Source organism: Rutidosis leptorrhynchoides, chromosome 6 (genome assembly GCF_046630445.1).
Source record: "Rutidosis leptorrhynchoides isolate AG116_Rl617_1_P2 chromosome 6, CSIRO_AGI_Rlap_v1, whole genome shotgun sequence".
NCBI lineage: Eukaryota > Viridiplantae > Streptophyta > Magnoliopsida > Asterales > Asteraceae > Rutidosis > Rutidosis leptorrhynchoides.
In genome coordinates this window covers 308,059,915-308,204,093 of record NC_092338.1, presented here as the reverse complement: position 1 = coordinate 308,204,093, position 144,179 = coordinate 308,059,915, and the positions used below count along the sequence as shown (strand labels likewise).

General features: G+C 33.3%; 3 protein-coding genes across 3 annotated transcripts; 2 read left to right on the top strand and 1 right to left on the bottom strand.

Moving 5' to 3' along the window:
• The first annotated feature begins 6,830 nt into the window (after nt 1-6,830).
• On the top strand, nt 6,831-8,999 carry LOC139853018 (polygalacturonase-like). The gene is made up of 3 exons (XM_071842388.1): nt 6,831-7,262; nt 7,690-7,979; nt 8,549-8,999. Exons 1-3 carry the CDS (start codon nt 6,831-6,833, stop codon nt 8,997-8,999), a joined length of 1,173 nt encoding a protein of 390 aa, XP_071698489.1.
• A 19,764-nt stretch (nt 9,000-28,763) lies between these two features.
• Nucleotides 28,764-29,423, top strand: LOC139854633 (uncharacterized mitochondrial protein AtMg00810-like). The gene has a single exon (XM_071843927.1). It carries the CDS (start codon nt 28,764-28,766, stop codon nt 29,421-29,423), a length of 660 nt encoding a protein of 219 aa, XP_071700028.1.
• Nucleotides 29,424-38,322: 8,899 nt separating this feature from the next.
• Nucleotides 38,323-110,483, bottom strand: LOC139854630 (uncharacterized). Its single transcript, XM_071843926.1, has 10 exons — nt 110,375-110,483; nt 109,391-109,485; nt 109,163-109,220; nt 39,978-40,172; nt 39,802-39,881; nt 39,396-39,478; nt 39,005-39,056; nt 38,704-38,772; nt 38,495-38,581; nt 38,323-38,427 (listed from the first exon to the last, which is right to left on the bottom strand). The coding sequence occupies exons 1-10, from the start codon at nt 110,481-110,483 to the stop codon at nt 38,323-38,325; spliced, it is 933 nt and encodes a 310-aa protein (XP_071700027.1).
• Between the last annotated feature and the right edge of the window lie 33,696 nt (nt 110,484-144,179).

The following is a 144,179-nucleotide window of genomic DNA, read 5'->3' as shown; positions in this document are numbered from 1 at the left end:
TTTTCCCGACTCCTCCATCTACCTCAGCTTAAATTTCGAGACGAAATTTTCTTTAACAGGTGGGTAATGTAACGACCCTGGAATTTTCAACATTTATTTATTAATAATTATTATTATTAATACGTGTGATTAAACGAATGTATGTTATTACATTTACATGTTGCCTTGATTGCCCGTACTTGACTTTTAAGAGCCCGAAACGTCTTTGTGACACCCGGAACTTTCACGAATAATATTTTTAGATATTATTTACATTCATGATTAAATTTATTAATCATTTTAATTAACTAAGGCTATTAGTTAGTTACTTGGGCTTTAATTGGTTTAACTTGTGATTTATTTGAACTTGGGCTTTGTTAGTGTAATGGACTCATGTTATTGGACTTCCAAGCCCACCCTACACTACTAGTGGACTTAGTTAGCCCATACTACATGTAAGTATTAGTTTCAAAGTGTAACTAGTTAGTCATTTACCTAAGGAATCTAGTTTGCCTTAATCCCCATGAAACTACATCTTTTAACCACCTTTTGTAAGGCTTTACATGCAATAATCCAATGAACTAATCCCTTCCCCCCCCCCCCATGGAGCCAAACCGTCGGCCTTAGGAGGTAATAAGGGAGGGTTCTTCATTTTTTTGACTACTTGTTAACTTGTATCTTTCATTTATATCTCATTCTCAAAACACACTTCAAACTCACTTTCAAATTTCTCTCATTTCTCTCTAACATTTGTAAGTAACTTGAACTTCTTTTTCTCTTCTTCTTTCTTTGAAAAACCGAACCATAACACATTCCATAATCATCATCATACTTTGTTTGTTTTAATCTTTGTTTACTTGTGTTGATTACTAGTAGTTGTTAGTCACTTATTTACTTGGTTTCAAGAAACAAACTTGCTAGTTTCTTTCTTCATTTATCTTGTAATTTCAAGAACACCCAAGAACTAAACTTACTAGTTTATGTTCTACATATATTGTTTCAAAAGATATAAGTTCATTGTTGTTGGAATCATACTTGTAAGTCATGGAAGTAAACTTAAAGTTTACTTTACTTAAAGATCAACTTTGGTTGAATCTTTAAAGTATGAGCAACCCTTGAACTAATTACTTGTTTAATTAACTTGTTTCTTTATTTTATACACTTTAATTTCATGTAGTTAGTTTATATGGTTAAGTACTACAAGTTAGTCTTGATCTCATATCTCTTGAACAAATCAAGTTAACCTTGGAAGTTCAAGAACACACAAACAAGTTTTCTTTAAATGTAACTTTGTATCTAGACTTTTGAGTCTTGGATCTTCAAGATCAAACTAAGAACTATGTTTTACTACTTATGATCTTGATTAGTTAGTTTACTTTCAAGTTTGTAACTTGTTATTAGCTTTAAAGTCCATGTATGTGTTAGATCTAAGACTTTGATGCAACTTTGGTTCATCAAACTTCATACAACTCTTAAGTGAGTTGTGCTTCATGTCTTAGACTTGCACATGGGTTATGATGGTCAAGACTTGGTTAAGATGATGTAGATACATCAATGAGTTGTACACTTGAAGCTATATGCATCAAGGATGAGAGTCATGATGAACATCAAGCACCAAGACCACCGGAACCCTTAAAAACTCACTGTTCTGTCCAAAACCTACTGACCTGATGCTTCTGGAACAGACCAGTTGACCTGGGCTGTTCTAACCTTGATTTTTAGATATAACTTTTTGAGTAGATAACTTTTCATATAGGACTCGTCTTAATCCGAGTTACGGTTTAGGATTTATGGCCCTCCGATCGTTACTATGTCCTTTAACGTTGTGCAGAAATTTCTGACCTACTCGCACTTAGACCGTCACCACGGTCAAACCAAGACGAGTTTGCTTCTGTAAATTTTACCACACTTAAGGGACTCATAGAAGGAGCCATGGACACTGGTCTCACCTTAATTCAGTAAGGGTAGAGGCCTTGGTGACTGATCGAAACCAGCCTTTGTTTTAAACTACTTTCATAAACGAAACTTACTTTACGCCTTTTGTTTAATGATGATTGATGATGACCCTTAAGACCTTAAATACATACTTTTAAACCTATTAAGACGATTTACTGACTTAGTACTATTTGACTTAGGTTGAGGACTTCGGACCATTTACTTGCACACCTTTCCCGACTACTACTTTACCGCTACATATCATTGTGAGTTATAGCATTCCCTTTTTACTTTAACTTATTTTGGGAACTGAGAATACATGCGGATTTTATGTTTTACATACTAGGCACGAGTACTTAAACCTTATATATGTGTGGGTTATACAACGGCATAAACATTCCCTTTAGCTCGGTAACGTTTAATCATTGGTTTTTGAACCGTGAACGCGAATCTTAGATATGGATCCATAGGGCTTGACATCCCCACTCGGGCTAGTTGCGCTAGCATTTAACGAGTGTTTAATACTTCGTAGACATACGCACTTGCCAAGTGTACTTTCAGGCGGTATAAACGTTAAGTTAGTTACCAAGTGCCCACGGTTAACATATACTTTATCATACTGTTTTGAAACGCTCTTTGTAGCACTGAAATCTCGTGGCCTACCTTACATACTGTTATACTTAAACTATAGCTCACCAACCTTTGTGTTGACATTTTTAAGCATGTATTTCTCAGGTGCTTGAGGTTGCTTCCGCTGTGTACTAGTCGTGCTGTAGAACCCGCTGCTTAGAGTTGTTATCGCATGACTACTTATCTTGCATTCAAACTTATTTACTTTTGAAACTATGTTATGTAACGACCTTTGGGGTCACGTACACTTATTTATTTGCTTCTACTTAGTGAAGCATGCTTTTAAAATGTAAAACATTTGATGTCGGTTATGACATCACCTTTTTATCGTGAATGCAATTTCTTTAATTACAGCATATAGTACTTAACCTTGTAATGATCCTGTTGTTGATGATTTGTACACGATGGTTTTGTACGGGGCATCACAGCATCCGCCCAAAACATCTTAGGCAAATCGGCATGTAGTCTCATACTTTTAGCCCTTTCATTTAACGTACGATTCATACGTTCGGCGACCCCATTGTGTTGCGGTGTCTCCGGTACCGTTTTCAACATTCTAATACCGAGCTTTGCACAATGGTCTTTATACTCAAGACTACCATATTCCCCTCCATTATCCGACTTCAAGCACTTAACCTTCAAGTTAGTCTCATTTTCTACCATAGCTTTCCACTTCACAAAAGTATTAAATACATTGGATTTAGCTTTAAGAAAATAAACCCATACCTTTCGAGTGGAGTCGTCAATGAAGGTGACATAATAGCGAGAACCTCTATGTGATTCTACATTGGTTGGACCAAACACATCCGTATGAACGAGCTCAAGTTTCTCCAACTTAGGTGCATTCCCCGATTTCCCAAAAGTTACCTTCTTTTGCTTCCCATATACACATGGTTCGCAAAACCCAAGTTCTACCTTTTTCAAATCGGAAATTCTCCCACTCGAAACAAGCATCTTCATACCCTTCTCACTCATATGCCCGAGTCTTCGGTGCCATAGAGTTGATTCGGACTCAACATTAACCGTAGCAACCACCGTGTCTTCATCAAACACTTCAACCATATAAAGTGTTCCCCTTTTATGTCCACGAGCCACAATACTACTACCCTTAACCACCTTCCATTGGCGATTTTCAAAAGTAACTGCGTTACCTTCATCATCTAATTGACCAACTGAAATAAGTTTCCTTTTCAATTTAGGAATGTACCTTACGTTCTTCAAAGTCCAATTAGAACCAAGAGTAGTCTTCAAAACAACATCTCCAATGCCCTCTATGTTGAGTTGCTTGTTGTCCGCCAATCTCACATTGCCTTGATATGAACGAAAATTCTTCATCATGCTTTTGACATGAGTAACATGAAACGAAGCTCCCGAATCCAAAATCCAAGATTCCATAGAATTTTCAACACTACACAAAAGTGCATCATCACTTCCCCCTTCGGCTAAGTTTACACCTTTCGCGGAACCATTTTTGCAATTCCTTTGAAAGTGCCCTTTTTGATTGCAACCCCAACAAACGATTTCACTTCTGTCCTCTGATGGATACCTCTTCTTAGACTTCTTCCTACCCTTCTTCTCACCGCGTTCAAATTTTCTACCCCGGTTGTCGGTACTTAACAAAGAACCGGACGTTGATTCTCCCGAGTTTCTCCTACGAGTATCTTCACCAAGAATCAAATCCCTTATAGCTTCAAACGCTAGCTTAGTAGTTCCCGTAGAGCTACTAACCGCGATAACCGTACCCGACCAACTTTTCGGTAATGATGAAAGCAAGATAAGTGCTTTTAGTTCATCATCAAACTTAATCTCTACCGATTCAAGTCTTGAAACGATATTATTAAATTCATTGATATGATCCGTTGCACTCGTACCTTCCTTCATCTTAGTATTAAACAATTGACGCATGAGAAATACCTTATTTGCAGCTGTAGGTTTCTCATACACGTTAGAGAGTGCTTTCAAGCAAGCAAAGTCGTCTTCTCATTCACAATGTTGTATGCAACGTTCTTAGCAAGCAAAGTCGTCTTCTCATTCACAACGTTCCATGCTTTCGGGCTTGGTCTCTAACAAGGGTTGGTGTAGCTTCTTTTGATACAAGTAATCTTCAATTTGCATCTTCCAAAAGCCAAAGTCTCTCCCATCGAACCGGTCGATTCTAAACTTCCCATCTTCCGCCATCGTTCCCTTAACGAAACCTTGTGCTCTAGATACCAGTTGTTAGGATATTAGGACCCAAACAACGCTAGTAATTCTACAAGATTACTAGCCGAGTAGTGATTCTATTAAGATCACTCAAACCCACTTAATGAACGAAAGATAATAAATTTGAAAAATAAATCGACACAAGATATAACGTGGTTATATGCAATCGTTGTGATTGCTTTAGTCCACGGACCAACTAGAGATCGTTTATTTTCTGAATATTTGAGAGTGGTGTGTTACAATTGCATACAATGAGTTCTATATATAGAGAAAACAAGAACACCATGAAACTTCAACTTGATCTTCAAGTGTGCTAGCAATCATGAAAGATAAACCAACTAGCCATGCTTTCCACCTTGTATTGGCATGATCACAGCCCTAATTTTAGGTGTAAAGTGATCAACTTTGCATCTAAAGTGAAAGGAGGCCAAAGCATGCTCGGATGTAAAGGTTGCAACTTGCCAAATTGCTGACAGAGAGGCGATGCGCCGCATCTGAAAGAGATGCGCCGCATCCCTATAGTTTTTCACGTTTCAGATTCAAGTACCAGCTCCAGATGCGCCGCATCTGGATCTGGATGCGCCGCATCTGACCCCTTTGATGCGCCATTTCAGCTCAATGCTCCGCATCTAAAACCTTCGGACTATTTTGCTGCATGGATGCGCCGCATCCTTAGAGTGATGCGCCGCATTTCACTGTTTTACGCTTACCGAAATCTGCAAAATCCGTGCAACACCTTAACTCACCTTTTGTGGCGCTTTTTCCTACTTTGTTTAAATTTCTCCATACTCCAACATATTGTTCTAGGACCAGCTCTACAAATGCAACTCAAACCACAACCGTTTAAGGTAGATTTTATATTTTGAAAGAAGTGAGCGATATTTGGTACAAAGTTTGAACAATTATTTGTAGAGGGCAAAATTATGTCATTAGATCACTCTTTCATTCATTTGTTGCAGATAGGGATTTTGTTTAGAAAGAGTCAAATTTGATGATCTAGAAAAGTGTCTAGAAAGAGTCATTCTTTTTTTATAGTAGTAGTTTGGGGAATCATTTTGCACTATTATTCTCTATTTTTGATTTCTTGATGATTATAAAATTGATTTATGCCACACTTTTCATTAAAATTGAATTATAAGCCTTATAAAAAAAGGGATATCTTTGATTAGTGGAGAATGGAGACGAAAATAACCTAGCAAGTCGTAAGACCAAATGTTGACATAGATGATGAAAATGGTTACTAGAGTCATAAGTAATGCGCTAAAGGGCTGCTAAAATTTATTTTGGCCCCTGTGATGATTTTATAAGTGATAAAGCGTAAGACCAAATGTTGAAAAACCCCTTCCTAAAATTTCATACCCATAATAATGTTTCAATGACTTTGCAGATCATCTTTGTAACTACTGCAATATGGTGTACTCTTTATCAACATAACTAACTTCTTATGCTCATGTAATTTTTATTCGGTAAATACTAAGTGAATAACACTACCATATATCCAAATAGCTGGATGAAGATGTATCAAGGGATCATTAAATTATTGATCGTTAAAATAGGTTCCAAACAACACACAAAACGACTTCTCGCAGCAACGTGCAGACGGCTCCTTCCACGTTATTACTATCAATGGCGAATCTATATGCAATGGTGTGAGGTTATATGACCCCACTACCCTGAAAACTCCTCCTTATAATGTATTCTTCAATTTATATAGAACATCTTAGCTATATGACCCTTTATATTTTTAGGATTTATGTAATTTCTTTAGGTAAACAACTAATAAAATACCCTTCAAATATACTTATAAGCTTTGAATTTTATTTTTATTTTTGCATCACATGATTACTATCTTGTTAGAATGATATGCTAATAGTCATGTACATGATTATTATTCCTTGCATGTTACGTTACATTTGACATTCTATTATCAGTTTGTACTCCTATACATACGGATTACTTCTTATCAATCATTACTTCACTAATCAGTAATAATAATATCAACCCACGTTGCCTAGTTTCACTAAATCAACTCTCTATATATATAACTACTTCAAATCAAGAATAGATCAGTTTATAAATAAATCATGGTTATCAAACATATTATACTTTTACTTTTTATCATCTTTCAACACTCATTATCAAAGGTTACATATAACCTCGTAAATCTTGGAGCCAAAAACAACGGTCTAGTAGACACGAAAGACGCATTCTTGAAAGCGTGGAACTTGTCGTGTGCCTTCACTAGTCCTGCGATCATCAATGTGCCAACCGGCAAGTACTTGATTGCTTCTGCAGTCCTATTCTCTGGCCAAACATGTAAGAGCAAAGCAATCACATTTAACATTTCTGGTACGTTAGTGGCACCCTCGAGTTACAATGCTATAGGCAATGATGAAGTTTGGATCAAGTTTCAACGAGTTAACCATTTGACCATAACCGGTGGAACCCTTGACGCCCAAGGTGCTCCTCTATGGGCTTGCAAATCCTCTGGAAAGACATGTCCTAATGGCGCAACGGTAGACCTTTTACACTAATTATTAGCATATATAAAACTTGAACACATTTTCGACAATCTTAGGCAAATGTTTAAAACAGAACATTTGTAACGAATCCTGTTATTTCACAAACCATAAAATTATCAACTTTTTATATGATAATGACCGTGTTGTTAGATGAACACTACTTAGGGTGTGTTTGTTTGCTTCTGGATGAGAACAACCATTCAACGTTAAATGCTGAATCGGTCAGCATTACATCAAATAATCATATATTACTCTTATCATGATCAAAGTTATGTCTGCTAAGAACATAGGTGCAGACCATATGTTTTCCTATTTTTAGACGCTTAAAACGAGATTTTTTAAAAGCTGTGTAAACAATTCATGAATCACACGTTTTGGTCATAAACACTAACCAACATATACTTATGTATGTGTTATACAGACACTTGGAATCTACCATTCACAAAATGTTGTGATCAATAAGTTAAGGTCATTAAACAGCCAAATGTTTCATATTCTCCTCTATGCATGCACCAACGCGAAAGTACAAGGGGTGAGCATTTTAGCATCGGCATCAAGCCCAAACACAGATGGTATCCACTTACAATCTTCCACGAACATCACCATCTTGAGCTCTAAGATCTCTACAGGCGATGATTGCGTCTCGATAGGCCCAGGCAATTCTAATATATGGATAGAGAAGGTGGTATGCGGCCCCGGTCATGGCATAAGGTAGATAAATTAGTTTCTGCAATGTGATTACTAACTTAATCTCAACCAATCATGTTATCTTTAATTGGTAGGGCTTAGTCCAAGATAACTATAAATAAATAGAATTTCCAGGATAACGCTTTTCCGGACGACATTGTCCGAAAAACCATCCTGCGCGACAATAAATTTTCACTTTTTTTACCTGTTATTTTCGGAATTTATGCCTCTTTTCCCGAAGGATAATAATACTTTTTTATTATATATTTTTTAAAAATGATTATTTATTAAAATAATAATTGTTTTTACGGACGACATAGGAAAAAGGTTGTCAGGCTTTGACCGGAAACTCTAGTGGTACCCACACGTCGTCCGGGAAACTTCATACCTGTCGTCCGATTAAATTTTCAATTATGAAGTATTCTGGACAACATGTCGAAAATATTGTCCGGAAAGACTTTGTTTCTTGTACTGGACCGGGACGCTAGTTAATTAGCATCATGGATTCATGGTTGATGTTTCTAGTTATTTAAGCTTTTCGAGTATATACACTTGATTTAAATTCTCAACATACATTTATTTTGTGGACGCAGCATTGGGAGTCTCGGGTGGGAATTGGAAGAAGCTGGTGTCCAGAATGTAACAGTAAAAACCGCAACATTTGTAGGTACCCAAAACGGTGTACGAATAAAGACATGGGCCAGGCGTAGCAATGGGTTCGTGAAAGATGTTGTTTTTGAGCAAGTGACTATGGTGAACGTAAAAACCCCGATCTTGATAGACCAAAATTACTGTCCTAGCAATGAGAATTGTCCAGAGGGTCAAGTTTCTGAAGTTAAAATCAGTAATGTGTTGTATGATGATATACATGGCACGTCAGCTACTCAAGTGGCAGTAAAGCTTGATTGTAGTACGAAAAGTCCATGCAGCGGAATTAGCTTACAGAATATCAAGCTCGTATATAACGGTCAACCAGCAAATTCGTCTTGCTCTAATGCTGTTGCTACTGCTTATGGATCACCTCAACCTACAAGTTGTATGTAAACGCTATGTTGTCGTAGTAATAGTGCTGTAACTCGAATATTATAGGGGTTGCAGTGTTTTAAACAACGGTTGAGAATGTAAATGATTAAGAGTGTTGTTTTAGGCTCAATTTTTTAATTAGGAGCCATCTTTCTGAAAAATATGATACTTTTTTTCTTGACAAAACAGCAAGTGTGGATCCAGAAACTTTTTTCGATGGGGCAAAACGTAAAAAATTGAAAAAAAACGTCAAATTTAACATAAAAATACACTAAAAAAATTTCGGCAGCCGACCCCACTTGCACCCCCTCCCTCCGCCCCTGAAAACAGCTTAGTTTCAATGTAAAAAAGTCAACTCAACCCAATTCGACCTGTTTCAGTGCAAAAAAAGTCACATATAACCCCAACCTACCCATCTTGGCACCCTCTATCTATATTATTGTTTGAAGTTAAGAACTAGTGTAGCGATTTTGTATGATATTCGTATTAAAGAGCTAATACAAGTCTAATATTGCCTATGTATCCACATATTAGAATCATCCCAAATATTTTATCTCTAAAGTACTTTAATGTACTTTAGCAGAGCTAACAGGTCAAAGTCAAATTGACAATATTGTTGAAATGGGTAGCCCAGCTACAAACAGTACAAATGGTGCAGGTGGTTAAAATAGCAGTTTCTGAGGGATCTGATCTCGTACGCTGAGCGTCGAATAGGTTTACAGTCATCCAAAGTTTGTTTTTAATTAACTCAACCCAGCCTGACCTTACCCAATCTGTTTCAATGCAAAAAAGTCACATATAACCGCTGACCTGCCCATCTTGACACCCTCTATCTATAGCTATTGTTTAAATTTAAGAAACTAGTGTAGTGATTTCTAAATGGTGTTCCTATTTAAGAGCTAATACAATTCTAACATTGCCTATATATCCATGTTGTCGTTAAACTACTGCATTCCACTCTTGTCTTGTAACGTCTAGTCAGCCGCCGACTTATACATGAGTAATCATCCCAAATATTATCTCTAAAGTACCTCAAAGTAATTTAGCTTGTAAATAAACTAAATCCTCATACCATAACCGAATTTCTTCAGATTTCGTTTGAATCAACAGAAGAACCATTTTCTTTAACATTCCTTTTTCTATCTATATGTTCTTTTCATACAACATTAGGAGGCGTAAACAAGCAACCACTATTTTTTTATTTTTTATTTTTTTAAAAAGCAAGTAGAATTTTACTGATGAACAAAACGAATACACATAGTACCATCCACGAAAACTGTAAACTAAACAAATAAACAAGACATCCACCCAAATAGACATGACGAGGACTTGAGGGATTGACTTGAGAAACAAGCAGGGCAAGCAAGTGTTAAATGTGCAACACCAAAGTGAGTGCTACATCAAGTTGCTACTTATTTTATTTAAGTATTGGTCTTTTGAATAAGTAATAGTTAATTCCTACTTTTCTGTTAAATAAGTTGGTCATTAAGATAGTGCCTTAAATCATGGAGTAGTGGTATAGTGCCTTAAATCATGAAGTGGAGGTATTATTCTATTATTTTTCTAATTCACTATAAGCCTATTTATAAGGCTGTATTTTCTCTTTGGTTTCATATAAGAAAAAGCACAATCCTTTAGTGCATTTACCTGTGTATATTTTCAATTTCATTTAGCAAGTATTACATTGTTGTTTAGCTTAAGGTTCAACATTTGGTATCAAGAGCCAGCTGTGCAAACAACATGTCTGATCTACAAGTTGTTGGTGGGATCAAGAAGTTGAACAACCAAAACTACAACACCTGGTCTACGTGTATAATGTCTTATATGCAAGGACAGGATCTGTGGGAAGTGGTGAAGGGGAATGATGTTCAACAACCTACAACAGAAGATAACAATGGTGTATTAAGGAAATGGAAGGTGAAAGTAGGGAAGGCTATGTTCGTATTGAAGACTACGATAGAGGAAGAGGTGCTTGAGCACATTCGTGCGGTTGAAACTCCAAAGGAGGCATGGGATACGCTTGAAAAATCGTTCTCGAAAAAGAATGATACCAAGCTCCAATTGCTGGAAAGTGAACTGCTCTCAATTAAGCAACGTGATATGAAAATATCAGAGTACTTTTACAAAGTAAAATCTCTTTGTCGTGAAATATCTGAATTAGATGCAGAAGAACGAATCGGTGAGGCTAGAATGAAAAGGATAATTATTCATGGCTTAAAGCCCGAATTTCACAGCTTTGTGGCAGCGATACAAGGATGGCAAACACAACCATCGCTTGTAGAATTCGAAAACTTTCTTAGCGGTCAAGAGTCATTGACAAAACAGATGGGAGAAGTCTGTGTGAAGGCCGAAGAGAAGGCACTCTATGTCAATAAAAGTAAGTGGAATTCAAAGCATAAAGGTGGAACCAGCTATAAGAAGAATGATGATAAAGTAAAGACTCAAGAGAGCAGTAGTAAAGGTACTCATTTAGAGAGTAATTCAAGCTATCAGACAAAGGGCAAGAAGTACGTTCCAAGATGTTACAACTGTCAAAAGAGAGGACACTTAGCAAGAGATTGTCGTGCTCCGAAAAATGAAGAAGTAAACACGGCCCAATCAAGAGAGGGTGACGAGTGGGATGTTGAAGCCTTAATGGTAACCGAAGAAGACGATGAAGTGTCTCTTTCTGTTTCAAAGCCTAATAAGCTTGATCATCATCGTGACTGGATTGTTGACTCAGGGTGCTCAAATCATATAACTGGCGATATTGAAAAGCTTAAAAATATGGTGAAGTACAATGGTAGTAAGTTGGTGGTAACAGCAAACAATTCAAAGTTATCAATAGCACATGTTGGTGACACTACTGTATTGTGTTCCTAAGGTGAAAGTGAAGTGTCATTACAAAATGTGTACCATGTGCCTGGCATGAAGAAAAATTTATATTTTGTCCCACAAGTAACATCATCGGGAAAATTTGTGTTGTTTGGACCCGAAGATGTCAAGGTTTACGAGAGAGTTCAAGTCATTGGTGAACCCGTGATGATGGGAAAAAGGAAGGAATCGGTTTATGTGATGTCAGTCGAAGAAGCATATGTAGACAAAACACGAAAGAGTGAAACGGTGGACCTGTGGCATTCACGGTTGAGCCATGTTGGGTATGACAAATTAGAAATTATGATGAAGAAGTCTCTGCTAAAGGGTCTGCCGAAGCTTGAAGTTAAGAAAGAAGTGGTATGCGCTGGGTGTCAATTTGGGAAAGCACATCAGCTGCCGTATAAAGATTCTAACTTCAGAGTAAAACGAACTCTTGAGCTGATCCACTCTGATTTATTTGGACCGGTAAAGCAAGCTTCAGTGGGAGGAATGAAGTATATGGTAACTTGCATTGATGATTTTTCGAGGTATGTTTAGGTTTATTTTGTTAGAAATAAATAAGAAACACTTGACAAATTCAAGATATTCTAGAGGGACAGTGAAGCCGAAATTGGAGAAAGGGTTGGATGTCTTCGTACTGATAACGGAGGAGAATATGTGTCAAGTGAGTTTACAAACTTTCTTCTAGAATGTAAAGTGCGACATCAGTTCACGTGTTCGAATACCCCTCAGCAAAATGGTGTATCGGAACGAAAGAATAGACATCTAGCAGAAGTATGTCGAAGCATGATGTACTCTATGAATGTCTGATGTTCTGCGAGGGGTATATGAAATAGTATTAATTTTTACAAGGAAATACTATTAAATATGATACAATTTTACACAAGATATTTATTTATTTATAGAATGGATATACCTAAACCTTGCTACAACACTTATAGGCAGTGTACCTAATTGTACAGTATTGTAGTTTTTAGTAAGTCCGGTTCGTTCCACAGGGAAAATTAAACAAGCTTAACGCTATATTAGTTTTCTTTTTTAAACTATATTTGTAAAAATACAAAAATATATATAAGTAATATTATTATTATAAAAGGAGGTTTTTACCGTTTAATGACCGGTTTGTCGATTTTAAAACTTTAGTCGCCGTTAAAACCTAATGTAAAATATTAAAAATAAATATAACTTAATTTAAAGCGTAAAGTAAATAACGATAATGAAATTGCATAAATAAAAATGCGATAAAATAAAATTGCGATAATTAAAAAGAACGATAATTAAAAGTGCAATTAAATAAAATGACAATAAAAGTGCGATAATTAAAAGTGCAATTAAATATGAAATAAAAGAAATTATGCTTATTTAAACTTCCGTAATCATGATGTTTGACGTGTTGATTTTAGTTTATTCCCATGGGTTAATTGTCCTTTGTCCTGGATTATTTAATATGTCCGTCTGGTTTTTGTCCATAACAGTCCATCAGTCATAAATATAAAGTGCGAGTGTCCTCGTCAAATTATCCTTATATCGAAGTCAAATATTCCAACTAATTGGGGACTTGAACTGTAACAAGGTTTTAATACTTTGTTTAATAATTACACCAGGATATCAACTGCGTGTAACTCAAGGTTTTAATACTTTGTTAACAATTACACCAAGTGTCTGTAGTGACCCGAACTTTTCCATGTTTATATATATTAATTGAGATTGATATTTACATGATTAAATGTTTCCAACATGTTAAGCAATCAAACTTGTTAAGACTTGATTAATTGAAATATGTTTCATATAGACAATTGACCACCCAAGTTGACCGGTGATTCACGAACGTTAAAACTTGTAAAAACTATATGATGACATATATATGGATATATATATAGTTAACATGATACTATGATAAGTAAACATATCATTAAGTATATTAACAATGAACTACATATGTAAAAATAAGACTACTAACTTAATGATTTTTAAACGAGACATATATGTAACGATTATCGTTGTAAAGACATTTAATGTATATATATCATATTAAGAGATATTCATACATGATAATATCATGATAATATAATAATTTAAAATCTCATTTGATATTATAAACATTGGGTTAACAACATTTAACAAGATCGTTAACCTAAAGGTTTCAAAACAACACTTACATGTAACGACTAACGATGACTTAACGACTCAGTTAAAATGTATATACATGTAGTGTTTTAATATGTATTTATACACTTTTGAAAGACTTCAATACACTTATCAAAATACTTCTACTTAACAAAAATGCTTACAATTACATCCTCGTTCAGTTTCATCAACAATTCTACTCGTATGCACCCGTATTCGTACTCGTACAATACACAGCTTTTAGATGTATGTACTATTGGTATATACACTCCAATGATCAGCTCTTAGCAGACCATGTGAGTCACCTAACACATGTGGGAACCATCATTTGGCATCTAGCATGAAATATCTCATAAAATTACAAAAATATGAGTAATCATTCATGACTTATTTACATGAAAACAAAATTACATATCCTTTATATCTAATCCATACACCAAAGACCAAAAACACCTACAAACACTTTCATTCTTCAATTTTCTTCATCTAATTGATCTCTCTCAAGTTCTATCTTCAAGTTCTAAGTGTTTTTCATATATTCTACAAGTTCTAGTTACATAAAATCAAGAATACTTTCAAGTTTGCTAGCTCACTTCCAATCTTGTAAGGTGATCATCCAATCTCAAGAAATCTTTGTTTCTTACAGTAGGTTATCATTCTAATACAAGGTAATAATCATATTCAAACTTTGGTTCAATTTCTATAACTATAACAATCTTATTTCAAGTGATGATCTTACCTGAACTTGTTTTCGTGTCATGATTCTGCTTCAAGAACTTCGAGCCATCCAAGGATCCGTTGAAGCTAGATCCATTTTTCTCTTTTCCAGTAGGTTTATCCAAGGAACTTAAGGTATTAATGATGTTCATGACATCATTCAATTCATATATATAAAGCTATCTTATTCGAAGGTTTAAACTTGTAATCACTAGAACATAGTTTAGTTAATTCTAAACTTGTTCGCAAACAAAAGTTAATCCTTCTAACTTGACTTTTAAAATCAACTAAACACATGTTCTATATCTATATGATATGCTAACTTAATGATTTAAAACCTGGAAACACGAAAAACACCGTAAAACCGGATTTACGCCGTCGTAGTAACACCGCGGGCTGTTTTGGGTTAGTTAATTAAAAACTATGATAAACTTTGATTTAAAAGTTGTTATTCTGAGAAAATGATTTTTATTATGAACATGAAACTATATCAAAAAATTATGGTTAAACTCAAAGTGGAAGTATGTTTTCTAAAATGGTCATCTAGACGTCGTTCTTTCGACTGAAATGACTACCTTTACAAAAACGACTTGTAACTTATTTTTCCGACTATAAACCTATACTTTTTCTGTTTAGATTCATAAAATATAGTTCAATATGAAACCATAGCAATTTGATTCACTCAAAACGGATTTAAAATGAAGAAGTTATGGGTAAAACAAGATTGGATAATTTTTCTCATTTTAGCTACGTGAAAATTGGTAACAAATCTATTCCAACCATAACTTAATCAACTTGTATTGTATATTATGTAATCTTGAGATACCATAGACACGTATACAATGTTTCGACCTATCATGTCGACACATCTATATATATTTCGGAACAACCATAGACACTCTATATGTGAATGTTGGAGTTAGCTATACAGGGTTGAGGTTGATTCCAAAATATATATAGTTTGAGTTGTGATCAATACTGAGATACGTATACACTGGGTCGTGGATTGATTCAAGATAATATTTATCGATTTATTTCTGTACATCTAACTGTGGACAACTAGTTGTAGGTTACTAACGAGGACAGCTGACTTAATAAACTTAAAACATCAAAATATATTAAAAGTGTTGTAAATATATTTTGAACATACTTTGATATATATGTATATATTGTTATAGGTTCGTGAATCAACCAGTGGCCAAGTCTTACTTCCCGACGAAGTAAAAATCTGTGAAAGTGAGTTATAGTCCCACTTTTAAAATCTAATATTTTTGGGATGAGAATACATGCAGGTTTTATAAATGATTTACAAAATAGACACAAGTACGTGAAACTACATTATATGGTTGAATTATCAAAATCGAATATGCCCCTTTTTATTAAGTCTGGTAATCTAAGAATTAGGGAACAGACACCCTAATTGACGCGAATCCTAAAGATAGATCTATTGGGCCTAACAAACCCCATCCAAAGTACCGGATGCTTTAGTACTTCAAAATTTATATCATATCCGAAGGGTGTCCCGGAATGATGGGGATATTCTTATATATGCATCTTGTTAATGTCGGTTACCAGGTATTCACCATATGAATGATTTTTATCTCTATGTATGGGATGTGTATTGAAATATGAAATCTTGTGGTCTATTATTATGATTTGATATATATAGGTTAAACCTATAACTCACCAACATTTTTGTTGATGTTTTAAGCATGTTTATTCTCAGGTGATTATTAAGAGCTTCCGCTGTCGCATACTTAAATAAGGACGAGATTTGGAGTCCATGCTTGTATGATATTGTGTAAAAACTGCATTCAAGAAACTTATTTTGTTGTAACATATTTGTATTGTAAACCATTATGTAATGGTCGTGTGTAAACAGGATATTTTAGATTATCATTATTTGATAATCTACGTAAAGCTTTTTAAACCTTTATTGATGAAATAAAGGTTATGGTTTGTTTTAAAATGAATGCAGTCTTTGAAAAACGTCTCATATAGAGGTCAAAACCTCGCAACGAAATCAATTAATATGGAACGTTTTTAATCAATAAGAACGGGACATTTCAGTTGGTATCAGAGCGTTGGTCTTAGAGAACCATAATTTTGCATTAGTGTGTCTTATCGAGTTTGTTAGGATACATTAGTGAGTCTGGACTTCGACCGTGTTTACTTGAAAAATGATTGCTTAACAAATTTTGTTGGAAACTATATATTTTTAACATGTGAATATTATGTGATATATTAATCTCTTAACGCGTTTGATATTATGTGATAGATGTCTACCTCTAGAACAAGTCCCATTGACTCACCTAATAATAATGAAGAGTTAAATGTAAATTGGAATGATTCGTGGACTGATTCACAAGTTCCCGAAGAGGAACCAGAAGAAGAATCGGAACCGGAAGAAGAATCGGAACCGGATGAAGAAATAGAACCGGTGGGGGAAATAATAAAACGGTTAAGTAAAAGAAAATCCTCAACCAACCGACCAAGGTTAATTATGGTCAATGGTGTTTCCACCAAGGAAGCAAAATATTGGGAGGATTACCAATTCTCCGATGAATCGGATTCCGACGAGAATTCCGATGATGTTATAGAAATTACCCCAACTGAATTTAAAAAGGCAAAAGAAAATAATAAGGGAAAGGGCATAAAAATAGAGAAATCTAATTCCAACCCCGATGAACTTTATATGTATCGTCAACCCCCGAAGTCCTTAAGTTGTAACAATGACCCGGGAACCTCTAAACCACCAGGTTTTTCTAAACCAATGTGGAAAACGACGGCTCGTATTAGGGGAACATCATATATCCCTAGAAACTTGGCAAAACGAACCAAAACCGAAGAAGAAGAAACAAGCGAGTCGGAATAAGATAGTTGTATTCGTGTGGTGTAATATATGTAATATAGTGTGCTTATGCTTTATGATATATGTAAAAATTGCTTGTATTAATAAGTATTTTTTATGAATCTAACTCTTGTCTATTTTACAGTATAAAAACACAAAATGGATAGACAACCCAATATTTTAAGAGACCTACCCGGAGACATGATTGATGAAATCTTGTCTAGAGTCGGTCAGAATTCTTCGGCACAACTATTTAAGGCGAGATCAGTTTGTAAGACATTCGAAGAACGTTCCAAGAATGCCTTGGTTTATAAAAGGCTTTCGTTCGAAAGATGGGGGATATCACATTGGGAAATCCATAAGTTACGATGTGTTTACTTTGACGCATATATTGCGGGGAACCCAAATGCTATTTTACGCAATGGGTTAAGAAATTATTTTGACTCAATATATCCGAATATTGGACTTCGTGATTTAGAAAAAGCGGCTAACATGCAACATAAAGAAGCATGTTATGCTTACGGATTAGTAATGTTCGCTTCTCACCAAAGTGAGAACAAGAACATCGGGCTACAACTATTAAACAAAACGTTACCACAAGTGACGGAGTCGGTAATTGGGGTAAGAAATGAGGTTTTTAGATTATTACGGGACTGTTGGACATTATGTAACCCTCGTCCCTTTGACGACGTTACAACACGATGTCTTATCAACGGCCATAACGGTTATGTTTCACAAGACCAAGGATGGGAAGTAATCCTAGTAAAACCAGAATGCATGACTTATTTCTGGACGTATGAATTACGTGTCTTTATTGCCTTTGCTGAACGACTTGTGTACTAGCTATAATTATCTTCACAACCATCTTGTATCAAATTTATTGTGTGCTATATTTCATGCTATATGTAAAATAAGCGGTATTGTAAGTTTGTAAAATATTGTGTAAAAGTTTGAACGCGAAATATTATTATAATCAGTTTTTCATATAGAATTGTAGTAGTTGAATTGTATATTAGCTACTAAGTATGAACTTAACGGGTAGGTACTACCCAAATTTAAACTTATAAAACGCTAATATGAAGAAAAAGCTTTTATAAATGAGTTCATATTATGCTACGAAATACTATTAACTACTCTTAATATTCTGTATGATTAACTTGTTCCATTTGACTATTTTGAAGGAAATGGCACCGAATACTCGACACACCGTGAATATGAATGAAGAGGAATTCCGTACTTTTCTAGCTTCAAACATAGCCGCAGTACAGGCTGCGCTACATACCAACAATAACCTTGGATCTAGCAGTACAGGAAATCGTGTAGGATGCACCTACAAAGAATTCACTGCCTGCAAACCTTTGGAATTTGATGGAACTGAAGGACCGATAGGATTGAAACGGTGGACCGAGAAGGTCGAATCGGTGTTTGCCATAAGTAAGTGTACTGAAGAGGACAAAGTGAAGTACGCTACGCATACCTTCACAGGTTCTGCGTTAACATGGTGGAATACCTATCTAGAGCAAGTGGTACAAGACGATGCGTACGCACTACAGTGGTCAGCATTCAAGCACTTGATGAACGAGAAATACCGTCCCAGAACCGAGGTCAATAAGCTCAAGACAGAACTTAGAGGGTTACGAACCCAAGGACTTGATATTACCACGTACGAAAGACGATTCACAGAATTGTGCCTATTGTGTCCGGTAGCATTCGAAGATGAGGAAGAGAGGATCGACGCGTTTGTGAAAGGATTACCGGAAAGAATCCAAGAAGATATAAGTTCACACGAGCCCGCCTCCATACAACAGGCATGTAGAATGGCTCACAAACTAGTGAACCAGATTGAAGAAAGAATTAAAGAACAGACTGCTGAAGAGGCCAATGTGAAGCAAGTCAAAAGAAAGTGGGAGGAAAACGGTGATAAGAATCACCAATACAACAACAACAGCAATTACAACAATAATCGCAACAATTATCCCAACAATCGCAACATCAATCGCAACTACAACAAACGGCCCAACAACAACAACAACAACAACAACAACAACAGCAACAGCAACTACAACAATCATCCCAACAACAATAATAACCGCAACAACAACAACAATCAGAAGCAGCTATGCCAAAGGTGTGAAAAGTATCACTCGGGGTTCTGCACCAAATTTTGCAACAAGTGTAAAAGAAATGGTCATAGCACGGCGAAGTGTGAGGTCTACGGACCAGGGGTTAATAGAACGAAAGGAACAAATGGTGTCGGAACGAGTAATGGCGGAGCAAGTAGTGTCAGAGCAAGTTATGCCAATGTAGTTTGTTATAAATTTGGAAAACCGGGCCACATTATTAGAAATTGCCCGAACCAGGAGAACACGAATGGACAAGGCCGCGGAAGAGTTTTCAATATTAATGCGGCAGAGGCACAGGAAGACCCGGAGCTTGTTACGGGTACGTTTCTTATTGACAATAAATCTGCTTACGTTTTATTTGATTCGGGTGCGGATAGAAGCTATATGAGTAGAGATTTTTGTGCTAAATTAAGTTGTCCATTGATGCCTTTGGATAGTAAATTTTTACTCGAATTAGCAAATGGTAAATTAATTTCAGCAGATAATATATGTCGGAATCGAGAAATTAAACTGGTTAGCGAAACATTTAAGATTGATTTGATACCAGTAGAGTTAGGGAGTTTTGATGTGATAATCGGTATGGACTGGTTGAAAGAAGTGAAAGCAGAGATCGTTTGTTACAAAAATGCAATTCGCATTATACGAGAAAAAGGAAAACCCTTAATGGTGTACGGAGAAAAGGGCAACACGAAGCTACATCTTATTAGTAATTTGAAGGCACAAAAACTAATAAGAAAAGGTTGCTATGCTGTTCTAGCACACGTCGAGAAAGTACAAACTGAAGAAAAGAGCATCAATAATGTTCCCATTGCAAAAGAATTTCCCGATGTATTTCCAAAAGAATTACTGGGATTACCCCCACATCGATCCGTTGAATTTCAAATAGATCTTGTACCAGGAGCTGCACCAATAGCTCGTGCTCCTTACAGACTCGCACCCAGCGAGATGAAAGAACTGCAAAGCCAATTACAAGAACTTTTAGAGCGTGGTTTCATTCGACCAAGCACATCACCGTGGGGAGCTCCTGTTTTGTTTGTCAAGAAGAAAGATGGTACATTCAGGTTGTGTATCGACTACCGAGAGTTGAACAAACTTACCATCAAGAACCGCTACCCACTACCGAGAATCGACGACTTATTTGATCAACTACAAGGCTCGTCTGTTTATTCAAAGATTGACTTACGTTCCGGGTATCATCAAATGCGGGTGAAAGAAGATGATATTCCAAAGACTGCTTTCAGAACACGTTACGATCATTACGAGTTTATGGTCATGCCGTTTGGTTTAACTAATGCACCAGCTGTGTTCATGGACCTTATGAACCGAGTGTGTGGACCATACCTTGACAAGTTTGTCATTGTTTTCATTGATGACATACTTATTTACTCAAAGAATGACCAAGAACACGGTGAACATTTGAGAAAGGTGTTAGAAGTATTGAGGAAGGAAGAATTGTACGCTAAGTTTTCAAAGTGTGCATTTTGGTTGGAAGAAGTTCAATTCCTCGGTCACATAGTGAACAAAGAAGGTATTAAGGTGGATCCGGCAAAGATAGAAACTGTTGAAAAGTGGGAAACCCCGAAAACTCCGAAACACATACGCCAGTTTTTAGGACTAGCTGGTTACTACAGAAGGTTCATCCAAGACTTTTCCAGAATAGCAAAACCCTTGACTGCATTAACGCATAAAGGGAAGAAATTTGAATGGAATGATGAACAAGAGAAAGCGTTTCAGTTATTGAAGAAAAAGCTAACTACGGCACCTATATTGTCATTGCCTGAAGGGAATGATGATTTTGTGATTTATTGTGACGCATCAAAGCAAGGTCTCGGTTGTGTATTAATGCAACGAACGAAGGTGATTGCTTATGCGTCTAGACAATTGAAGATTCACGAACAAAATTATACGACACATGATTTGGAATTAGGCGCGGTTGTTTTTGCATTAAAGACTTGGAGGCACTACTTATATGGGGTCAAAAGTATTATATATAGCGACCACAAAAGTCTTCAACACATATTTAATCAGAAACAACTGAATATGAGGCAGCGTAGGTGGATTGAATTATTGAATGATTACGACTTTGAGATTCGTTACCACCCGGGGAAGGCAAATGTGGTAGCCGATGCCTTGAGCAGGAAGGACAGAGAACCCATTCGAGTAAAATCTATGAATATAATGATTCATAATAACCTTACTACTCAAATAAAGGAGGCGCAACAAGGAGTTTTAAAAGAGGGAAATTTAAAGGATGAAATACCCAAAGGATCGGAGAAGCATCTTAATATTCGGGAAGACGGAACCCGGTATAGGGCTGAAAGGATTTGGGTACCAAAATTTGGAGATATGAGAGAAATGGTACTTAGAGAAGCTCATAAAACCAGATACTCAATACATCCTGGAACGGGGAAGATGTACAAGGATCTCAAGAAACATTTTTGGTGGCCGGGTATGAAAGCTGATGTTGCTAAATACATAGGAGAATGTTTGACGTGTTCTAAGGTCAAAGCTGAGCATCAAAAACCATCTGGTCTACTTCAACAACCCGAAATCCCGGAATGGAAATGGGAAAACATTACCATGGATTTCATCACTAAATTGCCAAGGACTGCAAGTGGTTTTGATACTATTTGGGTAATAGTTGATCGTCTCACCAAATCAGCACACTTCCTGCCAATAAGAGAAGATGACAAAATGGATAAGTTAGCACGACTGTATTTGAAGGAAGTCGTCTCCAGACATGGAATACCAATCTCTATTATCTCTGATAGGGATGGCAGATTTATTTCAAGATTCTGGCAGACATTACAGCAAGCATTAGGAACTCGTCTAGACATGAGTACTGCCTATCATCCACAAACTGATGGGCAGAGTGAAAGGACGATACAAACGCTTGAAGACATGCTACGAGCATGTGTTATTGATTTCGGAAACAGTTGGGATCGACATCTACCGTTAGCAGAATTTTTCTACAACAACAGCTACCATTCAAGCATTGAGATGGCGCCGTTTGAAGCACTTTATGGTAGAAAGTGCAGGTCTCCGATTTGTTGGAGTGAAGTGGGGGATAGACAGATTACGGGTCCGGAGATTATACAAGAAACTACCGAGAAGATCATCCAAATTCAACAACGGTTGAAAACCGCCCAAAGTCGACAAAAGAGCTACGCTGACATTAAAAGAAAAGATGTAGAATTTGAAATTGGAGAGATGGTCATGCTTAAAGTTGCACCTTGGAAAGGCGTTGTTCGATTTGGTAAACGAGGGAAATTAAATCCAAGGTATATTGGACCATTCAAGATTATTGATCGTGTCGGACCAGTAGCTTACCGACTTGAGTTACCTCAACAACTCGCGGCTGTACATAACACTTTCCACGTCTCGAATTTGAAGAAATGTTTTGCTAAAGAAGACCTCACTATTCCGTTAGATGAAATCCAAATCAACGAAAAACTTCAATTCATCGAAGAACCCGTCGAAATAATGGATCGTGAGGTTAAAAGACTTAAGCAAAACAAGATACCAATTGTTAAGGTTCGATGGAATGCTCGTAGAGGACCCGAGTTCACCTGGGAGCGTGAAGATCAGATGAAGAAGAAATACCCGCATCTATTTCCAGAAGATTTGTCAACACCTTCAACAGCTATAAATTTCGGGACGAAATTTATTTAACGGGTAGGTACTGTAGTGACCCGAACTTTTCCATGTTTATATATATTAATTGAGATTGATATTTACATGATTAAATGTTTCCAACATGTTAAGCAATCAAACTTGTTAAGACTTGATTAATTGAAATATGTTTCATATAGACAATTGACCACCCAAGTTGACCGGTGATTCACGAACGTTAAAACTTGTAAAAACTATATGATGACATATATATGGATATATATATAGTTAACATGATACTATGATAAGTAAACATATCATTAAGTATATTAACAATGAACTACATATGTAAAAACAAGACTACTAACTTAATGATTTTTAAACGAGACATATATGTAACGATTATCGTTGTAAAGACATTTAATGTATATATATCATATTAAGAGATATTCATACATGATAATATCATGATAATATAATAATTTAAAATCTCATTTGATATTATAAACATTGGGTTAACAACATTTAACAAGATCGTTAACCTAAAGGTTTCAAAACAACACTTACATGTAACGACTAACGATGACTTAACGACTCAGTTAAAATGTATATACATGTAGTGTTTTAATATGTATTTATACACTTTTGAAAGACTTAAATACACTTATCAAAATACTTCTACTTAACAAAAATGCTTACAATTACATCCTCGTTCAGTTTCATCAACAATTCTACTCGTATGCACCCGTATTCGTACTCGTACAATACACAGATTTTAATGTATGTACTATTGGTATATACACTCCAATGATCAGCTCTTAGCAGCCCATGTGAGTCACCTAACACATGTGGGAACCATCATTTGGCAACTAGCATGAAATATCTCATAAAATTACAAAAATATGAGTAATCATTCATGACTTATTTACATGAAAACAAAATTACATATCCTTTATATCTAATCCATCCACCAACGACCAAAAACACCTACAAACACTTTCATTCTTCAATTTTCTTCATCTAATTGATCTCTCTCAAGTTCTATCTTCAAGTTCTAAGTGTTCTTCATATATTCTACAAGTTCTAGTTACATAAAATCAAGAATACTTTCAAGTTTGCTAGCTCACTTCCAATCTTGTAAGGTGATCATCCAATCTCAAGAAATCTTTGTTTCTTACAGTAGGTTATCATTCTAATACAAGGTAATAATCATGTTCAAACTTTGGTTCAATTTCTATAACTATAACAATCTTATTTCAAGTGATGATCTTACCTGAACTTGTTTTCGTGTCATGATTCTGCTTCAAGAACTTCGAGCCATCCAAGGATCCGTTGAAGCTAGATCCATTTTTCTCTTTTCCAGTAGGTTTATCCAAGGAACTTAAGGTATTAATGATGTTCATAACATCATTAGATTCATATATATAAAGCTATCTTATTCGAAGGTTTAAACTTGTAATCACTAGAACATAGTTTAGTTAATTCTAAACTTGTTCGCAAACAAAAGTTAATCCTTCTAACTTGACTTTTAAAATCAACTAAACACATGTTCTATATCTATATGATATGCTAACTTAATGATTTAAAACCTGGAAACACGAAAAACACCGTAAAACCGGATTTACGCCGTCGTAGTAACACCGCGGGCTGTTTTGGGTTAGTTAATTAAAAACTATGATAAACTTTGATTTAAAAGTTGTTATTCTGAGAAAATGATTTTTATTATGAACATGAAACTATATCAAAAAATTATGGTTAAACTCAAAGTGGAAGTATGTTTTCTAAAATGGTCATCTAGACGTCGTTCTTTCGACTGAAATGACTACCTTTACAAAAACGACTTGTAACTTATTTTTCCGACTATAAACCTATAATTTTTCTGTTTAGATTCATAAAATATAGTTCAATATGAAACCATAGCAATTTGATTCACTCAAAACGGATTTAAAATGAAGAAGTTATGGGTAAAACAAGATTGGATAATTTTTCTCATTTTAGCTACGTGAAAATTGGTAACAAATCTATTCCAACCATAACTTAATCAACTTGTATTGTATATTATGTAATCTTGAGATACCATAGACACGTATACAATGTTTTGACCTATCATGTCGACACATCTATATATATTTCGGAACAACCATAGACACTCTATATGTGAATGTTGGAGTTAGCTATACAGGGTTGAGGTTGATTCCAAAATATATATAGTTTGAGTTGTGATCAATACTGAGATACGTATACACTGGGTCGTGGATTGATTCAAGATAATATTTATCGATTTATTTCTGTACATCTAACTGTGGACAACTAGTTGTAGGTTACTAACGAGGACAGCTGACTTAATAAACTTAAAACATCAAAATATATTAAAAGTGTTGTAAATATATTTTAAACATACTTTGATATATATGTATATATTGTTATAGGTTCGTGAATCAACCAGTGGCCAAGTCTTACTTCCCGACGAAGTAAAAATCTGTGAAAGTGAGTTATAGTCCCACTTTTAAGTCTGGTAATCTAAGAATTAGGGAACAGACACCCTAATTGACGCGAATCCTAAAGATAGATCTATTGGGCCTAACAAACCCCATCCAAAGTACCGGATGCTTTAGTACTTCGAAATTTATATCATATCCGAAGGGTGTCCCGGAATGATGGGGATATTCTTATATATGCATCTTGTTAATGTCGGTTACCAGGTGTTCACCATATGAATGATTTTTATCTCTATATATGGGATGTGTATTGAAATATGAAATCTTGTGGTCTATTATTATGATTTGATATATATAGGTTAAACCTATAACTCACCAACATTTTTGTTGATGTTTTAAGCATGTTTATTCTCAGGTGATTATTAAGAGCTTCCGCTGTCGCATACTTAAATAAGGACGAGATTTGGAGTCCATGCTTGTATGATATTGTGTAAAAACTGCATTCAAGAAACTTATTTTGTTGTAACATATTTGTATTGTAAACCATTATGTAATGGTCGTGTGTAAACAGGATATTTTAGATTATCATTATTTGATAATCTACGTAAAGCTTTTTAAACCTTTATTGATGAAATAAAGGTTATGGTTTGTTTTAAAATGAATGCAGTCTTTGAAAAACGTCTCATATAGAGGTCAAAACCTCGCAACGAAATCAATTAATATGGAACGTTTTTAATCAATAAGAACGGGACATTTCATTGTCCTTGTATATAATTTGGCCCCTGTTTTAATAATTCCAGTGACTATTAATCCATTCCCGTGTCCGGTTAAATGAACGATTATTTGTACATATAAATACCCCACCCATCGTGTCCGATTGAGTGTATATGGTTATTTATAGGTATGTCCAATTGTAAATCTTTATATTAAAATTAATAAACTATCATTTAGTTAAACAAATATAAAGCACATTAATAGCCCATAGTCTAATTTTCACAAGTGTCGTTCTTTTGTCCAAACCCCAATTATGGTACAAAGCCCAATTATCTAATTTTAATATTTTTAGCCCAACATCATGATTACTTCGGCTTAAATAAGCATAATAATAACTTAGCTACGAGACATTAATGAAAATAACATAAACATACCTTACAGTGGTTAAAAATAGCGTAGCGTTACACGGACAGAGTTCCGACTTACAAGACCTTAAAACATTCGACTAACCCAACCTTATTATTATCACTAACTTAAAATTAAAATTACAAATTGAGATTACTAATTGGAGTGATACTTGGTACATGGGGTTTTTAAGAAAAAGAAAATAAAATAAATATATGTGTAAATAAAACGTCCGAAAATGCTGAATTTATAGATCCTGACTTCACTGTAGACCTCCGCGAGTGCTGAGGTTTCCTTCACAAAAGTACCGCGAGTGCGGAGGTATGGAATACAGCTCATCTCTTGATTTAAACGTGGGCTGCTGTATTTGTTTAATATATATATAAAATATATATATATAATTTATATAATTATATATATATTATATTATAAAATATATATATATAATTTATATAATTATATATATATTATATTATATTCTTGTGCATAGTTGACTTGTAATTTTTGGTCCGTTGCGTCGCGCACTGAAAGTTGACTTTGGTCCCGGTTCCGGATTTTCGAACGTCCTTGCGTACAATTTAATATCTTGTATTTTGCGTTTCGCGTCTTGTACTCTTGTAATTTTGAGACGTTTCTCATCAATAATTGGAATCACTTTTGTACTTTTGAGCTTTTTGGTCGTTTGCGTCTTCAATTCGTCGAATCTGTCTTTTGTCTTCACCTTTTATTATTTAAACGAATATCACTTGTAAATAGAACAATTGCAACTAAAAGCTTGTCTTCCTTGAGGGATAATGCTATGAAATATATGTTCATTTTTAGCATTATCAATGTCCCTGGACGCTTCTGGGCAGAAGCGATGCAGACTGCAGCATATGTCATTAACCGAATCCCTCAACAATGGTTAGATTATTTGTCTCCTTATGAAAAAATATGGAATGACAAACCATCAGTTGGTTATTTTCGTGTGTTTGGATGCGTATGTTATGTGTTTGTACTTGACCACTTACGCAACAAAATGGAAAAGAAATCCATTCGTTGTATCTTTGTAGGTTATGATAATAACTGAAAAGGCTGGAGATGTTGTGATCCTTCTACGGGAAAGTGTTATACATCTCGCAATGTTGTATTTGATGAGGTCTCGTCATGGTGGAATTCGAGCAGTGAAGCAACATCATGTGAAGATGTATCTGAAGTAGCACAAAAGGAGTCACAAGTTAAGCTTGTTGCTAATGAAAATCAAGCTGTTAATGATGATCAGATAGAAGATGGAAATCCATGGCAAACTGGTATACATCAGTTTAATGAAGAACAAGCTGTAAGGAGATCATCACGAACACGTAAACCAAACCCAAGGTACGCCAATACAGCAATTGTGGTTGATGAAAAGAGTGAACCAGAGTCGTTTGAAGAAGCATCACAGATTGTCGAATGGGTTGGTGCCATGGAAGAAGAAATTAAGGCTCTACAACGAAATCAAACATGGGACTTAATGCCTAAGCCGAGTGGCGTGAAACCCATATCATGTAAATGGGTGTATAAAATAAAACGTCAAACTGATGGCTCTATAGAAAGGTACAAGGCACGTTTGGTGGCACGAGGTTTTTCGCAGCAATATGGTTTAGACTACGATGAAACATTCAGCCCAGTAGCTAAGCTCACCACTGTACGAGTATTGTTAGCGTTAGCAGCAAATAAGGGTTGGAGTTTGTGGCAAATGGACGTCAAGAATGCATTTTTGCACGGTGAACTAGATCGAGAAATATATATGAATCAATCGACGGGTTTTCAAAGCAAGCAACATCCAGAGTATGTTTGTAAGTTACGAAAGGCGTTATACGGGCTTAAGCAAGCTCCACGAGCCTGATATGGAAAGATCTCTGAATTCTTAATTCATAATAATTATAATGTAACCTGTGCAGATTCAAGTTTATTTGTCAAGATGGTGGATGGAAAACTTTCTGTGATTCTCGTGTATGTCGATGATTTAATCATCACAGGAGATTATGAAGATGAAATAGTGCAAATCAAAGAGAATTTGAGCATTAGATTTCAAATGAAAGATCTCGGCTATCTTAAACACTTTCTTGGGATGGAGCTTGAAAGATCAGAAGATAGTGTTATTCTTCACCAAACAAAGTACTCCACTGATCTACTAAAGAAATTTGGAATGCTAGATTGCAAACCAATTGCTACACCACTAGAACCAAATTTCAAAGTCTGTGCACATGAGGGAAAAGATTTGAAAGATGCCACCATGTATCGGCAATTGGTGGGAAGCTTGATATATTTGACTTTAACTCGGCCCGACATTGCATTTGCAGTTAGTGTGATGAGTCGATATATGCAAAGTCCAAAGAAGTCTCATTTGGATATTGTTCGTCGCATTCTACGGTATGTGAAAGGTACACTTGGTCTCGGTGTTACATTTAAGAAAGGAGAAGAATGCAAGCTGGTGGGTTATTGTGATGCAGATTATGCGGGTGACCATGAAACTCGAAGGTCTACTACCGGGTATGTATTCATGCTTGGGTCTGGTGCAGTGTCATTGTGTAGTAAAAGGCAACCAACAGTATCTCTGTCGACGACTGAAGCAGAATAGCGAGCAGCAACTATGGCAGCTCAAGAAGCTACAAGGATTGTACAGTTTTTGACTGAGCTACAGCAGAAAATCGAACATGGAGTGCCACTTTATTGTGATAACATGTCATCTATTCGACTAGCCGAAAATCCAGTATTTCATGCTAGAACAAAGCATGTGGAAGTTCACTATCACTTCATAAGAGAAAAAGTCCTGAAGGGAGAGATTAAATTGGAGCATGTTCGAACAAACGAGCAGGTAGCAGATGTGTTTACAAAGAGCTTGGTTGGAGCTAAGTTTGACTATTTATGTGTAAACTGTGAATGAAGGAAGTTGGTGTTGAAGGGGAGTGTTAAATGTGCAACACCAAAGTGAGTGCTACATCAAGTTGCTACTTATTTTATTTAAGTATTGATCTTTTGAATAAGTAATAGTTAATTCCTACTTTTCTGTTAAATAAGTTGGTCATTAAGATAGTGTCTTAAATCATGGAGTAGTGGTATAGTGCCTTAAATCATGAAGTGGAGGTATTATTCTATTATTTTTCTAATTCACTGTAAGCCTATTTATAAGGCTGTATTTTTCCTTTGGTTTCATATAAGAAAAAGCACAATCCTTTAGTGCATTTACCTGTGTATATTTTCAATTTCATTTAGCAAGTATTACACTGTTGTTTAGCTTAAGGTTCAACAGCAAGGACCACAGTGCTGATCTAGCACCGACAAAGTAGCCCGAACTAACCCACTTAAATCCCCAAGCCAAGTATTGCCCATTTAAGTGACCTAATACTAAATAAATATGTGCAGCAACTAAACAAACAAGCACTATTAGATGATGGATCGTATGAAGCAGGAGTAAAACTATCGTTGAATTTTAATGAGTCGATGGGGGACATTATACAGAGTCATTCTGGCGTAAAATATGTTTATTGTTCATTAAATTCCAGAAAACAGACTTCTTTCACATTTACTGTTAAAACTTCGTGTATTTCATTATGAGTCATTTACATTTACAAGAGATAAAAACAAAGTTATACAAATCTTTGCCTTAAAAAAATGTAACACACACAAATTTTGTTCCGGATTGTTTTGAGAGCTACTAGTCCCTTTGTAATGTTTGAGATCTAGTATAAGGAAGTATGTGTCGGAATATGAAAATGGTATTCAAAATTTTCTTTTTTTACTACTAATTAAGAGGGGTAAGAAATTTTTTTTTGGGTAAACGAGAAAACACTCCTATGAACGAGCACATTGACTCCCCTATAGAAGGTAAAACTTCGGCTAATCAAGCCTCCGAGGGGTAAGAAATTTGTTAACAAACTCAATACCTAATCTAATCATTTGAAGTGATTTTAGAAGTGTAATAGTTTATTGAAGTTGACATTCCTCCATCTCATATGGGTTGATAATTGATATGCATTCCATACACATATTAATTTATTAATTTTAATTTAATAAACAAATAACATCTATCATTCACAAATTATCATGTATAACTTCATAATTATAGACCCTTCTATTATTATTGAATATTGATTATTGATATTGTATAAAAGACTAATAATAACTTCGCCATAAAAAATGATAGATCTATTATTGAATATTGAATATTGATATTGTATAAAAGACTAATAATAACTTAGCCATAAAAAAATGATAGATCTTTTAAAATTATAAGAGGAATATTCAAATGAAATCAACTTTTAAGTTGAGACCAAGAGACCAATCAGAGTGCGATACGTGGCGCGATAATCACATGTGATTGAAAAACATTAAAAATATAAATATTTTTTTTAAAATTAAATTTTTTTTTCGAGATTTTTTTTTTCGGAATTTTTTTTTCAAACACATGTGATTAGATTCGACATGCAGTAAATCACATGTGATTCTGCATGTCAATCACATGTGATTCTGTATGTCAAATTCAATCACATGTAATTGGAAAAAAAAAAATTAGTAAAATGACGAATTTCAATAAGTTTGTGCTAAAACCTTTAAACACCAAATTTTTTTTATCAAAACTTGATCAAACCATCGAATTAAAGTCTGGAATTTTGAAGATATGATCACGAAACGCTAACAAACTTGATCAAATCACCGAATTAAAGTTTGTTTGCGGTTGAAATTTTTTTTTGAAAAGAAACAAATTCGATTTTTTTTTTTTCAATCACATGTGATTGAATTTGACATGCAAAATCACATGCGATTGTGTTTTACAATCACATGTGATTGGGTTTTACAATCACATGTGATTGGATTTGACATGCTAAATTTAAAAAAAAAATTAAATTATTTTCAAAAAAAAATAAAAAATGAATTTTTTTGAATTTTTTTTTTTCAATCACATGTGATTGTCGCGCCACATGTCGCGCTCTTATGTGACGATCGCTCCAAATCCATATGGACGAACACGTCATTCATTGATTTCATTGCGAGGTATTTGACCTCTATGTGATACATTTTGTAAATTGTATTCGTTTGAAAAGGTATTTCATAAATGAATATATAAATTTCAGGTTTTTAACATCTGATGATTCCTACGTATAGACAATCACCATTTAAATGGTTTACAATAATACATCTGTTAACAATACAGTCAAAATAAGATACATGGTAATGGTTTGGTGAATGCAAGTTTCTTGTATATAGCATGTATGACTCCACGCACATATCTTGTATCACGTATAAGCAAACAGCGGAAGACTTCTAGAAACCTGAGAATAAACATGCTTCAAGTGTCAACACAAAGGTTGGTGAGTTCATAGTTTTAATATTACACATAATCCGTATATCAATGTGGATTACAAAAGTTCAGTTGTTTTATTCAAAATGTTTATCAATAGGTTTTACATAAAAGGTGGATCACAAGATTTCAGTTGCTTCATCCGAAACGTTTATCAATCGGTTCTACAAAATTGAGCACCCTGGTAACTAAACTTTAACGTTTATATAATTTGTACCCTTTGTATAATCATCTTAATAATACACGCAAACCAACGTGTACGCTTCTCAAATAGCATACGTCCGTTAAAAGGCTAGCGCTCTAGCTCGGACGGGGATATCAAGCCCTATGGATCCATATACTACTACTCGCGCCCACCAGTTCTTATAACTGGCAGTTAACAGTTACCAAAGCTAAGGGATTTTCGGTTCAAACTCAGTGTAGAATTTAGTATGTACTTGTATCCATTGCGTTTAAAATAAAGTGCATGTATTCTCAGCCCAAAAATATATATTGCAAAAGCAATTAAAAAGGGATCAATGAAACTCACACATATAAATATTGTATATCGGTTAATAAAGCATTTGCATGTATTCTCAGCCCAAAAATGTAGAGAGTAAAAGGGATCTTATGAAACTCACTGTTTAATATTGATATACAATATTGTAGGAAAGCACGTAGACGCATCGGAGATGATAAACACGAGGTTTGCTTCACAAAAATACCCCCGAACATTACCCATAACCTCCTTGATAATAACCCATATTTTCCCTAGCTCTAGCTCGCTTGGAAACTCGTTTTGAAAATTACTTGGACAGCACTCCGTCGTAATATTTTATGTACATTATTATTTTTGTATCGCAAAAATAATAACACTAATAATAAAAATAATAAGATTAATAATAATAATAATAATAATAATAATAATAATAATAATAATAATAATAATAATAATAATAATAATAATAATAAATATTATACGGAGTAATATATGTGAAAAAAAATGGAACGAATTCGACTGAATTTATAGATGTTTTCTGGATCCAGCCTCCATGCGATCGCATGGAGTTTCTTTGGTATGCTCATGCGATCGCATGAGCTTAAATGACAGCTCAAATTTGATTTGTTTTGTAGTTCGTCGACATAATTAAATATTAATATAATATATATAATTTATATAATTAATTATATATTATATTAAATTCACGTGCATAGTTGATTTGAAATTTTCGTTCCGATAAGTCGTATGTCATCACTCGACTTATGTCCCGGTTCCGGTTTCTCGAACGCATTTTCGTACGCTTAGGAAACTAGTACTTTTCGTTTTGTGACTCGTACCTTTGTCACAATATAAACTTAAATTATCCCTAAATTATATCACTCAAATTATAACTTATACATTTGAGTGTTTTGGTCATTTACTTCTATAAATCATCGTCTCGCTATTTGTTAAAATACATTTTAAAATAGTGTTTTACTGTAGCAAAGTTACTGTAGCAAAGTCAATTTTTACTGTAGCAATTCACTGTAGCAAAGTCAATTTCACTGTAGCAAATAGTGATTTTCGAAAATACTGTTACATTTTGAGTAATGTGGCAATTTGAAAACACTGTAGCAAATTAGTGTTTTACTGGTTCATCTTAAACGCTTTAGTTAACTTATCTAAATATCAATCGAATCAATAAACGAATGTTACTATCGTTTACTAAATAACTTGAAATCATATATATTCAAATAGATATATAAACCAATATGTTTAATGTATGGTATCATGCAAATAAAACTTTGTTACGTTTTCAAGTTATAGTATATATATGTATCTATTTACATATAATGGTTCGCGAATCGTTGAGAACAACTGAAGGGTAATTGAATAGTTCAAAATTTTGAGATTCAACTTCATAGGCTTTGCTTATCGTGTCGAAATCATTAATCATTTAAGATTAAGTTTAAATTTAGTCGAAATTTTCGGGTCATCACATCTTATTGGTCCATTAAATTTTAAGCAAATTATTGAATTCAAGAGATTACAATTCTATACTCCGTACATTAAGAGGTGCTTGGTTCATTTTAGGTAATGGGAAAGGGAATAATAATACGAATACTATGGAATGGAATGGGCATTACCATTACCATTGATGATACTTGATTTGAATAAAAACATACTCGGTAGTATGATGAAAAAAAAATGGAAAAAATGAAAAAGATAAATTACTTAAGAAAAGAAACTTCTATATTTAAATATGGTTTGTTAGTATTTGAACTCTAGATTATTTTAATTTAATATATTTCAATTCAAGCGTTTTTAAGTTTTTTATTTATATTGCAATAAAAAAATTCAAATGAAACGATACAATTTTGATTCAATAGTTGGGTAAAAATATCTGTAGAAAATAATGAAATCGATTCGAACTTTTATAACTTTTATGGGTTGTAGATTATTTTGATTGATACATGTGTAATATGTGTTTAATTGGACACAAATGCAAAAGAAGAAATAAAAAAATAAAATAATGGAAGATCCGAGACAGTTGAGGAAAGTCAGGAGACGGTTAAAGAGTATTATCATTACCCCATATTCATTACCCCCAATTTAGAGGGTAATGCTTCATTACCCACTAATTAGTATTGATTTCTATTCCTATAACACACCAAGCATCATTAATGAAAATCATTATCACTCCCCACCCCTTAATACCCTCAACCAAGCACACCCTTAATTGATTGTATTTTATACTCGTAACATATTAATGTATCTTTTCGATAATTCATCAATTGGAATGAGAGAGATTATCAGTCCTTTTTTTTTAAATATATACAAGGTACAATGATATAATAGTAGTGTCACAAGATTAATATTCCATAGATGTTACCATCCATTGGACATTCCATGTGTTCATAGTCCTATATATACGCACTACTACTTATCATCAATCATTAATACCAATATAATTTTAACCCAAATTTAGTTATTTTTTGTAAGGGAATTTTAACCCAAATTGCCTAGATTGTACTGATCAAACTTAGTTATTGATATATTTAAGTACATCAGGACCGTCTCATTGATTCAAAAGGCCTCATAAAGACGTAAAAAAGGACCCTTAAACATTAGTTATTTTTGGGTTAAATTGATTAGGTCCGCTTTATGAACCAACACTAATTCGGCCCAATACTAATATTTTGAGTTAATGTATATAACTAGTTATTGAACCCTCGTTTCGCGCCGGGAGTTCGATTTTTAATGTATTTTATTGCGTTTAGTAAAATTATTTTGTGGCTAACGATGATGTCGTTGAAGCGCAACTCGAGTCGAACTAAAAGGTATAACTCGTGAGAGATTTAAATGTTATTTTAAATTAACAATATATGTGCATCTCCGTGTTTCCCAATGGAATTGTCGACTTTTAAAAATTTAACGCAAAATCAACGTGTATGAAAAGTACCCCAAATATTTAGCTTTTTTTAAAAAGCGTCCATTTTGCATATAGCTAGTGACATTGTGTTCCTAAAATTATTTCGAGTTTAAAGATGGTGTCGGAAAAATTTAACTCGTTGCGAGCGAGAAGATATGACCCGTTGAATATTTGGGTGGAGTTTATTTAAGATTTTTTATGAAAATGGTTATTTGACACTTTACTCCCCTGTTTGGGGGGTCGATTTGAATTTTTCAAAAAAGTTCGGGGCCTTTGTTGGTAAAATGAAATTGAGTTAAAATTAAAAAAAAAAGGTAAAAAGTCGAAAATGACCCTGGTACTATTCATAACTTTTGTGTGTTAGTTAATATGTAAATTATTAAAGGATTTACAAAATTTTGGGCCCTTAAAATTTTCGGACTTTATGTAACCGCACACTTTGCACATGTCATAAGACTCCTAGTACATCTAAAGGTACAAACATAACTAACTAGTACAACTATTGCAAATCAATTATATAAAATTGCTATATTAAAAATATCCTAGCTTTGCATTTTCTCATTGTTCAATACTCATCATCAAAGGTTACATACAAAAAGCCAATATATTTTAGGCATTATTAACAGTAACGATATGCAATAATTGCGTTACTCATATGGACGATATGCATCACCTTAGTTATATTCATTTTCATTTTAATAACTAAATAATATCTTTCATTGTCCAAGATAGGTCTCGGCCACCCAGGCCCAGCCCTTGACCTGGTGATGAAAACCATGGCGACAGCCCAACACAGCATACTAAGTGAGGGTATCATTACATGTTTCGACTAGAGAAGGTATCAATTATAGATAAATAACTTGAAAACACAACTATGAAAGAATGGTGTAAAGGATAGAATTAGGAAGAAGGTGCAGACTTTTTGAAGAAGAAAAGTAGTTGTCGGAAATATTAACACATTATTTCACACACTCACCAATATTATGCTTTGACCATTCACTATGGAAGGTCACGACGGGCGGTTTCCATGAGCTTTCCAGTAACAACGCCCAAAACGCACCATTTTTCTTAAAACTTAGTGGGCGTTGATGATATACATGGTACATCAGCCACTCAAAAGCCATTAAAGCATGTTTGTAGTAGGAAAAGTTCGCGCAGCGATATCAGCTAAGAGGATATCAACTTCATATATGAGGGTCAACCAACGGTTTCGTCTTGCTCTGCATATGTTTCAGCTCAACCTACGAGCTATCTGTAAACGCTATGTAGTCCTAGTTTGGGTGCTGCAACTCAACTTTTATTAAGAGTGTCCAAATAGCAATTTGGTAACGAGCAAAGAGAATGTATAAGATAGAGTACGTGTATAACCGCGAAGTGTTGGTGCATTGGTAGTAACCTGACTTCCCATAAGGGAGGTCAAGGATTCGACTTCCACGTGCTGCAAAAATATTTTCCTTGTGGTTACCTGCCCATTTCATGGGCCGGAAGTTTTGGACGTCTATGCGTTTGAGCCTCACACGAGGGGATTTTACCACACGCAATGCCCGTATGGATTCTTCGTGGGGGTTTTCTCGTGACGGACGGTGGGACTGTAATGATTCGTCCAAGGAAATGACCGGGTGGGTCATGGGTGGATTCCGACATTGTGTTCAGACCACCCCCGTCATTCTTTCCATATCCCTCTCCTTTGTTCTCAGTTGAAACCGAATGAAGGAAGCGAAGATCGTAGTCAAAATATGGAAATGTGCAACAACCACATAATAAGTATCATGTATAGCAATGTCTAGCCCAAAATTTGCTGGAACTATTCCAGTGAGTCTCCATCCCGATGTTCATTGCTATACCATCATTTGCTCTCCGACTCCTAAGCGTCGTTAAAAAAAGAAAAGTTTGACACTACGAGCTTTTTTAGAATTGGGAATCATTTCCTCAATGACGCGATCTTTTTTAATGCACGGAATACGTGCATATATTACGAAAATATGATCCTACTGTACTCGTGTTGGGTATCAATGTGCTCCTATATATTTATTGTAAATGGACAAAACTTTGCGGAGTTCAAGATCAAAGAATCAAATTCTATCACACTATATCCATACAGAAAAACACTCACAGATCATTTACCGATTAAGGGGGATCTTTTCTCTTAAATACCTTTGACTGATGTGCTTAATCAAGCCGAGCCATCCACACCAGCTTCCACCTCTGAAAGTTTACTCTGTCTCAAGCCATCAGCATTATCACCACGGGTTTCGTCAACTTCTATATCAAACCTGCAAAATACAAATGAAAGAACTTAAAATACATCTGATTTGATATGTACATTTCATTTTATAGGTCCCAATCCTATCTTCTACATATCACTGGGCTGGACCCACATAACAAGGCATCCTTTTTGCTTCTTCAAAACATATTATTTGGTTCTTTTTTCTGTCCGATTTATGAGCAAGTATGATCCTTGAAATTAAAGTTATTCAGAGTGGCAATTTCGACCCATTCATGGATATAAGAATTACTTTGAAATTAACGTTAATCGGAGTGGCAATTTCGACCCATTCATGGATATAAGAATTACTTTGAACTATACGCTTCCTCTCCCAGATAAAATGTGTAAAATATAACAGTTACGTAGTATAACAGTTCATAAAGATACAATAGCAATAACTGAAATTTTTAGGGATGACCCTACTTCACCCATACTAAGTTACTCGATTGATTAGAATCCATTTTAAGTAGGCACCCAACCCACCCATTTTGTCAGAATGTCACCTCTAATCTTCATTTTATCAACCCAAAAGATGTATAAAATAGGTGAAATTGCAAGCATACGCTGAATAAACAACCAGCCCCAAAGCAACCGCTGCAAACGCCACAAAGTAGATCCAGTCAACCTGATAACATAAGTCAATGTCAGATTCGTTCAAAATTCAACGTTACAGCTCAACTATTTTTACAAACCTTTTGGTGATACACAATGATACGTATCAGAACTGACCACATGTCTGATGTCAACAACGACAAGTTTAGCATTGTAGATCCACTCATCTGCAGAGTTATTTATATATAATTATTATATAATCTATAATTTACATAACAGGACATCATATATTAATAGTTCAACTTTATTGAAACGTATAAAAAATCAAAAGGATCCCGCACGATCTCACCTTTAGTAGGATTGGCACACCGGAGTAAAATAGAAACATTGCTGCTGCAAATCCAGCATACGGAAGCACCTAAAAATGGATAATTTGAATTATTGTATTGTGTTTTATTTGAAGATTCGATTATATGATCACCTTGTGGTGTATAGGAAAGTGAAAACTATGGATCCAAGTTACAAACCCTAAACTTTATTTATTACACGAATCATCCATACTTATGTAGTTTTGTATATGGTTATAAACTATCAGGACACGCTAACTATATGACTAACTCGGAGTTGTTTAGAGAAAGAAGGGAGAATACCGCTCCTGATGTCCAGTGGATGGATTTAAGTTCCTCCCGCTCAAGAACGCTTCTACGAAGACAGTAAAAGACCACAAAATAACAATAGATTGACAAATATGCAATGCACTACTATGTTAACTATATAACAACTTACCACTTTAAACTATTCTAAACAAAGTGTTACATACGTAAAACTTGATGAAGAATGTTGAATAACCTCATCACGTCATCATTAAAATATGATATGAACATGAATCTATCCAATGCATTGTAATACCGAGTTGCAACATATCCGTTATCAAAGAATTTAACAGGTAATGTTGTTCACAAAATTATGTATTATTAAAAGGGTATTTTAAGCAGTTCACCAATAGCAAAGAGGCTCAACATTGCAACTACAAAAGGATACATTTGGATACCACTGCAAATGGCACCAAACAGACCCAACATCGCCAAGAGTTCAACTTGATCAGCTGTTTTCACAAAAAACTCCTGCAAAACTGATTGGCTTAGTAACGAATGGTCTAAACAGGTAACTCTTTACTGCAGGTTGAATAACATCAAGTTGGTTTGACCCGCAAACATATCTTTGTCCATATTTATAGTAAAAAAATTAGTGTATGAAAAATAGATGTTTAGACAAACTATACTTCTTACTTATGAAAAATGCTGTTTGTAAGCATTAAAATTTGATTCCATTCATTGTATTGCTAAGTTTTTTTATTTGACCCGTTTGAGATAAAGCATCACATATATAGACCCAATCATAATTATATGGGTCAAAGACAAAGACCTCTGCGGGTTCTTTTGCTCACCTCGCTAACATTGCAGACCGCGTAAAGTGTAGCCCCTGCAATGACTAATACATCTCCCTTAACCGGGTTACTTCCACTCTCTAAACATACACAAACATTAGTATAAACATATACAAACACTAATACCCGAGTCAAACGTTAAAAGTAAACGGAGCGGGATTAAAGTATATGCTCACGTGAACGATCTCCTGCATGTACATCTGAAAAAATAAGGAGCACAAGACCAGTAACACAAATTGCAACGCCTACGATTTTCTTGAACTTGTATTTTGTCTTCAAGAAGAGCCGAGTAAGGATTATGACAGATGGGATCGACCAACAATCGAGTAGCATAACGCTTGTTAATGATGTGTACTGATACGCCTTGACCACTGCTCAACAACGCACATACAACTCAATACTTTTTGTTACTAATACGCATATACTTATTTGATCATCTACTTGAATGTATATTTCATAAGTGATAAACATGTTCAAAAATACAAGAAAAGATGATCAAGGTAATAAAGGTGGCAAAATGGGCAACCTATATGATGGGTCAGAAGGAAATTTGTCCATTAGAAAAAATATATGCAGACACAATTAATGTGGTTATATGATTATATAGAAATATAATTACAAATTATAAATGATAATCAATGTAACTTTTAAGAAAGAAAAGTATAGGTTAGATGCATCAAAAATTACTTTAGACGACTTTCAACTTTTTTGGCTGGTTTCCATGTATGCGAATAATTTTATATTTGACCCGTTTGGGATAAAATGTGGAAATTTAGTGTAATTGAGGGATTTAATCTACACTTGTAAATGGGTTAGGAGGTACGGAGTGTACACCCATTAAGTGATAGATTACCCGGACCCGAAATGGTTTTCCATTATCACAAATTTGAGTGCTTACGGAAGTATTATTCCTGCACCCACTTTTGCTGTTAAAAAGTTGGTGAAACATCTCCATCGTATAGTAGGTGAAACATCTCCATCGTGGAGTTAGTGAAACATCTCCATCGTGGAGTTAGTGAAACATCTCTATTGTGGAGTTAGTGAAACATCTCTATCGTGGAGTAGGTGAAACATCTCCATCGTGGAATAATACTTGTTTTTGGGTGCCTATAAATATGGACTATCATTCATGAGAATAAAAGTACACACAAACACCTTAATACTCTTATGTATAAGAGTTCTTGTTTACTGCCAATAACAAGAACTAATCTCTGTCTTATCTTAAAGTGATATTCTTGTAACCAGGCAATAAGGGTCGAATAATTACTTTCGGAAAGTGATACCACGATTCAGTGATTTATCCGGCTATCGATTATTTTTACCCTACACGAAAATTTTAATAAAACCTCCAACAATCGAAAGTAATTATCTGTTATAATCGATGGCGGCTACGATGAAACATGTAACGACCCTGGATTTCCCAACGTTAATTTATTAATAATTGTTATTATTAATACGTGTGATAAAACGAATGTATGTTATTACATTTACATGTCGCCATGATTGCCCGAACTTGACTTTAATTGCCCGAAACGTCTTTGTGACACACGAAACTTTCACGAATAATATTTTTAGAGTATTATTTACATTCATGATTGATTTTATTAATCATTTTAATTAACTATGGTGATTAGTTAGTTACTTGGGCTTTAATTGGATTTATTTGTTAATTAATTGAACTTGGGCTTTATTAGTGTAATGGACTCTTGATATTGGGCTTATAAGCCCACCCTACCTTTTAAGTGGACTAACTAGCCCACTTGTCACGACCCGGAAAATTTTGACTAATTTTGAACCAAACTCTCGATACGATTTAATATTTTTAACACGATAAGTAAAGTCTGTTAGGTTGATTCTGAAAAATTGTGAACTGTTTCATATATCCAATTACCCTTTGACTGTTCTCGACGATTCACGAACAACTATTTGCAAATAGATAACATATATATTTACATAAGTATTTATAATTTGAAATATAATTTAGAATATTATATAATATGATTATTAGGATTTATACTGTAAACTAAATAAAATAAAATACGATTAATGGAAACTATATTTGAAAATATATAGATATATATAAATATGTATATAAATATTACTTGTAAATATATAAGGTTATATTAAGTCTATTTGTTCAAAAATATATAATATATTTGTTTTAAGTAATTAAATTTGCTATTTTAAAACTAATTATATATAGAAAGGTAATATAAATCATTTCGAGTTTAATTAGTAAACGTCAGTAATACTCGGTTGACATTTCGTTAGCATTCATATAGATTTAATATAAGTTTATAAAGGATTGAAATAAAAGTTGAACTGTAAATCGATTTCGAAGGTTTTAGATTTGTTAAAAGTATTTTTGGTTTTTTTTTAAATATTAGCACTCTGTACATATAAATCGGAACAGAAAATAAATAATTTTCGAATCTTTTTAATCAGGTTTCAAACAGGTAATGAGTGAAATAATTTAAAATGCTTAATCTAAAAATTTGAGATTTTTAGGGACACTTTCATACGTCAACTGTTTAGCAATGGACACGATATAGCACTCCGCGAAGTAAAAATATCAAAGTGTCTGTAGAAGGAAACAAATATTATGCTACTTTTCTATTTGAAACAGTATTAAGTAAATTATTTCAAGCATTTGAATTATTAAATATTAAATCATTGTGTTTGTTTTTACTTATGAACCAAGTCTTATATAACATATATATAAGATATGAGATAACACACACTTGCTCGATCACAATTTTCTTCTCTTTCTTTGACAACCTCCTACAACCATCCACAATCACCACCGATCACCATCTCCGGCCTATCAACCACCGCTATCAACCGCCACAATCTTTCTATATATATATATATATATATATATATATATATATATATATATATATATATATATATATATATATATATATATATATATATATATATATATTTTGGTGAAACCACATCAAACCTCCATTGTTGTCACCTTGAACAACCTTTTCACCTCTAAACCCACGATCAACCAAATGTTCATCATATCCACCCATCACCTTTGGTAACCGAGAACTTGTTTAATTCACCATCTCAACCCTTACCACTATGGTGAATCTGCTATCAACCTTCACCACCCTATAATTATGAATCACTTGCAACCTTGATTATCACCATTATAACAGTTTACGGCCACAACAAACCTCAACGAAAACCATCGCTTGCAACTTCTTTTATCCGTTTCTACTCACTGTTATTGTTAAACATATCCTCGATTCAAAAACCTGCAACTTCGATAATTCGTTACAAATTTTATTCACGAAAACCTTAAACTATCACCTTAAACAAAACCTGCTGGTTGTCCTATGTTTCGAACAAACACCCAAACCCAGAAACTATAAACTCTCGTTATTATCTTTCAGAAACCTACAACGATTTTGTTGTTGTGAAACGATGATGAGTCACGAGATGATGTGATAATTGAGTGTAGATGATGATTGTAAACACGAAACCAGAATAAGATGGTATTGGGATTAATCGACGATGATAGAGGTTGAAGGGGATAGCGACTATGGTGAATCACGAATGATAATGATACGGAGTAGATAGTAAGAGGATAATGATATTGTTGTTGTTTTCCTACTGCTATACCCTACCTGTTTCATTATTTTTTTTTTATTATTTGGATTAAATTAAAACCCCACAACAGTGCTTCGGTGGACTGCAAAGTGTTTGTTGGATTGTTATGATGTTGGGCCACGTCCTTGTTGGGCTACTGGATTGGACCGATATGTTGGGAGGGAAGGAGAAAAGTGACGGGTTATAAACTATATTGTGGGGCTTAAATCCGAAAATATAAGTGGCGAGCTGGTTAAGGGTTAGTCAGGTTAGCTGGAGGTCATGGGTTCGAGTCCTGTCTTGGCATATTTTTTTGGAAAAACTTTTGAGGTAGTCTTTCATTATTATTATCACTACCATTAATATTATTAGCATTATTATTATTATCATAAGTATTAGTATTATTATTAGAAAAGTTATTATTTTTATAGTTACTATTATTAGTATTCCTTATTATTAAACTTATCATTTTTTTTAAATTTATTATTATTATTAAAAGTATTATTAAAAGTATTATTAAAATTATTATTATTATTGTTATCACAAATTAATTTAGTATTATTAAAATTATTATTTTTACAAACAAAAGATATTTATATAAAAATATATTTATTACATATATCATAAGTATATCTAACTTACAGTTTTAATATAAAAATAACTTATGTAGATATATATAACATTGAAAATAATAAATACATTACTCTTTTAAATAAGTAATATATTAAATAATTAATATAGGTAACCCAGTCTGAATGCCATTACATATTCAATATATGTTTTAAAATATACAAAACTTATATAGGTTCGTGAATCCGAGGCCAACCCTGCATTGTTCAATATAGTTATATGTATTTTTACTACAAAATACATTTGGTGAGTTTCATTTGCTCCCTTTTTAATTGCTTTTGCAATATATATTTTTGGGCTGAGAATACATGCGCTGCTTTTATAAATGTTTACAAAATAGACACAAGTACTTAAAAATATATTCTACGTTGAGTTGTACCACTGGCATACTTCCCTGTAGCTTGGTAACTACTATTTACTTGGGTATTGTAAACGCGAATCCTGTTGATAGATCTATCGGGCCTGACAACCCCAACCGGACTGGACGACCAGTATTCAACGGTTGCACAGTACTTCGTTTCAGTGACTACACTTGGTACGGTGTAGTGAGATTTCATAATAAAGGGAATATGCGACGTGTTTAAATGTTAAGTATGGTTACCAAGTGCTCAACCACTTAGAATGCTTTACATACACTTGCGAGTGTATTATGTTTATGATTATAAAATCTTGTGGTCTATTGAAAAATTGAAATGATTGTTATGATAAACCTATGAACTCACCAACCTTTTGGTTGACACCTTAAAGCATGTTTATTCTCATGTACGAATTAAGTCTTCCGCTGTGCATTTGCTCAATTTAAGGACATTACTTGGAGTCGATCATCGCAATGGGACCAAATGTTGATGACTTCGTCCAGGTGGATAAGGACGGGTTGTTACAGTTGGTATCAGAGCGGTGATCATAGTGAACCAGGTCTTGCATTAGTGTGTCTAACTGATAGTTGTTTAGATGCATTAGTGGGTCTGGACTTCGATCGTGTCTGCATGTCAAAAGTTTTGCTTATCATTTAGTGTCAAAAATTAATTGCTTATCATCATTAAAGTCTAGACACATCTTACTGCCTCTATTGCCTAGATAGTGTATAGACAGAACTCATATCTTAGCATATCTGCTAATTCATATCTTAGCGTATCTGTTACTGTTACCTTTGCCTGACAGCTTCCGTAGATTCCTCCGTAACTTATGGGATTTTAGTATTATATATGCATATGTAAATTATGTATTGCAGGGTACTAATCTACATCCTATAATCTATTTCTTATCGAAAATCTTTCATCTGATCTTAGGAGATGAATCCCTCAACCAGTTCGAATTCCTCGAATTTCGACAGCTATTCCGATATGAAGTTTCGCCTAAGCTCCGAAAGCAGTGTCACCAGAATGAATCAATCAAGCAGCCGTCCCCAATTCATCTGATGGGTTCGTAGTCGACTTAATCAATGGAGACGCAAAGAAGGCGATCTTTTCCACCAACCAAATTGCCTCTTGGCGAAGAACCTGAAGCACTTATCGGCGAATCTATCCGAAACACCATTTTCAGCCTCAGTTCCAGAGTAGTTTGACACGATTACATTCTATTCACAATTCTAAACCTTATTCATCCACTCGTTCTGACCGACAATTATCCCGGAATAATAGAAGGAGCCAATGAACTTCGCGCTCGAGTAATCAATTGTGAGAAAATGGTGCAAAATTTACCAGCTTCAACAACATTACCGGCACCAACAGTACCATCAACAATTCATGCCTCAACATCTCATTCTGTACCTCGAGCATAATCTTCGTTTTACACCTTGTTCTACATCGATTAATTTTCGTTCTACGAATCGTTCTATATCATTTATCTTCACGGAACATGGCGATTATGTAATCACTAATGTTTCAGAGATTATATATACTTGTTCTAACGGTAAATCAAATGAGATTAATATCATATTAATTCATTAAATCCATGATTAAATCTGAAGAAAATATATATGTAAGTATATTTTCATAAAGATTGCAATTAAAAATTCTTTCGTACAAACTGTTAATGATGAAAATATTTTAACGGGTAGGTAATACCCGAGGAATATTTAGATTTCACATTAATAAGTTACATTGTACAATCTTCGAATCTGATTCAACAATAATTTACTATCCTACTTACAACCACCGATACATGTATCCGTTCACCGCAGAATAATCATTTCCATTCAATTTCATGTTTGGATTTTGACCTATCAGAATCCAACAAGTGGCATAATGAAGAAAACACTGGACAAAATAAAACTTGTTAGAAACAAACAAATTAACTACGAGAAAAATGTTGTTAAGAATCCACGCTAACTGTTCCTAGCTAATTGTTCCTAGCTAATTGTTCCTAGCTAACTGATTACATTTTATTTATCGCAATTTACATTCTCGCAATTTTACTTATCGTCATTTAATTTCTGTTATTTATTTTTACGCACTTTAAATATCGGGACACGTATACAAGGTTTTGACATATCATATCGACGCATCTATATATATTATTTGGAATAACCATAGACACTCTATATGCAGTAATGCGGGAGTTAGCTATACAGGGTTGAGGTTGATTCTACAATAATATATATAGTTTGAGTTGTGATCGAGTCTGAGACGTATACGGGTCACGAAACGTATTAATTAATTCGAATATTATATATTAAACTATATATGAATTATTGGACTGTAACTGTGGACTATCGACTGTGGACTAATAATATTGGACAATTAAAATGAATTAAAATATTGATTATAACATATGAAACTAAACATTTCTTCAAGTTTGCCACTTGATTTCATTTTAAACTTCATTGCATCTTGGTGATTTCAATCTGCGTTCAAACCTTTCATGATTCTTGAAAACACCTCAAACGAGAGGATAAACCAACCACACCTCATCCACGAAAGGAAAGAATGATGCCTATAGTTATGCATCTGAAAAACTCTCGAAAACTGAGTAAACGTTTAACAAGTAGCTGTGCTAATTCCTTTAGTGTTATTATTACCCAAAATAACTTTGCGATCCCTTTTCAAAGTAGCCAAATTTTGTCACAGCTCCAGCAATACAACTTCGACTTTTCATTCAAATCCACCTTATTATAACCTTGATATATATGCGTGTTCATTCATTGTTACCAGAAAACCTTTTATATTCTACCATATTACCATCAGCGTTTAATCATCTAAAAACACAATTCTCCTGAAATCACCTCGGTTTGATAACCGATAACCCAGATCCGTTAACTTTGAAAATGCTAATGAAGCAGCATGTTGTAGATGGTCTTAATGGCCAAAAGTCGATAATAAAGAATGGAGTGTTGGAAACGCTCAATAGAAAAATTTATTACTGAAAAGCGGATTATGCGAAACTATGAAGGAAGCCGTGAACAAATCACAAAGAATAAGTTTGACTTCAAAGAATCCAAATGATTCAATGCCTGCTAAAGTCTTTAACGAATATCTTGCTCCTTACTCTAAACCCTTACGGACAATAATCTTTATCATCCATCGATATTAGAAATTCTAAGATATTATCGTATCATTCATTATAAATATCCTCAATATTTCTGAAGAAATCTTCATAAATATTCTCGTCCGATATTAATTATCTCTCCGCGCTATTTGTGATATATCATAAAAGGGAACTATTTTAGTTCTAAATTCTGAAAAATTCGAACTTAAATTATGAATGCTTTTGAAGTAGTGTTGGGAACTGAAGCATGAGTTAGTATAATATAATGACACTTGATCAACGTGATTATATTACAGTAATTCATGCTAAGTTTCTAATGGAACGTGATGATTCACAGTACCATCATCATGTGCCAAGTTACATGACTCTTGTATTCTATTTAACTTCTAAACATTTCAAGAAAATATTTTTCTTGATGATTCGGTCTTTTCCCGGATATTCTGGTAACTTAACAAGTCAAATTGTGCTACTACTGTTTCTTTCTTAGAACATTAACAATGTTCATTCTGAAACTTATATCTACGAATTTTGGACCATTACAAGAGATACCAATTGCAAGAAGAAGAAACAAAGGGACAAGCTCCGAAATAGAAATTGGAGTATAAATCGCAGTAAATAGGAGAGAGCATTGACTGTGGATGACAATGATTATAGAAGACAGAAACAAGAACCTTGAAATATAAGGGAAAATATAAAGCCCGACAATAACACATAATTTACAAACCGTGTATATCAATACGTATTGCAACGTAAAGACACGGGAGAACTAAGAATACTATAAAACCCAGAGTATAGTAAAAGTGAATAGATTCTTCTGGTAGTAGATGGAAAAGAAGAATGACAGATATGAAATATTGGAGTATATCAAGAATCAGTACCGGATGGAGCATATTGATGAATTTTTAAAGTATGAATTAAGGAGAAAGAATAGAAGGTATGAGTGGTAAGGAAACGATGTGGGTAGATTTATAGTAAAATATCCGACAGAGCAATCATAACAGATGATCGCATTTAAATCGGATCCTATTTCCCTCGATTACCGAAGAATCAAATCTTATTACGAAGATTTTCTCCAAATCTCTTGAACTTGGAAATCAATCCTATCTACGTCAAAAGATATGACGAATCTATACCTATTCATTTCACTCTTTTGTGATAGCTTCACTCGTACGCTTCACATGATCGAATCGTTTTATCTATATTAATCAATAATGATAAAACTCTATTTATCAACTCATATTTGTCATGAAAACAATCTTATTGTTAGCCATAACCATCTCAATCAAATTTCGGGACGAAATTTCTTTAACGGGTAGGTACTGTCACGACCCGGAAAATTTTGACTAATTTTGAACCAAACTCTCGATACGATTTAATATTTTTAACACGATAAGTAAAGTCTGTTAGGTTGAGTCTGAAAAATTGTGAACTGTTTCATATATCCAATTACCCTTTGACTGTTCTCGACGATTCACGAACAACTATTTGCAAATAGATAACATATATATTTACATAAGTATTTATAATTTGAAATGTAATTTAGAATATTATATAATATGATTATTAGGATTTATACTGTAAACTAAATAAAATAAAATACGATTAATGGAAACTATATTTGAAAATATATAGATATATAAAAATATGTATATAAATATTACTTGTAAATATATAAGGTTATATTAAGTCTATTTGTTCAAAAATATATAATATATTTGTTTTAAGTAATTAAATTTGCTATTTTAAAACTAATTATATATAGAAAGGTAATATAAATCATTTCGAGTTTAATTAGTAAACGTCAGTAATACTCGGTTGACATTTCGTTAGCATTCATATAGATTTAATATAAGTTTATAAAGGATTGAAATAAAAGTTGAACTGTAAATCGATTTCGAAGGTTTTAGATTTGTTAAAAGTATTTTTGGTTTTTTTTAAATATTAGCACTCTGTACATATAAATCGGAACAGAAAATAAATAATTTTCGAATCTTTTTAATCAGGTTTCAAACAGGTAATGAGTGAAATAATTTAATATGCTTAATCTAAAAATTTGAGATTTTTAGGGACACTTTCATACGTCAACTGTTTAGCAATGGACACGATATAGCACTCCGCGAAGTAAAAATGTCAAAGTGTCGGTAGAAGGAAACAAATATTATGCTACTTTTCTATTTGAAACAGTATTAAGTAAATTATTTCAAGCATTTGAATTATTAAATATTAAATCATTGTGTTTGTTTTTACTTATGAACTAAGTCTTATATAACATATATATAAGATATGAGATAACACACACTTGCTCGATCACAATTTTCTTCTCTTTCTTTGACAACCTCCTACAACCATCCACAATCACCACCGATCACCATCTCCGGCCTATCAACCACCGCTATCAACCGCCACAATCTTATATATATATATATATATATATATATATATATATATATATATATATATATATATATATATATATATATTTTGGTGAAACCACATCAAACCTCCATTGTTGTCACCTTGAACAACCTTTTCACCTCTAAACCCACGATCAACCAAATGTTCATCATATCCACCCATCACCTTTGGTAACCGAGAACTTGTTTAATTCACCATCTCAACCCTTACCACTATGGTGAATCTGCTATCAACCTTCACCACCCTATAATTATGAATCACTTGCAACCTTGATTATCACCATTATAACAGTTTACGGCCACAACAAACCTCAACGAAAACCATCGCTTGTAACTTCTTTTATCCGTTTCTACTCACTGTTATTGTTAAACATATCCTCGATTCAAAAACCTGCAACTTCGATAATTCGTTACAAATTTTATTCACGAAAACCCTAAACTATCACCTTAAACAAAACCTGCTGGTTGTCCTATGTTTCGAACAAACACCCAAACCCAGAAACTATAAACTCTCGTTATTATCTTTCAGAAACCTACAACGATTTTGTTGTTGTGAAACGATGATGAGTCACGAGATGATGTGATAATTGAGTGTAGATGATGATTGTAAACACGAAACCAGAATAAGATGGTATTGGGATTAATCGACGATGATAGAGGTTGAAGGGGATAGCGACTATGGTGAATCACGAATGATAATGATACGGAGTAGATAGTAAGAGGATAATGATATTGTTGTTGTTTTCCTACTGCTATACCCTACCTGTTTCATTATTTTTTTTTATTATTTCGATTAAATTAAAACCCCACAACAGTGCTTCGGTGGACTGCAAAGTGTTTGTTGGATTGTTATGATGTTGGGCCACGTCCTTGTTGGGCTACTGGATTGGACCGATATGTTGGGAGGGAAGGAGAAAAGTGACGGGTTATAAACTATATTGTGGGGCTTAAATCCGAAAATATAAGTGGCGAGCTGGTTAAGGGTTAGTCAGGTTAGCGGGAGGTCATGGGTTCGAGTCCTGTCTTGGCATATTTTTTTGGAAAAACTTTTGAGGTAGTCTTTCATTATTATTATCACTACCATTAATATTATTAGCATTATTATTATTATCATAAGTATTAGTATTATTATTAGAAAAGTTATTATTTTTATAGTTACTATTATTAGTATTCCTTATTATTAAACTTATCATTTTTTTTAAATTTATTATTATTATTAAAAGTATTATTAAAAGTATTATTAAAAGTATTATTATTATTGTTATCACAAATTAATTTAGTATTATTAAAATTATTATTTTTACAAACAAAAGATATTTATATAAAAATATATTTATTACATATATCATAAGTATATCTAACTTACAGTTTTAATATAAAAATAACTTATGTAGATACATATAACATTGAAAATAATAAATACATTACTCTTTTAAATAAGTAATATATTAAATAATTAATATAGGTAACCCAGTCTGAATGCCATTACATATTCAATATATGTTTTAAAATATACAAAACTTATATAGGTTCGTGAATCCGAGGCCAACCCTGCATTGCTCAATATAGTTATATGTATTTTTACTACAAAATACATTTGGTGAGTTTCATTTGCTCCCTTTTTAATTGCTTTTGCAATATATATTTTTGGGCTGAGAATACATGCGCTGCTTTTATAAATGTTTACAAAATAGACACAAGTACTTAAAAATATATTCTACGTTGAGTTGTACCACTGGCATACTTCCCTGTAGCTTGGTAACTACTATTTACTTGGGTATTGTAAACGCGAATCCTGTTGATAGATCTATCGGGCCTGACAACCCCAACCGGACTGGACGACCAGTATTCAACGGTTGCACAGTACTTCGTTTCAGTGACTACACTTGGTACGGTGTAGTGAGATTTCATAATAAAGGGAATATGCGACGTGTTTAAATGTTAAGTATGGTTACCAAGTGCTCAACCACTTAGAATGCTTTACATACACTTGCGAGTGTATTATGTTTATGATTATGAAATCTTGTGGTCTATTGAAAAATTGAAATGATTGTTATGATAAACCTATGAACTCACCAACCTTTTGGTTGACACCTTAAAGCATGTTTATTCTCAGGTACGAATTAAGTCTTCCGCTGTGCATTTGCTCAATTTAAGGACATTACTTGGAGTCGATCATCGCAATGGGACCAAATGTTGATGACTTCGTCCATGTGGATAAGGACGGGTTGTTACACCACTCTTCCTTTTAAGTATTATTTAGAACATGTAACTAGTTAGTTAAGGCAATTGGAATCTAGTTTGCTCTTAATCCCCATGCAAGCAACTCTATTAACCACACCTTTTAAGCTTTTCATGCAAGTGACCAAGGAACTTCTCCCCTTCCCCTTTTTTTCAGCTGGCCGTAGGTTTCCATGGGCATACAAGGGGTTTTGTTTTCATTTTCTTCTCATTACTTGTTCTTGTTTACTCTCTCATTTACACACACACAAAATACTTGTAACTTTTCTCTCAAATTCTCTCTAAACTTGTAAGCAACTTGAACTACATTTCTCTTCCTCTTCTCTTTGTAAAACCGAAACCAAGGACCCCATTTATCATCATCTTTTGTTCTTTGTTTGTTGTTTGAGACTTACTAGTTGTTGTTACTTTGTCACTTGTTCTTGTTATTACTTACTTACATGTTTAAGAATCAAACTCTTTAGTTTGATTCTCCATATTGTCTTGTATTTTTCAAGAACACAAGAACATAAACTTACTAGTTTATGATTCTACATTTAATGCTTCCAAAGATTTAGAGTTCATGTGTTGCAAATCATACTTGTAAGTCATGTTAGTAAACTTTAAAGTTTACTTTCTTAAAGATCAAACTTTGATTTGAATCTTTAAAGTATGAACAAACCATGAACTAATTACTTGTTTACTTAGTTTATTTCTTCATATTATACACTTTAAATTCATGTTTGTTGGTTATTATTGGTCAAGTGTTACTAGTTAACCTTGATCTCATTAATCTTGAACTTAAAGTTAACTTTAAAAGTTCAAGAACATGTAAATGAAACTTTTTAATTATAACTTTGTACACTTATGTTAGATCTAGACTTTTGAGTCTTGGATCTTCAAGATCAAACTAAAGAACTATGTTCTATAACTTAAGATCTTGATTTCATAAGTTCACTTTCAAGTTTGTAACTTGTTTTTACTTTTAAAGTTCATGTAAGTGTTAGATCTAAGACCTTGATGTAACTTTGGTTCATCAACTTCATACAACTCTTAAGTGAGTTGATCTACATGTCTTAGACTCACACTTGTGTCATAATTGTTAAAACTTAGTTAGTATTACTTTTACATTTCATGTATGTGCTAAATCTAAGACTTGATGAAACTTTGGTTCATCAAAACACTTGCAACACTTAAGTGAGTTGTGTTTCATGTCTTAGAGTTGCACTTGGGTTATGATGGTCAAACCTTGGTTAAGATGATGCAAACACATCAACGAGTTATACACTTGAAGCTAGAGGCATCAAGGATGAGAACCATGATGAACATCAAGCACCAAAACCCACCGGAACCCACTTATCTTTCTGTTTCTGTTTACAGCCTACTGTTCTGCTGTTTCTGTAACAGACCAGTAAACCTGGGCTGCTGTAACCTTGATTTTCAAATATCTCTGTTCAAGTAGATAACTTTTCATATAGGACTCGTCTTAATCCGAGTTACGGTTTAGGATTTATGGCCCTCCAATCGTCACTATGTCCTTTAACGTTGTGCAGAAATTTCTGACCTACTCGCACTTAGACCGTCGCCACGGTCAAACGAAGACGAGTTTGCTTCTGTAAATTTTACCACACTTAAAGGACTCATATATAGAGCCATGGCCACTGGTCTCACCTTGTTTCAGTAAGGGTAGAGGCCGTGGTGACTGACTGAAGTCAGCCTTTGTTTTAAACTACTTTCATAAACGAAACTTACTTTACGCCTTATGTTTGATGATGAATGATGATGACCTTTAAGACCTTATTTACATACTTTTAAACCTATTGAGACGATTTACTGACTTAGTACTATTTGACTTAGGTTGAGGACTCGTTGGACCTTTCGGACAGATTACTTGCACCTTTTCCCGACTCGACTTTTACCGCTACTTTGTCATTGTGAGTTATAGCATTCCCTTTTTACTTTAACTTATTTTGGGAACTGAGAATACATGCGGATTTTATGTTTTACATACTAGGCACGAGTACTTAAACTTATATATTTGTGGGTAATACAATGGCATAAACATTCCCTTTAGCTCGGTAACGTTTAATCATTGGTTTTTGAACCGTGAACCCGAATCTTAGATATGGATCCATAGGGTTTGACATCCCCACTCGGGCTAGTAGCGCTAACATTTAACAAGTGTTTAATACTTCGTAGACATACGCACTTGCCAAGTGTACTTTCAGGGGGTATAAACGTTAAGTTAGTTACCAAGTGCCCACGGTTAACATATACTTTATCATACTATTTTGAAACACTCTTTGTAGCACTGAAATCTCGTGGCCTACCTTACTTACTATTATACTTAAACTATAGCTCACCAACCTTTGTGTTGACGTTTTTAAGCATGTTTTTCTCAGGTGCTTGAGGTTAGCTTCCGCTGTGTACTATTCGTGCTGTAGACACCCGCTGCTTAGAGTTGTCATCGCATGAACTACTTTACCTTGCATTCAAACTTTAGTACTTTTGAACTATGACTTGTAACGACCATTGTGGTCACATACACTTATTATTTGCTTCTACTTAGTGAAGCATGCTTTTGGATTGTAAAACATTCGATGTTGGTTTAGACATCACTTTATTTATGAATGCAAACTCTTTTTGAAATCGCATATAGTACTTAACCTTGTAATGATCCTGTTGTTGATGATTCGTACACGATGGTTTTGTACGGGGAATCACAAAACACATGATGGCGAATTTCTCCAAACTTGATAAGTTTGAGGGAATTGATTTTAGGAGATGGCAAAAGAAGATGCACTTCTTTCTGAGCAGCATGAGTGTGGTGTACGTACTCAGCACACCAATTCCTGAAGATCATGGTGATGATGCCACTGTTGAACAAATTCGAAAAAGGTGCAAGTGGGAGAACGATGACTACATCGCTAGAGGTTTAATCCTCAATGGTATGGCTGATTCCCTTTTTGATATTTACCAAAATGTTGAATCTGCTAAAGAACTATGGGACTGTTTAGAAACCAAGTAAATGTCTGAGGATGTCATACCCCGTCCTAATCCACCTGGATGAAGTCTTCAACAGATGGTCCCATTACGAGGTTCTGACCTCTATATATGCCATGAACGACTCCATGTAATATGAGCAAATGCACAGCGGAAGATTTCTTTCATACCTGAGAATAAACATGCTTAAAAGTGTCAACCAAAAGGTTGGTGAGTTCATAGGTTTATCATAAACAGTAAAATTCATCATTTTGATAGACCACAAGATTTAAATGCTGCATGGTACAAATGGGCCCGAATCCTATACCCACCTGTAATGTACATGCGATATCTTTTAAATACAGTACACCTTTCTCGTGTACGAAATCATCTTTTATAAATCTTAGTAACCGTACACATATCTCGTGCACAAAAATAACATACACATAACCTGTGTATAAAAATCATTCTCTCGATACATAACTTTCACATCAATTGGTGGCAATTATCATGTCCACATAATTCAATGGTGGCAATTATCATGTCCACATAATTTCAATGGTGGCAATTATCATGTCCACATAATTCAATGGTGGCAATTATCATGTCCACATAATTCAATGGTAGTAATTATCATGTTCACATAATTCAATGGTGGCAATTATCATGTCCACATAATTCATTCGAGGAATGTTTTGCTTGTGTCTATCTCGTCAAACATTTATAAAAGCAATTCATGTATTCTCAGTTTAAAATATATTTCAAAAGCATTTAATAGAGCAGTTATAAAAGCAGCGCATGTATTCTCAGTCCCAAAAATCTAAAGAGAAAAAGGGAATCAAATGAACTCACTATACGATATTTTCTAGTAAAAATATGCATACGACGATACTGAACAATGCAGGGTTGGCCTCGGATTCACGAACCTATATCATTTACATGTATATTAACACATATAATGGTAATCGAACAAATTTGGGTATTATTATTAATTGTTATTAATAACTAAATTAACTATATTTATTTTTATATACATTAAATAGATAATTAATATTTATTACAAACATATTAATAATATGTTTTTATATAGAAAATATTTATTTGATATATTAATAATACTAATAATAATAATGATAAAAATAATAATATTAGTGTTAGAAATAATAATAAAAATTATAATAAAAATAATAATGATAAAAATAATGATAATTCTAATAATAATAATAATGATAACTCTAAAATGATAATTTTGATAAAAAGTTAGTTTCAACAATAATACTACTTACATTAAAAATGATAATAATAATAATAATAATAATAATAATAATATTAATAATAATAATAATAATAATAATAATAATAATAATAATAATAATAATAATATTATTATTATTATTATTATTATTATTATTATTATTATTATTATTATTATTATTATTATTAAGTGATAAGTAAACTACCTCAAAAGAGTAGCCCTTAAAAATATGCCCAAGTCCGGGTTTGAACCCGCGACGTCCTGCTAATCCGATAATATCCTTAACCATCCAAGCAATTCTGTTTTTTCGATATTTATTCGTTTCATTTTATATATCACCCGTATATATTTTCTAGTGGCTTTCTTCTTCTTCTCAAAAATATTTTTCAATCGAGCCAAACAACACTTCATATTATTATACGTATATCACAACTACATCCCTCATTTCAGTTTTTGGTCGGCCCAATCACCAATCCATAGCTCACGGCCCAATCAAATATCATTATAGGGCTACAGCCCATATTGTTTGAAAGAGGAAATCGTATGGAAATGAGATAATCAGCCAACAACTAGCCACCTGCATGCTTTCACTTTCATATTATTTTTTATTTATTTATTTATTTATTATTATTTTTTTCGGAAGTGGAGTCACCACTTTATCCACCTTTTAAGTTTTGTACTTCCAATCACTATAATATGTGTCGGACATGATGCACGTTTTTGTCCCACATACACCTCATATATTCGATCTTTATCATGCTTTTATAAATAAGCTTTAATGCATTAACTTGACAACTTTAAGTTGTGAACGTATGTGATTCGTTTAATCACTTTAAATGGCCCTAAAAAAATCAACGAAGAGGAAAAAAAATGGCAGGTGACGTGATGGTTTTGCTCGAACAGCAGAATGTTAAATTGGTGCAGTAGGTTGTGGGCTTGTAAGGAAGAAGAAGAGAGAAAGAAGAGAGAGAGGTGTTTGTGATCACGGTGGTTCGAGTCGATGTTGGTTGAGATTGTGTTGTGATTCTGAAGTGATCGAGAGTGATGGCGGGTGAGGGTTTTCTATAAATTTATGTATACAATCTTTATGTTTATGTTTACATAATTATAGAGAAAGGGTGATTGAATGAAAACAAAAAGGAAAAAAAAATAACGATGGAGATAAATGGGTGATTAAATGGATATGGGTTTGGGTTCATCAAAACATATTTAAAGAAGGTAGTCCTGGTCCACAGTGATTGTACTCGGTGGTGGTGATCATGAAGTAAAGAGAAACATGAAAAGTGATGATTGGTTATATGGTTTTGTGGTTCTTATGGTTGGTGATAGTGGAGATCACGGTGGTGATGGAAGGTTGTGGTTTCTAATCGAAATAGTAGTATCCAATATGGGTCTCTTGGTTTATCCAAACAACAAGGGAATTTCAGCTTATAACTCGGGTGGGTGATAGTTAGTAAGTGTTTTTCATTTATGTCTTTGTATAAGTCTAAACTCATGTACATATGTAAGGGAGTGTTTGAGTTACACTATAACAAAAATTGATTGTTTGCTGTATAGATTGGTTGCAGTCGACAAGAAGAATCAATCCGTAGAGATATAAACAAAATAATAAAAGAAAGCAGATTGAGAATGTTGTCAGAAATATTCGAGCAAGGAGGAGAAAACAAAGAAAAATATAAAGTTGATTATGACTGGTAACAATTTCGTACATTTTTCTAGATATTTATTTCTAACAGATTTGTACGATTGATTTGAATGTATAACAAATTTTGTAGTTGTCTTCTATTTTCTTGTTCTCTCTTTTCATTTAAATTTGCAGTTAGTATCGTCTATAGATAGATTGAAGACTTGAGGTATATTCCAAATGATTTGTGAAGTGGACGTATAACAAATTACAGACAGGAATCTAATTTGTGTAGTAGTAGAAAGAATTAAAGCAGATAATATTAATAGAAATTGTATAGTTGAAATTGATCTTAAACTGATTTTGGATGTATTGTGATATGAATTCGACATGTAACAGTTTGCAGACACAAACAAAATTATATAAAGGTTAAAAAGGTTGCTAACAATTTCACGTAATTATTTATCTATCATATTTGATATTAATAATATAAATGCAAAGATATTTAATAATAATAATATTAATATCCAAATAATACTTGTAATATTAATATTAATGATAAAAGTAATAAAAATCCTGATACTGATAATTTTTAATAGAAATAATAATTTTTAGTAATAATAATAATATTATTCATAATAATTATAATTTTACTACTAATAATGACAACAATGATATTAGTAATTGAACATATCAAATTTTATATTTATGTATTATATATAGTAATAATAATAACACTGATATTAGTATTTAATATTTATTTTAATAATAGTAATGAATGTAATAATAATATTACTATAGCAACTATATTTTAACTTGTAATAAAATTTCATATAATAACCTTACATATTATTAATTATGTAATACTTATGTTATATAATAACATATTTGAATACTTAATATTTATATGTTTTATATATAATATAATATACATATATTATAGAAGTCATATATATATATATATATATATATATATATATATATATATATATATATATATTCTAATAACAACTTAACTATTCTATATATTGTTTTACATATTTATTTATAATAATTTCATATAAATGATTAATAACATTTATTATATGAATATATTTATTTATATATATATATATATATATATACATATATATTTACAAATAGTTGTTCGTGAATCGTCGGGAACAGTCGAAGGTCCAATGAATGTACAAAAACAGTTCAAAATTTTGAGACTCATGATAACAGACTTTGCTTATCATGTCGAAATCATATAAAGATCAAGTTTAAATTTGGTCAGAAATTTCCGGGTCGTCACAATACCTACCCGTTAAAGAAATTTTGTCTCGAAATTTGAGCGAGGTCGTCATGGCTAACAATAAAAATGTTTTCATGATGAATATGAGTTGATAAGTAGAGTTTTATCCTTACTGATTCATATAGATAAAACAAGTTGATTATGTGAAAGTATGAGTGAAGCTATCACAAAAGACTGAAATAAAGAAATAGAGATTCGTCTTAACTTTTGACGTAGTTACAGTTGGTTTCCGGAATTCAAGGAATTTAGAGAAAATCTTCGAGATCTATATAAGATTTGATTCTTCGGAATTTAAGGAAATTAGGTTGCTTTTTAATTAAATGTGGTTATCTGCCCCAATTTTTATACTATAAATTTTTCCCTTACATTTTGGAGTTTTATGCTTTTGTTTTCTCTTACCGACTTTAAGTCAAGCGAATAATGGTCCAGAATTCCTAGATATAAAGTTTCGATTGATCATAACGTCCTAAGCAGGAAGGAACGAAATCTCACGATTTGATTTGTTAGATTACCAGAATCACTAAGGATGGAATTATCAAGAATATATTTTCTTGATAAGTTCAAAGATGGAGTAGAATGAACGAGTCATGTAACATGACACATGATGACGGTATGATCTGTGAATCATCATGTCTTATTAGAACTTCCAGCATGACTTACTGTTCTAATGACCCGTCCTAATCTATCTGGACGAATACATTACATTTGGTTACATCGCGAGGTACTTGACCTCTATATGATACATTTTACAAACATTGCATTCGTTTTTAAGAGACAAACTTTCTTTACATTGAAAGTTGACAGCATGCATACCATTTCATAATATATCCAACTATAATTGACTTAATAATAATCTTGATGAACTCAACGACTCGAATGCAACGTCTTTTGAAATATGTCATGAATGACTCCAAGTAATATCTCTAAAATGAGCAAATGCATGGCGGAAGATTTCTTTCATACCTGAGAATAAAAATGCTTTAAAGTGTCAACCAAAAGGTTGGTGAGTTCATTAGTTTATCATAATCATTCATTTTCATCATTTTAATAGACCACAAGATTTTCATTTCTCATAAATACACATCTCGTATCAGGCATTTCGCAAACTGCATAGAGATAAAAAATCATTCATATGGATTGAACACCTGGTAATCGACGTTAACTTAATGCATAGAATATCCCCAAAACAGAACCTCTCGTCTGTATAATAATCTCGAAGTACTAAAGCATTCGTACCCCGAATGGGACTTGTCAAGGTCCATAGATCTATCCAGTGTTGTAAATCTCCCGAGATCTCCCCCGAGATCTCATTTTTAGAAGGCAAACAAGACGAGATGTTCATCTCCCGAGATTTCTTGGTCAACGGGGTCAAACTTAGTCAAAGCCATAATTTCTCGGGTTTTCTTGCTAATTTGTAAGATTTTCTTGTAAAATTCGTAATTTCTAAGATTTTCTCGCTCATTTCTCGGATATTTTTGTAAAATCTCGTAAAAACGTATATAAATATACATATATTTATGTTTTTATATATATTTTTATTAGAAAAACTATAAAGTCAACGTAAGTCAACGTCCGAGATCTCTCCGAGATTATTCCGAGATACCGAGATCTCCCTAAAAAAGTCCAAACGAGATCTCACGAGATCCGAATTCTCCAACCTTGGATCTATCTTTAGGATTCGTGTCAATCACGGGCCATTTCCCTAAATTCTTAGGTTACCAGACTTGATGGGCGATATTCGGTTAATAATCCAACCATAGAATGTAATTTTAAGTACTTGTGTCTATTTCGTAAAACATTTATAAAATTAGCGCATGTATTCTCAGTCCCAAATATATATATATATATATATATATATATATATATATATATATATATATATATATATATATATATATATATATATATATATATCAAAAGCATTTAAAAAGGGAGTAAATGAAACTCGCAATACTGTATTTTGTAGTAAAAATACATATGACGACATTGAACAAGTGTAGGGTTGGCCTTGGATTCACGAACCTATATCAAGTATATATATTAACACATATAATCACATAATTCCTCCTAAATAATATTTATATATTAAGTGTTGTAGTTATATAAATATGTATATACTTTATTTATATTTTAAATCTTCAGTTATATTTTATTTATATTTATTTTGTAAATAATCAATATTCATATATATAGTTATATTACAATATATATATTTTTGTAGTTGGTATTATATCAAAAATAAGTAATTTGTTATATGTAATATTTATATAATAATGTTATAATATTTGTTGTAAAAATAATAATAGTGTAATAATAATAATACTAATGATAATGTAAATAAAAATATATATAAAAATCATGTTAATAATAATAATGATGGTAATAATGATAATAATAATGATAGTTATAATTTCAATTAAAATATTAATTTTAATGTTAATGATAATAATAACAATAATAATAATAATAATAATAATAATAATAATAATAATAATAATAATAATAATAATAAAATGTATTATTTTTATAATAATAATAATAATAATAATAATAATAATAATAATAATAATAATAATAATAATAATAATAATAAGAATTTTACCATTATCAATAAATCATCATCATGATCATGCATCATTATCATGACTTCGTATCATCATCATCATTAACATCATAGCCATCATAGTTCTCAGTTATCATTATCAATTTACCACCTCATCATCATAATACCGAACCCATTATCATCATTATACATCGTAACAACTATCATCATCATTATAATCGACTGGAATCATCATTTAATCACTAAATTCATCATCATTCTCATACTAATCCAATCCTAACCCTAATTATCATCATAAACCTATAACACCCATTATCATATCATCGATGCTTTATCATTAACTTAACGTTATATTAAGAGTACTCGTAAGTCTATTTCTTGGCCAGGAACACGGCTCAAAACAAAAAAAAAATTAGCAGCCCAAACGATTTACTCGGCCCAAAAACTAAATATAAGTCCACGTTGTAGTGTTAAGTTACATAGTCCATTATCAAGCCCAAGAGACTATATAACCTAATCATTAGACCCAAACATATTCGTAAATCAATTAGCAGATTATTAGTTGTATACATGTGTGCTGATATCGACAGGAATTAGTGGTTGGTCTTCGGTTCCTTTTATAAATAATTAACTAAAACATCATCATTATCATTCTCACGTTCATCCTTTATTTATGTTACCTTTACAGCGAATTGGGTGATAGGGTGTAAAGTTGTGATGGTTGATTGTAAACGAAAAGAAAAGCATAATTATGGCAGAAATCATAATAGCTTACGATGGTGGGTCTGGTTCGATATGAAACAGAAGGGGAAACAGTGTTGTAGCAGTAGTTGGTTATGAGATTGTGAACTGAAACAGTAACAGAAGTATTGCATCTGCAGTCTTCGAAGGAAAACAGGAAAAAAAAATATCAAGTGGTTTTGATGGTTTGATGGTTTGATAAAGTGGTGATCGAACCCATTCAATAGGAATAAGGAAAATGGTTTGGGTATATGTGGGTCTTGTTGAACGAAGCCTTCCATCATGATGATAGTTATATGGTGATCGGAATAGAAAAAAAAAGATAGGTATTTAATTGTTAACAACAGCTAGCATCCTTACTTCATCATTACGTACCTTAATATTATTCTTCCATCACCTCATGTTATTTCATGTATCTTTATTTTTATCATTTCATCTTTGTAATTACTTCTTCGTGATTGTAACCGAAGCAAGGACAAGAAACAGGAATTCACCAATGTTATGAGTTTTGTGTTGGTAACCATAAACAGGAACAATTACATGGTGGTTCGATTGGTGGGTTGTGATAGAGTGTGATCATGGTGTTGATCTGAGCAAGAAGGAATCGAGCAGGAAATATATTGAGTTTTTGGTTTAGGCTGTTTATTAATTGAATGAAGAAAGAAAGATGGACCAATAAGAAAGAAAAGATATAATGCTCTCGTGATGTATTGTCTATAAACTATAACACATGTATATGTATATCTAATCCGTACATTGTAGATAGTGGGGAAAAGGAATTAGCATCCAATAATGAATTCAATTAGGTAGAGTAAAAACCAATCCTTCAATCAATTAGGTATAGGATTGTGATTATAATAATATTTGAAATGTAAACGTGGAAAACTTGAGCAGCCTCTATAATTTCTACCGACAGTTTTATTAGAGATAATAATTCGTATTTCGTTGTAGATCAGTGACAAATAAAAGTCTTTAATTGATTAAATATAAAATAAATCAACTATCCGCATTCGATCCTGAGTAAAATATAAAAAGTGTTAAAATCTAATAATTAGATTCTGAATATACTTTTAATAAGCCTATACATTATATTACTCTTTTTTGGATCACTGTTTATATTTAAAATAATATTAGTTCGTATTTTACTCATGTAATATCCATCGAATGGCAATTGAGTATAACAGTCGTTTACTAAATAGATTCGAAATCACAAAATATATATTTAATGTACTTTATATATATATATATATATATATATATATATATATATATATATATAATATTTTGTTAAATAATTATCATGATATCATTTTTATTTTTTTTTACATAATTACTTTTAATAAGAGCAACCTATAATATTTTATATATATATATATATATATATATATATATATATATATATATATATATATATATATATATATACACACACATATCTATTTACAATTAATTGTTCGTGAATCGTCTGAACTGGTCGAAGGTCAATTGAATATATGAAACAGTTCAAAATTTTTTAAGACTTCAACATTACAGACTTTGCTTATCGTGTCGAAAACATATAAAGATTAAGTTTAAATTTGGTCGAAAATTTCCGGGTCGTCACAGTATCTACTCGTTAAAGAAATTTCGTCCCGAAATTTGAGTGAGGTGGTTATGGCTAACAATAAAAATATTTTCATGACGAATATGAGTTAATGAATAGAGTTTTATCATCATCGAGTAATATGGATAAAACAATTCGATTATTTGAAGAGCACGAATGAAGCTATCGCAAAATAGTGAAATGAGAAAATTAAAGATTCGTCATAACTTTTGATGTAGTCACGTTTGGATTTAGAAAATAAGGTGTGTCTGGTGATGTGCAGCGGGGGTACGAAATAGTATTATTTTTTTGATACGAAAAGCGATACAGATTACACAAGTTTTAATTATTTATAGAGTGGATATACCTAAACCTTGCTACAACACTATAGGCAGTGTACCTAATCGTAGAGTAGTGTAGTTTTTAGTAAGTCCGGTTCGTTCCACAGGGAGCTGGTGATACTTACTATATTTTTAACTATATTTATACAAAATATATATAATTATATAAGTAGTAATATTATTATAAAAGGGGGGTTTTACCGTTTAATGACCGGTTTGTCGATTCTATATTTTAAGCGTAAAGATAAATGACGATAATTAAAGTGCGTAAAATAATGACAATAAATAAAATGACAGTAAATAAAATTGCGAGTAATAAAATGACAGTAAATAAAGATACGATGAGAAATATAATAAAAGAATTATGCTTATTTAAACTTCCGTAATTATGATGTTTGACGTGTTGATTTTAATTTATTACCATGGGTTAATTGTCCTTTGTCCTGGTTTATTTGATACGTCTATCTGGTTTTTGTCCATAATAGTCTATCGGTCATAAATATAAAGTGCGAGTATCCTCGTCAAATTACTCTTATACCCGAAGTCAAATATTCCAACTGATTAAGAATTTAAACTGTGACGCAGTTATCACTTCTGTCAACAATTACACCAGTTATCACTGTATGTAATCCACCCCTGTTTTAATTAGTTTATGAATATTAATTCATCCACTTGATCAGAATGAATAATCAATTACCCAACCCAATTGATTAATTAAATGATTATAACAGATTCCATATGAACATCACTAAATAGGACAACCATAATCATTATTAATTATTAGGTTAATTAATTTGAAGATAGGTTCGACAGACTCCAATGAGTTGTCACTCAATTAGACAATACCCCCCATCTATTAATAGTCAATAGTTCAATTTCCACAAGTGTCGGTCTTTTGCCCAAACCTTAATTATGGTCCAAAGTTTAATAACCCCTTCTTAATATTTTAGCCCAACATCACGATTACTTCGGCTCAAATAAGCATAATAATAACTTAGTTACGATACATTAATATAAAAAGGTTGAACATAACTTACAATGATTAAAAATAGCGTAGCGTTACACGGACAGAATTTTGACTTACACACTCAAACGATCTCTATCATAAATCTTATTATTATCATAATTTAAAATTAAAATTAAGATTATTGTTATATCTTATTAAGTTAACATTATGATAGAGATATAGAATATAGATATTGATAATTGATATTGATAAATAAGAAAAAGATAGAAAAAGGTGTGTTTTTACATTACGATTACAAAGCCTTTTATAGGCGAATTTAGAAATTGAATTTTCACTTATGACCCCTGAACTATGCTCAATTAACAACTTTTTATTATTTAATATTATTCTTATTATGAATTATTTAAATATTATATTTTATTCTTGTGCATAGTTGACTCGTAATTTTTACACCGTTGCGTCGAGCGTTGAGAGTTGACTCTGGTCCCGGTTCCGGATTTTCGAACGTCCTTGCGTACAATTTTATATTTTGTACTTTGCGTTTTGTAACTTGTACTCTTGTCATTTTTAGACGTTCCTCATCAATAATTTGAACCTTTTTGATTGTATCTTGTACTTTTGAGCTTTTTGGACCTTTGTGTCTTCAATTCGTCGTTTTCGCCTTTTGTCTTCGCACTTATTTAAAATAAACGAATATTACTTGAAAATGGAACAATTGCAACTAAAATCTTGTCTTTCTTGGGGGATTTTGCTATGAAATATATGTTCCTTTTTAGCCTTATCAATATCCCCACACTTGAGCGTTGCTTGTCCTCAAGCAATATAGTCTTGAAATAATATAATACATCACACGAATCACTTCTTTATTCTTCACACTTTGTACATCAGTGATTTTGATAGAGCGGTATAAACAATGATAGTAACGATATGGTTAAAGGTGGGTGTGTCATCCACAGTTGCCTTGGGTTTAGGACAACGACACTTGCAATCAAATAGCCGATTTACTTTCGGTTTCCAAAGCAAAGTGCACATTTGAAAGGCGGTTTACAGTCCCACATGACTATAAAAATTTAGATCCTTTAAGGAAATTGGATCTTTATGAAAACATTTGATCTTTTGAAAATTCAAGCTAGATTTTACCCTAGACAAGTTTTCTGATTTGATCCATCATCGGTGTTGCAAAATATATTTGTGGATCAATATTTTGGCTAAAACTTTTAGGTTCGTGTAATCCACTGCTATCCCGGTATCGGAAAGTACACATCCAGTTTACTTGTTCCGTATATTATCTTTCGGTAAACTACCGTCCGGTTGTAAAGGAAAGCGATGAACAAGAAACTGTTAAGGCAATGTCCCGTGACATGCAGATGATTATGGTCTTTTAACGTGTCGGATGCTAGAACTATCCTTGGTAGGAGCGATAGTAAAGATCATCCTATGATTTTTCGGTCTGGCACAAGGTCCTGTCTCCGACCATGCTATGCAACCACCGTTCTTACGGTTGACACCCGATTTGGTTCAGGTGACCTAATGAATTCCAGGTGAATTCCTAGGATTTTACGTTCAATGGTAATGAACGCATTGAAAATGGGTTTTCAGAAAACAAATCGGTTTGTATTTTTGATCAAAATATTTTCTCGTTCAAGCTCGAGTTTAGATATCATTGAATTCCATGAGTTTGAATTCTCAATCTTTAAGGTCAATCTCAAGGATTGAGTAATATCATTCTTAAAAGCTAATTTTTAATCTTTAAGGAGATTATCCTTTCTGGGGATCTGATTCATTAGTCTTATCAAGCTAATTTGCACGGTGCCTCCCCATTGTACGAGATAAATCCTTCTCATGGTTAGGATAAATCTGACCACTTGGCGACCCTGTTTGATGCTGAGGTCCATGGATTTCCTGCTGATTTTAGAGATGACTTTTCTAGATTTTTCGTCAACCTACAGCTGGTCTGGACGACAACTTCTTGACCTAAATCAAGAAGCGCGTGTCTTTTTCGGAAGACTTTACTTCCTTTTAATGATGGAATTGATTCATCGTGTAGATCCATCTTTCTTTCAAATATATTACAGTAAACCGGGTAAAACTGATTAGTATCATCCAAAACAAAAGTACCTGCAATAATCTTGTACAAAGATATGTGATAGATAATTTTTAATTGAATAACTTGGTACATTCTCCCCACACTTAGTTTCTTTCTTTGCCTTTTTATTCTCCTTTATTCCATTTTAAATGAATTCAAGCATTTTAGGTTGTTTCTCAATTTATGTCCTTTCCGAGGTAACGATAATTTCGGCATTAACACCTAGTTTTATCGTTCATAAATATGTATAAACATGATTTTGAATTCATTTAGTTAAAAAATTTTAAAATTTTCATAATATTTAGAAAATAAGCCAAGTATAAACCCGAGAGAATTTATAACCCTTCCCCACACTTGAGATCATGCAATGCCCTCATTTGCATGAAATCAGACTATAATTATTAATTCATGAGGGTTATTAGTGTAGAAAAGTGATTAAAAATACCCAGTTTGTAATTACAAAGCTCGTCGAATGATAGATGGCGCGCCTCATCGTTCATTCCTTCATTTATTATATCACATTTGTTGTTTTGCATCTTGTCGTCAAAATCAGTACCTTTTGCTGAACTTAATGTTAGTCTTTGAAAGTGCGTTGTTTTACCCTGTTGTTTACATGATAAAATACGAACATATATACATATTTTTAAAGTTGGGTATATTACCCCACGTTCAAAAATTTATAAAATCAAATATATTTTTTTTTGGCATACTTTAAATCAATAAAATTAAAAATAATGATGAAAAAAAATTTCGCCCCGCCCTCGGGTAAAGTAATTTCGGCTCAACGGCCTAGTCTTCAACTCACGACGAATTTTAGAAATCATTTTTTTTCAACTTAATGAAATAAAGTAAATTTTTGTTTTTAAATTCACACAAAACTTAAAAAGAAAACATATTAATTTCATATAAAACCTAAAAAACAAAAAAAATTCAGAATGGGGGGAGAAAACTAGTTCTTTAGTGTCTGCTAGCGGAAAAGACCAATCGAATTCCATTCTCGGAACTACACGAGAACAGAACAACTAACTCCAAACAGCATTTTCTTTTTAGAATATTTGAATCTCCTCACACTTAGGTAGATGTGGTGTCGAAATTGTGATTAACTTCATCGTCAATTTCTCTTGGACCATAATCAACTTGCATATCTGTGACTTTTGCTTTAAGCCAGTGACCAGCTTTTTCCGTAATATCCACAAATTCAACTAGCTTCGCCTTTTCTTTAGGCGACAGATTGGATACTAACCGGTTATATAACCTAAAGGTTCCCTTACTTTTAGCATCAATAACCCGTTTAAAAAGTTTCTTCATTGAACTGTTAATAACGGGGTTATTTAATTTCGTATCAACTATGGGGTTCTTTATTATCAAGTCATCATTAGGTGTTACTTCATTTTCCCCACACTTAGGCGTTCTATTATTGTTAAGCATTACCGTTGGAGTTGGTAAAACAACATGGTTCTTACCAATCGTTTTTGTCGGTTCAACGGTTTTGGTTTGTGGATATTTAGACTTTCGAATCATAAAGGTGATCGATTTCTCATCATTACTAAGTGTCATTCTACCCTTTCTTACATCAAATAACGCCCCGGTGGACGCTAAGAATGGTCGACCTAAAATTAGAGGAACGTTTGAGTCCTCTTCTATGTCAATGACAATGAATTCGACTAGAAAGGTTAAATTACCTACTTGAACGGGTAGGTTGTCAGCAATTCCAACTGGGTCCTTAATGGTTTGATCAAGGAGTCGAACACTCATATCCGTTGGAGTTAACTCACCTACACCTAATCTCTTATATAATGAAAGAGGCATAACACTCACACTTGAACCTAAATCTGCTAGTGCATCATACATGACACAGTCACTAAGTAGACAAGGAACAATAAATTCACCCGGATCACCTACCCTAGGTGGAGGATTTGGTGGAACTGTCTTCACCGGGTTTACTTCTACTGTTTTTGTTTCTTGCACTTTTTTATTCTTCTTCTTCTTCTTTCCAGAGGTATCACAAATTTTATTACCTATTACTTGCTCATACTCAACTCCTTTTCTTGGAAACGGGATGGGTGGTCTGTATGGTGCCACCACTGGCTTTACATACTCGGGTGGTGGTGGTGGTGTAACTTCTTCATTGTTACTTACATCTAAAACTTTCCCATCTTCTGGTATTGGTTTTTCAGAATTTGTTGATATCATGTTAACATTTTCATTCCGAGGATTTACTTCATTATTACTCGGTAGCTTTCCTTGTTCCCTTTCACTCATCAATCTAACAAGAGTACCTACTTGTTTTTCTAGATTCAAAATGGAAGCTTGTTGAGTTCTAAATGACTGCTCAAACCTCTCATTCGTTTGGGTTTGAGTTTCAATAAATTGTGTTTGAGATTCAACTAGCTTAAATACCACTTCTTCCAGATTTGACTTCTTCTCGTCGGTTTGTTGTGGTGGTTTATACAAGCCAGGTCTTTGTTGATTGAAAGTGTTGTTTTGAGTTGGTTGGTTATTCGGACCTTGTTGGTTATACGAGTTATTGTCGGGTCCTTTTGGATTGTAAAGAATGTTTTGATTTCGATTGAAGTTTGGCCTTGGCGGTTGATAATTATTCTGATAACTATTTTCCAGCCTTTGGTTCATGTAGACAACATTCTCACGTTGTTCCATCGTTTGTTCAATGTGACAGTCTTTCATTAAGTGTGGTCCACCGCATTGCTCACAACTGATTCGTATTGCGTGAATATCTTTATTCATCTTTTCCATTCATCTTTCGAAAGCATCTATTTTTGCGGAAACGGAATCAAAGTCATGGCTAGAATCGGCTCTAGCCGCTTTAGATGAACGAAAAATATCTTTTTCTTGATGCCACTCATGAGAGTGGGAGGCTGTGTTATCAATAATTTTGTAAGCTTCAGTTGCGGTTTTCCTCATAATGGAACCACCAGCTGTTATGTCGATGTCTTTTCGTGTAGCAACGTTGACACCTTGGTAGAATATTTGTACTATTTGATAAGTGTCTAAACCGTGTTGAGGACATCCTCTCAACAACTTTCCAAATCTTGTCCACGCCTCATATAGAGTTTCATTTGGCTTTTGCGCGAACGTAACAATTTCTCCTTGAAGTCTCACGGCTTTGGATGCCGGAAAGAATTGTTTAAGAAATTTTTCAACTAAAACATCCCATGTGTCAATCGCCCCTTCAGGTAACGATTCTAACCAATCTTTGGCTTCTCCCTTTAAAGTCCAGGGAAACAACATGAGATAGATTTGCTCATCTTCCACTTCTCGGATTTTGAATAGTGTACAAATTCTTTTAAACGTACGAAGGTGTTCGTTAGGATCTTCATTCGGTGCACCACTGAATTGGCATTGGTTAGTTACCATGTGTAGAATTTGTCCTTTGATTTCATAATCTGGCGCATTAACTTCTGGCTTAATAATGGCGTGACCTTGGCCCGTGCGTGTGGCTCTCATTCGATCTTCCATACTTAGAGGTTCCGTTACTTCCATAATTGAATTTGTTGAATACGAATCACTAGAGGATTCTGATTTAATGGTTTGTGGCTCAGGAGGAATAATTAGTGGTTCAAGATCTTGGAATTGTCCTTGAATATGCTTCGGGTTCTTAATTGTGAAGTCGGGTTCAAAAGATGGATTATCGGAAATTTGAGTTGGAGTTCTTGGTCGACTAGATGATGATTCTAAAGAAAAATCAACGGCGACAATATTGGCTAGATGTCTTGATCGAGTTATAGGTGGTGAACGTATGAAAGGTGGTGAACGTTTTACTCGGTGCATTCACTGAATATCCTATTAGTTTTTAAAAGGAAAGAAAAATTATATAAGTTATCCAATTAATAGACTTTTCTGATTTTGCCCACGTTTCGAATAGCCAAAAGATGCAGCAGAGGGGCAGGATTCGTTTGGTCTCAATATAATTGAGTACTGTTTGGCTCCAATAACCCGGTCCACGTACAAATCCAACTATTACTACGAACCAGAAAATTTTGATGTCTATCAATTTAACCACTTAAAATAAATTTTCGTAATTTTAAGAAATTTAGATAAGAAGTATAGAAAATTCTAAGCCCTAAAAACTAGAGTATCGAGAAATAAGGAAGAAATAGATTGCGCGTCGAAAAATGTTGAAAAATAAAAAGGTCGAAAAATAGGCGTCGAAAAATAAAAATAAGAAAGTAGTGCGAAATACGGCGTCGTAAAATTCTAAAGCACCTAAAACTTAGTCTAAGGAATAAGCACTTAAGGGATTTTACGGCAAAGCCTAAAAATTCTAGAAGTAAAAATAACTATGGCAAAACTAAACTTAATACTAAAAGTTGCGACTATAGTCTAAAAATCTAAAGGTAATAAAACTAAAAAAACATTTTTTTTTTATAGACAAAATCTTAAAAAAAATATATTTTTTTTTAATAATTTTTTTTTTTTACGGTTTTTTTTTTTTTTTTTTACGTTTTTTTTTTTTTTTACGTTTTTTTTTTAAAAACGAATTTTTTTTTTAAAAAAAAACGTTTTTTTTTACAATTTTTTTTTTAAAAAAATGATTTTTTTTACAAATTAATACTTTTTTTATAATTATTATTTTTTTTTCAAAACTTTTTTTTAATTCATTTACTATTCATGAATAGTAAATGAAAAGAAATTAATTAATTTACTATTCACATGAAAGCGACATGATAGAAATTATTAATTACAATTTACATAATATACCCCTGAAGTATTTAATAAATACGACTTTTTAAAACTTCTACGATTCAAAATATATTCTAAAATATTATTATATTATTATATTCTATTTCAATATTATTATATTATTATATTCTATTTCAATATTATTATATTATTATATTTTATTTCAATATTATTATAATTAAAAATATAGCGTTTTAGCGCTCCCCGGCAGCGGCGCCAAAAACTTGGTGATGTGCAGCGGGGGTACGAAATAGTATTATTTTTTTGATACGAAAAGCGATACAGATTACACAAGTTTTAATTATTTATAGAGTGGATATACCTAAACCTTGCTACAACACTATAGGCAGTGTACCTAATCGTAGAGTAGTGTAGTTTTTAGTAAGTCCGGTTCGTTCCACAGGGAGCTGGTGATACTTACTATATTTTTAACTATATTTATACAAAATATATATAATTATATAAGTAGTAATATTATTATAAAAGGGGGGTTTTACCGTTTAATGACCGGTTTGTCGATTCTATATTTTAAGCGTAAAGATAAATGACGATAATTAAAGTGCGTAAAATAATGACAATAAATAAAATGACAGTAAATAAAATTGCGAGTAATAAAATGACAGTAAATAAAGATACGATGAGAAATATAATAAAAGAATTATGCTTATTTAAACTTCCGTAATCATGATGTTTGACGTGTTGATTTTAATTTATTACCATGGGTTAATTGTCCTTTGTCCTGGTTTATTTGATACGTCTATCTGGTTTTTGTCCATAATAGTCTATCGGTCATAAATATAAAGTGCGAGTATCCTCGTCAAATTACTCTTATACCCGAAGTCAAATATTCCAACTGATTAAGAATTTAAACTGTGACGCAGTTATCACTTCTGTCAACAATTACACCAGTTATCACTGTATGTAATCCACCCCTGTTTTAATTAGTTTATGAATATTAATTCATCCACTTGATCAGAATGAATAATCAATTACCCAACCCAATTGATTAATTAAATGATTATAACAGATTCCATATGAACATCACTAAATAGGACAACCATAATCATTATTAATTATTAGGTTAATTAATTTGAAGATAGGTTCGACAGACTCCAATGAGTTGTCACTCAATTAGACAATACCCCCCATCTATTAATAGTCAATAGTTCAATTTCCACAAGTGTCGGTCTTTTGCCCAAACCTTAATTATGGTCCAAAGTTTAATAACCCCTTCTTAATATTTTAGCCCAACATCACGATTACTTCGGCTCAAATAAGCATAATAATAACTTAGTTACGATACATTAATATAAAAAGGTTGAACATAACTTACAATGATTAAAAATAGCGTAGCGTTACACGGACAGAATTTTGACTTACACACTCAAACGATCTCTATCATAAATCTTATTATTATCATAATTTAAAATTAAAATTAAGATTATTGTTATATCTTATTAAGTTAACATTATGATAGAGATATAGAATATAGATATTGATAATTGATATTGATAAATAAGAAAAAGATAGAAAAAGGTGTGTTTTTACATTACGATTACAAAGCCTTTTATAGGCGAATTTAGAAATTGAATTTTCACTTATGACCCCTGAACTATGCTCAATTAACAACTTTTTATTATTTAATATTATTCTTATTATGAATTATTTAAATATTATATTTTATTCTTGTGCATAGTTGACTCGTAAGTTTTACACCGTTGCGTCGAGCGTTGAGAGTTGACTCTGGTCCCGGTTCCGGATTTTCGAACGTCCTTGCGTACAATTTTATATTTTGTACTTTGCGTTTTGTAACTTGTACTCTTGTCATTTTTAGACGTTCCTCATCAATAATTTGAACCTTTTTGATTGTATCTTGTACTTTTGAGCTTTTTGGACCTTTGTGTCTTCAATTCGTCATTTTCGCCTTTTGTCTTCGCACTTATTTAAAATAAACGAATATTACTTGAAAATGGAACAATTGCAACTAAAATCTTGTCTTTCTTGGGGGATTTTGCTATGAAATATATGTTCCTTTTTAGCCTTATCAGTGTCTTAACTTTTGACGTTGTCTTGGTTGAATTCCGAAATTCAAGGGATTTAAAGAAAATCTTCGAAATCTAAATGAGATATGATTCTTCGGTAAATGAGAAAATTAGGATCTCTTTAATTAAATGCGATAATCTTCCTCGATTTCTTTATTAGATATTTCACTATAAATTAACTTCTTCCGTTCCATTACTTTTACCACTCCTATACTAAATTCTCAAATTCAAAAGATTGTGAAAATGCTTAATCCAGTTCCGTTCCATTACTTTTACCACTCCTATACTAAATTCCCAAATTCAAAAGATTGTGAAAATTCTTAATCCAGTTCCGATCCTTGTCCTTATCCTGACTATCGCAACAATCATTCTCCTTTTCCAACTTCCACCAGAGGAATCTGTTTACTTCTACTTCGCCCTTGGGGTTATAGTATTTTTAATTCTCCCGTGTCTTTATGTTGTGATAAACATTGATATACACGGTTTGTAATTTATGTGTTGTTATCGGGCTTTATATTCTCCCTTATATTTTGGAGTTTCGTCCTTTTGTTTTCTCTTCTCGACTTTAAGTCAAGCGAATAATGTTCTAGAATTCGTAGATATGAATTTTTGAGTGAACATGACTAATGTTCTAAGAATGAGATAGTAATAGCACGATCTTGATTGGTTAAATTATCAGAATTCAGGAGAAAAGATAGAACTATTAAGAAAATATGTTCTTGATATGTTTGTAGATCGGATAGAATGTAAGAGTCGTGTAACATGGCACATGATGACGTTATGATCTGTGAATCATCATGTTCCATTTAGAAACTCAGCATGACTTACTGTAATATAATCACGTTGATCAAGTGTTATTATATTATACTAACTCATGCATCAATCTCCAACACTACTTCAAAATCATTCATAATTCAAGCTCAAATTTTAAAGAAATTTAGAAACTAAAGTAGTTTCCTTTATGATGTAATATAGATAGCACGAAGAGATAAATAATTTCGGACGAGAATATTTATGAAAATATCTTCAGAAATATCGAAGATATTTATGATGATATTTTGGAATTTCTAAGTTCGGTGGTTGATGAAGAAAGATTTTCCGCAAGATTTCAACATGAGTACGGAGCAAGATATTCGTTGAAGGTTTCACCTGATCTAGAATTACCTGGTTTCTTTGAATATATGGTATGGTCCTTGTATTTGGCCTTGGTCTCCTTCATGGTTTGCTCAATCTGTTTTTCAGTACCAAATTTTCTATCGAGCGTTCCTAACACTCCCTACTTTATCATCAAACTTTTGGCCGTTTAGACCATCTACACTTTTTCTGTTTCCTCTGCATTAAATGCTACAATATCTGAATCATCGGTTATCAATCCGAGGTGGTTTCAGGAGAATTGTGTTTTTAGATGATTAAACGCTGATGGTAATATGGTGAAATATAAAAGGTTTCCCGATAACAATAAAAGAGCACACATATATATCAAGGTGTTAATAAGGTTGTTTCGAATGAAAAGTCGAAGTTGACTTGCTAGAGCTGTGACAAAATTTGCTACTTTGAAAAGGGATTACCAAGTTATTTTGGATAATAATAACACTAAGGAATTAGCACAGCTACGTGTTAAACGTTTACTCAGTTGACGAGAGTTTCTCAGGTGCATAACTATATGCATCAATATTTTATTCCGTAGATGAAGTGCGGTTGGTTCCTCTTCTCGATTGAGGTGTTTTCAAGAATCATAAAAGGTTTGAACGCGAATTGTAATCGTCATGATAAAAATGAGGTTTAAGATGAAATGAAGTGGCAAACTTGAAGAAATGTTTAGTTTCATATGTTAAAATCAATATTTTAATTCATTTTAATTGTCCAATGTTGGTAGTCCACAGTTACTAATTCAATAATTCATATATAGTTTATAATATTCGAATTAATTAATACGTATCGTGACCCGTGTACATGTCTCAGACTCGATCACAACTCAAAGTATATATATTATTATAGAATCAACCTCAACTCTGTATAGCTAACTCCAGCATTACTGCATATAGAGTGTCTATGGTTATTCCAAATAATATATATAGATGGGTCGATATGATATGTCAAAACCTTGTATACATGTCCTGATATTTAAAGTGCGTAAATTAAATAACAGAAATTAAATGACGATAAATAAAATTGCGAGAATTTAAATTGTGATAAATAAATTACGATAATTAAATTGTGATAAATAAATTGCGATAAATAAAATGTAATATGGAATTAATCAGTTAGCAAGGAACAGTTAGCTAGGAACAGTTAGCGTGGATTCTTATTAAAATTCTTCTCATAATTAAATTGTTTGCTTCTAACAAGTTTTATTTTTGTCCAACGTTTTCTTCATTATGCCATTTGTTGGATTCTGATAGTTCAAAATCCAAATATGAAATTGAATGAAAATGGTTGTTCTGCGGTGAACGGATTCGTATCTTTGTAGATGTAAGTAGGATAGTAAATGAATGTTGAATCAGATTTGAAGAATGTACAGTGTAACTTATTAATGTGAAATCTAAATATTCCTCGGGTATTACCTACCCGTTAAAATATTTTCACCATTAACAGTTTGTTCGAAAGAATTTTATTTACAATCTTTATGAAAAAATATATATACCTATATATTTTCTTCAGATGTAATCATGGATTTAATGAGTCAATATGATATTAAACTCATTTGATTTACCATTAGAATAAGAATATATAATCTCTAAAACATTAGAGATTACATAATCGCTATGTCGAACGAAGATAAATGATGTAGAACGTCATGTAGAACGATGATTATACTCGAGGTACAGAATGAGATGTCAAAGCTGGTGACGTGGATGTTGTTGTTGGTGGTACTAGTGCTGTTGGTGCTGAGACTGGTTATGTTACTGGTGTTGGTGATACTGCTGGTGCTTGCAAATTGTGTACCGTGCTCTCTAATGTTAACACTCGTGCTCGGAGTTCTTTAACTTCTTCTACTAACCCTGGTTGGTTATCAGTGTAAGGTAGAGGTCGGATATCTTCTCTAGTTCCGCTAATGGTAACCTCAAGAAGAAAAATTCTTGCAAAGAGGGTATAAACGGTGTTGCGAACGGGTTCGCCGGTGAGCGGGTCGAGTACTCCAAGGTTAGGTGGTAGATTTGGTTCATGATATGGAGTACCTTCTTCCCTTCTCCATAGGGTGAGTATGTCGCGAACTCACCCCCATTTTATCCAGTAATCGCGGTAGTTGATTGGTTGGTGTGCTCCTGTCACGCTGTCTTCGGAGTCAGAGGAACGTGGTCGATTCGTAGAGGCCATCTAACGCGATCACAGTAAAGATTTTTGGTATGAAGTGTTTAGTGACAGCAATTGATAGTTGGATGTATTCTCAATGCATAATATGTATAGATATATATATATAGTACCAGGATCCTTTAAATTAAGGAGAAATTTACGAGAGATATCAGGCAAGGTCTACAGTAACAGATACGCTAAGATATGAATTTTGTCTATACACTATTCATGCAGTCAATGCAGTAAAACGTGTCTAGACTAAGAATAATGAGCAAGTAATTTCCTAAGGATGATAAGCAGATGATTTCTGACAAAAATGATAAGCAAAACTTTTGACATGCAGACACGGTCGAAGTCCAGACTCACTAATGCATCTAAACAACTATCAGTTAGACACACTAATGCAAGACCTGGTTCGCTAAGACCACCGCTCTGATACCAACTCTAATGACCCGTCCTAATCAATCTGGACAAATACATTACATTTGGTTACATCGCGAGGTACTTGACCTCTATATGATACATTTTACAAACATTGCATTCGTTTTTAAAAGACAAACTTTCTTTACATTGAAAGTTGACAGCATGCATACCATTTCATAATATATCCAACTATAATTGACTTAATAATAATCTTGATGAACTCAACGACTCGAATGCAACGTCTTTTGAAATATGTCATGAATGACTCCAAGTAATATCTCTAAAATGAGCAAATGCACAGCGGAAGATTTCTTTCATACCTGAGAATAAACATGCTTTAAAGTGTCAACCAAAAGGTTGGTGAGTTCATTAGTTTATCATAATCATTCATTTTCATCATTTTAATAGACCACAAGATTTTCATTTCTCATAAATACACATCTCGTATCAGGCATTTCGCAAACTGCATAGAGATAAAAAATCAGTCATATGGATTGAACACCTGGTAACCGACGTTAACTTAATGCATAGAATATCCCCAAAACAGAACCTCTCGTCTGTATAATAATCTCGAAGTACTAAAGCATTCGTATCCCGAATGGGACTTGTCAAGGTCCATAGATCTATCTTTAGGATTCGCGTCAATCAGGGGCCATTTCCTAAATTCTTAGGTTACCAGACTTGAAGGGCGATATTCGGTTAATAATCCAACCATAGAATGTAATTATAAGTACTTGTGTCTATTTCGTAAAACATTTATAAAATCAGCGCATGTATTCTCAGTCCTAAAAATATATATATATCAAAAGCATTTAAAAAGGGAGCAAATGAAACTCACAATACTGTATTTTGTAGTAAAAATACATATGACGACATTGAACAAGTGTAGGGTTGGCCTTGAATTTACGAACCTATATCAAGTATATATATTAACACATATAATCACATAATTCCTCCTAAATAATATTTATATATTAAGTGTTGTAGTTATATAAATATGTATATACTTTATTTATATTTTAAATCTTCAGTTATATTTTATTTATATTTATTTTGTAAATAATCAATATTCATATATATAGTTATATTACAATATATATATATATATATATATATATATATATATATATATATATATATATATATATATATATATATATATATATATATATATATATATATATATATATATATTTGTAGTTGGTATTATATCAAAAATCAGTAATTTGTTATATGTAATATTTATATAATAATGTTACTATGTTTGTTGTAAAAATAATAATACTGTAATAATAATAATACTAATGATAATGTAAATAAAATTATATATAAAAATCATGTTAATAATAATAATGATGGTGATAATGATAATAATAATGATAGTTATAATTTCAATTAAAATATTAATCTTAATGTTAATGATAATAATAACAATAATAATAATAATAATAATAATAATAATAATAATAATAATAATAATATTAATATTAATATTAATGACAATAATAATAAAATGTATTATTTTTATAATAATAATAATAATAATAATAATAAGAATTTTACCATTATCAATAAATCATCATCATGATCATGCATCATTATCATGACTTCGTATCATCATCATCATTAACATCATAACCATTATAGTTCTCAGTTATCATTATCAATTTATCACCTCATCATCATAATACCGAACCCATTGTCATCATTATACATCGTAACAACCATCATCATCATTATAATCGACTGGAATCATCATTTAATCACTAAATTCATCATCATTCTCATTCTAATCCAATCCTAACCCTAATTATCATCATAAACCTACAACACCCATCATCATATCATCGATGCTTTATCATTAACTTAACGTTATATTAAGAGTACTCGTAAGTCTATTTCTTGGCCAGGAACACGGTTCAAAATAATAAAAAAAATTAGCAGCCTAAACGATTTACTCGGCCCAACAACTAAAAATAAGTCCACATTGTAGTGTTAAGTTACATAGTCCATTATCAAGCCCAAGAGACTATATAACCTAATCATTAGACCCAAACATATTCGTAAATCAATTAGCAGATTATTAGCTGTATACATGTTTGCTGATGTCGACAGGAATTAGTGGTTGGTCTTCGGTTCCTTTTATAAATAATTAACTAAATCATCATCATTATCATTCTCACGTTCATCCTTTATTTATGTTACCTTTACAGCGAATTGGGTGATAGGGTGTAAAGTTGTGATGGTGGATTGTAAACGAAAAGAAAATCATAATTATGGCAGAAATCATAATAGCTTACGGTGGTGGGTCTGGTTCGATATGAAACAGAAGGGGAAACAGTGTTGTAACAGTAGTTGGTTGTGAGATTGTGAACTGAAGCAGTATCAGAAGTATTGTATCTGCAGTCTTCGAAGGAAAATAGGAAAAAAATTATCAAGCGGTTTTGATGGTTTGATAAAGTGGTGATCGAACCCATTCAATAGGAACAAGGAAAATGGTTTGGGTATATGTGGGTCTTGTTGAACGAAGCCTTCCATCATGATGATAGTTATATGGTGATCGGAATAGAAAAAAAAATGATAGGTATTTAATTGTTAACAACAACTAGCATCCTTACTTCATCATTACGTACCTTAATATTATTCTTCCATCACCTCATGTTATTTCATGTATCGTTATTTTTATCATTTCATCTTTGTAATTACTTCTTCGTGATTGTAACCGAAGCAAGGACAAGAAGCAGGAATTCACCAATGTTATGATTTTTGTGTTGGTAACCATAAACAGGAACAATTACATGGTGGTTCAATTGGTGGGTTGTGATAGAGTGTGATCATGGTGTTGATCCTCGGATGATGGTGAGCAAGAAGGAATCGAGCAGAAAATATATTGAGTTTTTGGTTTAGGCTGTTTATTAATTGAATGAAGAAAGAAAGATGGACCAATAAGAAAGAAGAGATATAATGCTCTCGTGATGTATTGTCTATAAACTATAACACATGTATATGTATATCTAATCCGTGCATTGTAGATAGTGGGGAAAAGGAATTAGCATCCAATACTGAATTCAATTAGGTACAGTAAAAACCAATCCTTCAATCAATTAGGCATAGGATTGTGATTATTATAATATTTGAAATGTAAACGTGGAAAACTTAAGCAGCCTCTATAATTTCTACCGACAGTTTTATTAGACATATTAATTTATATTCCGTTGTAGATCAGTGACAAATAAAAGTCTTTAATTGATTAAATATAAAATAAATCAACTATCCGCATTCGATCCTGAGTAAAATATAAAAAGTGTTAAAATCTAATAATTAGATTCTGAATATACTTTTAATAAGCCTATACATTATGTTACTCATTTTTGGATCACCGTTTAATATTAAAATAATATTAGTTCGTATTTTACTCATGTAATATCCATCGAATGGCAATTGAGTATAACAGTCGTTTACTAAATAGATTCGAAATCACAAAATATATATTTAATGTACTTTATTTATATATATATATATATATAAATATGTTCTTAAATAATTATCATAATATCATTTTTATTTTTTTTTACATAATTACTTTTAATAAGAGCAACCTATAATATTTTAAATCAATATATATATATATATATATATATATATATATATATATATATATATATATATATATATATATATATATATATATATATATAAAGGATGGTTTAAGATAGAATCAAGTGGATTTGGGCAGTATTGTTAATGATTGCTGAATCTGAATCGAGGAATGTACAGTGTAACTTATTAATGTGAAATCTAAATATTCCTCGGGTATTGCCTACCCGTTAAAATATTTTCACCATTAATAGTTTGTACAAAAGAATTTTTAATTACAATCTTTATGAAAACATATATATATATATATATATATATATATATATATATATATTTTCTTCTGATGTAATCATGGATTTAATGAGTTAATATGATATTAAACTCATATGATTTTCGGTTTGAGCTAGAATAAGTAATCTCTAAAACTATTAGGAACCACATATTCTTCGCAGAATATTTCTTCAATGAAATTATGGATCAATACTTCATCGTTAACTATTAGGAACCACATATTCTTCGCAGAATATTTCTTCAATGAAGTTATGGATCAATACTTCATCGTTCATTGTTGTTGGTACTCCTTGGTATCTATGGTGCGTATGATGTAGATGTTCGAGGTATAGATTGTGATGTCGAGACGTATGATGTTGAAACTTCGGTTGTTGGTGGTACTGGTATTGATGTTGCTGAAGCTGGTAACTTTTGCACCATATTCTCCAAATTGATTACTCGAGCGCGAAGCTCGTTGACTTCTTCCATTACTCCAGGATGATTGTCGGTCGAAACGAGCGGATGAATAAGGTTTAGAATTTGGGATATCATATAATCATTGTGAGGTATCCTGGAAATGAGGGTGAATATGATGTTTCGAACAGGTTCGCCGGTAAGTGCTTCAGGTTCTTCGCCAAGAGGGCAATGTGATGGATGAAAGGGATCACCTTCTTCGTGTCTCCAATGATTTAGTAGACTACGAACCCATCAGATGAATTGGGGATGGTTGATTGGTTGATTCATTTTGGTGACGCTGCTTTACGGAGCTTCGGTGAACATCCATGTCGGAATAGCTGTCGGATTCTGAAGAACTTGAACTAGTAACGAGTTCCATGTCGCACGATTGAGTAAAGGATTTTTTGATAGGAAATGATTTCCGACTATCGGAAGGTATTCTACATACATAGAATATCTATATATATAGAACAAAAGATTTCGTAGATTACGGAGGGATTTACGGAATATGCCAGGCAAAGTTTACAGTAACAGATACGCTAAGATATGAGTTAGCAGATACGCTAAGATATGAATTTTGTCTATACACTATTCATGTAATAAATGTAGTAAGATGTGTCTAGACTAAGAATGATAAGTAGTAATTTCTTAAGGGTGGTAAGTAGATGATTTCCGACTAGAAATGATAAGCAAAACTTTTGACATGCAGACACGGTCGAAGTCCAGACTCACTAATGCATCTAAACAACTATCAGTTAGACACACTAATGCAAGACCTGGTTTTCTAAGACCACTGCTCTGATACCACCTGTCATACCCCGTCCTAATCCACCTAGACGAAGTCTTCAGCAGATGGTCCCATTACGAGGTTCTGACCTCTATATATGCCATGAACGACTCCATGTAATATGAGCAAATGCACAGTGGAAGATTTCTTTCATACCTGAGAATAAACATGCTTAAAAGTGTCAACCAAAAGGTTGGTGAGTTCATAGGTTTATCATAAATAGTAAAATTCATCATTTTGATAGACCACAAGATTTAAATGCTGCATGGTACAAATGGGCCCGAATTCTATACTCACCTGTAATGTACATGCGATATCTTTTAAATACAGTACACCTTTCTCGTGTATGAAATCATCTTTTATAAATCTTAGTAACCGTACACATATCTCGTGCACAAAAATAACATACACATAACCTGTGTATAAAAATCATTCTCTCGATACATAACTTTCACATCAATTGGTACCAATTATCATGTTCACATAATTCAATGGTGGTAATTATCATGTCCACATAATTTCAATAGTGGCAATTATCATGTCCACATAATTTCAATGGTGGCAATTATCATGTTCACATAATTTCAATGGTGGCAATTATCATGTCCACATAATTCAATGGTGGCAATTTTCATGTCCACATAATTCAATGGTGGCAATTATCATGTCCACATAATTCATTTGAGAAATGTTTTGCTTGTGTCTATCTCGTCAAACATTTATAAAAGCAATTCATGTATTCTCAGTTCAAAATATATTTCAAAAGCATTTAATAGAGCAGTTATAAAAGCAGCGCATGTATTCTCAGTCCCAAAAATGTAGAGAGAAAAAGGGAATCAAATGAACTCACTATACGATATTTTGTAGTAAAAATATGCATACGACGATACTGAACAATGCAGGGTTGGCCTCGGATTCACGAACCTATATCATTTACATGTATATTAACACATATAATGGTAATCGAACAAATTTGGGTATTATTATTAATAATTGTTATTTTAGTAATTTGTACGTTTCATTAATAACTAAATTAACTATATTTATTTTTATATACATTAAATAGATAATTAATATTTATTACAAACATATTAATAATATATTTTTATATAGAAAATCTTTATTTGATATATTAATAATACTAATAATAATAATGATAAAAATAATAATATTAGTGTTAGAAATAATAATAAAAATGATAATAAAAATAATAATGATAAAAATAATGATAATTCTAATAATAATAATAATAATGATAACTCTAAAATGATAATTTTGATAAAAAGTTAGTTTCAACAATAATACTACTTACATTAAAAATGATGATGATAATAATAATAATAATAATAATAATAATAATAATAATAATAATAATAATAATAATAATAATAATAATAATAATAATATTATTATTATTATTATTATTATTATTATTATTATTATTAAGTGATAAGTAAACTACCTCAAAAGAGTAGCCCTTAAAAATATGCCTAAGTCCGGGTTTGAACCCGCGACGTCCTGCTAACCTGATAATATCCTTAACCATCCAAGCAATTCTGTTTTTCCTATATTTATTCTTTTCATTCTATATATCACCCGTATATATTTTCTAGTGGCTTTCTTCTTCTTCTCAAAAATATTTTTCAATCGAGCCAAATAGCACTTCATATTATTATACGTATATCACAACTACATCCCTCATTTCAGTTTTTGGTCGGCCCAATCACCAATCCATAGCTCACGGCCCAATCAAATATCATTATAGGGCTACGGTCCATATTGTTTGAAAGTGGAAATCGTATGGAAATGAGGTAATCAGCCAACAACTAGCCACCTGCATGCTTTCACTTTAATATTATTTTTTACTTATTTATTTATTATTATTATTTTTTTCGGAAGTGGAGTCACCACTTTATCCACCTTTTGAGTTTTGTACTTCCAATCACTACAATATGTGTCGGCCATGATGCACGTTTTTGTCCCACATACACCTCATATATTCGATCTTTATCATGCTTTTATAAATAAGCTTTAATGCATTAACTTGACAACTTTAAGTTGTGAACGTATGTGATTCGTTTAATCACTTTAAATGGCTCTAAAAAAACAACGAAGAGGAAAAAAAATGGCAGGTGACGTGATGGTTTTGCTCGAACAGCAGAAGGTTAAAATGGTGCAGTAGGTTGTGGGCTTGTAAGGAAGAAGAAGAGAGAAAGAAGAGAGAGAGGTGTTTGTGATCACGGTGGTTCGAGTTGATATTGGTTGAGATTGTGTTGTGATTCTGAAGTGATCGAGAGTGATGGCTTGCGAGGGTTTTCTATAAATTTATGTATATAATCTTTATGTTTATGTTTACATAATTATAGAGAAAGGGTGATTGATTGAAAACAAAAAGAAAAAAAAATAACGATGGAGATAAATGGGTGATTAAATGGATATGGGTTTGGGTTCATCAAAACATATTTAAAGAAGGTGGTCGTGGTCCACAGTGATTGTACTCGGTGATGGTGATCATGAAGTAAAGAGAAACATGAAAAGTGATGATTGGTTATATGGTTTTGTGGTTCTTATGGTTGGTGATAGTGGAGATCACGGTGGTGATGGAAGGTTGTGGTTTCTAATCGAAATAGTAGTATCCAATATGGGTTTCTTGGTTTATCCAAACAACAAGGGAATTTCAGCTTATAACTCGGGTGGGTGATAGTTGGTAAGTGTTTTTCATTTATGTCTTTGTATAAGTCTAAACTCATGTACATATGTAAGGGAGTGTTTGAGTTACACTATAACAAAAATTGATTGTTTGCTGTATAGATTGGTTGCAATCGATAATAAGAATCAATCCGTAGAGATACCAACAAAATAATAAAAGAAAGCGGATTGAGAATGTTGTCAGAAATATTCGAGCAAGGAGGAGAAAACAAAGAAAAATATAAAGTAGATTATGACTGGTAACAATTTTGTACATTTTTCTGATATTTATTTCTAACAGATTTGTACGATTGATTTGAATGTATAACAAATTTTGTAAGTGTCTTCTATTTTCTTGTTCTCTCTTTTCATTTAAATTTGCAGTCATATCATCTATAGATGGATTGAAGACTTGAGGTATATTCCAAATGATTTGTGAAGTGGACGTATAACAAATTACAGACAGGAATCTAATTTGTGCAGTAGTAGAAAGAATTAAAGCAGATAATATTAATAGAAATTGTATAGTTGAAATTGATCTTAAACTGATTTTGGATGTATTGTGATATGAATTTGACATGTAACAGTTTGCAGACACAAACAAAATTATATAAAGGTTAAAAAGGTTGCTAACAATTTCACGTAATTATTTATCTATCATATTTGATATTAATAATATAAATGCAAAGATATTTAATAATAATAATAATATTAATATCCAAATAATACTTGTAATATTAATATTAACGATAAAAGTAATAAAAATCCTGATACTGATAATTTTTAATAGAAATAATAATTTTTAGTAATAATAATAATATTATTCATAATAATTATAATTTTACTACTAATAATGACAACAATGATATTAGTAATTGAATATATCAAATTTTATATTTATGTATTATATATAGTAATAATAATAACACTGATATTAGTATTTAATATTTATTTTAATAATAGTAATGAATGTAATAATAATATTACTATAGCAACTATATTTTAACTTGTAATAAAATTTCATATAATAACCTTACATATTATTAATTATGTAATACTTATGTTATATAATAACATATTTGAATACTTAATATTTATATGTTTTATATATAATCTAATATACATATATTATAGAAGTCATATATATATATATATATATATATATATATATATATATATATATATATATATATATATATATATATATATATATATATATATATATATATATATATATATATATATATATATATATATATTATAATAACAACTTAACTATTCTATATATTGTTTTACATAGTTATTTATAATAATTTCATATAAATGATTAATAACATTTATTATATGAATATATTTATTTATATATATATATACATATATATTTACAAATAGTTGTTCGTGAATCGTCGGGAACAGTCGAAGGTCCAATGAATGTACAAAAACAGTTCAAAATTTTGAGACTCATGATAACAGACTTTGCTTATCGTGTCGAAATCATATAAAGATCAAGTTTAAATTTGGTCGAAAATTTCCGGGTCGTCACAGAGGATGCTTCAGTAGAAAGTTCCTTGTGAGTAATTTTAATAATTACACGATGGTCGATTCTAGACCGGTCTTGGAACAATACAATGAGCTCATTTATATACTTGGTCAATTCACACAACATAAAATGAATATGGATGAGTCTATTAAAGTCTCAAGTATAATTGATAAACTACCTCAATCTTGGAAAGAATTTAAACATTCTTTGAAACATAAGAAGGAGGAGTTAACTCTTGTTGAGTTAGGTAGTCATCTGCGTATTGAGGAAGGCCTCAGGTTGCAGGATAATGACAAACCAAAAAGCAACGAAGTTGCTGGTACGTCCGCTATCAATATGGTGGAACACAAAAGGTTCATTGGTAATAATGACAAAAAGGGAAAACGTAAACATCAAGGTAATAACAAAGTTGATGCTAATAAGAAGTCTAAATTGACTTGTTGGAAGTGTGATAAATCTGGACACTTGAAGAGGGATTGCAAGGTTATTTTTAGCACTAACAATGCTAAGGGATCTAGCACAAATGGTTCGGGCAATGGTTCGAACAACCAAGCCCCGAAAGGTCAGAATATATTTAATAATTCAATTGAGAATTATTATGTTTCGTATATATCTGAGATTTTTTTTGTGCAGGATGATGATGTTGCGTGGTGGGTTGACTCAGGAGCTACTATTCATGTATGTAAGGATAGATGTTGGTTCAAGACTTACGAGTCAGTGACTGATGGATCAATTCTTCATATGGGAAATGAGTCGACAGCCTCTATTCATGGACGTGGTCGTGTGGATTTAATCTTTAGTTCTGGAAAGATTGTTTCTTTATTTAATGTATTGCATGTACCACAAATTAGGAAAAATTTGGTTTCAAGTAGTATGTTGAATAATTGTGGTTATAAGTAAGCTATTGAATCTGACAAATTTGTTCTATCTAAAAATGGTTTATTTGTTAGATTTGGTTATTTGAGTAATGGAATGTTTAGACTAAACATTGAACATGTAAGTGTTGATATTGCTTGTATGTCTACTACTAGCATAAATAATTCTATTCTTTGGCATGCTAGACTAGGACATGTACACTTTAAAAGAATGCAAGATATGTCTAAAGATGGTGATGTGCGTAGAGGTGTATATAAAATAGTTTATATTTTACAAGGAAAATACTATTAAATACGATACAATTTTACACAAGTTATTTATTTATTTATAGAGTGGATATACCTAAACCTTGCTACAACACTTATAGGCAGTGTACCTAATCGTACAGTAGTGTAGTTTTTAGTAAGTCCGGTTCGTCCACAGGGAACTCGCCAAGTTTAACGCTATATTTTTAACAAATTTAATAATATATATGTAGTATTATTATTATAAAAAGGGGGTTTTTACCGTTTAATGTCCGGTTTGTCGATTTTAAAACTTAAGTCGCAGTTAAAACCGAATGTAAAATATTAAATATATAAAAGACTTAATTTAAAGCGTAAAGTAAATAACAATAATGAAATTGCGATAAATAAAAGTGCGATAAATAAAATTGCGATAAAATAAAAGTACGATAATTAAAAGTGCAATAAAATGACAGTAAATAAAAGTGCGATAATTAAAAGTGCAATTAAATATGAAATAAAGGAAATTAAATATGAAATAAAGGAATTATGCTTATTTAAACTTCCGTAATCATGATGTTTGACGTGTTGATTTTAGTTTATTACCATGGGTTAATTGTCCTTTGTCCTGGATTATTCGATATGTCCATACGGATTTGTCCATAATAGTCCATCAGTCATAATCATAAAGTGCGGAAGTCTTCGTCAAATTATTCTTATTCCCGAAGTCAAATATTCCAACTAATTGGGGATTCGAATTGTAACAAGGTCTTAATACTTTGTTTAATGAATACACCAGGTTATCGACTGCGTGTAAACCAAGGTTTTACTACTTTGTTAACAATTACACCAATTACCCTTGAATGTAATCCACCCCTGTTTCAACAAGTCTATTAACTATTAATCCAGTTCCGCGTCTGGTAAAATGAACAATTATTGGTATTTATAGATATCCCGCCTACCGTACCCAGTCAAGCGTATGTGATTATATATAAATACGTCAAATTATAAGTCTATATATTAAATCAACGAGGTATCATTTAGTTAATATAAAGCCCATTAATAGCCCATAGTATAATTTCCACAAGTGTCGTTCTTTTATCCAAACCCCAAATATGGTCCAAAGCCAAATTACCCAATTTTAATATTTAGCCCAACATCACGATTACTTCGGTTTAAATAAGCATAATAATAACTTAGCTACGAGACATTAATTTAAAAAGGTTGAACATAACTTACAATTATTGAAAATAGCGTAGCGTTACACGGACATAATTTCGACTTACACCCTTACAACATTCGCTAACATACCCTTATTATTAGAATTTAAAATTAAAATTAAAATTATAATATATATATATATATATATATATATTATACGAGTGAGATAGAGAGATAGATGAAAAAGATATATATAAGTTCGCTCAAAAACTGCGAAATTTATAGACATGTGGCCACAAAAAGTGGCCCATGCGATTGCATGGATATTAAGCCTACAGGCCATGCGATCGCATGGAGGTAGGTACCAGCTCACATTGCTTTGTTTTCTTTCTTGCCGACGGTTTTTATAAATAAATATAACATATAAATAATTTTAAGAATTATTTAAATATTATATTATATTTATGTCCATAGTTGACTTGTAATTTTTAGTCCGTTGCGTCGAGCGTTGAGAGTTGACTCTGGTTCCAGTTCCGGATTTTCGAACATCCTTGCATACAATTTAATATCTTGTATTTTGCGTTTTGCGTCTTGTACTCTTGTAATTTCGAGATGTTTCTCATCAATAATTTGAACCACTTTGATTGTACTTTGTACTTTTGAGCTTTTTGGTCGTTTGCGTCTTCAATTCGTCGAATCTGTCTTTTGTCTTCACCTTTTATTATTTAAACTAATATTACTTGTAAATAGAACAATTGCAACTAAAAGCTTGTCATTCTTGATTGATAATGCTATGAAATATATGTTCGTTTTTAGCATTATCAAATATTCCCACACTTGAGCGTTGCTTGTCCTCAAGCAATATAGTCGTGAAAAAAAAAAAATACTAGAATTACTTCTTTATTCTTCACACTTTGTACATCAGTGATTTCTATACGGCGGTATGAACAATGGTAGTAACGATGTGGTTTACAGTCCCACATGACTATAAAAATTTAGATCCTTTAGGAAATTGGATCTTTATGAAAACATTTGATCTTTTGAAAATTAAATCTAGCTTTCATCCTAGATAAGTTTTCCGGAATAACCCTTCATCGGTGTTTGTAAAATGTTTTTGTGGGTTTGGTGGGTTTCAGATTTGAAAATTTTAGCTCAAAACTTGCGGTTTTGTGTCACCCACTTGCTAACCTTGTATTGGAAAAGCAACACGTCCAGTATACTTGTTCCGTATATTACCTTTCGGTAAACTACTGTCCGGTTGTAAAGGAAAGCGTTGAACAAGCAACTGTTAAGGCAATGTCCCATGACATGCTTTTAATTATGGTCTATAACGTGTCGGATGAAATTACTATCCTTTGTAGGAGCAATAGTAAACTCACCCTTATGGTTTTTCGGTCTGGCACAAGGTCCCGTCTTTGACCATGCTATGCAACCACCGTTCTTACGGTTGACACCCGATTTGGTTCAGGTGACCTGATGAATTCCAGGTGAATTCCTAGGATTTTACGTTCAATGGTAATGAACGCATTAAAAATGAGTTTTCAGAAAACAAATCGGTTTGTAATTTGATCAAAATATTTTCTCGTTCAAGCTCGAGTTTAGATATCATCGGATTCCATGAGTTTGTAATTCTCAATCTTTAAAGTCAATCTCAAGGATTGAGTAATATCAGTCTTAAAAGCTGATTTTTGATCTTTTAAGGAGATTATCCTTTCTGGGGATCTGATTCATTAGTCTTATCAAGCTAATTTGCACGATGCCCTCCCCATTTTACGAGACAGATCCTCTCATGGTTAGGATAAGTCTGACCACTTGGCGACCCTGTTTGATGATGAGGTCCGTGGATTTCCAGCTGATTTTCGAGAAAATTTTTCAAGGTTTTTCGTAGACTCTACAACTGGTCTGGACGACAACTTCTTGACCTAAATCAAGAAGCGCGTGTCTTTTTCGGAAGACTTTACTTCCTTTTAATGATGGAATTGATTCATCGTGTAGATCCATCTTTCTTTCAAACATATTACAGTTTATCGGGTAAAACGGTTAATTTTGTCCAAAACAAAAGTATCTTCAGTTATTTGTAAAAAAATATGTGATATATGTTTTAAATAACTTGGTAAATTTTTCTCACACTTGGCTTTTATTTTCCTTTCTTTGCCTTTTTATTGTCCTCTATTCCATTTTAAATGAATTCTAACATTTTTGGTTGTTTCTCAATTTATGTCCTTTCCGAGGTAACAATAATTTCGGTGTCAACACCTAGTTTTATCGTTCATAAATATGTATAAACATGATTTTGAGTTCATTTAATTGAAGATTTTGAAAAATTTTACTAGAATTGGGTAGTCAGTATATAAGACTAGGGCTGTTCTTTATTATCAGAGAGCACTAGATTCTAATACAACTACTGCCTTACTAGTATTTCTAATGGTAACCAAGTGTTTAAATAAAAATTTTTTTTAAAATCCGAAAGAATTTAACCCCTTCCCACACTTAAGATCTTGCAATGCCCTCATTTGCAAGAAATCAGTAACAATTTAAATTATTGAGGGTGATTAGCGTAGAAAAAATGATTAAATTTTACCAAAGTTTCTAAACATATTGGCGTTTGTTTGTTGAATGATAAATGGTGCACATCATTTGTTCATTCCGTCTTATTGTTACATCACATTTGTTTTTCGTTTTGTCGTCAAAATCAGTAGCTTTTGCTGAACTTAATGCCAGTCTTTGAAAATGCGCTGTTTTACCCTGTTGTGTACATTAAATAAAATACATACAATACAAATATAAACATGCATGGTAATTTGAAATGGGACTTAAAATCCCACTTTCAAATCAAATATGAAATATTAGTACAACAAATAAAAATATTAAACATTACAATAAAAGTATCAAAATATAATGTGTTTAAGCATAAATAAATAGAAATAATAAAAAGATAAAAATCATAGAAATCACCAACAGGAACTATATCAATCTGGATAGGGGTTCCAGTTCATGTCGTCGTCCGGGTTCCATGGTTGGTGATAGGTGTACTGGTAGGCCTGGTTAGGGTCGTAGAGAGTATATGGTGGTCTCATCTCGGGCTGGTGTGGAGGATAGTAAGCGGGTCGGGTTGGAATGTAGTGATCCTGAGGTGACAGCCGGCTCATGATCTGACGCTGATGATAGTCCCATCTATCATGCTGTCATTGCCTGGAATGCTCGTAATCATTCCGGGCTTGCCACTGCTCCATCCGACTAAATCTCTCCCCGTTTGTCATATCTACCTCATCTGCACGCTGTTAGACGTCAGTCATAGCCTCCCTAATGTCATCCGCTTCCTCCATTTCCTCATCTGATCCTCTCTCTACCTGAGGATGACTACCAACATAGGGTATTGCCTGATTGCGTCTGCTTTTTAATACCTTAGCATCCTGATAGACCCTCAATCCTAAAGGCTCAACCTGTTCCCTACATTCCAAAAGTGGATCCCCTTGGTCCCTATCTACACCCAAATACTCTCCAATGAGAGTAACAAAAATACCTCCTCCTATTATTTCCCCTTCCTGTATTCCTTCTACCATCTTAGCCAAATAAAAACCAACACAGTAAGGGATATTAACAAAGCCTCTTGGGTCTCGAATACACTTTAGGTAAAATAAATCATGTAAGGTCATTTTCTCCTTATTGTGACCTCTCTGTGTAATCGAGTTAGCCAAAAATCTATGAATTATACGAAGCTCGGCTTTGTTAATATGTAAGTAGGAGTGTTTTCCTCCCAGCGTAAAAACATTATAATCTGACATACGCCTCCAGACTGCGTTCACGTCAAAATTCCTATCTACCCTTTCACCATGATAAATCAAATTCATACAATAGGGTAGTAGTAATTCACCAGGAGTATATATCTGCAAAGCCCTGGCCATGTCCAGTATGGACATCCTGTACATCCTACGGCCAAGTATAAATCTAAGAAAACTTCTATCATCTAATCTATCTACATCTGTATTTAATGCTATAGTACTCATAAGCTCAATACACCATTCCTTATATACAGGTCTACGAATGGTGAATAAACGTTCCCAATCGGAAAAAAAAGAACTGCCATACCTTTGGATCAGATGCTCCCTAACTGAGTTAACTAGTTGGACCCTTTCTAAAGGCTCCCAAACGATTACCCTCGGCACTTCTACATTTTTCGGTATCAGTTTGAATTTGTTACTTTGATATGTCGGGTAATCTCTCCAGCTTCTATCAAATCTTAGATTAGGATGCAACGTGTGTTCAGGAATCGTTGGGTATTCTACAGGCGGATGCATCTGGAATACTATAAAGGCATCAACAAATTGTAGCGGATCATAATAAGGTACGTGTTGATCAGGTTGCTGTTGTTGTTCCTGTTGTGGTTCTTGTTCGGGTTCTGGCTCGTATTGCATTTCTGGTTCAGGTTCTGGAGCAGGTTGTCTAGATGATGATGATGCACCATCAGTATTAGTAAATCTCTGCAAAACACATTAAACACAAAATTTGTGCATCCAAATATGCATTAGTGTTAGCAAAATAACAACTTGAAACAATTACAATAACATGTTTAATCAAAATTAAACTTATACACATTTTCACAATTTTAACAATTCCACACTTTTTCAAATAAGCATATATGAAAATGTTTACAAAGTTCATAAGCATTCAACTCAAATAACATGTTAAAATAACCATTACTAGCAATTAAACAAGTTTCAAATGGCATTTATATCAATTTAATCAAGTTCATGAATTTTATACCTAAAAAGTCCACTTTAATTCTCAAAAATTATGTTTTAGGATCAAAGTTTGGATCATTTAGCTACCTAAACATGTTACACTACTTAATTTAGCAATAATTCATGACAAAAATCGGCTATAACCTGTTTATATCAAAAAGCCCCAAATTGCTCAAGAACACAAACCCTATATTCCTGAAAATTTTGAAGTTTTTGGCTTCAAATCATGTTAAATAGCATCAATCTAGGTTATACATGCATAAAATACTAACAATTTAACTCTAATTACACTAGAAATTAACAAAATCAAATTAGGAAAAATATAGCTCAAGAACACTAAAAATTAAATTTAAAGAGGTTTAGAGATGAAATTGTTACCCTTCTTGATAAACTTCTTATCAAATTCATGATTAGAGCGGATTATAGTGAGAAATTTGGTGAAAAAAATGATGAAATTTGAGAGGTTTTTGGAGAGTGCTCGTGTTTTGTGTGTGTGTGTTTTGTGGACAGAAGCAGACTCGCTTGGTTTTATGATTCTGACCAAAAATTAGGCCTCATGCGATCGCATGAGGTTGAAGGCCAAACCCCATGCGATCGCATGGGGGTCTGGTATTTTTTTTTTGTTTTTTTTTAAATATAAAAACCATTACTTTTAACACAAAATAATTAATTAAAATTTAAAAATTTTGTTTTCCTTTTTAGGAGTGAGGGCGTTTCGGATCGTTGTCCTAGTCCGTCTCTCAACAAAGTTTTAAAATTTGTTACTTTTTTTTAAGCGTCGTTTTAAAAGCAAAGATTTTTGAGTTTTTTTAAATGTTTTTGGCATACTTTAATTCAATAAGATTAAAAATAATGATAATAAAAATTCTCGTCCCTCCCTTGGGTAGAGCAATTTCGGTTCAACGACCTAGTTTTCAACTCACGATGAATTTTAAAAATCATATTTTTAACTTAGTGAAACAAAGTAGATTTTTGCTTTTAAATTCACACCAAACTTAAATTTAAAATGCATAAAATTAAAAATTCATATAAATATCATTTTTATACATACAAACTTATATTAAAAATATTAATTTTTCAAATATTTACAAACTTAAATATATTGATTTTAAAAAGTTTACAATAATAATTTAATATTTATATTAATTTTAAGAAACAAGGTAAAAATTCAAAATTCAAAATCTTTTTGGTCTTTTATCTCACTTTAATCAATCAAATATTATCAAAAATATACGCCCCTCTTTTCGGTAAAGTAATTTTGGTTCAACGACCTAGTTTTACTCCTGACGAATTTCTGAAATATTTTGGGTTGATTGATTAAAGATATTTATACCTTAAGAATAAACGGTAAATTTCGCAGTGATATAATAAATTTTTGTATGATATCAATAATTTCGGTTACGCATACCTAATTTTATTGAATACCAATTTAATACTTTATTGTGAACGATTCAGCGTTTATTATTAAAAGGTTAAAAGCAATAAAAATAAAAATAAAAAACTGTACATACTTACATGTGAGAAAGAATTCTCAGAGACTTGCTTTAGCCGACTCATAGGAGAGTCGTGTGATTTGGTTCTCCATAGCTACGTAAGCATAACCTCGAATCTTCAATATCTTTTCTTCTAAACATATAAACGGTCCTTCTCTGCATAGAGTAACAAATTCGATATTTGAATATGTTTGATTATTTGAACATTTACCTTCATGTGACCATTTTCCGTATTTATAACATCTTTCAAGGTGTCGTGCTCTTCTTTTCGTTGCGGATTTTGATTTTCCTTTACCAAAATATATCTTATGATGATCTTTTCTGAGTTCTTTTCTTACCCCGTCCATTTTTTCTCTTATGAATGATACCAGTTCACTCGGAAGTGTGTCATTATTACGTTTAGTAATCATAGCATGTAGCATTAGACCATGGTTCAGATCAAAGAAATTCTTCATCTCGTAAAACCTAAAAAAAATAAAAAATTCAGAATGGGGGGAGAAGACTGGTTCTTTAGGGTCTGCTAGGGAAAGACCATTCGGATTCCATTCTCGAGAACTACACGAAAATAGAAAATCTAACTCTAACAGAAATATATATTACCCTAAAAATATTTGATTCTCCCCACACTTAGTTAGCTGTGGTATCAAAATTATGATTGACTTCATTGTCAACTTCCATCGGACCATGTATGTAATGTTTAACTCTGTGACTATTAACTTTAAATTCAATCCAATTTGAATTTATTAACTCTATTGTTCCGTATGGGAAAACTCTTTTGACTATAAATGGTCCAGACCATCTTGATTTCAATTTTCCAGGAAATAGCTTGAATATTGAATTGAAAAGAAGAACTCTGTCTCCTTCTTTAAATTCTTTTGAACTTCTGATTCTTTTATCATGCCATTTCTTCGTTCTTTCTTTATAGATTAACGAATTTTCGTATGCTTCATGTCTTAATTCTTCTAATTCGTTTAGTTTTCTTAACCGTAGACGTCCGGCTTCATGTAAATCAAGATTACATGTCTTCAAAGCCCAAAATGCTTTGTGTTCAATTTCTACTAGAAGAAGACATGCTTTTCCGTAAACGAGTTTAAAAGGTGTGGTTCCAATTGGAGTTTTGTAGGCTGTTCTAAAAGCCCAGAGTGCATCCTCCAATTTCATGGACCATTCCTTCGGATTTGATCCTACGGTTTTCTCTAGAATTCTTTTTAATGCTCGGTTGGTATTTTCAACTTGTCCACTTGTTTGTGGATGATAAGCGGTTGAGATTTTATGAGTTACTCCATATCTTTTGAGAACTTTCTCAAGTTGATTGTTACAAAAATGAGTACCCCGATCACTTATTAAAGCTTTCGGTGTTCTAAACCTTGCAAAAAGACGTTTTAAAAAGTTGACTACAACTCGTGCATCGTTAGTCGGAAGAGCTTGTGCTTCCGCCCATTTAAATACATAATTAATGGCAACGAGAATGTAGAGATTATTATGAGATTTTGGAAATGGACCCATAAAGTCAATACCCCAAATGTCAAATACTTCACATATTTGAATGACATTTTGTGGCATTTCATCCGTTGACTTATTTTTTCGGCCCTTTGACATGCATCACAGGATTTGCAAAGAAGGTGTGCATCTTTGAAAATTGTAGGCCAATAGAATCCAGCATCGTAAACTTTTCTTGCTGTAAGTTGAGGCCCATAATGCCCTTCTGTTGGTCCTGTGTGACAATGGTTTAAGATTTGACTGGCTTCATCTCCGAATACACATCGGCGTATTATTCCATCGGGACAACTTTTAAATAAATGTTCTTCCCAGAAATAGTGTTTTATATCACTAAAGAATTTCTTTCGTTTTTGGTACGACAACCCTTTTTCAAGAAATTCACATACTAAGTAGTTTGCATAGTCTGCAAACCATGGAATTTCATTATAATCTATCTTTAATAGATATTCATCAGGAAAGTTGTCTTGTATGACCGATTTATTTAGAACTTCTAATTCAGGATTTTCAAGACGAGAAAGATGATCAGCTGCGAGATTTTCTGCTCCTTTTTTGTCTCGGATTTCAATATCGAACTCTTGTAAGAGTAAGATCCAACGGATTAATCTTGGTTTAGCATCTTTTTTCGAAAATAGGTATCTAAGAGCAGAATGGTCGGTATAGACCACCGTTTTAGCTAGAACGAGATATGAACGAAATTTGTCAAAAGCAAAGACAATAGCAAGGAGTTCTTTTTCAGTAGTTGTGTAATTCGTTTGTGCTCCTTGTAACATCTTACTAGCATAATAAATAGGTTGAAATCATTTTTCAATCCTTTGTCCTAAAACGACTCCCATTGCAAAATCACTTGCATCGCACATAAGTTCAAACGGTAGATTCCAATTTGGAGTTATTATGATCGGCGCATTAGTAAGTTTTTCTTTAAGAATATTAAAAGATTTGATGCATTCATCTGAAAAGATGAATGGCGCATCCTTTTCTAGGAGTTTATTCATAGGAGTGGCAATTTTAGAAAAAACTTTTATAAAACGTCGGTAAAAACTGACATGCCCTAGAAAACTCCTAACTCCTCTAACATTGGTGGGATGTGGAAGTTTAGCAATTATATCTACTTTAGCTCTATCCACTTCAATTCCTTCCTTTGAAATTTTATGACCAAGAACGATGCCTTCTTTAACTATGAAATGACATTTCTCCCAATTAAGAACTAGATTTGATTGTTCGCATCTAATAAGCATTCGTTCAAGATTAACTAGACATGATTCAAATGTATCACCGAAGACTGAAAAGTCATCCATGAAAACTTCCATGCATTCTTCTATCATGTCGGGAAAAATCGCCATCATGCACCTTTGAAAGGTTGCAGGGGCGTTGCAAAGTCCAAATGGCATGCGTTTATAAGCAAAAGTACCATAAGGGCACGTGAACGTGGTTTTCTCTTGGTCCTCGGGTGCTATTGGAATTTGAAAATATCCGGAAAAACCATTAAGAAAACAATAGTAACTATTTCCGGCTAATCTTTCCAACATTTGATCCATAAAAGGTAAGGGAAAGTGATCTATTCTGATGGCGTCATTTAATTTTCTATAATCAATACAAACACGCCATCCTGTTACAGTCCTAGTAGGAATAAGCTCATTTTTCTCATTTGTGATGACAGTCATGCCACCCTTCTTAGGTACACATTAAACTGGGCTTACCCATAGACTATCAGAGATTGGATAAATTAAACCTGCATCTAGCAGTTTAATAATTTCTTTCTTAACAACATCTTGCATATTAGGATTTAGTCTTCGTTGGTGTTGCACATACGTTTTATGACCTTCTTCCATAAGGATTTTATGTGTGCAATACGAAGGACTTATTCCATTAATATCATGAATCTTCCATGCAATGGCTGGTTTATGAGCTTTTAGCACAGAAATGAGTTGAGATTTTTCATTTTCAGTAAGAGAAGACGATATTATTACAGGTAATTCAGATTCACCATGTAAATAAGCATATTCCAAATGGTTTGGAAGTGGCTTTAACTCTAATGTCGGTTGTTCTTCTATCGATGATTTATATCGATATCTGTCTTCTTCTTTTAGCATTTGAATTTCTTCTGTTGTTAGTTCATATCCATTAACCATAAGTGTAGCTAACATTTCAGTTTCATCAATTGGTTCAGTTCCTTCTCCTAAAGAACATTCTCATGTTCCTTGTAATTCTGGAAATTCTTCTAACAATTCTGCATGTGAATCTATAGTTTGAATATAATAACATGTATCATCTGCAGATTGCGGTTGTTGCATTGCTCTATCAACAGAAAAGGTAACACTCTCGTCCTCTATACTTAGGGTCTGTTTCTTACCAAACACGTCTATTATTGCTTTAGCCGTGTTTAAGAATGGTCTTCCTAATATGAGAGGAACTCGAGAATCTTCTTCCATATCCAGAATAAAAAAATCTACTGGAAATACTAAAGTACCAACTTTAACTAGCATGTTCTCCATTATCCCTCTAGGATATTTTACTGATCGATCGGCTAGTTGTATACTTATTCGTGTTGGTTTCAATTCTCCAAGGTCTAGTTTAGCGTATAGTGAATACGGCATTAGATTTATACTAGCACCTAAGTCTGCCAATGCTTCTATTGAACTAAGACTACCCAGAAAACATGGAATTGTGAAACTTCCTGGATCAGATAATTTTTCTGGTATCTTATTCAACAGTACTGCAGAAAAATTAGCATTCATAGTAACAGCCGAGAGTTCTTCCATTTTCTTTCTATTTGTGATTAGATCTTTCAAAAATTTAGCGTATCTAGGCATTCCTGAAATTACATCAATGAAAGGAAGATTAACATTTATCTGTTTAAACATATCCAAGAATTTGGATTGCTCGGCTTCAAGTCTCTCTTTTCTCATTTTACTCGGGTAAGGAAGTGGTGGTTGGTATGGTTTAACATAAGGTTTAGCCTTAACTGTGTTATCTTCATTAACCTTTTCAACTACCGGTTATGTTTCTTTATCTTGCTCAGATTGTGGTTCTTGTGGAGTAGGAATAGAGTCATCAAAAATTACAGGTATTTCAGGTGGTTTAAGTGTAATACCACTTCTTGTGATAATAGCTTTAGCTGTTTCATTCTGGGGGTTAGCATTTGTATCACTAGTTAGACTTCCCGGTTTTCTTTCACCTATCAACCTTGCTAGGTTACTTACTTCTTGTTCCAAATTTTGAATAGAAGCTTGTTGATTTCTAAATGCTTGAGCATTTTGTTCATTGGTTTGTTTCTGAGATGTGAAAAATTGCGTTTGAGATTCAACTAGCTTCAACATCATGTCTTCTAAATTTGGCTTTTTATCATCGGTTTGTGGTGGTTTATTTTGAAAAATAGGTCTTTGCTGATTGTAAGTATTATTAGGTACTTGTTGATTACTAGGACCTTGTTGGTTATTGTATGGAACATTTCGGTTATAATTCTGATTTTGATTGTAGATTGGTCTTGGCGGTTGATAATTATTCTGATAATTATTTCCAGGCCTTTGGTTTAGATATGAAACATTCTCTCTTTGTTCCATTGTTAGTTCAATACTGAGACAATCTTTTGTCAAATGTGGTCCTCCACACTGCTCACAACTAATTCGTATTGAGTGGATATCTTTAGTCATCTTTTCCATTCGTCTCTCGACAGCATCTATCTTTGCGGAAATGGAATCAAAGTCATGGCTAGAATCGGCTCTAGCTGCTTTAGATGATCTAACGATATTTTTTCTTGGTGCCACTCATGTGAGTGGGAAGCAGTGTTATCAATAATTTTGTAAGCGTCAGTTACTGTTTTCTTCATAATGGAACCACCAGCTGCTATATCGATGTCTTTTCTTAAAGTGATGTCGCATCCTTGGTAGAATATTTGTACTATTTGACAGGTGTCTAAACCATGTTGCGGACATCCTCTTAATAACTTTCCAAACCTTGTCCACGCCTCATAAAGAGTTTCATTTGGCTTTTGTGTGAACGTAACAATTTCTCCTTGAAGTCTCACAGCTTTAGATGCCGGAAAGAATTGTTTAAGAAATTTTTCAACTAAAATGTCCCATGTATCAATCGCCCCTTCAGGTAACGATTCTAACCAATCTTTGACTTCTCCCTTTAAAGTCCAGGGAAATAACATGAGATATATCTGTTCATCCTCCACGTCTCTTATTTTAAATAGAGTACAGATCCTATTAAATGTACGAAGATGTTCGTTTGGATCTTCCTTCGGCGCACCACTAAATTGGCATTGATTAGTTACCATGTGTAGGATTTGTCCTTTAATTTCATAATCTGGCGCATTAATGTCTGGTTGAGTAATTACGTGACCTTGGCCAGTGCGTTTAGCTCGCATTCGGTCTTCCATACTTAGAGGTTCCAGATTTTTCCATGATTGAATTTGTTGAATCTGAATCACTAGAGGATTCTGATTTAATGGGTTGTTCCTCGACAATTTCCGTTTGAATGATTGGTGGTTCCGGAGGAAAGATTAATGGTTCAGGATCTCTGAATTGTCCCTGAATATTCTCCGGATTCTCAATTGTGAGATCGGGTTCAAAAAATGGATTATCGAAAATTTGAATTGGAGTACTTGGTCGACTGGATGACATTTCTAAAGAAAAATCAACGGCGACAATATTGGCTAGATGTCTTGATCGAGTTACAGGTGGTGAACGTATAAAAGGTGGTGAACGTTTTGCTCGGTGCATTCACTGAATATCCTATTAGTTATAAAAGATAAAAAATTATATAAGTTATCAAATTAATAGACTTTTCTGATTTTGCCCACATTTCGAATAGCCAATAGATGCAGCAGGTAGCCAGGACCCTTTAAATCGGAAGCCCACAACTCGCCACTAACAAATCCAACTATTACTACGAACCAGAAAATTTTGGATGTCTATCAATTTAACCACTTAAAATAATTTTCGGTTGAAATTTAAAGAAATTTAGAGAAGAAATAGAAAAAAATCTAAGTCCTAAAAATTAGAGTGTCGAGAAATAAGAAAGAAAAAGAGCGCGTCGAAAAACGTCAAAAAATAAAAGGTCGAAAAAAATAATAGGCGTCCAAAAATAAAAATAAGAAAGTAGCGCGTCGAAACTTAAAAAGGAACTAAAAACTAAGAATTAAAAGTTGCGTCTAAAAATATTAAAGCTTACAAGAAATTCTATATCCAAAATGGCAAAAACTTAAAAAGGTACTAAAATATAAAAACGGCGTCGCAAAATTCTAAAGCACCTAAATCATAGTCTAAAGAAAAAGTACTTAAGGGATTTTATGGCAAAGCCTAAGAATCTAGAAATAAAAATAACTATGGCAAAAACTATGACTTAAAACTAAATACGAACGAAAAATACAAATACTACGCTAAAACAAATAAAAGGATACAAAATATAAAAATAAACTTAAAGTTGTAAAAAGTACAATTTTTATAAAAATATTATTTTTATATTATTTATTTTATAAAACTATTAATTTTATATATTAATTAAAACTAGATTAAAACTAAATAAAACAAACTAAATAATAAAACTAAACTAAATAATTAAATAATTATAACCTAATTAGAGTTTTAATAATAATTATAATTAATTTAAACCCTAAACTGGTCGGACTAGGTTACCAGACCAGTCAAATCACCTCATGCGATCGCATGAGGTGTTAGTTGGTTTTCCATGCGATCGCATGGCTTGCGAATTCGGGCCAGACTTTGGGCTGCAACAGTGATCGGGCCGAGTGGTTTTTACTACTTTTTTTTTTTAAATTCTGTTTTAATATCTATATAAAATATTTATATAAATTAAATAAAAACTTATATTTTTACAAACAAAAAAATAGAAATATAAATATTTATAATTTATATATTTTATCAAACTCTTAAAAATATAAATATATTGTTATTCTTTTTATGGTTTTTATATTTTTAATAATTAAAACGTATTTTTACAAAAGCGTATTTTTACAAAAGTAAATTAAAAAGAAGTAAAGTCTTTTTTTTCAAATTTTTTTTATATATATAGCGTTTCGCTTTCGGTGTTTTAGTGTCCCCGGCAGCGGCGCCAAAAATACTTGATGTGCGTAGAGGTGTATATAAAATAGTTTATATTTTATAAGGAAAATACTATTAAATACGATACAATTTTACACAAGTTATTTATTTATTAATAGAGTGGATATACCTAAACCTTGCTACAACACTTATAGGCAGTGTACCTAATCGTACAGTAGTGTAGTTTTTAGTAAGTCCGGTTCGTCCACAGGGAACTCGCCAAGTTTAACGCTATATTTTTAAAACTATATTTGTAAAAGTATAAATATAAATATAAATATAAAAAGACTTAATGTAAAATATTAAATATATAAAAGATTTAATTTAAAGCGTAAAGTAAATAATAATAATGAAATTGCGATAAATAAAAGTGCGATAAAATAAAAGTACGATAATTAAAAGTGCAATAAAATGACAGTAAATAAAAGTGCGATAATTAAAAGTGCAATTAAATATGAAATAAAGGAAATTAAATATGAAATAAAAGAATTATGCTTATTTAAACTTCCGTAATCATGATGTTTGACGTGTTAATTTTAGTTTATTACCATGGGTTAATTGTCCTTTGTCCTGGATTATTCGATATGTCCATACGGATTTGTCCATAAAAGTCCATCAGTCATAATCATAAAGTGCGGAAGTCTTCGTCAAATTATTCTTATTCCCGAAGTCAAATATTCCAACTAATTGGGGATTCGAATTGTAACAAGGTCTTAATACTTTGTTTAATGAATACACCAGGTTATCGACTGCGTGTAAACCAAGGTTTTACTACTTTGTTAACAATTACACCAATTACCCTTGAATGTAATCCACCCCTGTTTCAACAAGTCTATTAACTATTAATCCAGTTTCGTGTCCGGTAAAATGAACAATTATTGGTATTTATAGATATCCCGCCCACCGTACCCAGTCAAGCGTATGTGGTTATATATAAATACGTCAAATTATAAGTCTATATATTAAATCAATGAGGTATCATTTAGTTAATATAAAGCCCATTAATAGCCCATAGTCTAATTTCCACAAGTGTCGTTCTTTTATCCAAACCCCAATTATGGTCCAAAGCCCAATTACCCAATTTTAATATTTAGCCCAACATCACGATTACTTCGGTTTAAATAAGCATAATAATAACTTAGCTACGAGACATTAATTTAAAAAGGTTGAACATAACTTACAATGATTGAAAATAGCGTAGCGTTACACGGACAGAATTTCGACTTACACCCTTACAACATTCGCTAACATACCCTTATTATTAGAATTTAAAATTAAAATTAAAATTATAATATATATATATATATATATATATATATATATATATATATATATATTATACGAGTGAGATAGAGAGATAGATGAAAAAGATATATATAAGTTCGCTCAAAACTGCGAAATTTATAGGCATGTGGCCACAAAAAGTGGCCCATGCGATCGCATGGATATTAAGCCTACAGGCCATGCGATCGCATGGAGGTAGGTACCAGCTCACATTGCTTTGTTTTCTTTCTTTCCGACGGTTTTTATAAATATAATATATAAATAATTTTAAGAATTATTTAAATATTATATTATATTTATGTGCATAGTTGACTTGTAATTTTTAGTCCGTTGCGTCGAGCGTTGAGAGATGACTCTGGTTCCGATTCCGGATTTTCAAACGTCCTTGCGTACAATTTAATATCTTGTATTTTGCGTTTTGCCTCTTGTACTCTTGTAATTTCGAGACGTTTCTCATCAATAATTTGAACCACTTTGATTGTACTTTGTACTTTTGAGCTTTTTGGTCGTTTGCGTCTTCAATTCATCGAATCTGTCTTTTGTCTTCACCTTTTATTATTTAAACTAATATTACTTGTAAATAGAATAATTGCAACTAAAAGCTTGTCTTTCTTGAGGGATAATGCTACGAAATATATGTCATTTTTAGCATTATCAGATGGTTTAATACCGGCCTTTGATGTGAGCAATGAAAAGTGTAAAACGTGTATGTTGACAAAGATCACTAAGAAACCTTTTCAAAATATACATCGTGATACTGAGATTTTGGAATTAATACATAGTGATTTATGTGATTTGCATGCAACTCCTACTTTAGGGAACAAGAAATATTTTGTGACTTTTATTGATGATGCTTCTAGGTTATGCTATGTTTATTTGTTACATACTAAGGATGAAGCATTAGATAAATTTAAAATATTTAAAACTAAATTAGAATTACAACAAAAGGCTTTGATTAAAAGACTTAGAACGGATAGGGGAGGTGAATACATAGACCAATTGTATTTCCAATCCGTTGGTATTATCCATGAGACCACAGCTCCTTATACTCCACAAAAAATGGTATATCTGAAAGGAAGAATAGGGTCCTTAAGGAGATGGTAAATTCCATGTTATATTATTCGGGTTTAAGTGAAGGATTTTGGGAGGAAGCTATGTTAACAGCTTGTTATTTGCTTAATAGAGTTCCTAACAAAAGAAACAGGATTACACCTAATGAACTTTGGAATAAAAGGAAACCTAACTTGAATTATCTTCGGGTATGGGGTTGTAGGGCGATCGTAAGACTGCCTGATCCCAAGAAGAAAATTTTAGGTGAAAGAGGTATAGATTGCATATTTGTTGGATATGTTGAACATTCCAAGGCATATAGGTTTTATGTAATAGAGCATAATGAGTTTGTCTCAATCAATTATGTGATTGATTCAAGGGATGTAATCTTTGATGAAAATCGATTTTCATCTATACATAGACCAAAGGATATGATTTCAAGTAACAATGGAATCAACAAGGATTGTAATGATGAAGTCTCTGAAAAGGCTGTTGATCAGTCACTTGGGCTTCGAAAAAGCAAAAGAGAAAGGAAACCTAAATCATTTGGACCAGATTTTTAACTATACTTAGTTGAAGGTTCCAGGGATGATGTTTCTACCCAATATTCGTATTGTTTCAATGTTATGATGATCCCAAAACATATGATGAAGCAATGAGATCTCAGGATGTTGCATTCTGGAAAGAGGCAATTAATGATGAGATGGATTCCATCATGGGCAATAACACTTGGGTGTTAGCTGATCTACCTCCTGGTTGCAAACCTTTGGGTTGCAAATGGATCTTCAAAAAGAAGATGAAGGTGGATGGAACTATTAAAAAGTTCAAGGCAAGGTTAGTCATTCAAGGCTTTAGACAAAAGTCTGGAATTGACTATTTTGATACTTATGCTCATGTGGCACGTATCACTACCATTAGACTGCTGAATGCTTTGGCTACAATTCACAATCTGTTTATTCACCAGATGGATGTGAAGACAGCATTCTTGAATGGTAAATTAGATGAGGAGGTTTATATGAACCAACCTCAGGGCTTTGTCATGCCAGGAAATGAAATCAAGGTGTGCAAACTTGTGAAGTCCTTATATGGTTTGAAACAAGCACCTAAGCAATGGCATCAGAAGTTTGATGAAGTGGTTTTATCTAGTGGTTTTAAATTAAACCAAGCAGATAAATGTGTATATAATAAATTTGATGACTCTATTAAAGGAGTTATAATTTGTCTATATGTTGATGACATGTTAATCTTTGGGACTGACCAAAGTCAGGTTGATTTAACAAAAGAATTTTTATCATCAAAATTCTCCATGAAAGATATGGGGGAGGCTGACGTTATCCTTGGCATTAGGATCAAACGTGAAAGCAAAGGAATTTCGATTTGTCAATCTCATTATATTGAGAAGGTGTTGAAAAAGTTCAATTGCTTTGAATGTACTCCTGTGAGTACCTCTGTGGATCCAAGTGAGAAGTTTATGCCTAATCAAGGTGAAGCTGTATCACAACTTGAGTATTCTCAGGTGATTGGCTGTTTGATGTACGCCATGACTTGTACAAGGCCGGATATTGCTTTTTCAATGGAAAAACTGAGTAGATATACTAGTAATCCTATTACTCATCACTGGCAAGCAATGAGGCGGGTACTGAAGTACTTGAAGAAAACTATGGACTATAGTTTATCTTACAATGGGTTTCCTTCGGTAATAGAAGGATATTCTGATGCGAGTTGGAAAACCAATATTGAAGATCATTCTTCAACGAGTGGTGGGTGTTCTTGCTTGGGGGAGGTGCTATTTCATGAGCTTCTAAGAAGCAGACATGTATTACCAACTCAACGATGGAATCCGAGTTTGTTGTTTTAGCTGCTGCTGGTAAAGAAGCAGAATGGCTTAGAAACTTGATTCATGAGATACCATTATGGCCTAAACCTATAGCACCCATGTCTATTCATTGTGATAGTGCTGCGACATTGGGAAATGATTATAGCCAGATGTACAATGGAAAGTCTAGACACTTAGGTGTCAGACATAGCATGATTCGTGAACTTATCATGAATGGGGTGATTTCGATAGTGTTCGTGAGGTCACAACAGAATTTAGCTGATCACTTGATGAAGGGATTGGCAAGAGACTTGGTTGACAAGTCTGCTATGAGGATGGGTTTAAAGTCCACATAAATTTCTAATTATAAGATACCCAATTCCCTTCTGATGAAAATCAGAAGCTGAATTCAATGTGGAAGGCTTATACTTAGAAATTTGGAGTATATAAATTTTATATCATCCCAAGGTAAGGTATGTACTCGGACCTGCTGAAGGTGAGGTTGAAGTCTAGCTTCTTAATAGTTCATTTGAAAAAGTGCATGAGCAGGTGCATGACTGAAATGAAGTACCTATGTGAATGTGAAGTTTTGCCGCTTCAACAAAGCTTGGACTTTAGCTTTATATACATTCATGAAAGGATATGGACACATGGCTTGTAAAGTGTCAGGATAGCTTTAGAGTATTTGAAAACTTATGTGTATATTATTTTCAGTTATTCAAATGAGTTGAAGGGTTCAATTCTTAGAACACCCCGATTCTCGAATATTTGGAATGTGTAATGTACTAAGGTGAAAATTCAATCTTCAAGATATTTTCATTTATGCATGAGTTTTTGTTTTAATTTGTTTAATTCTCATGAAACAAATTGCACTAAATTGGGGAGGATTGTTGAAAATTTAGTGTAATTGAGGGATTTAATCTACACTTGTAAATGGGTTATTAGGTACGGAGTGTACACCCATTAAGTGATAGATTACCCGGACTCGAAATGGTTTTCCATTATCACAAATTTGAGTGATTACGGAAGTATTATTCCTGCACCCACTTTTGCTGTTAAAAATTTGGTGAAACATCTCCATCGTGGAGTAGGTGAAACATCTCTATCGTGGAGTTAGTGAAACATCTCTATCGTGGAGTTAGTGAAACATCTCCATCGTGGAGTTAGTGAAACATCTCTATCGTGGAGTAGGTGAAACATCTCCATCGTGGAATAATACTTGTTTTTGGGTGCCTATAAATATGGACTATCATTCATGAGAATAAAAGTACACACAAACACCGTAATACTCTTATGCATAAGAGTTCTTGTTTACTGCCAATAACAAGAACTAATCTCTGTCTTATCCCAAAGTGATATTCGTGTAACCCAGGCAATAAGGGTCGAATAATTACTTTCGGAAAGTGATACCACGATTCAGTGATTTATCCGGCTATCGATTATTTTTACCATATACGAAAATTTTAATAAAACCTCCAACATAAAACACAACCAAAAACTACCAATTCAAAAGTAAATGGGTTGAAATTGTCATTTAAGATGATAATGATAGAAGATTTACCAAGATAATTTGCCTCGACATCGACAAGCCCAAGGAGTAAATAATAGTACCATTTTGCCTGCAAACATATACATAAAACGTAAAAAGAATTATACATTGTCGAATTGTAGAATGATTAAAAGTGTTTGCAGGGACAGAGCTGCATAGACTCAAGTGGGTTCAGTTGAACCCACTCAATTAAATGGATTTTTGTAAATGGGATAAATTCAAGGTTTGAAGGTTACTAACCGTCATCTTTTTCTTTCTACCGATCAAAATTGCACCATAAATGATTGCCAATAGCACATAGTTTGTTAAAGATTGCGATGTTGGTGCATTAATGCCTGAGTGAAACAGAATGACATAAGTTAGTACATACAGGTATGGTTGTTCTATTTCATTTATTTGAATTTATAATCAATTTGATTACCTGCTCTGAAAAACAAGCAAGTTTTATTATATAATATTAACACACATAATGGTGCAGGTAATTTCAGTATCCAACATGATAGGCCTAGAAATCAAGCTGATAATGTGATCATGTCACAGCCATTAAAAAAAATAAAAAATGTGTGATCGTGTCGCATGACAAATGAAGTGATAAAGTTAAGAAGATTGGAAGTTTATAAACCATTTGTTAACCATTAAACAAATGTCTAATGATATACTCGCCGTTCAAATTTATAAATTAACGTATAATTTTGATGAATTTATTATTTGGACGGTGAAATATCAACCCTCAAAACAAATAGCCAAATAGGCATACTTGTTAACTTTGCAGATATATAAAATTAATATTTTCTAACGACAACTCTAAGTCAATCAGTTGTATATGGCGGTTTATTTTGACTTTTATAAGGCGCTTATTGAAGTTTACAAGCATTTTTTCACGTTGACGACCACTCTAAAGACAGTCGTTAACAAAATCTATAAAATTATTTAGTTTTCATTATTATTATTGTATATATATATATATCATATAATCATATATATTAGTATTAGTATTACTATAATATATTTAATATCATTAAAGATTTAAAGATGATCAACATACCACTATTTTTAGCCATACATCAATAAATGAATAAATGTCTAAATGTGGCATCACTAAATTGTGCGACAATCTGAATCGTGTATGGCTAAAACTAGTGGTTTAAAGACGGCTCCATGTTACTATTACTACTATTTTTAAAAGTGATCATGATTATACAAAAGAAATACGAAAATACAAACCTTTTCTAGCAAGCACGGATGATGAGAATCCAGTAGAGGTGACAAAAAGAGATAGAACCTGACCCAGAAAAAGGCTAAACAATGTTTTCTTTGTAAAAACACACACCATTATTATTATTATTCAATACAAGTTTCTTTTTTTTTCTTTTTTTACAAGATCTTCAGAAATGCTTGACAAGAATATCAAAATCAAGAAACCTCACAATTTCAAAATCATAAAAGCCAGTTTTTTTTTTTTTTTTCTTTCGAGACCAAAAATGTGTAACTTTTTATCATATTAATTGAGAATATGAAATACCCACATTAGAATTATATGTGGGTATACTTGAAATTGAAACACACGTACAAGAAATCAATTACTACCAAAGATTAAAAATCTTATACTATCAAGAAACGGAGGTAGGGTTTACAAGTGTTTTTCTACGTATTATTAATAGGTGGAAAATCTGAAATACGTATTTGTCCACTTTAAAGTTTAAACCCAATAAAATACTATCAAATCAAATAAACGCAAATATTAACTTAAAAAATATCATATCATATATGTTCGAATTCTGAATTTTGTTATACTACCTAGTAAAAGTATTGATTATTAAATATTAAATAATTAAATAATACAGTAAATTTTTTTTAATAATATCACTATCAGTCTATCACTTCACTATTTGATATTTGTACTTTTGTAGTGTTTAAGTTGGAAAAATGTGTAATTCTCCCCCCGGACCCGGATGACCAAAACTGAATTTCGTAATCTCTTCAAATATCTACTTTCAGTATCCTGATTGCAACATGCTTCTTATATTATTCACGAGCTGTATAAGATTGACTTTTAATTCGAATAGGGATTAAATTTATATAAATAAATAAATTATGTTGTAAATGTAACTGATAATCCTTAATCAATTAACCAACCGATCCAAAATATTCTAAACTGATCATAAAATAATCAATAAAATTATGTGATATAAGCATAATATATTTACAAATAAATTAATGGGTGATTAAATCAATTAAATAATCTGATGAATAATAATCAAATGTGCTTAAATGATATATTGATATATTGTAATTAAATTATGAATAATAATCAAATGTGCTTAAATGACCATTTACAATCATGATACCATAAGACTATTACATTAACGCCTATTTCAGCATTTCATTCATAAATCTTTCTCATTAAAAACTATCACTCCTAATCACCATACACTCACTCAACCACTATAAATTAATTAAATAAACGAGAGTACAAACCTTAAAACAAAATATACAAGTATTTAAAACAATACATCCGTGCCAATTATTATATCAAAACTTCTTAACTCGACTGGTATTAAATCAATTTTAAACGTTTCATTCCCCAGTTTAATTTCTCTCTCCCGACATATATTATCTGCTGAAATTAATTTACCGTTTTCTAATTCGAGTAAAAATTTACTATCCAAAGGCGTCAATGGGCAACTTAATTTAGCACAAAATTATGTACTCATATAGCTTCTATCCGCACCCAATCAAATAAAACATAAGCAGATTTATCGTCAATAAGAAACGTACCCGTAACAAGCTCCGGGTCTTCCTGTGCTTCTACTGCATTAATATTGAAAACTCTTCCACGACCCTGCCCATTGGTATTCCCCTGATTCGGGCAATTTCTAATAATGTGGCCCGGTTTTCCACATTTATAACAAACAACGTTGGTATTACTTGCTCCGACACTATTCGTTTCGGTATTACTTGTTCCTACATTATTTGTTCCTTTAGTTCTGTTAAACTTTGGTCCGTAGACCTCACACTTTATCGTGCTATGACCATTTCTTTTACACCTGTTGCAAAATGTCATGCAAAACCCCTGATTATTTTCTTCACACCTATGACATGGCTGTTTTTGGTTTTTGTTGCCATTGTTGTTATTGAGGTTGTTGTTGGGATTGTTATTGTTGTTGAAATGGTTGTTGTAGTTGTTGTTGTTGTTGGGATGTTTGTTGTAGTTATTGTTAGAATTGCGGTTATTGTTGCGATAGTTGTTGCGGTTGTTGGGATAGTTGTTGCGATTGTTATTGTAATTGTTGTTGTTGTTGTACTGGTGACTCTTGTCACCGTTTTTCTCCCACTTCCTCTTGAGTTGTTTCGTGTTGGCTTCTTCGGCCGCCTGCTCTTTAATTCTTCCCTCAATTTGATTTATGAGCCATTCGACTTGCCTTCTTTATAGAAGCGGGCTCGTGTGAACTTACATCTTCTTGAATCCTTACTGGTAACCCTTTTACAAACGCGTCGATCTTCTCTTCTTCATCTTCGAATGCTCCCGGACACAATAGGCACAACTCTGTGAATCGTCGTTCATATGTGGTAACGTCGAACCCTTGTGTTCGTAACTCTCTAAGTTCTGCTTTGAGTTTATTGACTTCGTTTCTAGGACGGTACTGCTCGTTCATCAATTGCTTGAACACCGACCACGGTAGTGCGTAAGCAGCATTTTATCCTACCTGTTCAAGATAGGTGTTCCACCACGTTAACGCAGTACCTGTGAAGGTATGCGTAGCGTACTTAACTTTGTCCTCTTCAGTACACTTACTTATGGTAAACACCGATTCGACTTTCTCGGTCCACCGTTTCAATCCAATTGGTCCTTCGGTTCCATCAAATTCCAAAGGTTTGCAGGCAGTGAATTCTTTATAGGTGCATCCTACACGATTTCTTGAGCCGTTAGCTGCATTGCTAGATTCAGAGTTATTGTTGGTATGTAGCGCAGCCTGTACTGCAGCTATGTTTGCAGCAAGAAAAGTACGAAATTCCTCTTCGCTCATATTCATGGTTTGTCGCGTAGTCGGTGCCATTTCCTTCAAAATAGTCAACTGAATCGAGTTAATCATACAGAATATTAAGAGTAGTCAATAGTATTTCATAGCATAATATGAACTCATTTATAAAAGCTTTTTCTTCATATTAGCGTTTTATAAGTTTAAATTCGGGTACTACCTATCCGTTAAGTTCATACTTAGTAGCTAATATACAATTCAACTACTACAATTCCATATGAAAAACTGATTATAATAATATATCACATACAAATATCCTTCAAACTTACAACTTCGCTATATTACATATAACATGAAATATAGTACACTTTGATACAAGACAGTTTTGAAGATAAATCTAGTTAATACGCAAGTTGTTCAGCAAAGGAAATAAAGACACGTAATTCATAAGTCCAGAAACAAGTCATGCATTTCGGTTTTACTAAGACGACTTCCCATCCTTGGTCTTGTAGAAAATAAACGTTATGACCATTGGCTAGGCAGCATGTTGTAATGTGATCAAAAGGATGAGGGTTTCGTAATGTCCAACAGCCCCGTAATAATCTAAAAACCTTGTTTCTCACCTCAACTACTGAATCCGTCACTTGTGGAAAGGTTTTATTTAAAAGTTGTAATCCGATATTCTTTTTCTCACTTTGGTAAGAAGCGAACATCACTAACCCGTAAGTATAACATGCTTCTTTATGTTGCATGTTAGAAGCACTTTCTAACTCGCGAAATCCTATGTTGGGATATGTTGAGTCAAAATAGGTTCTTAACCCGTAGTGTAAAATTGCATTTGGGTTCCCCGCATTTAATGCTTTAAAAAAAACACGGCGTAACTTACGTGTGATGCCCCGTACAAAATCATCGTGTACGAATCATCAACAACAGGATCATTACAAGGTTAAGTACTATATGCTGTAATAAAAGAAGTTGCATTCACGATAAAAAAGGTGACGTCATAACCGACGTCAATTGTTTTACACCAACAGTATGCTTCTACGAATAGCAAGCATGAATGCAAGATAAACAGTTCATGCGGTGATAACACTAGAGCAGCGGGTGTCTACGGTAAGACTAGCATGACAGCGGAAGCAAATAACCTTAAGCACCTGAGAAAAACATGCTTAAAAATGTCAACACAAAGGTTGGTGAGCTATAGTTTAAGTATAACAGTATGTAAGGTAGGCCACGAGATTTCAGTGCTACAAAGAGCGTTTCAAAACAGTATGATAAAGTATATGTTAACCGTGGGCACTTGGTAACTAACTTAACGTTTATACCCCCTGAAAGTACAATTGGCAAGTGCGTATGTCTACGAAGTATTAAACACTCGTTAAATGCTAGCGTTACTAGCCCGAGTGGGGATGTCAAACCCTATGGATCCATATCTAAGATTCGCGTTCACGGTTCAAAAACCAATGATTAAACGTTACCGAGCTAAAGGGAATGTTTATGCCGTTGTATAACCCACACATATATAAGTTTAAGTACTCGTGCCTAGTATGTAAAACATAAAATCCGCATGTATTCTCAGTTCCCAAAATAAGTTAAAGTAAAAAGGGAATGCTATAACTCACAATGATAAAGTAGCGGTAAAGTATGACTCGGAAAGTAAGCAAGTAATGAAGGTTGTCCAAACGGGTCCTCAACCTAAGGCAAATAGTACTAAGTCAGTAAATCGTCCGAATAGGTTTAAAAGTATGTAAATAAGGTCTTAAGGGTCATCATCATTCATCATCAAACAAAAGGCGTAAAGTAAGTTTCGTTAATGAAAGTAGTTTAAAAGAAAGGCTGACTTCGATCAGTCACCACGGCCTCTACCCTTACTGAATTTAGGTGAGAACAGTGGCCATGGCTCCATATATGAGTCCTTTAAGTGTGGTAAAATTTACAGAAGCAAACTCGTCTTCGTTTGACCGTGGTGACGGTCTAAGTGCGAGTAGGTCAGAAATTTCTGCACAATGTTAAAAGGACATAGTGACGATCGGAGGGCCATAAATCCTAAACTGTAACTCGGATTAAGACGAGTCCTATATGAAAAATTATCTACTCGAAAAGATATATCTGAAAATCAAGGTTACAGTAGCCCAGGTGTACTAGTCTGTTACAGAACCTAGAAAACAGTAGGCAGAAGACAGAAAACAGAAAAATAGTGGGTTCCGGTGGTCTTGGTGCTCGATGCTTATCACGGTTCTCATCCTTGATGCATATAGCTTTAAGTGTACAACTCATTGATGTGTTTGCATCATTTTCACCAAGGTTTGACCATCATAACCCAAGTGTAAGTCTAAGACATGAAGCACAACCCACTTAAGTGTTGCAAGTGTTTTGATGAACCAAAGTTACATCAAAGTCTTAGATTCAACACATACATGAAATGTAAAAGTAATATTAACCAAGTTTTGACTATTATGACACAAGTGTAGGTCTAAGACATGTAGCACAACTCACTTAAGAGTTGTATGAAGTTTGATGAACCAAAGTTGCATCAAAGTCTTAGATCTAACACATACATGAACTTTAAAACTAATAATAAGTTACAAACTTGAAAGTAAACTTATGAAATCAAGATCTTGAGTTGTAGAACATAGTTCTTAGTTTGATCTTGAAGATCCAAGACTCAAAAGTCTAGATCAAACATAAGTGTACAAAGTTATAATTAAAAAGTTTCATTTACATGTTCTTGAACTAGTAAAGTTAACTTTTAGTTCAAGAGAAATGAGATCAAGACTAACTTGTAGTACTTGACCAACAACAATCAAAATCACAAAATTAAAGTGCATAAAATGAAGACATAAACTAAGTAAACAAGTAACTAGTTCATTGTTGTTCATACTTTAAAGATTCAAACCAAAGTTTGATCTTTAAGAAAGTAAACTTTAAAGTTTACTAACATGAATTACAAGTATGAGTTTAACAACTATGAACTTACAATCTTTTGATACATTAAGTGTAGAATATAAACTAGTAAGTTTATGTTCTTGAGTGTAGAATAATGAAACTAGTAAGTTTGATTCTTGAAACCAAGTAAGTAAGTAACAAACAACTACTAGTAATCAACACAAGTAACAAAAGATTGAAACAAACAAAGAATGATGATGATTAAGGGTGTTCTTGATTTCGGTTTTAACAAGAAAAGAAGAAAGAAAGAAAGTTCAAGTTACTTACTAAGTATAGAGAGAAAAAGAGAGTAAAAGAGTTGCAAGTATGAGAGTGTTTTGTGTGTGAGAAAAAGAGAGCAAAATGCAAGTAGAAGCAATACAAAAAAAAAACAAATTTGAACTCCCTCCACTCCTTGGAAGCCCACGGCTGCAGCAGAAAAAAAAGAGGGAGGCAAGAGTTCAATGGTTCCTTGTATGTAAAGCCTTAAAAGTGTGGATAAAAGATGGGTTTACATGGGGATTATATGTTAACTAGATTCCAATGTTCTTAACTAACTAGTTTCCATTTACAAGTAATACTTACACATGGTAGGTTGGGCTAAAAGGTCCATTAAGAAGTAGGTTGGGCTTATAAGTCCTCATTCAAGAGTCCATTAACATTAACAAGGCCCAAGTTCAATTAATTAACAAATTAATCCATTTAAAGCCCATGTAACTAACTAATAACCTTAGTTAATTAAAATGATTAATAAAACTAATCATGAATGTAAATAATATCTGAAAATATTATTTGTGTGAGTTTCGGGTGTCACAAATACGTTTCGGGCAATTAAAGTCAAGTACGGTTAATCATGGCATCAAGTAAATGTAATAACATACATTCGTTTAATCACAAGTATTAATAATAATAATTATTAATAAATAAACATTGGAAAATCCAGGGTCGTTACATTACCCACCTGTTAAAGAAAATTTCGTCCCGAAATTTAAGCTGAGGTAGATGGAGGAGTCGGGAAAAGGTGAGGATACTTCCGCATCATTTGATCCTCTCGCTCTCAAGTAAACTCAGGTCCTCATTTGGCATTCCATCGTACTCAGACGATCGGAATCTTGTTGCATTTCAAAGTTTTGATCTCACGATCCATAATTTCAACGGGTTCCTCCACAAAGTGGAGTTTGTCGTCAATCGTAAGTTCTTCCAGTGGTATGATAAGTTCGGGTGCAGCAAGACACTTCTTCAAGTTTGACACATGGAAAGTAGGATGAACTGAGCTCAATTGTGCTAGTAGATCCAAACAGTAAGCAACGGGTCCAACACGTTCCAAGATTTCAAAAGGACCAATGTATCGTGGGTTTAACTTTCCACGTTTTCCAAAACGAATCACACCTTTCCAAGGTGCAACCTTCAACATTACATGATCACCAACGCTGAATTCAAAGTCTTTACGTTTAAGATCGGCATAACTCTTGTGACGATCGCGGACAATCTTAAGTCTCGCTTGAATCTGAGCAATCTTCTCCATCGTTTCGTGGACTACCTCGGGTCCGGTGATTTGCTTTTCGCCTACTTCAGCCCAACAAATAGGAGATCGGCACTTGCGGTCATACAATGCTTCAAAAGGTGCAGCATTAATGCTCGAGTGATAACTGTTGTTGCACGAGAATTCGGCTAACGGCAAATGCCTTTCCCAGGCCTTTCCGAAATCAATGACACATGCACGCAACATGTCTTCCAAGGTCTGAATCGTTCGTTCACTTTGCCTGTCGGCTTGTGGAAGATATGTTGTACTCATGTCGAGACGAGTTCCCATGGCTTCTTGCAAAGAACGCCAAAATCTAGAAGCAAAACGGGGGTCGCGATCTGAGATGATCGATAAAGGTACACCATGACGAGATACAACCTCCTTGATGTACAGTTGAGCAAGTCTTTCCATCGTATCTATTTTTTTCATCGCTAAGAAATGTGCAGATTTGGTGAGGCGGTCAACAATAACCCAAATAGTATCATATCCGCCCACCGTCTTTAGTAGCTTGGTGATGAAATCCATCGTTATCCTTTCCCACTTCCATTGTGGGATTTCCGGTTGTTGAAGTAAACCAGAAGGTCTCTGATGCTCGGCTTTAACCTTCGAGCAAGTCAAACACTTACCAATATAAGTTGCAACGTCCTTCTTAAGATTCGGCCACCAATACTGTTCTTTAAGGTCGTGGTACATCTTGCCCGCTCTGGGGTGAATCGAATATCTCGACTTGTGGGCTTCATCAAGTATAAGGTTCCGTAGATCTCCATAAAGAGGTACCCAAATTCTTCTGGCATAACATCGGAGTCCAGATTCCCTAACCTCGAATCGAGAGACAAGAATATTCAAATGTTCATGAGTTATATTCTCCTCCTTGAGAGCCTCATCTTGGGCTACTCTGATCTGGCTGTTGAGGTTCGAATGGATGGTGATGTTCAGAGCCCTAACACGAAGAGGTGCCATCCTCTCCTTTCGGCTCAAAGCGTCAGCTACAACATTGGCCTTGCCAGGATGATAGCGAAGTTCACAATCGTAGTCGTTGAGCGTCTCGATCCATCGACGCTGTCTCATATTCAGTTGCTTCTGATCGAAGATGTGCTGGAGGCTCTTGTGATCGGTGAAGATAGTACTCTTAGTTCCATACAAATAGTGTCTCCACAATTTGAGCGCAAAGACAACGGCTCCAAGTTCAAGATCGTGAGTAGTGTAGTTCCGCTCGTGAATCTTCAATTAGCGGGAGGCATAGGAAATAACTTTTGATCGTTGCATCAGTACACAACCAAAACCACTCTTCGATGCATCACAATAAACAATAAAGTCGTCACTGCCCTCAGGAAGTGATAGGATAGGTGCGGTGGTTAACTTCTTCTTCAAAGTTTGGAATGCTGATTCGTGTACGGGTTCCCAAATGAACTTCTTACCCTTGTGAGTCAGTGCGGTCAAAGGACGCATAATCAGAGAAAATCCTTCAATGAACCTTCGGTAGTAACCGGCGAGACCTAGGAATTGGCGAATATGAGTTGGAGTAGTGGGAGTCTCCCACTTGCTGATAGCTTCAATCTTGGTGGGATCAACTTTGATACCCTGGTCGCTCACAGCATGACCCAGAAATTGGACTTCCTTCAACCAAAATTCACACTTGGAGAATTTGGCGTAAAGTTGCTCTTGTCTCAGGAGTTCAAGTACTAGTCGGAGGTGTTGTTCATGCTCTTCTTCGCTCTTAGAGTAGATGAGGATATCATCTATGAAGACGATAACAAACTTATCCAAGTACGGCTTGCAGACACGATTCATGAGGTCCATGAACACGGCAGGTGCATTTGTCAAACCGAATGGCATCACGAGAAACTCATAATGACCATAACGGGTCCTGAATGCAGTTTTCATTACATCACTTTCCTTCACCCTCAACTGGTGATAATCGGATCGCAAATCGATCTTTGAGTAAACGCTCGATCCTTGTAGTTGATCAAAAAGATCATCAATTCGTGGAAGAGGATACCGATTCTTGATAGTCAATTTGTTGAGTTCACGGTAGTCGATACACATACAGAAGGATCCATCCTTCTTCTTCACAAACAACACAGGTGCACCCCAAGGTGAGAAACTTGGTTGCATAAATCCACGGTCTAACAGTTCTTGTAGTTGGCTCTGTAATTCTTGCATCTCGGAAGGTGCGAGTCTATAAGGTGCGCGAGCTACAAGTGCAGCTCCTGGCACTAAGTCAATTTGAAACTCTACTGCTCTCTGCGGCGGAAATCCCGGCAATTCCTCAGGGAAGACATCGGAAAATTCGTTCACAATTCGAACGTCGTTCACACTCTTCACCTCAGTTTCTACCGTTTTCACATGCGCTAGGACAGCAAGACGTCCCTTCTTCATAATCTTTTGCGCTTTCATGCAACTAATGAGGTTCAACTTCGAGGTACATCTCTCTCTGTAGATAACCAGTGACTCACCGTCTCCTTGTGGTATACGAAGTGCTTTATCTCCACAGATAATATCAGCCCTTATCTTGCTCAACCAATCCATACCGACGATCATGTCAAAACTTCCCAATTTGATGGGTATCAAATCAATTTCGAAATCTGCACCAGCTATGTTGATAATAGCTCCTCGACTAATATGGTCAACTTTCTCAAGTTTTCCATTGGCGACCTCGACAAGCATACTCTCTTTTAACGGGACTAATGACCAATTAATCTTATCGTAAAAATGTCTACATACATAACTTCTATCCGCACCAGTATCAAACAAGACAGAAGCTAAAAGATTGTTGATTTTGAATATACCTGTCACCAAGTCCGGGTTTTCGCGTGCGTCCCTTGCATTAACATTGAAAGCTCTAGCGCGCGGTGGTCCGCCATCTTTTCTCTTATTTGGACACGCATTTCTGAAATGGCTTGTCTGCCCGCATTCGTAACACTTCCTTGGCCCTGTGGGGTTTGGCTTCCCATTCAAACTGGTGACCTTGCAGTCTTTTCCAACATGCCCAGACCGTTGGCACCTCTCGCAGACAACATTGCAATACCCAGTGTGGTGTTTGTAACACCTCTTGCATTGAGGTAGGGTTCCCTTGTAGTTCGAGTTGGAGTTGGTGTTGTTGTTGGGGTTTGGGTTTCCACCGTTGTTGTTTCCTCTGAAACCCTCATGTCGTTTTGCTGGGTTCTGTTCATAGTTTCTTCCCCTGTTATTGTTGTTGTTGTTGTTGTTGTGGTTATCCCATTTGCGCTTCTCACTAGTACCCGCTTTAGATTTAGTTTTCTCCGGTTCATCGATAGTTATTTGATTCATTAAAGTATGCGCCATGCGCATCGCTTCGGGAACATTTGGTGGTTTGGATGAGGTGACGTTTCCCTTAATGCTCTTAGGGAGTCCCCAGAAGTATCTCTCCATTCACTTGAATTCTAGGGTGACCATTGTCGGACACATCAGGGCTAGTTCCAAAAATCTCCTGTTGTAACCATCAAGGTCGTTCCTAACGGCCTTTAACTGCATGAATTCCATTTCCATCTTTTGGATTTCAGTTCTCAGACAATACTCCTCAATCATGGCACATTTAAATTCTTCCCATGGCGTAGCACATGCCTCATCAATGCCTTGTGCCTGTGCCATTGTGTTCCACCACGTGAGCGCGCCGTCAGATAGCGTGCAAGAAGCAAATTTTGTTTTGCTGTCCTTCGAACAGTTGCTAACTCGGAATACTGATTCAAGTTTCTCGAACCATCTGGTGAGACCAACCGGTCCCTCATTGCCGCTGAAGTTATGTGGTTTACAGCTCTGGAATTCCTTGTAAGTACACCTATTTCGAACGGGTTGAATAACCGGTGGTGGTGGCGGTGGCGGTGGAGCTTGGGGTTGCATTTTCGTAATGGATGCGGCTACACGTTCTTGGACCATCTCTTCAATTTGAGCTGCAGTAGGTGTGGATCGACCGTTAGCCATGGTGTTCTATACAAACATTTTGACTCAAGTCAAAATCCAGCATTCAATATATAATAATATAGTATATAACAACCAACATGTAAACAGCACAACACATGTTAATTAAGTAACGCAAGTTGATACAAGTACCGCAAAACACCATACAGTAACGTAAATAGAACACTTGTGCAAAAAGTAACATCACAAAGCTTCCATTCATTAATAATAAGTTTCATACATCTTGATAGATTCGTACAATACATAAGTGAAATATAAAACTACAACTAGATTACATCATGAAATCTAATACAAAAGGTCCTACGGTGAAGGTGGGTGTAGGATGTCTAAAACCTGAGCCAACTGCTCCTCGAGCTCAGTAACCCGAGCTCGGAGGATTCCCACCTCCCTCCTCAGTTCCTCGTTAGAGGGAGATGGTGGGGCAGGCGGTGCAGGTGGTGCGGGTGGTGCGGGTGGTGCCGGTGGTGTGGGTGGTGCAGACCGCACGAAACGGGGTGCAGACGTTCCGGTTCCATAAATAGTCAGTACGTAACGGGGTGTCTAACGCACTTGTGGGTCGGCAGGGTACGGCACAAGCCGCTTACGAGCAGTAACCCTACGACGTCGACCAAACGCGTCAGTGAAGGCACGACCTCCGTTGATCCCCGAAATAATGGTACCGTCGAAGCGATATCGCTTCTTCGGTGGGGTGGAGGGTGGCTGAATAGGTATATCGGCAGGGTCCTCATCATCACTGGAGTCGTCTGAGGAGGTGTCGTCGGATGAAGCATCAGTGGATGACGGGTCGTCCGAATCATGTGGTGGCTGTACGGGTGGCTGAACTGGCAGTCCGTGGGCGGCCATCATCTGTCTGTATCTGTCTGGCGGAATCGGCACTAAACGTCCATTAGGAGCGCGTCGGCATGGCATGCACATATGGTTATGGAATGGCCCTTCCCCGAACTCCGCGGGAATCACAACACCACCGATGCGGGGCCGTGGCTCCGAGGGTCCGGGAGCAGACGGAGCTGGAATCTCCGTAGGGTCCACGTGTCCATCAATAGACACTTGGCAAGTGCGTATGTCTACGAAGTATTAAACACTCGTTAAATTCTAGCGCTACTAGCTCGAGTGGGGATGTCAAACCCTATGGATCCATATCTAAGATTCGCGTTCACGGTTCAAAAACCAATGATTAAACGTTACCGAGCTAAAGGGAATGTTTATGCCGTTGTATAACCCACACATATATAAGTTTAAGTACTCGTGCCTAGTATGTAAAACACAAAATCCGCATGTATTCTCAGTTCCCAAAATAAGTTAAAGTAAAAAGGGAATGCTATAACTCACAATGATAAAGTAGCGGTAAAGTATGACTCGGAAAGTAAGCAAGTAATGAAGGTTGTTCAAATGGGTCCTCAACCTAAGTCAAATAGTACTAAGTCAGTAAATCGTCCGAATAGGTTTAAAGGTATGTAAATAAGGTCTTAAGGGTCATCATCATTCATCATCAAACAAAAGGCGTAAAGTAAGTTTCGTTCATGAAAGTAGTTTAAAACAAAGGCTGACTTCGATCAGTCACCACGGCCTCTACCCTTACTGAATTAAGATGAGACCAGTGGTCATGGCTCCGTAAATGAGTCCTTTAAGTGTGGTAAAATTTACAGAAGCAAACTCGTCTTTTTTTGACCGTGGCGACGGTCTAAGTGCGAGTAGGTCAGAAATTTCTGCACAACGTTAAAAGGACATAGTGACGATCGGAGGGCCATAAATCCTAAACCGTAACTCGGATTAAGACGAGTCCTATATGAAAAATTATCTACTTGAAAAGATATATCTGAAAATCAATGATTTCAGTTGCCCAGGTCTACTGGTATGTTACAGAACCCAGAAAACAGTAGGCAGAAGACAGAAAACAGAAAAATAGTGGGTTCCGGTGGTCTTGGTGCTCGATGCTTATCACGGTTCTCATCCTTGATACATATAGCTTCAAGTGTACAACTCATTGATGTGTTTACATCATTTTCACCAAGGTTTGACCATCATAACCCAAGTGTAAGTCTAAGACATGAAGCACAACCCACTTAAGTGTTGCAAGTGTTTTGATGAACCAAAGTTACATCAAAGTCTTAGATTCAACACATACATGAAATGTAAAAGTAATATTAACCAAGTTTTGGCTATTATGACACAAGTGTAGGTCTAAGACATGTAGCACAACTCACTTAAGAGTTGTATGAAGTTTGATGAACCAAAGTTGCATCAAAGTCTTAGATCTAACACATACATGAACTTTAAAACTAATAATAAGTTACAAACTTGAAAGTAAACTTATGAAATCAAGATCTTGAGTTGTAGAACATAGTTCTTTGTTTGATCTTGAAGATCCAAGACTCAAAAGTCTAGATCAAACATAAGTGTACAAAGTTATAATTAAAAAGTTTCATTTACATGTTCTTAAACTAGTAAAGTTAACTTTTAGTTCAAGAGAAATGAGATCAAGACTAACTTGTAGTACTTGACCAACAACAATCAAAATCACAAAATTAAAGTGCATAAAATGAAGACATAAACTAAGTAAACAAGTAACTAGTTCATTGTTGTTCATACTTTAAAGATTCAAACCAAAGTTTGATCTTTAAGAAAGTAAACTTTAAAGTTTACTAACATGAATTACAAGTATGAGTTTAACAACTATGAACTTACAATCTTTTGATACATTAAGTGTAGAACATAAACTAGTAAGTTTATGTTCTTGAGTGTTCTTTTAAAAACAAGATAAAAGAGGAATGAAACTAGTAAGTTTGATTCTTGAAACCAAGTAAGTAAGTAACAAACAACTACTAGTAATCAACACAAGTAACAAAAGATTGAAACAAACAAAGAATGATGATGATTAATGGTGTTCTTGATTTCGGTTTTAACAAGAAAAGAAGAAAGAAAGAAAGTTCAAGTTACTTACTAAGTATAGAGAGAAAAAGAGAGTAAAAGAGTTGCAAGTATGAGAGTGTTTTGTGTGTGAGAAAAAGAGAGCAAAATGCAAGTAGAAGTAATAAAAAAAAAAAGAATTTGAACTCCCTCCACTCCTTGGAAGCCCACGGCTGCAGCAGAAAAAAAAGAGGGAGGCAAGAGTTCAATGGTTCCTTGTATGTAAAGCCTTAAAAGTGTGGATAAAAGATGGGTTTACATGGGGATTATATGTTAACTAGATTTCAATGTTCTTAACTAACTAGTTTCCATTTACAAGTAATACTTACACATGGTAGGTTAGGCTAAAAGGTCCATTAAGAAGTAGGTTGGGCTTATAAGTCCTCATTCAAGACTCCATTAACATTAACAAGGCCCAAGTTCAATTAATTAACAAATTAATCCATTTAAAGCCCATGTAACTAACTAATAACCTTAGTTAATTAAAATGATTGATAAAACTAATCATGAATGTAAATAATATCTGAAAATATTATTCGTGTAAGTTTCGGGTGTCACAAAGACGTTTCGGGCAATTAAAGTCAAGTACGGTTAATCATGGCATCAAGTAAATGTAATAACATACATTCGTTTAATCACAAGTATTAATAATAATAATAATTATTAATAAATAAACGTTGGAAAATCCAGGGTCGTTACATTACGGTCTCCCCAATGTGATATACCTCACCTATCAAAGGAAAGCCTTTTTTAAACTAAGGCATTTCTGGAAAGTCTTTCAAATGTTTGAAAAGTTAATTTCGCCATAACTAAAATATTCGGTTGTCTACCCTTAACGTCCATTTTGTTTTTATACTGTAAAATAGACAAGGATTAGATTCATAAAAGATAATTAAAAAACAATACAAGCAATTTTTACATAGAACATAAAAGTACAAGCACACTACAATACATATAATACACAACATGATTACAACTCCCTAATCTGAATCACTGGTTTCTTCTTGTTCGGACTTGGTTCGCTTTCCTAATTTTCTAGGGATATATGGTGTTCCTCTAATACGAGCCGTCGTTTTCCACAATGGTTTAGAAAAACCTGGTGGTTTAGAGGTTCCCGGGTTATTGTTACACTTTAGGAAATACAGATGTTGCCGATACATATAAAGCTCATCGGGGTTGGAATCAGGTTTCTCTATTTTTATACCTTTTCCCTTATTATTTTCTTTTGCTATATTAAATTGGGTCGAGGTGATTTCTATAACATCATCGGAATCCTCATCGGGATCCAATTCATCGAAAAATTGGTAATCTTCCCAATATTTTGCTTCCTCGGCAGAAACACCATTGACCATTTTTAACGTTGGTCCGTTGGTTGAGGATTTTCTTTTATTTAAACGATTTACTGTAGGTATCACTATTTCTTCCTCCGGAACCTCTTCTTCTTCTGGTTCCTCCTCTTCCGATTCATCCACTTCTGGTTCCCCTTCTTCCGGTTCCTCCTCTTCTGGTTCCTCTTCGGGAATTTGTGAATCTTCCCAAAATATATTCGATTCTTCATTATTATTAGGTGAATCAATGGGATTTGCACTAGAGGTAGACATCTATCACACCATATCAAACACATTAAGAGGTTAATATATCACATAATATTTACATGTTAATAATATATAGTTTCCAACAACAAAAAAATGTTAAGCAATCGTTTTTGAAGAAAAACACGGTCGAAGTCCAGACTCACTAATGCATCCTAACAAACTCGGTAAGACACACTAATGCAATTTTATGGTTCTCTAAGACCAACGCTCTGATACCAACTGAAATGTCCCGTTCATATTGATTATAAACGTTCCATATTAATTGATTTCGTCGCGAGGTTTTGACCTCTATATGAGACGTTTTTCAAAGACTGCATTCATTTTTAAAACAACCATAACCTTTATTTTATCTATAATGTTTTAAAAAGCATTACGTAGATTATCAAATAATGATAATCTAAAATATACCGATTACACATGACCATTACATAATGGTTTACAATAAGAATATATTACATCAAAAATAAGTTTCTTGAATGCAGTTTTTACATAATATCATACAAGCATGGACTCCAAATCTTGTCCTTATTTTAGTATGCAACAGCGGAAGCTCTTAATAATCACCTGAGAATAAACATGCTTAAAACGTCAACAAAAATGTTGGTGAGTTATAGGTTTAACCTATATATTATCAAATCATAATAATAGACCACAAGATTTCATATTTCAATATACATCCCATACATAGAGATAAAAATCATTCATATGGTGAACACCTGGTAACCGAAATTAACAAGATGCATATAAGAATATCCCCTATCATTCCGGGAAATCCTTCAGACATGATAAAACAACATCGAAGTACTAAAGCATCCGGTACTTTGGATGGGGTTCGTTAGGCCCAATAGATCTATCTTTAGGATTCGCGTTAATTAGTAGATCAGTTTACTAATTCTTAGGTTACCAAGCAAAAGGGGCATATTCGGCTTCGATCATTCACCCATATAATGTAGTTTCATTTACTTGTGTCTATTTCGTAAAACATTTATAAAACTGCATGTATTCTCATCCCAAAATATTAGATTTTAAAAGTGGGACTATAACTCACTTTCACAGATTTTTACTTCGTCGGGAAGTAAGACTTGGCCACTGGTCGATTCACGAACCTATACAAATATGTACATATATATCAAAGTATGATCAAAATATATTTACCACATTTTTTATTACGTTTTATTGATTTGAGTTTGTTAAGTCAGCAGTCCTCGTTAGTAACCTACAGCTAGTTGTCCACAGTTAGATGTACAGAAATAAATAAATATAAATTATCTTGGATCAATCCATGACCCAGTGTATACAAGCCTCAGGCTAGACCACAACTCAAACTATATATATTATTTTGGAATCAACCTCAACCCTGTATAGCTAACTCCAATATTACTGCATATAGAGTGTCTATGGTTGTTCCAAAATATATAGATGGGTCGATATGATATGTCAAAACATTGTATACGTGTCTATGGTATCCCAAGATTACATAATATATATTAGAATACATGAATACTACAATATAAGTTAGCTAGGATATGATTTGTATAGAATTGTTACAATATTTCCCGTAGCTACAACAATCAAAAATATCCAAACTTGTTTTACCCATAACTTCTTCGTTTTAAATCCGTTTTGAGTGAATCAAATTGCTATGGTTTCATATTGAACTCTATTTTATGAATCTAAATAGAAAAAGTATAGGTTTATAGTCAGAAATATAAGTTACAAGTCGTTTTTGTAAGAGGTTGTCATTTCAGTCGAAAGAACGACGTCTTGATGACCATTTTGAAAAACATACTTCCACTTTGAGTTTAACCATGATTTTTGGATATAGTTTCATGTTCATAAGAAAAATCATTTTTACAGGAGAACAACTTTTAAATCAAAGTTTATCATAGTTTTTAATTATCAAACCCAAAACAGCCCGCGGTGTTACTACGACGGCGTATATCCGGTTTTACGGTGTTTTTCGTGTTTCCAGGTTTTAAATCATTAAGTTAGCATATCATATAGATATATAACATGTGTTTAGTTGATTTTAAAAGTCAAGTTAGAAGGATTAACTTTTGTTTGCGAACAAGTTTAGAATTAACTAAACTATGTTCTAGTGATTACGAGTTTAAACCTTCGAATAAGATAGTTTTATATATATGAATCGAATGATGTTATGAACATCATTACTACCTCAAGTTTAGTAGGTAAAACTACTGGAAGTGACAAGAAATGATCTAGCTTCAAAGGATCTTGGATGGCTTGAAAGTTCTTGAAGTAGGATCATGACACAAAAACAAGTTCAAGTAAGATTTTTACTCGAATTAAGATAGTTTATAGTTATAGAAATTGAATCAAAGTTTGAATATGAATATTACCTTGAATAAGAAAGATAAACTACTGTAAATAACAAAGGTTTCTTGATCTTAGATGATTACTTGGAATGGATTAGAAAGCTTGGATGTAAACTAGTAAACTTGAAAGGATTTTCAAATTGTTCTTGAAGTGTTCTTCCTATGATGATTATAGCTTGATTCTTGAAGTAATTTTTGATGAAGATGATGATTAGCTACTGGAAAAATTCGTTCATAAGTGTGTGTGTATGTTGAGAGAGAATTAGAAAGAGAATTGGAAGTGAAATGGAGTGAATGATGAGTGGTAAGTGGTGAGTGTGGTTAAAAGGAGTTCTAGTTAGTTGACTAGTTCATGGTAGAATTTAAAATTGATTAGTCATACACGACATAATCAAGAGTGGAATCCCATGCTAGTTCCTATTGGTATATACCCACAGTAAGTACGTCTAGAAGCTGTGTATAATACGGGTATGAATACGACTAGAATTCTTGATGGAAAAAGAATGGGAATGTAACTGTACCCATTTTCGTTAAGTATGAGTGTTTTGATATATGTCTTGAAGTCTTCCAAAAGTATATTAATACATCTAAATACACTACATGTATATACATTTTAACTGAGTCGTTAAGTCATCGTTAGTCGTTACATGTAAGTGTTGTTTTGAAACCTTTAAGTTAACGATCTCATTTAATGTTGTTAACCCATTGTTTATTATATCTAATGAGATGTTAAATTATTATCTTATCATGATATTATGATATATTAATATATCTTAATATGATATATATACATTTAAATGTCGTTACAACGATAATCGTTACATATATGTCTCGTTTCGAAATCCTTAAGTTAGTAGTCTTGTTTTTACATATGTAGTTCATTGTTAACATAATTAATGATATATATATAATTATCAGTTTATCATGTTAAATATAGTGTAACAATATCTTAATATGATACATATGTATTTAATAAGACGTTGTAATAACGATAATCGTTATATATATCGTTTCGAGTTTCTTAACTTAGTAGTCTCATTTTTATGTATATAACTCATTGTTAATATATTTATGGAGATACTTACTTATCATAATCTCATGTTAACTATATGTATATTCATATATATATCGTCATGTCGTTTTTACAAGTTTTAACGTTCGTGAATCGTCGGTCAACTTGGGTGGTCAATTTTCTACATGAAACTCATTTCAAATAATCAAGTCTTAACAATTTGATTGCTTAACATGTTGGAAACACTTAATCATGTAAAAATCAATTTCATTTAATATATATTAACATGGAAAAGTTCGGGTCACTACAATATATATATATATATATATATATATATATATATATATATATATATATATATATATAATAAAAATACAAATAAAAATTTTGAAAAGGATATCTTGATTCACGAGATTAGTAGCATCTTATGATGCAGTTCACTTTATTATTTGTACACGTTTTAAAAAAAAATTATTATTATATTCATTAAATTATTATTAATATATTAATTTTATTATTATTATTAATGGGTTATAAAATGGAACTAGTTGGTTTCAATGTTAGTACTACACACACAATCAACAATCTATCTCTCAATCTCTCTGATCTCTATATTACTCCGTATTTATTTTATTTATTTTATTATTTATATTAATTATTATTATTAATCCAAATATATTATTAGTAGTATTAGCATTATTATTATTAGTACTATACATAAAATATGACGACAAGGTCATGAGCGAGTTATTTCCCAAAACGGGTTTTAGTGAGCGGAATGAAGCTATGGAATTATGGGTTATAGCTATGGAGGTTATGGGTAATGTTCGTGGGTACCATGGGAGAATCAAAGGCTAATATTTCATTTGTCTTCTCCATTGCGTCTGCATACTTTTCTTACAATATTGAACCACAATATTTATACGTGAGTTTATAGATCCCTTTTTAAATGCTTTAAATATTTTTGGGCTGAGAATACATGCAATTTATTTTAAACGCAATGAACACAAGTTCATACATAATTCTACACTGAGTTTGAACCGAAAATCCCTTAGCTTTGGTAACTAGTAACTGCCGGTTATAAGAACTGGTGGGCGCGAGCAATTCCATGAGGATTTACAAGAGCGCACGTTAAGGCGCGGCGCGCTAATATGGCAACCATGGAGCCAATCCCATCCGCGCGCATTGGCAGCATCCACATGTCAGACGATGCCGAAGCTGGCAGAGGACACCTGGCAGACAAAAGGCATGTCTGACAAGAACACTTTTTGCTTTGGTCGGATCAGCCTGCTCAAAGATGTACTATTGGCAGGCCACGATCTTTTTAACCTTATTACGTGGCGATAGAAGACAAGAAGAATTTCCCTATAAATACAGGACTTCATCCACAACATAGAGGGATCCCCAGAATTTACTTTACACGTATATACTCTAAGAACAGCAGCGCATAGCGCAATTATACCCGCGCTACCGGACTTTTAGCACTTCACTAGACATCCTTGATATACAGGTAACGTTCCATGAACATAAACCCTACAACTTAGCGCGAGCCATCGCTGACCGGACTACCCGCCGATGGTGGGTCTACGTCTAACCACCCCTGTTGAGATCCTCATCTCACGAGGGGTTATTCATGGTACTCCGGATGGGAGAGTTAAACTCAATTGACCCTTAAATCCCCTTTCATTGATGTCAAGCATGGACTGAACCCGACCCGATTATTCTATGCTTGATCATTTGGCGCCATCCGTGGGACACTCAAGTTAAAAGATTTTGATTTGATCTTTTTTCTGTATGTCCACTAATGAATTGCTTGTTTCTTTTTGATACAGTAATAGGTGTTAAAATGACTAGCAAGCAAGAAATACCTAAACCCGCGTAAGCGCGAGCTACCTCACCCACAAGACCTAAGCCAGCCACCAAGGGATCGGCGGGAACTTCTGATAGCGCGCCATCAAGAGGCGCCCAGATGCCTCCCCCTAGTGCATCGACGTCATCTTTCAAGACCCCAGAAGCGATTAGGCCGATACCATGGGCCTCGAACACCACAAGCACGGGATTCGTACCCATCTACCCAATGACTGAATCTGCGCGAAATAGCCCTAGCTATACTAGCAGTCCTGCTGGCTCACTGGGCGCGCGACCTCCACCTTCACCTTGGAGGGATGCCTCCCCAACCACCCCAGGATCTAGTGCTATGACTTTTGCGCAGGGAACTTCGTCTGCAGGAAGAGGTTCATCCACAGAATCACCAGCTCAGACACGCGAACAACACGCCCACAGCCGAGCTAATCTGATCTACACTTTGATGAATGCCGCGCTAGATGATATGGTGCATGAGTTCGAGCAACCCGGAAAGGCCGAGCTCATGATCAAAAACGTGTATGCGGGAATGAAAGGAGTACCAGTCAAACCCTCTTTTGAAACGGCTCCCCCTGGAGAAAAGTTCTCGGCGCACATCCTGAGACATGTTTCGACACCACTGCCCGTGATACCACTAACCTTGGGATACTATGAAGGATTCTTAGACCCTGATGACTTCTTGCAAAAGTACGAAGGAATAGCGCGAAACCAGCGCTGGGCCGACGAGACAAAATGCACGGAGTTCCCACCGCTACTTGAAGGCGTAGCTCGGCAGTGGTTTAACAACCTGCCAGCGCCAGTTATAAGTTGTTATGATGATCTCCGAATGCGTTTCCTGCTTAACTTTCATAACATGCGCGCAACTCAAAGGATGCATGTTGAATGTCATGACATCAAGCATGAGCGAGGGGAATCCTTAGGACAGTTCATCGACAGGTACTGCCAAGAGGTAGCCAGGATCCCTAACTGCGCCGAATCATTAAAAGTATCCGGTTTCATATACAGAATCTGTCGGGAATGCCACCTAACGTTGTGGCAGAGACTTAGGAAGCATCCTCCAGAGACACTTGCAGAAGCGATAAGAGAAGCACACGAGTACATGCGCGCTGAAGAAGACACTACCAGGTACTCGAGTTGTCGAGGTTCGGAAAGTGGTCGGCGCGATGGCTATGACTCGCCAAGGGGTGGGCGCTCATTAGGCGGTTTTGAGAGAAACTAACATGACTCTAGCCCCTACCGCCACCACGGTAACAATCATCACAGTGATAGGAAACACCAACGAAATCACCAAGGAAACAACAACAACCAGCAACATCATCGGAACAGGGATAGCGGCACCAGGGAAAACAAGCAAGCTTTGATCAGAAGCCTCACCAAGAGTTTGAAAGAAATCTATGTGACTGAGCCTATCTCAAAAAAGTTTGAGAAACTAGCGCGCATGTCTGAGTACGCGCGACGCGACTTTCACGATGACTTCGGACATGAAACCAATTGTTGCAAAGCGTTGGTTGATAAGGTGGTCGTTTGCTTCGAGCGCGGAGAGTTAAAACACTTAAAACCAGGGAAGGATGAATCAGGTGGACATAAGAAGGAAAACGAAGGAGTTGAGAAAGACAAGGTCATCTATGTCATTTCGTGGGAGAAAAAGAAGAAAGTTGAGAAAGAGCCATTGTTGCCGTATGAAACCCTCAAGGCGCACCTCCCACGCGAGCCCATTTATGAAAGGAAATGTGCTCCGCTAGTGGTAGAAGGTTACTTGCCTGAATGCACTCAACACATTGAAAAAATTCTCATTGATACTGGTAGCTATGTTAATGTCATGTTCTTTCACTGTTTCGAGAACCTAGCCTACAAAGTGAAGCGCAACCTAAGAAAGGTAAAGCAACAGTTTAGGGAAATAAGCGGGGACCCCGCTTGGTTAAAAGGGATACTTGGGGCAGTGTTAACCTTGCGGGACGATCAACACAAGGAAAGGGCGCACGCGACAGTGGTTGACTTTAAAGTGATACGCGCTGAATCAGAATACGATGCTATCCTCGGACAACCGTCGTTATCGCACTTCGCCATCAGCACTTGCCTTTACCAAGGGATCATAACGCTACCCACCCCACTAGGAGAAGCCACACTCAAGTCTAAAGTGACCGCAGAGGACTATCGACTTCGACAGGTACGCATAAACATATGTAGCTAATCGTTTCGAAAATTATAATCACAGATCACGCGTGTGACGACCTGGGAATTTCTGACCAAATTTAAACTTAATCTTAATATGAAATCGACACGATAAGCAAAGTCTGTAATGTTGAGTCTCAAAATCATTGGAATTATATTCATGTAATCAATTACCCATTTGACTATTTCCGATGATTCACGAACCTTTAATCGTAAATAGAAATGTTTATATATAAATAACTATACATGTAAATAATTATGATATAAATTAAAATAGATTAATAAACTATTATGTGATTAGATATTATGAAAGAAAACTTAAAACACAATTAAATATGTAGTAGTTGAAATATATATATATATATATATATATATATATATATATATATATATATATATATATATATATATATATATATATATATATATTAGTAAATATATATTGTAATATATAAAGTGTGTAAATATTCAATTATATATTATATAATTAGTAAACATTACATAAATAATAAATTGTAACATTAACATATTAGAAGTAGTTACAAGAAACAATATAGTTATTAATATTATTACTTTCATTATGATTAAAGATAAATGTTACCATTATTAGTATCATTATAAATTTAATTATTATTAGGGTTATTAAAAGTATTATTTAACTTGATTAATAAAATTGTCATTTTATTATAGTCATTATTCTTATTAGTATTACTATGATCTTAATATCATTAATATTATTATTTTCTCTAATTAATTATTATTATTACTAGTTTTATTATTATTATTATTATTATTATTATTATTATTATTATTATTATTATTATTATTATTATTATTATTATTATTATTATTATTATTATTATTATTATTATTAATATTAAATATTAAATATTAAAGTTTGTATTATAAATAATAATATAGTTCCTGTAAAATACTGATTTAATTTAACTAAATAGATATATAGATATGTCATACAGGTATATACAGATTTCATATATACAAATATATAAAACAAATATATAAATTATATAAATATATACGGGTATATATATACAAATACTGTAAATACTAAATTTATACACAAAAAAAAACGTATTCTGTTTTAAATCCCTATCAACCTGTAGATGATTTCTTTCCTGTTCAAATTAGTACAAATCATGACTATATGATCACAATAACAGCCAAAGTCTGTTAGCCATCTCCATCCCTTTTTATTTTTTTATTTATTTCTCTGTACTCGAAAATCTTTCCTGTCGACACCTATGATTTTTTTTTTATTTAAGTCATTCAATTCAATTGGCTGTGGAATCATCTAATTCTCATCTATTATCAATTTACAATCACCCTTCATTTTTTAATTTAAACAGAAGAAAGAAACAAGGACGATACCCTGTTCTTGGTTCAAATATTCAAAAGCAAGAAAACGAATCGAAATTAAAAATATGTTAATGCAGTTTTGTTAGGATTCCTTCATTTTAACTGTCTATAAAATCTTAGATTCAAATTCGTTTTATTGATTGAGAATTCTCGAGTCAAAGATTAAAATTCAAAAAGTCAAACGACCTGCTATTGGTAAAATTCGAAGTTGTTTTTGAGTTTAAGGAGCAACTGACGATTTGTAATGTTTCTGTTAAGGATTTAAAATAAGTTTCATGTTGTAACTAAAAGGTAAAACAGTTTTGAATTCGAGTTTGATGATTCAGTTTAATGGGTTCATCAGCGAGATATTATAGCTCTTTTTTTTCTTTATATTTTTTTCTTTGCTTTAATTAATTTAATCATCCACTAAACTGGTTTTGTATCAATTTCAAATAATAAAATAAATAAGTAATTTGTTAGTGGTTTGGTTTGATCCTGGTTCGATTTTGATTTTTAAAGAAGAAGGGAAGTGTTAACAGAAAACAAACGGGTTATATAATATAGAAATGGGTACAAATCATAAAATGGGCAGCAGCCCAATGGTCAAGCGTTGTTCGTGTGAGCGGGAGGTCACGGGTTTGAGCCCGGATTCGGGCGTTTTCTTTTTAGAAAGGCTTTTGAGGTAGTCTACAATTTTAAAAAATTAATGTTATTACTATTATTATTATTATTGTTAATATTATTTTTATTATTGTTATTATTGGTATTAAAATAATAATTGTTAGTATTATCATTATTGTTAGTAATATTATTAAGTATGATGAACCTTAGGATTATTATTATGGTTATCATTATTAATTATTGTTATTATTACAAGTATTATAATTATTAACACAATTATTAATACTAATATATGTAGTACTATTATTATTGTTATTATTAGGATTATTATTAGTGTTATGATGAAAATAATAAAAGTTACTAACATTTTAAAATTTAGTATTAGTATTATTTTGGAATTATTAATATTAATACAAGTATTATTATCAAGATTACTATAAGTAATAAGATTGTTACAATTATTATGACTAAATATTAAGTACTACCATCAAAAAGTATTATTTTCATTATCATTATTATTAAATTTTTCATTTTATTAAAACAACTTTATTATCATTATTATAAGATTTATTATTAAAACTAACATTATTACCAACAATAAAATCATTAATTGTAGTATCATTATTATTAATATTAACATTATTATTATTTCTATCATTACTAGTATTATTTTAGTATTACAATTACTACTTTTAACAAATCAATGATATATATATATAAATATATTTCATATATATAACATAACAAAAAAAATATTTTTATTTATTTAAAATATATAAAATGAATAAATAATGAAACATATAAGTTATTGATATAAAAATTATGTCACTAATAATCATATATATATATATATATATATTTGTTCGATTACGATTATATGTGTTAATTTATATATACAAATGATATAGTTTCGTGAATCCAAGGCCAACCCTGCATTGTTCAATGTCGTCATATGTATTTTTACTACAAAATACAGTATTGTGAGTTTCATTTGCTCCCTTTTTAAATGCTTTTACAATATATTTTTGGGACTGAGAATACATGCGCAACTTTTAAAAATGTTTGACGAGATAGACACAAGTACTTAAAAACATTCTACGAATGAGTTATGAGTACACCGGATATCACCCCTTTTAGTCTGGTAATCTGAAAATTTGGAAACCGAGACCCAAATTGACGCGAATCCTAAAGATAGATCTATGGGCACTAACAAGCCCCAGTCAGAGAATTTGAACTGCTTTAGTACTTCAAATTAGGTATACAACCGTCTGCTTTAAAAGATATGATCTGTTTGTGAGGTGTACACTGTGACAACCCGAAAATTTTCGATCAAATTTAAACTTAATCTTTATATGATTTTGACACGATAAGCAAAGTATGTAATGTTGAGTCTCAAAAAGTTTGAACTGTTTCATCTATTCAATTGACCTTCGACTTTTCCCGACGATTCACGAACCATTATGTGTAAATAAATATATAAATAAATAAATAAATATATTTATATACATTAATTATTATAAATTAAAATATTATATGAGTTAATTAACTATGTAAATAAAATAATATATGATATTAAAATAAATCTATATATATATATATATATATATATATATATGTATATATATGTATATATATATATATGTATATATATATATATATATATATATATATATATATATATATATATATATATATATATATATATATATATATATATATATATATATATATATATGTGTGTGTGTTTGTAAGATATATTGAATGTATATTTATATGGTTTCAAATTTATTTAGTAAACGATAATAGCACTCGTTTGTCAGTCGACTGATATTAGACAAGTTTAATTCAAACTTATATGATTTTAAAATAAATGGTGATCCGAAAATGAGCTTTATAAATTTTAGGCTTATTAATAATATATTTAGATGTTGTTGTCAAATTTTAAAACTTTTTATATTTTACTTGGGGGATGGGAGTGAATAATTAATGTATTTTTTATTTAATAATTTATGATTGAATTTTATACCATAATGACTAAAATAAATAAATATAGTTAATTTAAAATTTTGGGATTTTTCTGTGAACTTTTATCCGTCACTGATTATCAGTGGAGTACGAAATGGTATCCGAAAAACTTGATGTCTACCAAATATTCTAAAGGGTGGCGGCTAACTATTTATTCTGTTGCCTTTCATTCTCATGAAGCATTATTCAACATTATTAATTATTTAGTATTATTAATTATTATTAATTATATATATAATTAGATATATAGATGAACATCAAAACCCACTGCATATTCACTTTCTTCTTTGGCAACCTTGGCCATCACCACCGAGAACCACCACTATAACCATCGGGTGTCACTACAACCTCCACTCCATCACCTTCTACAACCAAACCACCACAATCATAACAACCATATTATCACCCCCTTAACCCACACACACCACACGAACTCATTTGTGTATTATTATGTTTCAAACACCTATCATCAAAAGGTTGTAGCCATGGTTAACTACTAACTAGTTCGTGTTTTTGCTGCATCAGACCGAGACCCAAACACCATCGAAGACCACCACCTTCGATCACAACCCACCATCAATCAATCACCACGCAAACTGTTTTTAAATATTGTTTCCTGCTATTCATTTCGGTTGGAACCAAACCCAAACCACCTTTAGTCGTTTGTTGTAATTCCTCTAATATTTCGTTTTCTGGTTCTTAAATCAATCACCAAGAATACCACCCATAGCCACCACCATCTTTTTACAATCACCTAAACCTCCATAACTGCTACCATCCTGCTTCTGTTCGAATCATCATTCAAAAATGAAACCCACTTGTTTAGCTACTGTTCGACGAGTTCCATTCCCACACATACTCATACTCGATCCCTCGGTCAATTTTTCTCAAAGGTATAAACCAAAATCCAAACTTTTTACTTTAATACTTTGATGAGATGATTATATGAAGGTAACCACATATTGTACATGTATATAATTGAAGCATTAAATAAAACTTGGCTTGCTCCGTTCTAATTTCGTTCCTGATTTAAGAAAGAAGATGATTCTTAATATTTTTATTTTAACCTCTGAACTAAAACCATATTTAAAAACTACCCCTAAAATAACTAAAATATAAATATACATGTACTCCTTTATGTAGCGATTAAAAAAAAGTTAAAAAGATGACAAGTACTCTCTGTTGTACATCATACGTCAAAATCAAGTGCAAGTAGGTGATAATATTAATTCAATATTACGTATTTAGTCCCTAGGTTTTTAACTTTTTTACAAATTTAATATAAATAATATGTATACTTGCTTTGTGCTGGTGTACTGAAGGTTAAAAAGAATCAATATTTTTAAAACATATGTATCTATGCACTTGTGGCATTTGGGGTTTATAAAGCAAATAATTTATATTCACTCGGAGTAGAAAATAGGACAAACATGAAAAGAAGATGAAAGTATATATGTATATGTATTATGTTCAAACCTAATATATGATGACTAGAATGTAACTATGATCATGTATATGTAATATAAGTATTATCATATATTTATATGTATCACTACCACTAATAACTTGATAATAAGATAAGACTAATAATAATATGATAAGTATAAATAAAATAAATGGATTTAATTGATAAAAGATAAATATAGCACTTAAAATATACAATTTAAAAGTATTATGATATAGTTATGCTATTATGAATTTTGTAATTATTATCATTAATATTAATATTATTATCATTAACATTATTATCACTATAATTATTATTAAAATTGTTAATACTAATACTATTATCATTATTTTTATGATTATTATTACTATTATTGAAATATTTTTAATAAAAATTTAACATATTAACATTAATGATTTACTTTTTAAATTAACATTAAAAATATATATTAATTAATTATTTCAAATATTGAAAATAAATATATTTAAATTAAATAATAATATAACATATAAAGAATACATATAAATAAAGTATATGCTAAAAAAAAATTATATAAGACTTTTATAAAAACTTGTTTAATTATTGTTATAAGTCTTTAATATATAAACTTGATATAGGTTCGTGAATCCGAGACCAACCCTACACTTGTTCAATGACGTCATATGTATTTTTACTACAAAATACAGTATTGTGAGTTTCATTTGCTCCCTTTTTAAATGCTTTTGCAATATATATTTTTGGGACTGAGAATACATGCGCTGCTTTTATAAATGTTTTATGAAATAGACACAAGTAATCGAAACTACATTATATGGTTGAATGATCGAAGCCGAATATGCCCCTTTTGCTTGGTAACCTAAGAATTAGTAAACCGATCTACTAATTGACGCGAATCCTAAAGATAGATCTATTGGGCCTAACGAACCCCATCCGTTGTAGCGGATGCTTTAGTACTTTGATGTTGTTTTATATCATGTCTGAAGGGTTTCCCAGAATGATAGGGGATATTTTTATATGCATCTTGTTAATGTCGGTTACCAGGTGTTCAATCCATATGAATAATTTTTGTCTCTATGCATGGGACGAATATTTATGAGAAATGAAAATCTTGTGGTCTATTAAAATGATGGAAATGATTATTTATGTTAAACTAATGAACTCACCAACCATTTGGTTGACACTTGAAAGCATGTTTATTCTCAGGTATTCAAGAAATCTTCCGTTGTGCATTTGCTCATTTTAGAGATATTACTTGGAGTCATTCATGACATATTTAAAATGATGTTGCATTCGAGTCGTTGAGTTCATAAAGATTATTGTTAAGTCGTTTATAGTTGGATATATTATGAAATGGTATGCATGTCTGTCAACTTTCAATGAAATGAAAGTTTGTCTTTTAAAAACGAATGCAATGTTTGTAAAATGTATCATATAGAGGTCAAGTACCTCGCGATGTAACCAATTGTAATGTATTCGTCCAGATGGATTAGGACGGGTCATCACAACGCGCAATCACACAACAACAAAATTGGCGCTTGCATACTTCGCCGGATGAAATGCAATAAACGTGCAACCAGTCTGCGCGCTTACCGCATTAAAATGAGAACAATCTTACATAATCCGAAACATAAGACGCATACTAGAGTGCGCTCGCACACATACTCGTGCATTCGTTGATTTGTAACACTGTTTGACTGGTATCCACAGATCCGAAGTATTCAAGCCGCGGCAAAGGCAACGAAAGATGGGACCGGCTCTTCTGGATCTGGAAATGACTAGGGAGACGAGATTGCCGGCGTTGACTATGAGTATGAAGAACACAAGGATGAGAAGTTGAGGGAAAGAGCATGTGGCTACAATTATGATCAAGGTGGATACAGCTATTATTGTTATTAGAAAGTTTGGAAGTTCTTAAGCGCACCCTGTTTAGCGCATGTTTAAAAATCTGTACTGATGAAACAATGTCTCTTAAGCGCTTTGTGCGCAAGTTTATCTATGTTTAATTATTGCCTTCAAGTTATCGTCTTCCATAATCTTTGTACCATTATATGTAAAGTAGCTCTCTAACTTGAAAGTGGTGCACACAATCTCTTAGGTAGTAAACTCCTGCCTTTGAAGGGTTGCTTTCTCCGGCACCCGTGCAGCAAAAGATTGTTTGGCGACAAGCTAGTCTATTATAACCGGACGGTTTAGCGTCATTGGATTGACCTAACCAACCTGCGCAGAACTCGAGATCTGCAAGTCATGACTATAAACGACAGCGTTGGTCGCGCCTGACCTCAATCTAAGTGTTGGTGCACTTAGAAGACTCCCGATGCGCACACAAGGATGCTTAACTTAAGCATATATTGTGTGCACAATAATATATGTGATAAGTTAAATGTTGACATGCCTCGAGTATAATTACGATGAAAATCAATGAAAACTTAGCCAAACATTTTAACAAACGATCTTACGCGCATGATCGTACTATAGCCACAAGCAAAACCCACATACCTGGTCGCACTAATACTTAACAATTGTCACTTAGACAAACGTGCAAATCACAAAGGATAAAGTCATATCTAGCGCGAATATGTCGTCTACGACTAACAATGATAAAATATGCTCAAGTATAAATCGCTGACGCGCACTTGTAAACTTTAACGCATTACGACATACAAGCCATACACAATGGAGAGAAGTCAACAAGATAAAAATTTTATTCCCAAAAGAGTAATTACATGATTAAGAAAAATTACAAGTTACAATGGATCGTTCAACAAGCGGTAAGCATAAGCAGTAGGGTCATTGGACAAAGCTACCAGTGAAGGGACCATGATATTCACCAGCGTCGGCTCTACTTTCTTGCTCTTCTACACCACAAGAGGATCCTCTTCCTTGGCAATGATAGCATTATTTAAAGCCTCAGAAGGTTGGACATGAGGCTGGATCTTCTTCCAGAAAGCAAGCTTCTCATCCTCTTTGAAAGCGGGAATTGCGTCAACAAGAAGATCGCTCACATATTTAGAATCGTAAGCGCGAGTAACAAGCATAGGGAGACCCTTCTTTAAGGTCTCAAACTGACACTTTGCAGTGTCACGGTCAACCTGGCAAGAAGTTAAGCGATCAATCAAATTTTCGCGCTCTTCTTCCAGAGAGCTCTTTTCAGACTCAAGGGACTTGACCTTTTCAGTCAAACCCTCAACCTGAGAAGCTAAAGATGCCTTCTCCGTAGCTAGAGCAGATGAGGTGCTGATAGCCTCTTCACGCGCCTTTTCTGACTGCTCGAGATTTGACTTCAGATGTACGGTGCGGTCATGCATCTGTTCAGCAGTCAGTGCGCCTGGTGTAGAAGAGCCGGCACCATCCAAACGAGCTTTTGCTTCCTTAAGGCAACATTTAGCGCGCATCAAGTTCAACATAGCCAATTGAACATCAAAATGCCACGCTGCCTCGGCGATAGGTGCCCAAAGTAATTGGGGAGTTTGATACCCTCCAAGTAGTTAAATTGAGAAGTCGCAGTCTTCTCTGGTATGGACCGCAGATCATTCATACCATAAAACTGCAAGCGCGCCTCTGCAAGTAAACAGGTAATCAATTAATAACATAATTAGTAGCGCGAGTATTCATAACTTAGGCAAAAACGAAGCTACCTTTTACCTTCTTCTCGCACTTGAGCTTACCCCCACTCTCCGTTGGGGGCTCAATCACTTTGGCCCCTTCAGCATCCGTTTGATGAGAATCGTCACCTGCACGACCCTAGCACTGGTTGGCATCATCGGAACCACCGGCGCCAACAGTAGCATCACCATGAGATTGCTCGTCAACATCCATGTCCTGCTCGCCCTCATTGCCAGTTCCGGGTGTCTCGGTGTGAAAACCCTCAATTTCAAGCGAAGCAAGAAGCCTGTCTAGATGCATCTCTGCAAATTCAACAAGTTAAATTAGATGAAAGTAATGAAAGGAGAACAAGTACAAAAATAATGCCCATCTACCGCCTACCATTATCATCGGCATCTTTGGTAACTGGCAGGGCAGGCGGATAGGGGCACATGTCAGTAATCCTTAAAATATCTGAGCTATATTGGCGGATGGGGAGTTCGCGGTTGTAGAAATGCCAGAGTCTCTGCTGATCGTCTGGGAAAGGGGAGGCCTAACATTTAACCGCGCATTTGTAGCGTCCGTGTGCCATGCGCAAATATTTCTATACGCGAGAGGGATAAAATGTGACGACCCGGAAATTTTTGACCAAATTTAAACTTGATCTTTAATTGATTTTGACACGATAAGCAAAGTCTGTAATGTTGAAGTCTCAAAAACTTTGAACTGTGTTCATGTATACATTTGACCTTTGAACTATTTATATGAATTCAGTTAACATGTGACCATTCCCGACGATTCACGAACAATTATTGTAAATAAATATGTATATATATATATATATATATATATATATATATATATATATATATATATATATATATAGTATAAAAATAAGTAAATATATTAAATTGAAATAATAAAAATACAATTTAATCATTTAAATTAATTATATAAAATAGTATACAAAAATAATTAAGTTGCTATCTATATATATACGATTCTATACAAAAATTAATGTTGTATGTATATTATAATATAAAATGACATATGTAATATTAATAAATTAAATAAAATTTCAAGTTTAAATATAGTGATATATATATATATATATATATATATATATATATATATATATATATATATATTAATATTATTAACCTCATTATTATTAATAATATTAATTGTAATTTGTATTATTAATATTATTAAAATATGTATTTTGTAGATATGAAAAATGAAACATGTAACTTGTTATTACTAGTATTATCATTAAAAATTATCATTTTTATCATTAATATTATTATATAAAGTATGTATACATATATAAAAAATTTGATAAGTATAAGCTGTTATATTATTATGGTTAATACTATTATTATCATTAATAAAATTTATATTATTATAATTAGTATTATTATTAGTATCATTAATAAGATTATTATTATCATTGTCATCATTATTATTAGTTATTATTAAATTTAATAATATTATCATATCTGTGTTATTATTGTTATTTATTTTGATATTATTATTATTATTACTAATATAATTATTAGTATTATTATAGTATTATAAATAATTTTATTATTTTTATTATTAGTATTAATATTTTTATTAATAACATTATCAATACTAAAATTTATGAATTATATATATATATGTATAATCAAATATATAATCAGATATATAAAATACACACACATATATATATATATATATATATATATATATATATATA

Coding starts and splice junctions, on each gene's coding strand:
- LOC139854633 (XM_071843927.1), top strand. CDS start 28,764: ATGGTGGATGGAAAACTTTCTGTGATTCTCGTGTATGTCGATGATTTA.
- LOC139853018 (XM_071842388.1), top strand. CDS start 6,831: ATGGTTATCAAACATATTATACTTTTACTTTTTATCATCTTTCAACAC. Junction 7,263..7,689: donor CATGTCCTAATGGCGCAACG/GTAGACCTTTTA, acceptor TGTGTTATACAG/ACACTTGGAATCTACCATTC. Junction 7,980..8,548: donor GGCCCCGGTCATGGCATAAG/GTAGATAAATTA, acceptor TTGTGGACGCAG/CATTGGGAGTCTCGGGTGGG.
- LOC139854630 (XM_071843926.1), bottom strand. CDS start 110,483: ATGGTGTGTGTTTTTACAAAGAAAACATTGTTTAGCCTTTTTCTGGGT. Junction 40,173..109,162: donor TGTCGAGGCAAATTATCTTG/GTAAATCTTCTA, acceptor GTTGTTGAGCAG/TGGTCAAGGCGTATCAGTAC. Junction 39,057..39,395: donor ATTTGCAGTGGTATCCAAAT/GTATCCTTTTGT, acceptor CTGTCTTCGTAG/AAGCGTTCTTGAGCGGGAGG.